This window comes from Heteronotia binoei, chromosome 20, assembly GCF_032191835.1.
Source record: "Heteronotia binoei isolate CCM8104 ecotype False Entrance Well chromosome 20, APGP_CSIRO_Hbin_v1, whole genome shotgun sequence".
Classification (NCBI taxonomy): Eukaryota; Metazoa; Chordata; class Lepidosauria; order Squamata; family Gekkonidae; genus Heteronotia; species Heteronotia binoei.
The window spans coordinates 13,086,745-13,230,578 of NC_083242.1; the positions used below are offsets into that span (position 1 = coordinate 13,086,745).

Sequence of the window (143,834 nt, forward strand, 5' to 3'; positions counted from 1 at the left end):
TCCCTTTGGAGTGCCTCACAATCCTCTCTGGTTCTCACCACCCTGAACAATTTAGCGTCATCTGCAAACTTGGTCACTTCACTGCTCACTCCCAACTCCAAATCATTTATGAACAAGTTAAAGAGCATGGGACCCAGTACTGAGCCCTGCGGCACCCCACTGCTTACTGCTTACTAGCTTGGTGTCAGGGGGTGTGGTCTCATATGCAAATGACTTCCTGCTGGGCTTCTTCTACCAAAATGCCCTGCAAAAACAATAGTGATGTCAGGAGGTGTGGCCTAATATGCAGATGAGTTCCTGCTGGGCTTTTTCTACTCAAAAAGCCCTGGTAATGCATGACATTTTCTCTGTATAAAAAAACCCTTGCTTACAAGAGCTAGGTGACTGGTGTCTGTACATTTCAAGTCAGTGTCCCTAAGAACATAAGAGAAGCCATGTTGAGTCAGTCCAGTGGCTCATCCAGTCTAACACACTCTGTGTCATACAGTGGCCAAAAAGACCCAGGTGCCATCAAAAGGTCCTCCAGTTGGGCCAGAGCTCCAGAAGCTCCCCCACACTGTTGCCCCCCAAGCACTAAAAATGCAGAGCATCACTGCCCTAGACATAACAACGTAACAGAAGCCATGTTGGATCAGACCAACGGCCCATCCAGCTCAACACTCTGTGCCACACAGTGGGCAAAGCCCAGGGGTTATCAGGAAGTCTACCACAAGCAGGGCCAGAACTCCAGAAGCCTCCCCCCACCACTGTTGCCCCCCAAGCTCTAAGAATGCAGAGCATCACTGCCCTAGACATAAGAACATAACAGAAGCTACATTGGATCAGGCCAATGACCCATCCAGTCCAACACTCTGTGTCACACAGTGGCCAAAAAACCCGTGCCATCAGGAGGTCCATCAGAGGAGCCAGTACACTAGAAGCCCTCCCACTGTGCCCCTCCAAGCACCAAGAATATGGAGCATCACTGCCTCAGACCTAAGAACATAAGAGAAGCCATGTTGGATCAGGCCAATGGCCCATCCAGTTCAACACACTGTATCACAGAGTGGCCAAAAAACCCAGGTGCCATCAGGAGGTCCACCAGTGGGGCCAGAACTCCAGAAGCCCTCCCACTCTTGCCCCCCAAGCACCAAGAATACCCGGCACCACTGCCTCAGACATAAGAACGTAAGAGAATCCATGTTGGTTCAGGCCAATGGCCCATCTGGTCCAACACTCTGTGTCACACAGTGGCCAAAACCCAGGTGCCATCAGAAAGTCCACCAGCAGAGCCAGACCTTGGCCTCTTACCCAAATGAAAGAGCAATTCGATGTAAGTAAAAACATGCTTAATACATACAGCAAAGTTGCCAGGATGCAGTCCTCTTGAAATATGTCTAATGCATTCTCAGCCCACAGAAGACTGTCTCTATTCCAGATCCCACCCCTGCCCTCCCTCGGACAACTTACAGGCCCTCCATTTTGAGACTGAATTGCTAATTCAGTTTCACAATGACACAAAGCTATCCAATGTGAAAAGGCACATTGTCGCCAATGTTGGAATTTTAATTTAAATGCTGTCCTTTCGGGGGGGGGGATAAAAATACCATTGCTTTGGAGAGGCTCAAAGAATTCTTTGGGGATCCACACACTAGGATATTTCTAAATCCATTCAAAATTAGTCACCACAGCCCCAGATGGTTAGCATATTGAAAACGAGAAGAAGGGGACTCTAAGCTATTTTTCTCCTTCGTGAAAATTGGATTTCTAATTGTTAGGAAAGAAGGTTCCAAAGTCACATTTAGAGGGGGAAAAGATGCAAGTTTCTGGTTCCACTGGTGAACGGTATGTCTAGTCATGAAGCAATGTATCAAAGAACTTGTGTGTGTGTGTGTGTGTAGATTAATGATGAAAAAAGTTTCTGTTGGATAGCTTCACAGAGATTTTTCACAGCGAGGAGATGGCATAAAAGCAACGGCGCCTCGGGCCCCGGGGGCGCGCGCGGGCGCTGAGGAGGTGCGTCCCGCCCGACCCCAGTCAGTCAGCCAGTCAGGCCGGCGGTTGGCGGTTGCCGTCCCCTCCCCTCGCCGCGGGAGACGCCCGAGGAGGCTGGTCACGCCCGAGGAGGCTGGCCTTGAGCCCTGCTGCCCACCCCAGATAATTTACGCCCCTGTTGTGAGGAAATGATTGGTCTGCCTCAGGAGTTCAGATGGGTAGCCCCGTTGGTCTGAAACAATTAGAACAAAGTTGGCACCTTTAAGATGACTGACGGAGTTTAATTTGGGGTATAAGCTTTAGAAGCAATAGTAGGAAGTTTGAGTCCAGAGGCACCTTTAAGTCTAAGAAAGTTTAATTCTGGGTGTTAGCACACTTCCTTACATTCTGGGTGTATGCACACTTCCTCAGATACATCATCAGGAGTTGACAGAATTCCTTGAAGTCAGGCGCCCAAGTGTTCAGAGCATTTTAAACAAAGCAGGAGTCAAGTGCACCTTTAAGACCAACCAATTTTTATTTAGAACGTAAGCTTTCGTGTGCTCTTAAGCACACTTTATCAGATGAGGAATCCAGCACAGTGAGCAAAGCCATATATAGCTGAGCAGAGCCATTCATAGCTGGTAGGCAGTTTAAAGTCAGGCCATTAATAACAAGGCTTATGCTGTATGTGAAGAGCATCACATATGCTCAAGTGACACCTTGGAGGCAAATGCAGAATGCTTGAGACTGTTCCCAGCTTTCCCGGACATGTCCAGGCGACAAGGTTTCCGCCCAGGGGAGGGAACATTTGAAGAATCCCTTTCCCTAATGATGGGCCCTGGCTCCAACTCGCAAGCGCCCTTGACAGCAGCAGGGACTGGAAAAGGATCTCTCAGGATGGGCAGAAACCAGCCACGACGCTATCCCATGCCCTCTTACCTGGCCCCACGGAGGATAGCGGCAGCTGCTGTCTGGCCGCCGCTTCTGCAGCCATGCCCAAGTCGGAGCACAGGCCCGCACACGGCTCTCCTCGGACTGGCGCCTCCCCTCGGCTGAAAAGGCGCGCCAACGCCGGCCTTCTTTCCCGCAAAGAACCGGCCTCAAGAGGGCAGAAAAGAGACTTGCTCTCGCCGAGAGAACCGCCTCGGGACCGATTGGGGCAAGGAAGGGAGATAATCATGACCAAGTTGGGACTTCGCGTTGGTCTGGCAACTCATGGAACCTGGGATAAGGCCGCACGCGCGCCTTCTGAGGCGAGGGAACGAGGGAGGGGGGTGGAGAAAAAGCGACGTGCCTTTCCCGCGCTTTCAGCCCGATTGCGTGAGAGAGAGGGGGGAAAAAAAGGGGAGAGGGGGAAGGGAAGGGAACGAGGAGCCCCGACATGCGCGCGCCCGCCCCTCCCCGCCACACCCCCTTCCTCCGCTGTGCGCGCGCGCTCCCCCTCGCTGTCGGGCGCCTCCATTCTTTTTCTCCCCCCCCCTCGCAGCGCAGCAACACGGCCATTGCTCGGGGGGGCCCCTTGGCAATGCGGGGACCCCCCAGACCTGGGGCGACCCGCCCTCCCCGCCCCCCCTCCCTACGCCACTGCCAGAGAAATCCCCACTGATGAGATGCACTATTTAACCTGAGTATAGCACTATCTCTAAGCCTCTCTTAGTCATTTCGGCAGGCTCAGAACGTTTGTGTGAGTGAGCTGCTGCAGGGTGTCCCAGCAGATCCCTGTTTCCCCGTCTCCTGAGTTGCAACTTGTCACTGCCACAGGTGGTTTGGAACATGGGTTCTGGAATCAGACCTCAGTATGGCCCCTTTACATTGCAGGCAATACCTCCAAAGGCACAAGCTGGCTGCACTCAGATGCAAGCAGTAAAACTGAAACAAAAATGGGGGAAAAAAAATTCAACCCAGAAAAAGCAGGTAATCAAGAAGGTTGGCAATAGGCCTAAGAACCGAATAAATAATGATGGATTTACGTTTATTGAATTAACAAAACTTTAAGAGCCAGTTCGGTATAGTGGGTAAGAGTTGTAGACTAATCTGGAGAGCTGGGTTTGATTCCCAAGTCCTTCTGCACATGCAGCCAGCTGGGTGGCCTTGGATCAGTCACTCTTCTCTCAGAGCTCTTCCCTCAAGAGTACTCTTAGAGCTGTCTCAGCCCCACCTACCTCACAGGGTGTCTGTTGTGGGGAGAGGAAGGGAAGGAGATTATAAGCTGCTCTGAGACTCCTTCGGGTAATAAAGGGTGGCTGGGTGGGGTATAAAACCAACTTCTCCTCCTCCTCCTCCTCTTCTTCTTCTTCTTCCATAACACATAACAGTAAAAAATTCCATTAAAATCAAATCCATTTCAGGCCCAAGAGGTCTTTCTCAGTGGTACAGACTGTTAAAATACATACTATTGAGTAAAATGATTCACAATATAAAATACAGCATTTCTGAACTACACTTCAAAACGCTCACAAGAAATAGGGCCAATTCATTTATTAGATAATTCTCTCTTCATTTTTGGAATCAATGAGGAACCTCAAGACCTGTTTTTTCAGATTAGAGTTGTTCATCTCTGTAAGCAAGTTTAGAGTGAATCATAGCTATGTAGTGTGCATATCTACCTGCAGGAAAGAAACCACATTTATTCTTGTGCTCCTACTCTTCCTCTCTGTTCACTCCCCTTTTGCTTGGAGTCAACCACAATCTACTGCGATGTCCTGTTGCAAATTGTCATTTTGGTGTGTGTTGGGAAGTGGGGAGGTTGTCAACAAGCAATGGTTTGATCCTGGTTTGCAAACTAGGGTTCTCATACAAACAGTTTTCATTTTATTTTGCATAGTTGCTACAGAAAAAAGACAAGAAAAGAGATATAAACCAATATATACAATGCAAAGGTCCAACATTTGAGATAGAATGTACATCCTAACAAGCTTAGCAATAAAAAAAAAACTAGGGTTCTGGGTGAGAAGCAAGCCCCAACATGTTGCAACACCCAAATTTGGATGTTGCAACAAATTAGGGGATGTTGCAACAAATTAGAAGATTTCCTAAACTGTGAAATTTTGGCTCTGCTTGTGAGGGAGAGAAGAAGGTATCATTTGCTCTCTTGAAATGTGAAGTGCTGTCACTTAGAGGTGAGCAGGGAGCTGTTCCTGTTGGCAGCAGAGGAGAGGACTCGCGACCATGGGTCTGAATTAAAGGCGGGAAGGCACTGGCTGGATATTAGGAAAATTCTTTTTACAGTAAGGCTGATTCCGCACTCACCTTGCTCTGGGACAGGCTTCCGTTTCTGTGCAGAACAATTTTGGCGATTTTGCACCAGTTGCTCTGCACTGCCCTTTTGCGTAGGGCAAATGTGGCAAATCACAGGTTTGCTCCGTGCAAAATGGCGGCGTGGAACAACTGGTGCGAAATCGCCGACTTGCTCTGCACAGAAACGGAAGCCTGCCCCGGAGCAAGATGAGTGCGGAATCAGCCTAAGAGTTGTTCAGCAGTGGAATCAGCTACCTAGGGAGGTGGTGAGCAATATTCCCTCTAAGCTGCGGAGTCTTGTGAGCAAAAATTCTACTTCATGAACTACTGGCATTAAAATCGTGAGCTATTGCATGTGTTAGTTTTCCTGAGCTGAGACAAAACTGTGTGAGCTGGAGGCTAAAAAAACGGTGCGCTAGCTCACAGTAACTCAACTTAAAGGGTACACTGGTGGTGAGCTCCCCTCCCTGGCAGTCTTTAAGCAGCAGCTAGGCAAACACTTGTCAGGGATGCTGTAGGCCAGAGGTGTCAAACATGTGGCCCAGGGTCTGAATCAGGCCCTCAGAGGGTTCCTATCAGGCCCCTGAACAAATGGCTGTCATCTTCTTCCACTCTCTTGCTTCCTTCTGCATAATCGCTTGCTTTGCAAGACTTGCTCAGTCACACAGGAACTACCGAGCAATACCTCCTGGTTCCCTGGGGAAGAAAGGAAAGAACCAGAGCTTCCTTTGCCCAGTTCCCTGGGCCCCATGAGAGAAATACAAAGAAAGCACCTTTAAGACCAATGAATGTTAATGTTTTAAGCATGTTTTAAATTGTTTTTCTTTTAATCTTCAATTGTGCTTGTCTATGTCCTTTTAAAAGTTTACATATCTGCTACTTAATCTCGAGTAGGTACACATACGGCCTGGCCCAACATGGCTCGGCCCGACAAGGTCTCATTTATCTCAGATCCGTCCCTCATAACAAATGAGTTCGACACCCCAGCTCTAGGCAGCCCCTGCCTTGAGCAGGGGGTTGGACTAGATGGCCTCTGTGGATCCTTCCAGCTCTGTGATCCTGTGATGGATTGTATTATTTGAATCTGAGAATGAACCAGGCTTATTCTTGCCATGAAGAAACTAGCATCTGAATGCCAGCCGCTATCGCTCGCTTTGCAGAGAAAGAAGTGGCTCTGCCAGCTTCCTCCGGGCCTTTATCTAATGAAACCATTCTTGCAAAAGCTGCTTCGCCCTATGCCAGCTGTGCGATGTAAATGCTGTACAAGTTCACCTTAGCGATTCTTCGAGCAAAGCGTTACTAGCCTATGGTTGTTCCTTGGGGGCGTTTATTTATTTATTTTAAGCAATAGCTTTCCACATCAGGACAAGTCGATTTGCACGGATCCTCTCACCGCTGGGATTTTGGCAGGCTCGTCTCGCAATGATTGGCAGGCGCCTTCAAAGCCTAGATTAAAGATAAGAGGAAGGAAACCCTCGTTAAGCTCCCTTTCTTCTTGCCGAGAAATTGCCTGTGTCTCCTAAACGCTCAAATGTAGGGAACTGATCTTCCGTCTTTTAAAATGGTGATTAGATACAAGACGTATTATTAATTTACACCCCGGTACAATTTGGAGGCCTTCGTGGAATTAGCTTGCCGGGGAAAGAAGCCTTAATCATAAATAAATCGTAACCCAATTAGCACTACTTGGTCCTCTGCCTGGAGCGGTCTGCCGAGTCAGTTCCAAAAAGGAATGAGTTTCTAACACCTCCACCGCACTTCTTCCATTTCTGTGGTTTCCATATAGATAGATCCAGGTGGGCAGCCATGTTGGTCTGAAGCAGTAGAACAAAGCAGAGTCCAGTAGTACCTTTAAGACCAACAAAGTTCTATTCAGAATGTAAGCTAGAGACAGTTTAGGACTGCTTGCCATTCCATCCTGCTGTCTGATGAAGTGCGCTTAGAGCACATGAAAGCTTACATTCTGAATAAAACTTGGTTGGTCTTAAAGGTGCTACTGGACTTTGCTTTGTGGTTTCCATAGGTAGATGAGACCATGAAAAATATGAGAGTGACCTGGGGGGGAAAAAGTTTTTGCTCAACTTTCCAGTTGGGATTCAAGTTGCTTCTGAAAATCTGTAGCAGCACAGAGAACCACGTAGAATCCATTAGGTGAGCTCCTTATGCTTATTTCAGTTTTCTTCCCCAGGTGACGTTATTTTGGTGGCATCACCTGCAGTGCCCCCTTCTGCCTATGGTGGCATGATTTCCACTTGCACCCGGAGAGGGTTTGTCCTGCAGGGAGTCAAGCAGCTGCGGCTGTCACCTGAACAAGCATTCTCGCTCAGCATGGCGGCAAACCAGGTAAAGGGTAGGAGAAAACTGGCACGTCGCCTTTCTGTATAGGTTAGGGGTGGCCAAACTTGCTTAAAGTGAGAGGCACGTAGAATAGGCATCGGATATTTGAGAGCCGCAAGACACAAATGTCAGATGTTTGAGGAAGGAAGGAAGGAAAATAGATGGAGGAGGTAGAGATGGAAAGAAAGCTACTTTAAATTTAAATTCATTTTCCAGGCTGCCAGCTGGCTTGGCTTGGAGAAGTGATTTAAAGAGAGAAATGCCTTCTCCAAGCTGTCCAACGAGGCAGTGGGGGCTTCAAGAGCCACTCAATATGTGTGAAAGAGCCACATGTGGCTCCCAAGCCACAGTTTGACCACCTCTGCTATGGGTGATACTGATAGAGAGTTAATAGTCTTTTGGGAGCCCCTCCTGCATTTTATCATGCAGGTACTCTGATAGACTTCCTGAACTGCTGCAATTAAAAAGTCAAAGGTGAGCAAGTTGAAACTGGCAAGACAGGAGTAACGCTAGTTGGGAAGGCTGAAGTCTTGCGGGGGGGGGGGGTGCTGCTCCTCACTTTTGATGGGTTCTGGCTGAGCCTCACTGAGAAGAGCCTAGAGGTTATCCTGAATCTGGTGCAATTAATGGAGAAACAAGTCAGTGCAGCTGCAAAAAAAAAAAAAAGGGCATCCTACCCACTCCATTTAACTCAGAAGATGTGCCTCTACCTTGACTCAGCATGGATTCATGCTGTGGATGCCTCGAGGCTAGACTGCTGTAATGCACTCTAGGTGGGTCCTCCCTTGAAGACAACTTAAACTCCAGTTGGTGCAGAACCCTGCTGCTCAGTTGCTATCAGGCACCCGGCAGAACATGCCCATCACACCATTTCTACAGACACTCAATTGCTTATCAGTCAGTTACTGACAGGCCTCATTTTGGATCAGAGCTCACAGGAGTGGACCTCCGGAACCTCTAAAGTTTATTATGTTCCTTCTTACGCCTGCCCCCTCACCCCCCCCCCCAAAAAAAGTGCTTCTGGGCTCCATTGTTCAAACCCCCATGAGAATTTTGCTGAACTCTTAAGATTTTACAAACTTTCCCTTCCCCCCCCAAAAAGGGGACATAACCAAAACATATAAAGCAGACAGATGGAAATCTTCATCATGCTGTTGTGGCCACATAGGAAAAGTATGATGGGAGTTGGGTTTTATGATGACAATTCTAATCCAAGAAGCATTTTAAGGTAGATGCTGAGCTGATATAATTGAATACATCTTCCGGTGATGTCAGGGGCGTGTGGCATATGCAAATGAGTTGCGCCAATGAGCTCCGGCACCTCTTTTCCTACGAAATGACCTCTGGTTACCAAGTTCAGTCCAAGGACTCGATGACCACCTACAAAGCCCTCAATGGTCTCGAGCTGCAGGACGCCAGCACGGCATCCCGTCATCGTCGACTTCCTAGCGTGACAGACTCCCTTGAGATATGCCCTGCACCACTTGCCCAGGGGTGTGCAAAGAGCGGTCCCAGGCTGGGGGTCCTGTGCAGCCCCATAGCTAGCAACTTTTTGCTGAGGGGGCCCAAGTGGGGCCTGCTATTATATGACTGTGGAGCTGTCATACCATGCTTATACTTATAAATAACAAATAAATAATAAATACAAGTGGTTTATTGCATAAAATGTTTCAGGGTTGTTGTTATTATTGTTACAAATAAAAGTGGTTTATTGCACAATAATATTTCAGATTTGTCATAATTTATGACAGTAGTAGTCAACTCCAAAGTAAGATCTGAACCACCATATATCACAGGGGTGGCCAAACTGTGGCTCGGAAGCCACATATGGCTCTTTTACATGGCTCTCAAAGCCCACACTGCACCATTGGCCAACTTGGAGAAGGCATTTCTCTCTTTAAAACATTTCCCCAAGTCAACAAAGCTGGCAGCTTGGAGAAGGCATTTAAAGTTGCTTTCTTTCCACCCCTCCCTCCCGCAATCTATTTGCCTTCCTTCTTCCCTTCTCTCCCTTGCTCCCTGCAGCTCTCAAATATTTGACATTCATGTCTTGTGGCTCTCAAACATATTACGTTTATTGCATGTGGCTGTTATGTTGCCATCCCTGATATATCATATGCCCCCACATTCAAGGGATTCTCTCCTTCTAAGGAACGTGTGCTGGGTCCTTCTTCAAAGAGCAGTTCTCATGCCTGTTGCTCAAAAACCAAGTGCCCCCAGGACAATCACACAGGCAGAAACAGAACATCACTATGTTTTGGCACCTTTAAGACCAACAAAGTATTTTTTTAAAATTTTGAAATAATCTTTAACATACACCAAACCAATATGTCAATACCTTGATACAGTTTACGAATGTCAAATACAAAGGATGATAACAGAATCCAGAGAAACAGATGTGTTACAGAAAAGATATAAATAAGGACTCAAAGGTCGTTTTCGCACTCACCTTCCGCCGGCGTGACCCCCCTCTTCACCGTGCAGGATCTGCGCGGATTTCGCACTAAATGCTGCAGAGCAGCCAGAAAAGCCGGAAGCTCCCGTCGCAAAAGCCGCGCAAACGCCAGACTGCTTTTTGGCGGTTTCAGTTTGAGTGGCTTTTGCGCTGGGAGCTTCCGGCTTTTCTGGCTGCTCCGCAGCGTTTAGTGCAAAATCCACGCAGATCCTGCGCGGTGAAGAGGGGGGTCGCGCCGGCGGAAGGTGAGTGCGAAAACGACCTCAGAGACTCAGAGCAGCTCACAGTCTCCTGTATCCTACTCCCCCACTGACAAAGGCCTGAGAACAAAAGAAGCAATTGATCTGGCAAATGGTTACTTTTATGGCTTTGAAGGTGTGAACAAATGCTAATTTCAGGGAGACATGATTTGCAGCTGGAATTGGGAATCACCAGAGTTAAAACAACGCCTGTCATTACTCTGCATTGAAAACACACACCGAAAGGAAAATTACTGAAAAGGAAAGGCTGTGTGAGGGGGCCTGTAAAAAATGCAAGGAGGCACCTTCCCCTCCAGCCCCTTGAGAGTTATGGCGCTGGTCCTGTGCATCATCTGCAGCAGTCCAGGTTCTCCAGGCAGAGAAAGGTCTTCCTCAGCACCTGCTACCTGAAAGGCTTTAACTGAAGAGGCGGGGGGGGGCTGAACCCACTGAACTTGTGCTTCCCTGCTGTGCTGTGGCTCCTCCCCTGAAACCCAGGCAGGTCATCCACGCTGCTCAAATCTCCACAGCCACTGAGCCTTTCAGTTCTCACTGCAGTAAAAAAGAGCAGGAGTCCAAATTTGTGGCAATTGGTGTTTTGTGTCACTGCTCACTTTAGATACCTGGATCTGAAGAAATTAGAAGGAGGAGGAGGAGAAGAAGAAGAAATTGGATTTATATCCCACCCTATACTCTTGAGTCTCAGAGCAGTCACAATCTCCTCTACCTTCCCCCCCCCACCACCACAAAAGACATCCTGTGAGGTAGGTGGGGCTGAGAGAGCTTTTACAGCAGCTGCCCTTTCAAGGACAACTCCTGCGAGAGCTCTGGCTGATCCAAGGCTATTCCAGCAGCTGCAAGTGGAGGAGTGGGGAATCAAACCCGGTTCTCCCAAATAAGAGTCGGCGCACTTCACCACTACATCAAACTGGCTCCCAAAGCAAGCAGTGACTCAAAAGCTCATACCCAACCGCAAATTTTGCTAGTCTTTAAGGTGCTCCTGGACTCTTATTCTTTTCTACTGTTCTTATATCTGTATCTGAAGAAGTGAGCAGTGACTCACGAAATCTCATACTCTACCACAAATTTTGCTAGTCTTTAAGGTGCTCCTGGACCCTTACACTTTTCTACTGCTCTAGACAGACTAACATGGCTCTCCGTCTTGAGTTCTCAGTACTTTTGCCAAGATAAATGATGTCTCATGTTTTCCAGATACAGATTTTTGTATCTGCTGCTCAGCAATACAATATTGTCATCACAAAAGCCCAACACATACAGGCGCAGCACATACAGACCATGTGTTAGAAATGGGAACCCAACCCAGGTCCAATTTGCAAAACTGGTTGGGTGGACAAGTCGTAATTGGTTACCAAGGTAAAAGCCCGCATGGCTGCATTTTGTGGGACGGAAGGGCCACACCACAGCTAACCTTCCAGGCAGGGATATATATTAATACTTGGGCTTTTATCCAGACAGCTCCAAGAATATTTCTGGAAACTAAGATAGTGATTCACTACCATGATTCACCATGGTGTTTACATCGGTTTTGTCAGGAAGTTGCTGCTTTGTGACGCAAGGATCGATTGCTGATCCACAACGTTTTGTCTTGTTGCCTTTTCATCCCCCAGAAAACTTTAAATGCCTCTAAGTTTGTCATCAGCTATATGGGGTCCCCCTGGAAAAATCAGCTCTCCCGGCTTGCCAGATTTGGCATCTGATCTCAGCAGCCTTTCTTTGCAAGCCCAATTTGGAACTGTTCCCTCAGTGGATAACCAGATTACTCTCTTAAAAGCGAACAAGAGAATATTCTTACATGTCGCCTTATGCCATGTGTCGAACAAGACGTGACGACGAGAGAGCTGCTATCAGGATGTCTCGCATATATTTTTAGAGCTAATTAGCAGAACCAGGTGGCCTTTTCTGAAGACCTAGGAAAAGCTGTGAAGGAAGGACATGTGTTAACCCCTGACTCTCGTGTCTCCTCCATGGTTTACATTGCCCCTTCAATGTTGTAGTTCCTCTAACACAAGAGAAGAAAAGTACAGCACCCTTCCTGCATCAGTGTGGTGTAGCGATTAAGAGTTGTGGACTCTAATCTGGGGAACCAGGTTTGATTCCCCACTCCTCCACAGCTAGGTGACCCTGGGTAAGTCTCTCAGAGCTGTTCTCTCAAAAGCAGTTTTCTCAGAGCTCTCTCAGCCCCACCTACCTCACAGGGCGTCTGTTGTGGGGAGAGGAAGGGAAGGAGATTGTAAGCCACTCTGAGACTCCTTCAGGTAGTGAAGAGCAGGGTATAAAACCAACTCTTCTTCTTCCTGGGAGAACTTGGGATCTTCTTCGTGGTCTCTGTGCAGTCCCACACATGGGTTTTCCCGCTGGGACGAACCCGACCTCGGAGAATTCAAAGCTAGCCTAGGCGTTTATTTTGGTGCGCACTCCCTCCCGCTCTGGGGAGCAGGCATCCACTGTGCATGCCTGGAGCGAGGGGAAGGCATTCCACCCACCCCGTTTCTTTCTAACTGCCTCCCGGGATAGTCCTTCCTTGCTGTGTCTCCTTCGTCAATCTAGCCTATTTACCTCATCCTTACCTCATCCTTGACTGACCTCTCCCTCCGATCTTCGCTTCTTTCTTCTACTGGTATCGTAAAAATATCATGTATATATATATATATACACACACACACACACACATATACTGGCGTATGGAAGGAAAAGATCTTAAAGTCACTTTTAAGAAGTGTACTCATTGCGGGGCGAAAATCCCATCATCCGACGGCCATTCTCAGTGTTTGTTCTGTTTGGGGGAAGCTCACAGAACAGACACTTGTACCCACTGTAACCAGTTCGGAAAACAGGCGAGAAAAAACCGCGCTGCGAGGCTGAAGAGTCACCTCTTGGAATCCTCCTTGCGACCTGCTATGTCGCATGCTTCTGGGTCCCAAAGATCACCACTTTCCCTGACTCCTCAGAGGGACGTGGTGAAACCGGCAGCTTCAGTGGCCTTGGTTCCCAGCAAGCCTAAGTCCGGCAAACATACAAAGAAATCCCACGAATCCAAGAAGAAACACTTGGAATCGTCATCTAAGGGACATCAAGAACCGAGAGGTGTATCGAAGCTGACTCTACCGGATCCCAGAGCTTCTGACACTACGGCTACAACACCGACTTCTGTACCGAAATCGCCTCCAACTCCAGACGTCCCAACGCAACTGTCGATACTGATGGACAAGATCGAAGAGGAAGTTATAAGAATTCGATCCCTATCACCATCGCCATCCATTCACGAATCCATTTCTTAACCGAGGAGCCGACAGAATTGCCACCTCATACCCAGATGCAGGAAAACCAACTCGACTTACACTCCTTCTGGGACGTGTCGGCGCCAAGGAGATTCAAAGATGCTACTGTATCCCCACTACATATGGAATCCCCTCGACACCGAGAACCCCGGACCTATCGATACCAAGAAAGATCTCCGAGCCGAGGGAGAGATCGGGATTTATGCGCCCATCGGTACCGTGAAAGATCCTTGAGTTGGGAAAGAGATTGATATTGTTACTACAGCCGGTCTCGATCTCCATACAGACGTCACTACACGCCTTCGAGATCCCCTTCTGTTGAATATCATCGTCATTGAGACTACCCTCGGTACCGTATTGATCAATACCAAGATGCGGAACCTCAGTACCGTGAAGATTCTTCTCAACCAAAATATAGAGGAATGGCCCAGTCTTACCAGGATCCAATAAATATGTCACTGACTCCTTCAACATCAACTTCAAAACAACCTCCTCAACGGCCGAGTCAACCCACGACGAAGCCTCTGGCTACAATACCGATACTACACACCACACCACCTGACGCTCCAGAAGAGGAATCTGAAGCTGAAACCTCTGAATCATCTCATTCAGTCTCCTTTCCAGCATCACCAGCATCCGACATTGTTAAGCCAGCGGAACTGTCTCCATCAGAAGGAGCAAAATCTTATTTGGACTTAATTTCCAACATAGCCACCACATTATCAAACTAACAACTGATCTTCCAAAAATATCTGACGTGGTCCATGACTTGGTTCATGCCGATCTACCTGCAGGATCTTCTTTACCTATGTTACCAGTCCCTCTAGAAGCCCTGAAGGAAGCCTGGGATAAGCCAGCCTCCATCCCGCCAACATCCAAACGCGTAGAATCACTATACAAGATTCATGCACCAGAATCCAAGTTCCTGTTTAATCATCCAGCTCCTAACTCTATGATCGTGTATTCGTCATCAAAGTCTAAGCAAACATGTCATCCTGTACCACCAGAGAAAGAAGGAAGAAAGCTGGATACAATAGTCAGGAAGCTCTACTCTATCTCAACAGCCACAGCCAAAATAAATAACTATTTAGCTTATTTTTCCGCCTACTCCTTTAATATCTCCTCACAACTGAGTAATTTGGTAACATCCCTGCCAGAAGCATCCCAGAAACAAGCCTCTAAGCTCCTACAAGAGCTTAATCGTCTAAGCAAGCAGCAAATTAACACCGTAAGACATGCTTTGGGCTGCTCCTCAAGATCGATGGCTGCCTCCATTGCATTACGCAGACATGCTTGGCTACGTTCATCTTCCGTCCAACCGGACATAAAATTCAAAATTGAAGATCTTCCTTTTGATGGACAAGGCTTATTCAATGCAACCACTGATGACATCTTAACCACAGTGGACAATAGTAGGAAAAGAGCCAAGAGATTTGGCGTTAACCAGCAACAATCTCAAACTAATAGACAAAGACTATGGAAGACACCATTCTACAAGCACCCTCGCTCTCCCAGACAAACCGACTACTGGAAGCATAAGGCCCCACCGGCTAAACAGCCATTCCACCAACACCAACAACCTCAGCCAACCAAGAAGATTGCTACGGCTACGAAGCAGTCTCTTTGACTTGTTCATATTGCCACCACCACTAATACGTCATTACCATCCAACTGCATCGAGCCTACTTCCCTTTTATCCCATGTTGAAGTCAATAACAACAGACTCATGGGTTCTAGCAATTGTCCACAGGGGCTACTCCATAGAGTTTGCTTTGCCCCCAAAGCGCAATCACTTTATACCTACCCCTCCCTCCCTACCTCTCCAAGAAGAAATTGCTGCTTTGCTGGCCAAAGCGGCCATAGAACCAGTTCCACCTCAATACCATCGCATGGGGTTCTACTCCCGATACTTTCTAGTTCCAAAGAAAGATGGAGGGCAGCGCCCGATATTGGATCTTCGCGAACTCAACAGACACATCCAATGCAAAAAATTCCGCATGATCACCTTGCAGTCCATCCTCCCTTTCATTCCCAAAAATGCCTGGATGGCACTCATCAACCTCCAGGATGCATATTTCCATCTTATGATCAACCATTGCCACAGAAGATTCCTGAGGTTTCGAGCCCTCTTCTTTGGCCTATCCACAGCATCAAGGGTTTTCACGAAGTGCATGGCAGTGGTGGCAGCGTCCCTTTGTCAACAGAAAATTGCAATTTATCCATATATAGACGATTGGCTCGTAGTAAGTCAATCAAAAGAACAACTAAAACGGGACATTTCGACCATTCTGGAACTTTTGTCATCTCTGGGTCTACAAGTCAACCACCAAAAATCCAACCTTGTTCCAACACAAGACATTCAATTTATAGGAGCACGTCTATCGACTATAGATCACAAGGCCTATCTGCCAGTGGACAGAGTCAGCAATATTCAAACATTGGCCAATACTATCATATCTCAACCAACCCAGACAGCCCTTACCTTCCAACGCATGCTGGGTTTGATTGCGGCCACAACCTCAGTCCTTTCTCATGCAAGACTTCGCATGAGACCCCTACAACTGTGGTTTGTTCAATCATTCCATCCTCATCGTCAATCTCAGCGAACCCTACTGACAGTTCCACGTCACATTTTACCAGCTTTAGAGTGATGGACAATACAAGATCATCTCCTCATACGGATGCCATTCCTAAGACAACCTCCATCAGCCATCGTCACCACGGATGCCTCGAGATGGGGTTGGAGAACCACTTTCGACACATTAACAGTGCAAGGACAGTGGACAGCATACAAGAAATCTCTCCACATCAACTGTTTGGAACTCCTAGCAGTCCACAGAGCACTCAAATCCTTCCTGCCATCACTTCACGGTCGACACATTCAAGTTACATCAGACAATGTGGCGACTGTGTTTTATATCAATCAGCAAGGAGGGACCGCATCCACCAGTCTCTGCAAAAGAGCTCTAGCCCTTTGGTATTGGAGCATTGCACACAACATACACCTGACAGCTGTACACTTTCCTGGGGTCCAGAACTTCCAAGCGGATACCCTAAGTCGACAACTCGTCAACAATCACGAGTGGACACTCAAAAAGTCGTACCTCCAACCAGTCTTCAAAAAATTTGGAGTTCCCCTTATCGATGTGTTTGCCTCTCCAGACAATGCCCAAAGCACCCGATTTTATATGCGAGGCCCCCCTTCGATCCATTCTGTGGGAGATGCCTTTCTCTACCAATGGGACGGACCACTCCACTTTCTGTTCCCGCCGATTCCACTAATAACAAAGACTCTCCAAAAGATCCAACTGGATCAAACCAATTGCATACTAGTCACACCATGGTGGCCCCGTCAACCTTGGTTTACCACCCTTCTTCTTCTCTCCAACAGTGTATTCCACTGCTTCCCTCAAGCTCGGGACCTTCTTTTACAACAGAATGGCAAGGTCCTACATCACGACCCAGGTCGCCTATGGCTGACCGCATGGAGGATCAGTTTTTAGACTTTCCTGCGGAAGTCAGACACGTTCTGTTGAATGCCAGAAAACCATCTACTAGGAAGTCTTACTCCCTAAAATGGAAGCAGTTCACTGAGTATGCTACTCATCACAATTTCCATCCTACATCATCTTCTATAGCTCAAATCCTGTCATACACCTTTTCTCTTTCTGAATCTGGTCTTACCTATTCATCGTTGAAAGTGCACTTAGCTGCCATTTCGGCTTTCCATCTGCATATAGAAGGACGCACAGTATTCTCCCATCCTGCTGCAAAATCATTTCTTAAGGGCATTCTGCATCTCCGGCCACCAACCCGTCAATTACACCCCTCTTGGAATTTATCCTTGGTTCTAAGCCAACTAATGAAACCTCCCTTTGAACCAATGGCATCTATCCCACTGAATCTTTTATCGTGGAAAACAGCATTATTAGTGGCACTTACATCTGGCAAAAGGGCCAGTGATATATGCGCCTTTCGGACAGACCCTCCTTACACTGTTTTCCACCATGACACAGTAGTTCTACGACCTGACCCTGCTTTTCTCCCGAAGGTTGTGCCACCCTTCCATTTAGGGAAACCGACTACTTTGCCGTCTTTTTTCCAAAATCCTACCGACAAGGGCCAACGAACCTTACACAATCTTGCTGTACGCCGAGCCCTTGCTTACTATATAGACAGGACGGGTTCTTTTCGTAAGGACTCAAGACTTTTTGTAGCCTACGGAACCCATAAAAAAGGACAAAGAATCTCTACCCAGAGACTCTCTAAGTGGCTGGTGGCTGTCATTACGTTATGTTATCAACTGGCTAAAGAACCTGCCCCAGAACATCTACGAGCCCATTCCACAAGAGCTCTTTCTACATCCTCTGCCTTCTCCAGGGGCGTGCCTATAGAAGACATCTGTGCTGCTGCAGTCTGGTCTTCTACATCGACGTTCGTCACGCACTACGCATTAGATGTTCGTGCACGGCAAGATTCGTCCTTTGGACAGGCTGTACTCCGCTCTATCTTTGATTGAAGCCTACAGTCTCTCCACCAGTGAGTGCAATTATCTTTGTGTTTATCTGGATGTTTTAATTGATATGCATGTATAACCTCTGTAGTTTCTTTTCAGAACCAGCACCCACCTCCGTGCAGTTCAGCTTACCAGTCACCCATGTGTGGGACTGCAAAGAGACCATGAAGAAGATAAACAGGTTGCTTACCTGTAACTGATGATCTTCGAGTGGTCATCTGTGCAGTCACACACGCCCGCCCAGCCGTCCCCGCTGCTGGTTTTTTAAGATAGTCTGCACTTATACTACTATTGTACAGCGGCTAGAAGAAACTGGGTGGGTGGAGCGCCTTCCCCTCGCTCCAGACATGCGCAGTGGATGCCTGCTCCCAAGAGCGGGAGGGAGTGCGGGCCAAAATAAACGCCTAGGCTAGCTTTGAATTCTCCGAGGTCAGGTTCGTCCCAGCGGGAAAACCCATGTGTGTGACTGCACAGATGACCACTCGAAGATCATCAGTTACAGGTAAGCAACCTGTTTTTTGATTCCCCACTCCTCCACTCGCAGCTGCTGGAATGGCCTTGGGTCAGCCATAGCTCTCGCAGAACTGTCCTTGAAAGGGCAGCTTCTGGGACAGCTCTCTCAGCCCCACCTACCTCACAGGGTGTCTGTTGTGGGGGAGGAAGGTAGAGGAGATTGTAAACTGCTCTGAGACTCTGAGATTCAGAGTGAAGGGCGGGATATAAATCCAATTTTTTCTTCTTCTTCCCGCAGCTCCATGCAGCTAATCGTGGCCTATCAGGGACAATTTAAATCACAGTAGAGACATGGAAGGAAGGGGTTGAACAACCATCCCTCCCAGCAGGGGAGAGGTCGTGGCTTGGTGGCAGAGCATCTGCTTGGCATGTAGAAGGTCCAGGTTCAATCCCTGACATTTCCAGTTAAAAGGGTCAAGTAGCAGGTGATGGGAAAGACCTTTCTCTGCCTGAGACCCTGGAGAGCAGCTGCCAGTCTGAGTAGACAATACTGACCTTGATGGACCAAGGGACTGATTCAGTGTTAAGGCAGCTTCATATGTTCACGTCCCTCAATCTTCAAAGAACCACATGGTTTGCGATTATCCTAAAAATAAAAGACACCTGCAAAAGATCCTAAATTCTGATCTCTCATATCTCATCTAATTGGCTCTTATTGTGAATTATTGTTTTTTATAACTTAACTACCGAACTCACTCAAGATATGAAGCTTCTTAATAACAACGTCCAAGCTCGGCTGAACATTAAGAAGCTGCATGTAGATCCCCTGCTGTGTAATTTTACTGGGGTTAACTGGTATAGTTAGTCCAGTACCCTCTAGTAGGGGAGGGATGGTGGCTCAGTGGTAGAGCATTTGCTTGGTAAGCAGAAGGTCCCAGGTTCAATCCCCGGCATCTCCAACTAAAAAGGGTCCAGGCAAGTAGGCGTGGAAAACCTCAGCTTGAGACCCCGGAGAGCCGCTGCCAGTCTGAGAAGACAATACTGACATTGATGGACCAAGGGTCTGATTCAGTATAAGGCAGCTTCATATGTTCATAGTTAGCAGAGTGTTTTAAATAAAGCTACAAACACAGCAGCGTCTGTTTACCAGGTAAACTCAGCTTACAAAGCTGAGGGCCAAACTTGCTTAACATAAGAGCCAAACAGAATAAACATCAGATGTTTCAGAGCCGCAAGAAATGAATGTCAGATGTTGGAAGGAAGGAAGGAAAATAGATAGGGGGAAGGGAAAGGTGGAAAGAAAACAGCTTTAACTTTAAATACATTATCTAAGCCACTGACTGGCTTGGCTTGGAAAAGTGATTTATAGAGGGAAATGCCTTCTCCAAGCCAGCCAATGGGATGGTGGGGGTTTTGGGAGCCACACAAAGACACAATATGTGTGAAAGAGCCACATTTGGCTCCTGAGCCACAGTTTGGCCACCTCTGGCCTACCACCTGCAAAGTGCCGCCATAATATCATGTGACAATGGCCCAAATAACCATACAGCCTGCTGGTGCAATCAGTGTAAGTCTGGGCTACGGATGATCCCTGTGTAAGTTTCACAGTGATACACAGAAGCAAGCCCAATTTCTGAAGGCTTCCCTTCCCACTGGCAATTTTCTGCTGGAGCATTTTCTCCAAGCACATGTGCCCGAACATCCAAGTCTCCGACTTGGCGAAGGCCAGTCTTGCGGAACGTTCTGACCCTTGGCTCTTTTGATAACTTTCAAGCTGAATGTCTTAACACTGTAAATTGCTGGCTTTGGCCATGACAGGTAGCCGTGTTTTGCCCTTGTGAGGATTCTGGTCTGCTTGATCGGAGTGGCTCAGGGGACAGCTGTCCGGTCCAGCCCCGAAGGCACTGCTTAGTTCTGCTGCTGAGGAAGGAGAATGCTAGCCATCATATCGCTGTGCTGCTGAAAGGTAAAAACTCCGTTAGCCACAAAGTGTAGATTCAACACTGTGTTTAGGGCAGTGCTTTGGGTCTTGGTGCTTTGAGGGGCAACAGTGGGAGGGCTTCTGGAGTTCTGGCTCTGCTGATGGACTTCCTGATGGCACCTGGGTTTTGGCCACTGTGTGGCACAGAATGTTGGACTGGATGGGCCATTGGCTTGATCCAACATGGCTTCTCTTATGTTCTTCTATGGCACAGAGGTCCATCAGTGGCTATTAGCCACAAGGTAGAGATGGAACACTATTTCTGGAGCAGTGAAGCTCTGTGTTCTTGGTGCTTGGGGGGCACTGGTGGACCTCCTGATGGCACTTGGGTTTTGGCCATTGCGTGACACAGAGTGTTGTACTGGATGGACCATTGGCCTGATCCAAGATGGCTTCTCTTATGTTCTTATGTCTGGGGCAGTGATGCTCTGTGTTCTTGGTAATTGGGGGGGGCACAGTGGGAGGGCTTCTGGAGTTCTGGCCCCGCTGGTGGACCTCCTGATGGCACCTTAGTTGTGGCCACTGTGTGACACAGAGTGTTGGACTGGATGGGTCATTGGCCTGATCCAAGATGGCTTCCCTTATGTTTTTATGATGTCTCTCTCCTGGGAGAGAACTGGCAGTTTGAATTGACCTCCAAATCCACGTATGTGTTTTTACAGCCTCAGAAGTAATAGGGGAAAGCAGCACCATGTTGGAAGAATATTGTGAGGTTGAAAGCTTTCCAACAGATAGCCAAGATCTTCTTCGTGGTCTCTGTGCATCACACTTGTGGGATTAGGCGCCTGCGCCGATCTCGATCGGTGAACTTCAAAGCTGTGGATTTCCGCGGGCCGACCCAGCGCGCATGCCCAGGCGCCCCACCGCGCATGCCCACAGGGACGGCCGCGGACATCCCGCCAGTTCTCTTCTGACCGCCGCGCTGATCGGTTGATCTCTCCGCCACGGTCGGTGAACTTTCTCCTTTTCGGATTTGCATAGTTAGCTGTATATAGTTAGTTTCGTAGTTAGATAGTTTAGATAGTGTAGGTTTGTTTCCTTATTTTTATCGAGAGAGCGGGCTTCCTTTTGTTTCCCGCCCTTCGGGGTTGGGACGCCCCCCCCTCTCTCTCGTCGTTTCCCGCTTTCCTCCCTCGTATGGAAAGGAGGTGGGGATTTTTTCGTCGCTGCTCCGAGTGTGGGAGCAAGATTGCCCCACCAGACGGCCATTCGCTCTGTTTACTGTGCTTGGGGGAGCGACACAAGCCTGATTCCTGCCCCCATTGTGCAAAATTCTCGAAGCAGACGCGCAGGAACAGAGCGGCCCGGCTTGCAGCTGCCCTGATGGAGCGAGCGCTCTCCCCGCGAGCGGACCAGACTGAATCCGGGCCCGGCCAGACGGATCAGTCGTCATCGACCCCAGTCGATACCGAGCGGCCCGTCGTTACCGACCAACCCCGGAAGCGATCCGGTTCGGTAGCCGCTTCAGAGTCCTCGGTGCCGATAAAAAGGCCCAAGGAGGACAAAGGGATGCCCTCGGAGAAAAAGAAGCTTAAGAAGTTAAAGCGATCGGACTCTCAGTCCTCTCCAGCATCCCCGGTCGATCCGACCGCGCCGATTGTTCCGCCGCTGAAGCTCTTCGCGTCACCGGTCAAGCGCCCGGGCTCTCAGCTGGCGTCGATGTCGACTCAACTTATCATCTCCGATTCGGAGTCGGAGATCGAATCGGCACAACGCATCGGTACCCGGCACAGTCCAGCCGAAGGATCGGTCTCTCAGCCTCGGGGTTCTCCTGCTCGACAGCGATCTCCCCGTCGGGACGGCTCCCCGGTTCGACACCGATCTCCCCGTCGGGATCGCTCTCCCGCTCGGCACCGATCTCCTCATCGGGACCGATCGTCCAGCAGCCGATCTCCGCGCCGCAGAGATGACGACCCTTCACCACATCGTCTACTCACCAAGGTCCCCTGGGACCAGAGACAGTGGCAGTACCTGTATGGGGCTTACTCCATGCAGCACCCATTTCCGTGGCTTCAACAACCACAGAGAGACTGGGACCAAGCCTCTGAGACTTCATATCGCTCTAGGATGTCTCATAGAACGCAACGTAATGAGCCGTCGGCATCAGCGTCGAAGCCCCCCGAACTCGACAGGCCAGTCCAGAAGGAACCCAAGCGTTCTCCACCAGCCAAGGAGTCGACACCGATACCTCAGGAGCTCCCTTCCCGGCATCGTTCCGAACCCTCCGACTCCCCCGAGCCATCTTCCAGGTCAGTGGATGACTCATCGGGGACCTCTGATGGTGAAGCCTCACCGCCTCCGAAGACTTCGGAGGAACAGCCGATATCTCCGTCTGAGGACCTCAAATCCTACGGAGATCTTATAAGGAGAATGGCCCAGACCCTCTCCCTCACCACCGTTCAGCCTCAACCTACAGTGACTGACACGGTTTTCGATATAGTGCAGCAGGACACTTCGACGGCGATTGCCTTACCGCTCACAAACGTCATGTTGCAGACGGCCAAGGCCTCTTGGGACAAACCCTCCTCTACACCTGTCTCCTCTCGCAGGCTGGATCATATGTACAGGATCCAGGAAGCGTCAGCGGAATTCCTCTATGTCCACCCTAGACCCAACTCGGTGGTAGTATCGTCGTCCTCCAAGGCGCGAAAGACCCACTCCACCCCGCCAGATAAAGAAGGCAGGAAACTGGACGCTATGGGGAGAAGATTGTACTCCGCCAGTTCCCTAGGGGTTAAAATAGCAAACTACGCTGCATGCTATGGCCGTTACCAATATGCCCTCTGGGACCAAGTCTCCACCATAATGGGCTCCCTTCCTGAGCAGAGCTGCAATGCATTGCGAAAGTTACAGAAAGAGGGTATGGCGCTGGCAAAGCGTATACACGTCGAGGATCTCCCCTTCGATGGAGCATACGTCGAGGATCTCCCCTTCGATGGAGCAGGTCTGTTTAGCTCCACGACGGACTCGGTCCTCCAGGAGCTGGATAAAAGTATCAAAACATCCAGAAACCTGGGGGTGTCCGGGCAGCGCCCTCCGTCCAAGCGTCAGTGGCCTAAAACTTGGCAAAAGAAGCCGTATTCCAAGTCACCTGACAGACAGTGGCGTTCAAAATCAGCCCCTTTCACTCGGCCTTCTTTCCAGTCGAAACATAAGTACTCCCCATCCTCCGCCCAACCTGCCCGCCAGAAGGCCGCCAAGCAAGGCAAGCAGGGCCTTTGACTTTCCTCCAGTTGTGGCCGGCCCACAGGACCTGGACTCTATCCGCCTTGCCAATTTCTTCCCTGCCTGGTCCCGTGTCACCTCGGACCGGTGGGTATTGTCAATAATCAAACGGGGGTACTGTATAGAATTTTGCCACCGCCCTTATACCCCGAGGTTTGTCTCTACAGCTCCTTCTCTGACCCTCTGCGAGGAAGTCAAGTCGCTCTGTCAAAAGCATGCCATCCAGAAGGTTCCCAAGGGCCAGAAAGGTCAAGGGTTCTACTCCCGATACTTTGCGATCCCCAAGCGGGATGGGGGCCTCCGACCGATCATGGACTTGCGGGCCCTGAATGCCTTCATAAGGTGCGACAAGTTCCGAATGACATCCCTGCCTTATATCCTCCCCCTCCTGAGCGAAGGAGACTGGATGGCGACTCTCGATCTGAAGGACGCTTACTTCCACATCTCCATTCACCCTCGGCATCGGAAGTATCTGCGCTTCACGGTCGGAGACGACCATTTCCAGTACAGAGCCCTACCATTCGGCCTTTGTACAGCCCCAAGGGTTTTCACCAAGACCATGGTGGTCATTGCCGCTCATCTTCGGCTTCAAGGCATGACACTTTTTCCATACATCGACGACTGGCTCCTGGTGGCGGTGTCGAGGGAGCAGTTGCTGCGTCACATTTCCATCACCTTGACCTTGGTGAACGAGTTGGGGCTCCAAATAAATCTAAAGAAGTCTCATCTGACGCCTTCTCGGGAAGTACAATTCATCGGGGCGATCCTGGACACACGAGTATGCAGGGCGTTCCTCCCCTCAGACAGGGCGGACGCCATAGTCAAGCTGGTGTCCTCCCTCCGACTGAATCCAACCGTTCCGGCCCGGATACTCCAACGGCTTTTGGGACTTATGGCGGCGACGACCTCTGTCCTTAGGTTTGCGAGGCTTCGGATGAGGCCCCTACAGCTCTGGTTTCTGCGGAGCTTCAGGTGCAACGTGGACCACCCTTCCATGTTGCTCACGGTTCCAGCGGAGATCCTGTCGTCCCTGTCCTGGTGGGGCTCGAAGAGTCACCTGTTGGAAGGGGCTCCCTTTCACAAGCCAGAGCCGACTCGTACGCTCACCACGGATGCCTCCCTGTGGGGTTGGGGTGCCCACATGGGGGGGATGTGTGTGGGGGACCGATGGCCAGGCCATCACGCCAGTCAACACATAAACTTCTTCGAGTTGCTAGCCATATTTCATGCCCTTCGCTCCTTCCTGCCGCTCCTGGAGGGCAGGGCAGTAGCAGTGATGACGGACAATACCACTGCCATGGCTTACATCAATCGGCAGGGGGGCACAGTGTCCAAGAGGCTTTGTCAGCTGGCTCTCCAGGTCTGGGAGCTGTGCATCTCTCGGGGAGTGTTCCTACGGGCAACCCACCTCCCGGGAGATATGAACTCACAGGCGGACTTTCTGAGTCGGGGCGGAGCTCTACTGCACGAGTGGGAGCTCAATTGGGAGTTCCTACGCCCTGTCTTCCGCCGTTGGGGGACTCCGGAGCTGGACGTTTTTGCTACCAGGCAAAATGCAAAATGCGACCTGTTCTGCTGCAGGGGGGGTGCGGACCCCTTAGCGCTGGGGGACGGGCTCCTAGTGCCATGGAGGCATCATGTAATCTACTTGTTTCCGCCTATACCGCTCCTCACCAAGGTCGTTCAGAAGATCCTGAAGGAACGCCCGAGGGGGATTCTGGTGACTCCGTGGTGGCCCCGGCAGTCCTGGTTCCCGGTGGTTCTCCGTCTGTCGGGGGGGATGTACCATCGTTTCCCTCAAGTGCGGGATCTCCTGCTCTCTCACCGAGGGCAGGTCCTGCATCACGATATTCCTCATCTGCGCCTAACGGCTTGGCGCCTGGACCCAGATTCTCAGACAGGGCCCAGTTCGTCATCATGAACTGCAGAAAGTCTTCCACAAGACGGTCTTATGCAGCCAAATGGGCTAGGTTCGCCAACTTTGCTGCAGACCGTTCTGCGGTGCCTGATAGGGCAGACCTATCAGTGATTCTGGACTTTCTAGTCTCGTTGTTGGACGGTGGCCTGGCACCCTCCTCGGTAAGGGTCTACCTAGCCGCGATCTCTGCAGAGCATGGGCCGATAGACGGCCATTCACCCTTTGCACACCCGGACACTAAACGTTTTCTGAAAGGCATGGCAAGACTGTACCCCACGGTTAGGGCCCCTGCGCCTGCCTGGGACCTTCCCCTGGTTCTCAAGACTCTGACAGGGAAACCCTTCGAGCCAATGGCGACGTGTTCGTCCCACCTCCTGGCGTGGAAGACGGCCTTCCTCGTGGCAATCACTTCGGCGAGGCGGGTTGGGGAACTGGCAGCACTCAGGTGCGACTCCCCCTACCTGGTGTTCTCTGCTGAAGGAGCCACGTTGCGTCCAGATGTCACCTTCCTCCCAAAGGTGGTGTCCGCATTCCATCTCAATTCCGAGATTCATCTACCAGTTTACTTTCCCTCTCCAGCAAATGACTATGAGCGGGCGTTGCACGCCCTTGATGTTAAGAGGGCACTTTCCTTTTACCTGCATCGTACGGGCCCTTCCAGGAAAGATGTTAGGTTGTTCGTGTCATATGCGGAGCCCTCTCTGGGGCAACGCATTTCCTCTCAGCGTCTGTCCAAGTGGATTACAGGGACAATTCGCTTGTGTTACCTTCTCCGGAAGCAGCCTCTTCCAGGTCCGCTCCGTGCCCACTCGACTAGAGCGGTTGCTACCTCTGAGGCCTTCATGAAGGGAGTTCCCCTGCAGGATATCTGTAGGGCAGCCACGTGGTCCTCGGCGCACACCTTCGTGACACACTACGCCCTGGACCTGCGACGCAGACAAGCTTCCTCGGTGGGCCGTGCAGTGTTGCAGTCTGTTTCAGAGTGACGGACCGGCTGGCCCTCCACCAGGTAGGCTTGAGCTTGCTAATCTCCCACAAGTGTGATGCACAGAGACCACGAAGAAGATAAACAGGTTTCCTACCTGTAACTGATGATCTTCGAGTGGTCATCTGTGCAGTCACACTACCCGCCCACCTTCCCCGCTGCAGCCGGTCCCGCCATGGGGCTGACGCGGCGGCCAGAAGGAACTGGCGGGATGTCCGCGGCCGTCCCTGTGGGCATGCGCGGTGGGGCGCCTGGGCATGCGCGCTGGGTCGGCCCGCGGAAATCCACAGCTTTGAAGTTTACCGATCGAGATCGGCGCAGGCGCCTAATCCCACAAGTGTGACTGCACAGATGACCACTCGAAGATCATCAGTTACAGGTAGGAAACCTGTTTTTGCATTTTTGTAGCAGGTTGCTACTGGAAGCATTAGCAGCTCTTAAGGGTTTTTGTGGCAGAATATTCATTATTTTTGCTCTGCAAGTGCCGCAGTATACTGTAGTGTCACCGCTGCAGGCAACTGGAAACATGACCCCGCATGAAAGTCATGTCTGGTGACATTTCTACTACATTATTCCAAAAATAGACTCTTCTCACATCCTTTTGGGGGTTTTGCCTCCCTGTTTAGGGTTGATGAACGGACTGGCCAAGAAAGGCTTCTTGGCGGAGATACAAAGGACTTTGCCACCCAGCGTTCAACTGGAACCAGGCTGGAGTTTTCATGCAGCCCCTTACACCGACAGCTTGCTGCAGGCTCTGGGTGCGTGAGATCAGAGCAAGGCCTAAGATGCAAAGCATGGGAACCCTTCTGTGTGATGGAGATCGAGGATAACACGATGGCTTAAAGGCCAAAGGCAGAGTTGATCTACGTTGCTCTGTGATTTTTCTTTGAAAGAACATTTTTGAGGGGGGGGGGTTTCGGGGGGGGGGGAGAATGCAGTCACTGCTGTTTATATCAGGGGATGAGCCCAAAGGGAGAGGGGTTTCTTTACTTTCTCCCTCTCCCCTGTTTGTTTACACTAAAAATACCCTGCCCATCCAGTATCGCCAGCTGTTTGTATCTGCTGTGAAAAAGATGCAAGCGTCAGTCGGTTTTTTCCCTTGCGGGGTGCAGAACAGCCGGTGGAGGGTGTTTTTCAGTAACAAAAAAATAACCTGTGGGAAAGAGTTTGAGACACCCTTTCTGCCTACCCTCAGCAGTCTTCCAGCTCAAAAAGCAGCCTCCCAAGAAAGTCACCCTAAATATTTTATATCTCAAAAAAGAGGACAATGTACCAATGGGCTGTTACCCCCAGAAAGTTCCTGATTCAAACCTTGACCCGACCATGAGCATTTTGTGGCCTCAGCCAAGGCACTCTGTCTCAACCTCAACCACACGTGGGCAGTTTGGGGGTAGTAATGCTGACTTACCTAAAAGGGTTGTAAGGATTACTGAGGTAATGCAGGAACACTCTGTAAATGCGCTGCATTAATGTGAATTCAGAAGGCCATTTTTTTCATAGTAAAACTGGAGTTGGATATGCCTACCATTGAAAGTTTTTGTGTGTTTGGGAGACTGACACCGGGAGCAGGCTATTAGCCACAGCTTATTGTTGGAGCTCTCTGTCTGGGGCAGTGATGCTCTGTATTCTTGGTGATTTGGGGGGCACAGTGGGAGGGCTTCTAGTGTCCTGACTCCACTGGTGGACCTCCTGATGGCACCTGGGGTTTTTTTGGCCACTGTGTGACACAGAGTGTTGGATTGGATGGGCCATTGGCCTGATCCAACATGACTTCTCTTATGTTCTTATGACTTCTACCTTGACCGGATGCACACAGGAGAGTGTTAAAATGTATGGCAGGTCAGTAGTACCATAATCAAAAAGCAAAGCAGCATTTCATTTACTTTTTGGTTGTTATGCTGGTTGCAAAATCAGTGTGCGTGGGACATTACAGAGTATGAGAAAGCAAGTCCCAGTCACCTGACCCTTTCATTTTAATGTATGCAGCTGGTTCGTGCCTCAAAGGGTGGTAGGTGTACAGGCAGGGCTTTTTTTTGAGCAGGAATGCAGTTCTGGCTGGCTTGGTGTCAGGGGTGTGGCCTAACATGCAAATGAGTTCCTACTGGGCTTTTTCTATAAAAAAGCCCCGTGCAAAGTAATGGCGGTGTTGGGGTGTGGCCTAATATACAAACGAGTTCCTGCTGGAGCTTTTCTACAAAAAAGCACTGCACAAAACAGTAGTGTCAGGGGGTGTGGCCTAATATGAAAATAAGTTCCTGCTAGGCTTTTCTACAAAAAAAGGGCCTTGTGTACGGGTCATCCTTCTGTACACAGAAGGAAATGCCGCAGCTGCACATACTAAGTGTCTCTGCAGTATTTATATTCTGGCTGTCCTGCAAGGTACTCAGAGAGACAATTGGCCTCACAAGTCAATTACACCGGGAGTGGGCTGTGTTCAGATGCAATGCCAAACCTCCTGGTTTGTTTGCAGGAAAGCTACAATATGTTTGCAGTGTGTTTTTATTTTTATTGATTGATTTAAAACATTTCCAGGTGGCCTTTCCACCCAAGCAGGATCACCGGGTGGAGTCCTTTGCCCTGTTCAAATGTAATGAGAAATTATGGTTTACCTGAAAAAGGAACATAGGGAGGAAACTGGTATATTCTAAGGGAGGATGAGGAATGCAGACATCTGTGGTTCATTCACGTTTGGCATTGTGTCTGAACTGGGCCATAGGCTCAGAGCTTTTTTTGAGCAGGAACATACAGGAACGCAGTTCCAGCTGGCTTGGTGTCAGGGGGTGTGGACTAATATGCAAATGAGTTCCTGCTGGGCTTCTTCTACAAAAAAGCCTTATGTGAAACTACGGTGACATCAGGGGGTGTGGCCTAGTATGCAAATGAGTTCCTGCTGGGCTTTTTCTACCAAAAAAGCCCTGTACGGACTCATTCAGGGCTCCCAAGTGAACTTTACAGGTGGGAAGAATTTGAACCCAGGTTTTGCGCTCCTGCCCTCTGCCCAGCCAGCAGCTGTGTGCCTGAATCCATCCTAAATCCAGAGGATCCAGAGGATCAAGCGTCCTTCTTCAGAGAAGGATGCAGGAAGGACATGCTGAGTGATCTGAAGATTTTTCTCATTCCTTTGGCAGGTGGTAGTTTTTGCGCCATGCCTGATCCTTCCCACATCCCCTTGGAAGTTTTACACCCTAAGAGGTATGCCTCCGATCCTGATATGGAACAAATCGTCCTGTTGACCTTGTCTGGGAAAAAAGCCATGAAGACTGCAGGTGAATTCCTTCACCCAATCCTTTCGCTTGGATACATGAAGGAAGCGCAAGCCCCAGGTAATCCCCACCTCAGAGCTTTCACAGGTAATGCAACTTTGACAGCCAGTTTGGTATGGTGGTTAAGTGTGCGGGCTCTTATCTGGGAGAACCAGGTTTGATTCCCCACTCTGCCACATACACCTGCTGATGTGACCTTGGGTCAGCCGCAAGTTCTTTCAAGGCTGTTCTGCTCAACAGCAGTTCTGAGAGTGTAGAAAAGCCCATTGTATAGGGCAGGGGTGGCCAAACTGTGACTTGGGGGCCACATGTGGCCTTTTTATTAGCCACAGCCTATTGTTGGAACTCTCAGTCTGGGGCAGTGATGCTCTGTATTCTGGGTGCTTGGGGGGAGCACAGTGCGAGGGCTTCTAGCCCCATAGGTGGACCTCCTGATGGCACTTGGGTTTTTTGGCCACTGTGTGACACAGAGTGTTGGACTGGATGGGCCATTGGCCTGATCCAGCATGGCTTCTCTTATGTTCTTTTATGTTCTTTCACATTTATCGTGTGGCTCTTGCAGCCCCCACTACCCCATCAGCCAGCTTGAAGAAGGCATTTCTCTCTTTACATCACTTCACCAAGCAAGCCAGCTGGCAGCTTGGAGTTAAAATTAAGTTGCTTTCTTTCCGCCTCTCCCTTCCCCATCTATTTGTTTTCCCCTCCCTCTCTTCCTTTCTACCTTGCAGCTGTCAATCAGCTGATATTCATATCTTGCAGCTCTCAAACATCTGACGTTTATTGTATGTGGCTCTCACGTTAAGCAAGTTTGGCCACCCTGGCATAGGGATATGAAAACCAGACTCAGAAGGATCTCAGGTAACAGGTAACAGGACCCCAGCAATCCTCCACAAACCAGAGCAGGTGCCACTTTACCAGGTAACAAAGGGCAACCTCGTCCGATCATTGTTTCCCCATTCACCCAAACCAAGCCAGCAGCTCCACTCCTTACAATTAACGCATTTGAACCAAAAATAGGCTAAAAAACCCATGAATGAGTGTGCCCCTAATTTCACAGCCTCACAAATCTGCTTGCGTCAGTTAATCCTCAAACTTGCGTCAATAACTGTGCCGATCGAGGCATTCAGCCCTTGTTTTTAATGCATTTTTCTTCACTGCTTTGAAAAGTGACATCTATAGATTAGGAGCCCATGCCAAACTTCTTATTCTTCTTTTCACTTACTTACCTCTTGGCACCAACAGACACGTGCCTTATTTGTTCGGTGGCTGAATAGGATCCATTGAGCTCTTGGAGAATAAGAACACATTACCATGTCTAACGCTGTACCAAATTCAAGGCAAGGGGGAGGGCTCTTTCTACAGAGGGTTTCAGCGCAAAGCCGAGGTGTCACTGTAATTTTAGAGCCACGAAAGCCCCACATTTCTAGCGCGCATGCAGCATGCCCAGTTTGCAAACACAAACATGAATAACTTCCTCGCGCATGCTAGGTTGGCGCTACAATCCCGTTTGGATCTATAATTAATCTCCTTGCCAAGGAAACATTATCAGAGATAGCCTGAAACCTATAATTACGTTATGTAGGAGCGCTTAGCAGAGACGGCGTTCTCGAGAAGTCCATTTCATCGGCAGCCTCTGAAACGGATTCTAATGTTTTCTTCCACTTCCCCTTTGTCAAAATGAGGCACCCTGTTAAGTCCCCTCCCCAAAAAACTCATTTGATCTCTTTCAGTATCAGCAAACTGAGCCTTTTAAACATAAGCGTGCACAAAATCACACGCGACACTGAATGCATTTTTTTCAGTTGGTGGACATGTATGACGAACAGAAAGGCCTGTACTGGATTTTTTTTTAACTTGCCAAGTACAACCACATAAGGACTTTTAATGGTTGTTTTTCCCCCACTTGGTTTTCAAACTGAATAGTCAGGTTTGTCAATCACTCCCAGGTCAGAAGGTTTGCTGGGAAGCAAAGATAGGGTTGCCAGCCCCCACGTACAAGTGGGGGGATCCCCTGGTTTCAGGGGCTTCTCCCCACCAGGGACCAGCTGGCTGGTTGGGAAACTGCACCCCTAAACAGGGACATAACTGTAGTAATGTCTTCCAGAAGTGACATTGTTGTGGCAGGGACATCAAGCAGGGACGTTCTGGATTTTGGGCCAAACTCTGTGGTTTGAGGGCGAATTTACCATAGAGTTTCACCCCAAAACCTGGCTTCCTCAACGCGATGATGTCACGTCTGGGTAACAGCAGCATGTTGCACGAAGTTGTGTGATGTCCCAGTCCACCCCCAGAATGCCCCCCTCCCCAGAAATCCTCCCACCAGAGCAGCAAGGGGACCTGGGAACTCTAAGCAGAGCTAAAATATAATTTGTGCCTTACAGTGGCTCTCCTCCTTTCTTGATGGTCGGGGACAAAGGGTGGCAATTGGGGGGGAGCTGTCTCAGAGGCACCCACTTCATTGTGGAGTGCCTCAGGGAGCAGTTCTCTCCCCAATGTTGTTTAACATCTTTATGCGCCCCCTTGCCCAGATTGCACGGAGGTATGGGCTGGGCTGTCATCAATACGCAGATGACACCCAGCTCTATCTATTGATGGACGGCTGGGCTGGTGATGTCCCTATGAATTTGGACCGGGCATTACAAGCCGTGGCTGACTGGCTCAGGCTGAGCGGACTGAAGTTGAATCCAGCGAAGACTGAGGTCCTTTGCGTGGGCCGCGGCGGACCGGGAGGGGAGATTACCCTACCGGCCTTTGACGGTGCGCCACTGGTACCAGTGCGCAAAGTCAAGAGCCTGGGAGTGCTACTGGAATCCTCTCTATCGATGGAGGCCCAGATAGCCGCCACTGCTAGATCCGCCTTCTTCCATCTCAAGAGGGCGAGGCAGTTGGCTCCCTTCTTGGAGCGCACCGACCTAGCAACTGTGATCCACGCAACGGTCACTTCGAGATTAGACTACTGCAATGCCCTCTACATGGGGCTGCCCTTATACCGAACACGGAGGCTTCAGGTAGTCCAGAATGCGGCGGCCAGGCTGCTGGAGGGACTACCACGGTGGGAACCTGCGCGGCCTGGGCTGCGGGATCTGCATTGGCTGCCGGTTGTGTACCGTGTTCGCTATAAAGTGCTGGTTATTACCTTTAAAGCCCTATATGGCCGAGGACCTGCCTACCTAAAGGACCGCCTCTCCCCATATGTGCCCCAGAGAGCACTGAGATCCAGCTCTCAGAACTTACTAACAATCCCTGGGCCAAGAGAAGCTAGGTTGAAGGCTACTAGGGAGCAGGCCTTCTCAGTGATAGCCCCTCGTTGGTGGAACGACCTTCCAGAGATGGTGCGAGCCCTGCGGGATCTGAACCAATTCCGCAGGGCTTGCAAAACATTTCTTTTCCAGCTGGCTTTCGAGATAGAACCTGATTAATCCGACGTGTGGACATCTAGCCATCTTGTGGATATTATGATTATAGTATTTTAGCACCTATTTTATGTATTTTATCTATTTTAAATAATCACTATGTAATTGATATATTTAAAATTGTTTATATTGTTTTAGATGAATCATGGGATCCCCATGTCTGTTAGCCGCCCTGAGCCCGCCTTGGCGGGGGAGGGCGGGATATAAAAATAAAGTTTATTATTATTATTTATTATTATAAGAAGGAAACAACGGCTGCGATCAGGCACACTAAATAATCCACTTTCCAACTGGATTTGACTGTGTGAACTCATTAGATAGTATCGGCGGTGTTAGCGTCTATTGACTATGTAATCGTAGCTTATCGTTTTATTGTATAGCATTTTGTAGATTGCTTTAACGTTTTGTGTTCTGATGTTGTGTTTTTCCTGGTTGTTAGTCGCCCTGGGCCTCTGCGGGGAGGGTGGGATTTAAATCTAATAAAACAAAAAAATAAAATAATGTAATCCTGTGTGATCGCAGCCATAATGGGCAAGAAGAGGAGCCATGCAAGGGCAGGATGTTGAGGATGGATTCTCCTGCAAAAGACCGCCATGGTAATCAGTGACCGTAATTCTTCTCTTGTCTTGGCAGTCTCCAACGGCCACGACCAGCGATTCGAGCTTCTCGCACTGAAGTGGCTGCCCTGCCTCACTCGGACTCAAACCAAGGAAACGACTCCTTTCGAAGTGGGCGATAAGCACTGGCACACGAGCATCAACGCGCTCATGTCGAGCCCCGCGCTCATCTGCGCGCTCCGGGGGATTGGTGCCTTTGCGGGCCTGGCTGAGATCCTGAGAGCTCAAACGCTACCTGGCAGCAAGCCAAAGCCATACCCCGATGGTCTCTGGAGAGTGATGTCGTCAACCCCTGAGACGGCCTATCGGCAGGCAGTCCTCTTCTTCACCAAGGAAGATTTTGTAGGCGGTGCGTAAGATGTTCTCCTTCTAACACAAAGCTCTTCTACGGAAGATGGTTGGGACCAATACTCCCTCTAAGCTGTGGAGTCTTGCAAGCAAAAATTCTACTCCATGAGCTACTGGCATTCAAGTTGTGTGCTTACTGCCTAAATTAGTTTGCTCTGGGGCCATTTTTCCTGAGCTGAGACAAAAATGTGTGAACCAGAGGCTAAAAAAAATCTGTGTGCTAGCTGACACTAACAAGGCTTAGAGGGGAGCACTGGTTGGGACCGGCCTCAGACATTTTGATCCTTGGGCTGGCAAATCCAATGGGATCGCCCGCTCACAGGAGCCATATTGTTATGCAGCTTCTGCTCATTACAGGGATCTGCCCGCCTCCTGCTTCTGTACCCCCATTGGCCCCAGTATCTGCCTCTTGAAGGCTGCACGTTGCCTCATTACTGAGCAGCCGCCGCTTGCCTGGGCACATCATTAATTCTTTTCCCTCCCCTTCACATCCAGTTCCAGTCAAGTGTTAAAACGCCAAATGAGGACCAAAGGCTGCCATCGCTTCTGAAATTCAGAAGTGTCTCAGCCAGATAATTAACTGTTGACATGTTGAAGACAGGAGACGGTGTGATTGTAATAACTCGATACTAAAAAAAGAGAGAGATCTTTTTTTTTCCGTTTTGCGACAGAGGGAGGCAGACACAGGCTCACAGTCTAGCAGATTGGGGTTGTGATTTCCTTTTCATTTTCCACCCCCCTGCCCCGCTTCCCTGAGCAGTCAGAAGTTCCAAGGGTATCGCTGCCAGTACTCCCTCTAAGGCAGGGGTGTCAAGCTCATTTGTTATGAGGGCCAGATCTGATATACCTTGTTGGGCCAGGGCATTTAAGATTAGGTAGCAGGGAGATTTTAGATTAGGTAGCAGAGATATAAACTTTATAAAGGACATAGACAAACACAATTAAATTTTAAAAAACCTTAAAACATGCTTAAAACGTTAGCACTTGTTGGTATTAAAGGTGCTTTCTTTGTATCCCTTTTATGGGATCCAAGGAACTGGGCAAAGGAAGCTCTGTCTCCTTCCTTCCTTCCTTCCTTCCTTCCTTCCTTCCTTCCTTCCTTCCTTCCTTCCTTCCTTCCTTCCTTCCTTCCTTCCTTCCTTCCTTCCTTCCTTCCTTCCTTCCTTCCTTCCTTCCTTCCTTCCTTCCTCAGGGGACCAGAAGGTGTAACGAAGAGAGGCTTGGCTCAGTAGCTCTGTTGTGCGATTGAGAGAGACTGGAAAAACAAGCTCTACCGTCCCCTCTTCCTCTGCAAGGGAGGAGCCTCAGCCAATGGAGGAAATAAAGGTTTTGCTCTGTAGCTCCTGCACGATTGAGCAAGCCCTTGCAAAGCAAACTGTGATGCAGAAGGAAGCAAGAGAGAGGGAGAAGGAAGCAGATGACAGCCAGTTGCTCAAGGGCCTGATAGGAGCCCTCCAGGGGCCTGATTTCGCCCCCCCCCCAGGCCACATGTTTGACACCCTTGCTCTAAGCTGTGGAGTCTTGTGAACAAAAATTCTATTTTGTGAGCTACTGGGATTAAAGTTGTGAGCTGCTGCATCAATTAGCTTGCTCTGGGGCCATTACTCCTGAGCTACGGCAAAACTTTTTGAGCTGGAGGCTAAAAAACTGTAAGCTAGATCACACTGTCAGCTTGAAGGGAACACTGCTTGGCAGTCTCACCCAAAAGCAAGGAACCCTGTGACCTAGTGTGAGCTAGCCTGTTCTGGGGCCATTACTCCTGAGCTAAGGCTAAGCTTTTTGAGCTGGAGGCTAAAAAACTGTGAACTAACTCACACTAACTCAGCTTAGAGGGAACACTACTCGGCAGTCTCACCCAAAAGCATGGAACCCTGGCAGCAATTCACTGCCAGGTTTCCTTGTGTTTGGGTGAGACTGCCAAGCAGTGTTCCTTCTAAGCTGAGTTAGTGTGAGCTAGCTCACAGGTTTTTAGCCTCTGGCTCACACATTTTTTTGTTTGTTTTAGCTCAGGAAAAATCGCCCCAGAGCTAACTACTTTATGCAGTAGCTCAGAACTTTAATGCCAGTAGTTCACAAAGTAGACGTTTTGCTCATAAGACTCCACAGCTTAGAGGGAGTATTGCTGCCAAGTAGGAAGGACTAAGAGAACAGCTTTCTGGGGATCAACTTTGAGCACCCAGGAAGGCAGGCAAGCCATCGTGTTTTGCACTCATAGGACATTTGGGTCTGAGCGGGGGGTGGGAGGGTGGGCCAGAACTAACCTTTGGCTGAGGGTCTCTCAGCACCTCTGCCTTCCGTTGAAAAGCCCTGGAGACCTGATAGGCAGTAGGTTCAGGGCAGATGTGAAAAAGCACTTCTTCATTCAATGCCTCCATAACTTATGAAAGTGATTGTCGTAAGATGGCCCCTGGATTGGGAGATGAAAGCCAGTTTGGTGTAGTGGTTAAGTGCACAGACTTTTCTCCGGTGGTCTGGACAGTGGGTCGGTCCGACTACTGGGTATAGGCTCCTCCTCCTCGTCACAGGGTCGGGTGCTCCAATCGATCCGGAGGGGGAGTGGCCTATACCACCCAGGACGCGCCAGTTTTTCTCCCGGCCCTGCACGAGGCAGGACGGTTTTTCTCCAGGCGCTTGCTGAGGAGCGCAGAAGATCCGGATTATTGAAATAAAACACAGACCGGAAGCGTTGGGATCGGTCCCAACAACGCCGGTGGCGGCAGTCTGCAGGGTTTACTCACAAGTAGACCTTGAGCGAGCGGCAGACGCCCGCAGCACTTCGTTCCCTCACAGACCAGAAGCGTTGGGATCGGTCCCAACAACGCCGGTGGCGGCAGTCTGCAGGGTCTACTCGCGAGTAGACCTTGAGCAAGCGGCAGACGCCCGCAGCGCTTCGTTCCCTCACAGAACGGAAGCGTTGGGATGGGTCCCAACAACGCCGGTGGCGGCAGTCTGCAGGGTCTACTCGCGAGTAGACCTTGAGCGAGCGGCAGACGCCTGCAGCGCTTCGTTCCCTCGCAGACGCGATTGGAACCAAGCGGGAAGGAAAGAGAGGAGGCAAGCGGAGCGGCAGCGCGGTAAGTCACCCTACAGCAATAGGGCTGCGCGCGGATCCACGGGGCTTCAGAAGGGTCCCCATGCTGCCTGCGTTGTCTCTCCTTCGGACGGCCTAGTCGTGTAGACTTGGCAAAGGAGTGAGAGAGAGAGGCCTCTGAGGGGGTTTGTTCCTGACTGGAAGGCAAGATACACAAAAGCCCGTTAGAGGGCGCAACGGAGGCATTCTGTCCTCCATTTGAGCCTTTCCCGCTTCTTTTTAGTTGCATTTGCCTTTCCTTCCCTTATAGGGACGTGAAAAGCAACAAAATGGCGACTAGCTCTCACAGCAACTCACCCAGCGAATTTGATCTACCTCTTCTGTCAGGGGCTCTGACTCCTCAACAGGAGGCTCAGAATCCTGACCTCACAGGAGAGCATGCCAAGTCAAATTTAGTCCTTTGGCTTAAGAAAGAGCTGCTAAAAGAGTTGGGACAGGACCTTTGTCAGCAGCTGGACTCCCCTGCTTCCCTACAGCCAAAAAGGAAGGATGGAAGGAAAAGGGGCAGAGATACTAGTCCCAGTGGCACTATGGAAGGACGCTCTAAGATCAAGCCTCCTTTGGGTTTGGACTCCCCCCTCCTGAGCTCAGCTGAGGAATCAGAAGACTGAGCAGTCAGATAAGGAGGAGGGTGCACTGTCAGACGAGGAGGAGCAGACTGACACTGTTCAATCTAGGCTCTTTCCTTCTGAATACTATTCAAAATTGCTTCCCAAAGTACTGAGGACCCTCAACTTTGTACCCACTCCTAAAGAAAATGAGGAGTTGGATCCTGATCTCCCCACAGGTTCAGGGGAGATGATGCCAAAATTGAGCAGCGCTCAGACAGGGGTTCCTTTGCCTGCGGCCTTTTTTGCCCTGGTCAAGGAGGAATGGGAACGTCCGACTAAGCCTAAAGCAAACCAACAGATTCTCTCCAAACTTTATTCTCTTATTCTACAGGTTACTAAGAGATTAAAGTTACCAACAGTGGATGACCCTGTAACTAGCCTGATTTCCAATTCGGTCCTTCCTATGGACGCAGATGGTTTACCCAGAGATCCATGCGATAGGAGGATTGAGCAAGCTTTACGCAAAGAGTTTGAAGCGACATCTTGGGCCATCAAGGCAGCCACTACGTCTTCATTGTTTGCCAGAGCAATGTGCACGTGGTCTAATAACTTGGCAGCAGCAGACAGTGGAGTTCCTAAGAAGTTCAAGGACGAGCAAAAAAAAAAAAAAAAAAAGATTGCTTTATCCGCTGCCTTCGTGGCAGATAGTTCATTAGACACCATGCAACTGGCGGCCAGAGCCATGGCATGTGGGGTAGCTGCCAGACGCAACATTTGGTTGCGTAATTGGGAGGTAGACACTGCAGCCCAGGCCAGGGTGGCAGCGGTGCCTTTTAAAGGAACCTTGTTGTTCGGGGAGGGTCTAGATAGATACCTCATTGAGAACAAGGATAAAAAGAAGGTTTTACCTTCCAAGAGTAAAGAGTCGAAACAGAGGAAGTCCTTTCCTTCCTTTCGAGATTCGAAGAAACCATCCAGACCAGGTCCCTTTCGTCCCTTCAGAGGGAAGTGGCAGCAGAAGGGGCGTGATCCCAAACCATACTATTCTGGGAAGTCAGATCAGGGTTCCAAAAATCCCTCCAAGAAAGGAGGATCCCAGTGACTATGCCTCTCACCAGCCGACAAACAAAATAGGGGGTCGTCTTTCCCTTTTCACAGACATCTGGAACCAGTCAATCCAGGACAAGTGGGTTTTAGAAGTAGTGGAACAAGGTTACGCCTTGGAATTCCACTCTCTTCCCCCCAACCATTTTCGAGGGGTTCCCCGGAAAAAAGATTTATCTACTCACAGAGCAATGTTGTCGGCCATTCAGCACTTGGTGAATATAGGGGCAGTGGAGGCCGTCCCGGTACTTCAACAGGGTTTGGGGGTCTATTCGGTGATATTTTTAGTTCCAAAAAAGAGCGGGGAGTTCAGAACCATCCTGGATCTGAAATGGCTCAACAAGTTCATCCTGACAAGACATTTCAAGATGGAGACAGCCGTTTGGTCTGAAGTCTTCGCCCTGGGTATTCACAAAAATTCTGGTGACCCTGGTGGCGGAGCTGAGATTGCAGGGTGTGGCCCTATTTCCTTACCTGGACGACATTCTGGTGAAGGCAGGGTCCCACCAGCAATGCCTGAAGGGCATGCAGCAGACAGTGACCATGTTGCGCTCTCACGGCTTCGTGGTGAACCTAGAGAAGAGCAATCTTCTTCCCTCTCAGAGGCTAGTGCATCTGGGAGTGGAAATAGATACAAAGGTGGACAGAGTCTTCTTAACCCCAGAGAGACGGGAGAAGTTGTGCCTCCTTCTGCAAGGGGTGTTACAGCAACCGAAGGTGTCAGTCATGAAGTTAGCACAAGTCTTAAGGATGATGGTATCCTTTCAGGATCTACTGTCTTGGGCCAGATTCCACACTCGTTCCCCACAATTTTTTCTGCGGCCTTTTCAGGAGATTATAGGGAACAAAATTCCCAAACTGGTGACATTACCGTTAGAGGTGACGTCCCAGTTACAGTGGTGGTTGAACCCGGGTCTTTTCAGTCCAGGTTACCCGCTTCGCGAACCTCAGAGGGTTTGCATTACTACAGATGCCAGTTTATGGGGTTGGGGGGCTCACTCACAGGATCAAATGATCCAGGGTCAGTGGGAGCCTCACGAGATGAAGTGCAGTATCAACTTCCTGGAACTCAGGGCGATCCGGTTAGGGTTGCAAGGGTTGCAGGCAGTTCTGAGGGGTCACCATGTCCTGCTGAAAACGGACAACTCAACCGCCAAAGCATATGTAAATCGACAGGGAGGAACCAAGGTGAAATCCCTTCATGCCGAGGCGAAGGTTCTCTTCGAGTGGGCCGAAGTCAATCTCCTGTCAATCAAAGCGGTGCATGTTCCAGGGAAGGACAATCGGCTAGCGGATTGGCTCAGCAGACGCTGGCTGGACCAAACAGAATGGAGGTTACACAGGGACACCTTCAGTCTAATAGTGGACAGGTACTGACCAGTGTCGGTGGACTTGTGTGCCACGGCAGAAAATTGTCAAGTGGACAGGTTCTTTGCCAAGGTCAGAGACACAAGGGCAGAAGGAACCGATGCCCTCAGCGCTGCATGGCCGACGGGACTAGTGTATGCCTTCCCGCCCCTTCCTCTATTACCCAGGGTGTTACAGAGGGTGGTGGAACTAAGGGCGGAGATGGTGTTGGTGGCCCCCTTCTGGCCGAGATGGTCATGGTTCCAGGAGCTTCTGAGGTTGTCTATTCAGCCTCCTTGGCGGCTGCCGGGGAAGGACGACCTTCTGACACAGGGCAACATGTCTCACCCTCAACCAGACATGTTGCAATTGACAGTTTGGAGGCTGAGCGGTTGCAGCTCAAGGAACTAGGTTATAGCACCAGAGTGGTGGACACTATGTTGGCATAGCGTAAGTGTTCCACTAATAGGATATACAATACCACCTGGAAGGTTTTTGCTTCGTGGTCTACCTTACGGGGGTGGGATCCGATGAAGGTGAAGGTAAATGGTATTCTAGGTTTTCTTCAGGAAGGGGCAGACAAGGGGCTTTCTACCAGCACGCTACGGCATCAGGTGGCGGCCATATCGTCTATACAGGGGGTGCGGGGGCGTAAATCCTTGTCAGCGCATCCGCATATTAAACGGTTCCTAAAGGGTGTTGCTCTCCTTAAGCCCCCACAGGTACATAGATTCCCCTCGTGGAAGTTGAATATAGTACTGAATGCCTTGTGTGGGTGTCCCTTCGAACCTATGGCTTCCTGTGGACTGAAGGAACTGACTCTAAAAACAATTTTTCTAGTGGGTATCACTACAGCACGGAGAGTGTCTGAATTAAGGGCCCTGTCGGTTGACAAGGAGCTTTGTGTTTTCCATAATGAAAAGGTGGTACTGAGACCAGACCCATCTTTCATTCCTAAAGTTAATTCTGTTTTTCATAGGTCCCAGGAGTTGGTTCTTCCAAATTTTTGTCCCAATCCCCAGTCTCCCAAGGAAAGGGAGCTGCACTGTTTAGATGTTAGGAGGGCACTTAGTTTTTACATTAATCGCACAAAAGACTGGAGGAAGTCTGATGCATTGTTTGTTTCGTTTAGCAAGAAGTCGCAGGGACGACAGGTCTCCACTTCCTCCCTTAGCAGGTGGCTACGGGAGTGCATTGTTTTGGCTTACAAGGCCCAAGGTCAAACCCCTCCAGATGGGATCACGGCCCATTCTCTAAGGGGTGCTGCAACATCAGCTGTGTACCGGTCTTTTCTGTCCTTAGAAGCTGTGTGTAAGGCAGCGACTTGGAAATCGGTACATACCTTTACCAGACACTATTAAGGTGGATAAATGGGCTTCAGCGGAGGCGGCCTTTGGGAGGCGTGTGCTGCAGCACGCACTCTAAACAGGGAAGCCGGTCCCGCCCGGGGATGTTCAGCTTTGTTACGTCCCAGTAGTCGGACCGACCCACTGTCCAGACCACCGGAGAACGGAAGATTGGTATCACTTACCGTGAAGCTTCCTTCTCGGTGGACTGGCAGTGGGTCGGTCCGGCCCGCCCGTTGAAGTTGAGCGGCTTCCTGGGTTTTGGAGATGGATTCTGGAGCAATGGTGCTTTCCCTGCGGGGAGGATATTACCTTTGCTTTGCTTGACAATGACTTTTTCTTTCAATCTGCCATTTTGTATGGTGTGTTGAACTGTGATAAACTAATCTTCTCATTTATTCGTTTCTGTACGTGAATGGGGAGGTGGTGAAAATTTTTATTATTAGGGGGATGCGGCTTGGATACAACTGGCGCGTCCTGGGTGGTATAGGCCACTCCCCCTCCGGATCGATTGGAGCACCCGACCCTGTGACGAGGAGGAGGAGCCTATACCCAGTAGTCGGACCGACCCACTGCCAGTCCACCGAGAAGGAAGCTTCACGGTAAGTGATACCAATCTTCCGTTATCTGTGGGAACTGGGTTTGATTCCCCGCTCATTCGCATGCACCTGCTGGAATGGTCTTGGGTCAGCCATAGCTCTCACAGGAGTTAGTCTTTGAAAGGGCAGCTGCTGTGAGAGCTCTCCCAGCCCCACCTACCTCACAGGGTGTCTCTTGTGGGGGAGGAAAGTAAAGGAGATTGTAAGCCACTCTGAGATTCAAAGTGGAGGGTGGGGTATAAATCCAATATCATCTTCTTCTTCTCTGGGAAGCTATTAGCCATCTTAAGGAATTGAGGCCCTCGTCTGACTCAGACATAAGTGGCAGGGACCCAGGAGCAGTGTGGTGCCATTGCTGTTTTCGCTGCTAGCTGAACAGCATAGTCCACCCGATAGCCACTGTAGTTGTTTTGCCATCCCCTACTTATTCCTGATAACCCTGTCGCTGTTGCTTTGCAGATCCCAAATGCCGTTCTGCCCTGAAATACTTGCCGCCTCCTGCCAGGCACTCCAAGCCCAAAGGTATGTCCTGCGGTCATACAATGTTAGCCCCTAAGATGTTAGATTCACTGGTGTGGTATAGATTCACTAGTGTGGAATCTCTGTCATGCAGCAGAGTGCACTAGGCTTATACGTAGCAGATGCGTCTTGGTATTGTGAGTGCTAGCAAAGCAACGGAGTTACACAGAGTCACTTCTCAGTTTCAAATTAACAAGAGTCCTTTATTCAGGGAACTACGTTGTAGATAGTATAGACTGAGAGATAGAAATAGAACCTAATCTAACTAGCTGTGATGGATGCAGATGGAGAATGCATGTCCTGCATCCATGGTGCCAAAGATGGAGGCTGCTCTGTCTGTCTGTCTGTGAGGAAGAAAGTCTTGTCCCTAAGGATAGCATTCTACTTCAAAGGGATAGTATCAGATAGCAGGAAGGAAAGGACATCCTTTATGTTCCTGACCCCTTCTAGCTATCTAAATCTCTGGTGCCATCTCTGAGGCAGGAGACAGCACATAGTCCTCCACTTCCAACACAGAAAGAGTTTCTTTCCATTGTACATGGAGACAGTGTTGGAAAGTTTCCCCTTTGACATAGCTCATCACCCAATCAATAAGCTTGGACTGCCCCTGGTATTGCCCTACATTCTGTAGAACACCTTGCTATCATAGTTATTAGTAATCTTCTTTATCTGTAGTGCCATATAAAAGATAGGATGGCTTGGAACATAAAACAAGTGAATGCCAAGACCATTGCCCCAAGGAACTTACAATCTGAATTTTAATAGGAGGGGAAGAAAGAGAAAAACTAGTTATTGGACTGATAAGTAAAAACATAGCAAGCTTAGCCAAGAGGGCAGCAGAACTTCTCCCCCACTTCAGATCTTCAGAAAAGAGGGCAATCCTAAACCTTTGCAAAGCATCAGCCCGTTCCCAGCTAAGGCTCTCTGCTTCCCTCTCCCTCTCCCTGCAAGAATCTGCAGTGCTCTCTCTTCACTGGCTTCTGTCCCCTTTTTTTTTCACTTGAGGTGACCTCCTTCAGGCACTGATAAACAGTTGGAGAGAGCCATTTTCCAGCAATTACGGCCCATTAAGGGTACATTTGCAGCCATTCAGATACCGTACCATTCTTCTGTTGAGTGGTGTGCTCCCCTCCCCTTAACTAAGCTGCCTTCCTTCACTCTTTGGTAGGAAGTCTGAATTGAGCCAATGTTTGCAACTGCAACCCCCCCTAAGCTTTACCTGCTGACCCCCCCCCCCCCAAACACACAAATGCATTCACAATTCTTTTGCAGGGGATGCGGCTCGGAAAAGCAGCGCAGAGTCACTGTTCCACTTCATGCAAGCTGGTAAGGAACCTCTCTGCTTTGGTAGCTGTGGGAGTGGGGGAGGTAGATTGGTCAAAATGTAAGTCAAGGGTTCTCAGTCTTTCCCCACCCCCTTTAATTATTTTATTAAATGTTTAAAGCACATACAAATAACCATATATAAAGTACAATCAACTTCATAAATATAAACAGTACAGATCATAGAAGGGGTACAGTGTTATTGACAACAATTAGACATAAGAACATTAGAGAAGCCATGTTGGATCAGGCCAATGGCTCATCCAGTCCAACGTGCTGTGTCACACAGGGGCCAAAAAAACCAGGTGCCATCAGGAGGTCCACCAGTGGGGCCAGGACACCAGAAGCCCTTCCTCTGTTGCCTCCCCAAGCACCAAGAATACAGAGCATCACTGCCCCAGACAGAGTTCCATCAATACCCTGTGGCTAATAGCCACTGATAGACCTTTTGCTCCATGTTTATCCGACCCCAAATATCTAATCAAGATTTTACCAGGGTGTAGATCTTATGAAGCTTCTACTATATTGCCTCGCAGACTTAAAAATTTAATCAATCCGGGTGACTCCAATTTGCAAGGATGGTTTTGTTATCTCCAAGGTGCTGAATCACAAGGAACCACCTAGCTACAAATTTATTTTGCCAATTGTATCAACATGATTCCATCCATCCACCGTTTTTTTCCAACCCATCCTCAATTCGGGGTCCTCAGTCTTGTTATGCCTGTGGGCCCTCCTGGAACTTTGGTAATGGAACTTGGGTACCATCACAAAATGGCTGCCATGGGGTGCTGGGCCGATCCCAAAGATGCTTGGAGGTTGCAAACCAGGCATGCTGCTGGGGAAGAGGAAGCTGTTTCCAAACAGGACCCAACGGTGATGCCTTTTGGGTTCTTCTAAAGCACCTCCTGCTCAGCGAGGTGGAAGAAAGCCCGGACTGGCTCATTGCTTTGGAGAAGAAGCCAACGGGCACCAGGAAATCCTTGGAGGGTGGGGTCAATGCTGTGACAGCAGGGGTAATTCATTAAAGAGCACTATAATTAGAAGCCAAGGCTAGCCCGATTTCATCAGATCTTAAAAGCTAAGCAGAGTCGGCCATGGTTAGTACTTGGTTGGGAGACCACCATGGAAGATCAGGGCTGCTACACAGAGGCAGACAACGGCCAGCTACCCCTATTTGTCTCTCTTCTGACTTGGATGGCCCGGGCTAGCCCAATCTCACCAGATCTCAGGAGCTAAGCAGGGTCAGCCTTGGTTAGTGCTTCAGTGGGAGACCTCCAAGGAAGTCAAAGGCAGACAACAGCCAACCACTCCTGTTTGTCTCTTCTCTGACTTGGATGGCCTGGGCTAGCCCAGTCTCACCAGAACTCGGAAGCTAAGCAGGGTCAGCCTTAGTTAGTACTTGGATGGGAGACCTCCAAGGAAATCCAGGGTGGCTACGCAGAGGCAGGCAATGGCAAACTGCCTCTGAACATCTCTTGCCTTGAAAACCCTACGGGGTTGCCAGCTTTGATTTGACAGCATTTTCCACTCTAACAATAATGGAAGTGGGGAGACATATATATATATCCAAACCTCCCCGTCTCCATCTGAAATTAGTTCTTTGGGAGGTACCATTTACTGTAAACCATGCCCATGGCTGAGCACTAAACGCAGGTTTCTGGAACAGAGTATCCAGAGACACAACGTATCGATCAATGTCAATTTTTTAGGTTTCAGCATCGCACTCAGGACATCGATAAGCAGAAAGATGGGTCACACAGAAGAAACTCCAGCTTCAGCTGGAATCAGTGTACGGAGCAAGTGTGGTATAGTGGTTAGATTGACAGACTTGGATCTGCAAATCCTGTGCTCGGTTGCACACTTCAGACATGAAATTCACTGGGTGACCTCAGACCAGGCATTCTCTCTCAGCTTAACCTACTTTTCAGGGTTGTTGTGAGGATAAAGAAGAGGAGAGGAGAGCAAATAAACCTGGAAAATATTTGGCCTGGCAATTGAAGAAAAAGAGAGAAAGTAAAATTATTAATACAATTGTGGCTGATGGAAGAGAGATGGTAGATCAAGAAGGAATAAAGAGAGAATTTTTTAAATATTATGCTAAACTATTTAAAGGTGTTAAAGTAAAGAAGGAAAAGATGGAAGCGTTTTTGCAGAAGATTAAAATAGCACCCTTAACTGATTATATGGAAAAAGTTTTGAATGATCCAATTGAAAAAATAGAAATTGAAGTAGTGATTAATGCAATGAAAATTGGAAAGGCACCTGGACCAGATGGATTTATGGCAAAAAATTTTAAAACGTTTAAAGAAGAATTAATACCAAAACTTCAAAAATTAATGAATGTGATAAGAATAAATGGGAAAATACCAAATACATGGAAGGAAGCAGTAATTTCGTTGATTCCAAAGGAAGATAGAGATATCACTAATGTAAAGAACTATAGACCAATCTCATTATTAAACAATGATTATAAGTTATACACAAGAATCTTAGCAGAACGACTTAAACAATATCTAATAAACTTTATAAAGGAAGACCAAGCAGGTTTTCTCCCTAAAAGGCAAATAAGAGACAATATTAGAACTGTTGTAAATATTGTAGAATACTATGAAAGACATCCAGAGAAGGAAGTTGCATTATTCTTTGCGGACGCAGAGAAAGCTGTTGATAATTTGAATTGGGACTTTATGTTTGCAGTAATGGAGAAAATAAAGTTGGGGGAAAATTTTATAAGAATGATAAAAGCAATTTATGCTGAACAACGTGCAAGGTTATGTATAAATGCAGATCTTACAGAAGAAATGACAATCAGCAAAGGTACAAGGCAAGGTTGTCCGCTTTCACCATTGTTGTTTATAATGACTTTTGAAATCTTATTGCTGCAAATACAAGATGATGAAGAAATTGAAGAAACAAGAATTAAAGGATTTTCCTATAAATATAGAGCACTTGCAGATGATATAATCTGCCTCCGTTCCTGAGGACTGGAAGGTAGCAAATGTCACCCCCATCTTTAAAAAGGGTTCCAGAGGAGATCCGGGAAATTACAGGCCAGTCAGTCTGACTTCAATACCGGGAAAGTTGGTAGAAAGCATTATCAAGGACAGAATGAGTAGGCACATTGATGAACACGGGTTATTGGGGAAGACTCAGCATGGGTTCTGTAAGGGAAGATCTTGCCTCACTAACCTGTTACATTTCTTTGAGGGGGTGAACAAACATGTGGACAAAGGAGACCCGATAGATGTTGTTTACCTTGACTTCCAGAAAGCTTTTGAGAAAGTTCCTCATCAAAGACTCCTTAGAAAGCTTGAGAGTCATGGAGTAAAAGGACAGGTCCTCTTGTGGATCAAAAACTGGCTGAGTAATAGGAAGCAGAGAGTGAGTATAAATGGGCAGTCTTCGCAGTGAAGGACGGTAAGCAGTGGGGTACCGCAGGGCTCGGTACTGGGTCCCATGCTCTTTAACTTGTTCATAAATGTTTTAGAGTTGGGAGTGAGCAGTGAAGTGGCCAAGTTTGCGGATGACACTAAATTGTTCAGGGTGGTGAGAACCAGAGAGGATTGTGAGGAACTCCAAAGGGATCTGTTGAGGCTGGGTGAGTGGGTGTCAATGTGGCAGATGCGGTTCAATGTGGCCAAGTGCAAAGTAATGCACATTGGGGCCAAGAATCCCAGCTACAAATACAAGTTGATGGGGTGTGAACTGGCAGAGACTGACCATGAGAGAGATCTTGGGGTCATAATGCCCCTGTATAAATCGATGGTGCGGTCTCATTTGGAGTACTGTGTGCAGTTCTGGTCGCCGCACCTGAAAAAGGATATTATAGCATTGGAGAAAGTCCAGAGAAGGGCAACTAGAATGATTAAAGGGCTGGAGCACTTTCCCTATGAAGAAAGGTTGAAACACTTGGGACTCTTTAGCTTGGAGAAACGTCGACTGCGGGGTGACATGATAGAGGTTTACAAGATAATGCATGGGATGGAGAAAGTAGAGAAAGAAGTACTTTTCTCCCTTTCTCACCATACAAGAACTCGTGGGCATTCGATGAAATTGCTGAGCAGACAGGTTAAAACGGATAAAAGGAAGTACTTCTTCACCCAAAGGGTGATTAACATGTGGAATTCACTGCCACAGGAGGTGGTGGCGGCCACAAGTATAGCCACCTTCAAGAAGGGTTTAGATAAAAATATGGAGCACAGGTCCATCAGTGGCTATTAGCCACAGTGTATGTGTGTATATAAAATTCTTTGCCACTGTGTGACACAGAGTGTTGGACTTGGTGGGCCGTTGGCCTGATCCAACATGGCTTCTCTTATGTTCTTATGTGGTAGATAATTCACTGAAAATGGCAAGACAGTGTGCGTTTGCAATAAAAAAGGCCAATGCTTTGCTGAGAATTATTAGGAAGGGAATTGAAAACAAATCAGCCAGTATCATAATGCCCCTGTATAAATTGATGGTGCGGTCTCATTTGGAGTACTGTGTGCAGGTCGCCGCACCTCAAAAAGGATATTATAGCATTGGAAAAAGTCCAGAAAAGGGCAACTAGAATGATTAAAGGGCTGGAACACTTTCCCTATGAAGAAAGGTTGAAACACTTGGGACTCTTTAGCTTGGAGAAACGTCGACTGCGGGGTGACATGATAGAGGTTTACAAGATAATGCATGGGATGGAGAAAGTAGAGAAAGAAGTACTTTTCTCCCTTTCTCACCATACAAGAACTCGTGGGCATTCGATGAAATTGCTGAGCAGACAGGTTAAAACGGATAAAAGGAAGTACTTCTTCACCCAAAGGGTGATTAACATGTGGAATTCACTGCCACAGGAGGTGGTGGCAGCTACAAGCATAGCCAGCTTCAAGAGGGGTTTAGATAAAAATATGGAGCAGAGGTCCATCAGTGGCTATTAGCCACAGTGTGTGTGTGTATATATACATATATATACACATACATACATATATATATACATATATATGTATATAAATTATATATATATATATATAAATTTATATATATATATAAATTTTTTTGCCACTGTGTGACACAGAGTGTTGGACTGGATGGGCCATTGGCCTGATCTAACATGGCTTCTCTTATGTTCTTATGTTCTTAATGTTTATAAATGAAAATCCTATGCAAGTAACACCTTTGTTGTTAGCCAAAATACAAGATTTTGGAAAATTGGCGGGACTTTATGTTAATAAAGAAAAGTCAAAAATTTTGTGTAAAAATATGCAAGTAAGTAAACAAAAGGAATTACAGAGATTAAAGGGATGTGAAGTTACCCCTAAAGTAAAATATTTGGGCGTGGAAATAACAATGAAGAATATTGATCTGTTTAAAAACAATTATGAAAAGTTATGGCATAAAGTGGACGAAGATATGATAAAATGGAACAAGCTTAATTTGTCATTGCTTGGTAGAATAGCTGCAATTAAGATGAACATTTTGCCGAGAATAATGTATTTGTTTCAAACTATTCCGATTTTGAAAGACAGTAAACAATTTAATAAATGGCAAAGAAAGATTTCAGAATTTGTATGGGCTGGGGAAAAAACAAGGATTAAAATGAAAGTTTTAACAGATGCTAAAGAAAGAGGAGGATTTCAACTACCCAATAAAAGATTGGGTGACACTGTTGAATAAAAAACTTTTAATGTTGGAAGGTCATGGAAATAAATTTGGCTGGCATGCTTATATGTACTATGGAAAGAAAAAGTTGGATGGTTTTTTTTCTCACCATTATATAAGAAATAATCTACTAAATATTTGGATGAAGTACAAGAAATATGGCAATGAGAGAAAACCACTATGGATAGTGCCAGCAGAAGTAATAAGAATAACAGCTGAGACAGGAGAGGAAAAAGGGATGTCATATAATCAATTACTAAAAATACAAAGTGGTAAAATAGAATTGAAAACTGCTGAAGAGTTGAATAATAAGTTTGATTGGTTTCAAATGCAACAAATAAAAAGTTTGGTGGAAAGCGATGTTAAAACTGAAGGAATAAGACGAGAACAAACAGAAATGGAAAAAGTTCTGCTTGGAGATAATGAAAAATTAATTTCGAAAATCTATAAGTTACTTTTAAAATGGCCTACGGAAGATGAAGTAGTGAAATCTCAAATGATTAAGTGGGCAATTAATGTAAATAAAGAATACAGATGGACACATGGGAATATTTGTGGAAGAACTCTATGAAACTCTCAACGTGTCAGAGTATTAAAGAAAATTGTTTTAAGATGATGTACAGATGGTATATGACTCCTAAAAAGTTGGCAAAGATGAACAATAAGATGCCAGATAGATGTTGGAAATGTGAAAAACATGAAGGTTCTTTCTACCATATGTGGTGGACTTGTGAAAGAGCGAAAAAGTATTGGCAGATGATTCAACAAGAGATTTCTAAGATCTTGGGATACGAATTTAACAAAGTTGCAGAGACTTCTGTTGGGATTACAAATGGAAAAATTTCCAAAAGAAGATAGAACTTTAATCTGGTACTTGCTTTCAGCTGCTAGGACATTGTATGCGCAGTTGTGAAAGCAAGAAAAAATACCAGAGAAATGGGATTGGATTATAAAAGTTATGACATGGAGTGAAATGGACAAGTTAACAAGAACCTTAAGAGACTATGATTTAGAAGTATTTAAGATGGAGTGGAAAAAGTTCAGAAGATATGTAGAAAAAGAGTGGAAAATAAAAGGACATTGGATAATTTTTGATAATGACTAAGTATAAGAGGAAGGAGGATATTAATTTTGGTTCTTATTAATTAAGGGTACCTTTAATATTAAGATTTTAAGTATATAACACCAGTGGGGGTCAAGTAACGGGGGGAGGGGTGGGTAGAAAGTAATATATGGGATAGATAAAAAAAGTAATTATTAATGATGTAAGAAATTGAAATTTATTACTATATGTTACTATTAAAATTGTTTGAAACACAAGAAGAGGAGAGGAGAATGATGTATGCTGCCATTTGAGTCTTAGAGGCAAATGGGGATAAAAATGGGAGAAACACATAAATAACAATGCCGGAGAAGGAGGAGGAGGAGAAGAAAAAGAGTTGGATGTATATCCCACCCTTCACTCGGAGTCTCAGAGCAGCTTACAATCTCCTTCCCTCCCGCTGCCCACAGCAGACACCCTCTGAGGCAGATGGGGCTGAGAAAGCTCTGAGAGAACTGCTCTTGAGAGAACAGCTCTGAAAGAACTGTGATTGACTCAATGTCACCCAGATGGCTGCATGAGGAGGAGTGGAGAATCAAACCCGGTTCTCCCGTATTAGAGTCCGCCGCTCTTAACCACTACACCACACTCGCTCTCCACTGCACCAAACTGGCTAGAAGAAAGACCCTAGCAAATGCCACACTCATTCTGCAGAGTATATCCAATGATCTGAACAAAAGGCTCCTACGTTGCATTTGTGAAACCTTTTATAAAAAAAAAATCTTTAAAATCAGACTTAAAGAGAAACTTGAAGATTACATTCCAGGTCTGTTGAGGCCTATAACCCATGTTTACAAGGAGAAATGCTTCCCTGGAAATATAGCAGATGGTTTTCTAAAATGTCATGACAGTGCGAACAGGATTTGGGAAGCTTTAATCAGTGTGCCCTTGAGCTCCCCACACAAACAGGCTTCTCTCACTGCCTCCTTCCCCTTCTCCCCCATCCATGCCCACTTCCTGGAGTCTTTGCTTTATGCTTTAGCTGCCTCTCAGCAGTTGGGTGGCCAGAAGGCCAAAGTGGCGGATGGGTGCAGATCGAGGCAGAACAGCCAGAACATAAACACACATTACTTGTTCTGTTGACTCTATTTAAATATTAATAAAATAAACTTTCAAATTAAGAGCTTTGTTCTCATCCATCATCCCAGTGCTCATTGGCCAGAAGGCTGGAAGGCAGGAGCAGGTTCGCTTTGCATAATGAAGCAATTCCATAGAATCCCACCTGTGGCTTTTCTTCACGTCTCCTCGAGCAAAAGGGCAGAGCTGGTTTGGATGGTTTGTTCCTTTTTTTTTTTTTTTAACCAAAAGCTGAACATTCAAGCAACAACATGACTTGTTCGGTGCCCGAGTGGGGTGCCAACCAATGCTCCCTCTAAGCTGCAGAGTCTTGTGAGCAAATATTCTACTTTGTGAGCTACTGGTATTAAAGGTTGTGAGCTACTGCATAAATTATTGAGCTCTGGGGTCCTCCTTCCTGAGCTAAGACAAAAATGTGTGAGCTGGAGGCTAAAAATCTGTGAGCTAGCTCACGCCGACTCACCTTAGAGGGAACACTGGTGCCAACATCTAAACCAGGGGTGTCAAACGTGTGGTCTGAGGGATGGATCAGGCCCCTGGAGGGCTCCTATCAGGCCTGCGAGCACCTCACTGTTGTCCGCTTCCTTCTCTCTCTCTCTTGCTTCCTTCTGCATCACAGCTTGCTTTGCCAGGCTTGCCATTGCACAGGAGCTACAGAGCAAAGCCTCTATTTTCTCCATTGGCTGACCAGCACATGAAGCAACTTATTTATTTATTTATTTATTTATTTATTTATTCTATAACTTATACCCCGCCCTTCCCATAAAATGGCTCAGGGCGGCTCACAACTTATGCACAAAAGCTCACAATGTCCAGCCATTTCATGTTTTCCCCTGGGTCTTAGGCTCAAAGCACTGACTTTGAGATTTCTGTAATGAATATCAGTCAATCAAAACTCGGTTCGTACTTACAGATATACACCTGAACAACTCCTAAACATCATGCTCAAGATTTCTATAGCACAGACATTGTCTCCAGATTTTGATGCAATGATTCAGAGCAAGAGATGTCAGTTATTGGAAATTGCTAAATAAAAATATTGCAAGAGTGCTAATCTTTTAAGCATGTTTTAAGTTTTTTAAACATCTTTAATTGTGTTTTGTCTGTGTGTCCTTTATAAAGTTTATATATGCACAGCCTGGCATTACAATTTATGACACAAATGGCCTGGCCCGACAAGGTCTCATTTATGCCCTTATAATAAATGAGTTTGACACCCCTGATCTATGCCATTTGCTCAAAGGAACCTGCCGGTACTCAAATTTCCAACCTGGAAATTGCATCCTGTGCTTTCTGCCCTCATTTGAACCAATTAGAGAGGTTCCCCTGAAGTGGCTGAGAATGAAAACTCGATTTCTGGTGGTCAGCACTTCCGCAAGAAAAATGTCAGAACTCCCAAGCGTTAAAGCCTGAACTCTGCATCTTTCACAACGATAAAGTGATCTTGAGAACTGACCCAACCTTTCGACCAAAAGTTAATTCCACTTTTCACAAATCTCAAAAGAGATCGGCCTTCCATCCTTCTGCCCAAATCCCAGACACCCAAGGGAAAGGATATGGCATACACTGGATGTCAGGAAAGTTCTGAAGACGTTCATCCGTAGAACAGAGGCCATCCAGAAAATGACTGCAATTTTCATCTCTATCTCCACCAAACATGGGAAGTAGGATGTCCGAGTCTGCCATCAGCAGATCTCTCAAGGCCTGTATCATCAAAGCATACCAGCTTCACAAACCGGGTGTTCCTTCCAGAATCACAGCTCACTCGGTGAGAAGTGCGACAACTGATGCATACTGCAGCGAAAGAGGTCTGCAAGGTGGGGACACGGTCATCCAGCTCCACATTTATGAAACACTACAAAATATTTATGATTCATCTGGCATATCCTTGATGCAAAAGGCCCACCCTAGACTTGAGGACACCGTTCTGGGAGGCCCCACCAAGATGTCCTCCGCCTCAGAGAGAATGAACCATCGGATGCTTACAGTGAAGGGTCCTTTTCTGAGGAAAGGAGGACATCTTGTCCCTCCCAAAGTCACTGTCAGTCAAGACATCAGCAGGGATTTTTTTCCTATCCTAATTATTCTATGATCTGTTTCTTTCTGGTTCCCTGTTGCTATTCTGCATTCTATCAATTTGTAGACCATAAGATCCTGTCCAACACTCTGTACCCCACTGTGGCCAAAAAACCCAAGTGCCATCAGGAGGTCCACCAGTGGGGTCAGGACACTAGATGCCCTCCCACTGTGCCCTCCCCCAAGCACCAAGAGTACAGAGCGTCACTGCCCAAAGACCAAAGAGAGAGTTAACTGCTTTCAGAGTCACCAGAACAGAGAGGGCCAGTGGCTCCCATAGCAGAGACATGAGGGAGAAAAAAAGTTGTTGCTGCCTCCCTGTAAGAATGGTGAGAACCACCCACCAAAATGTCCTCCCTTTCCTCAGAGGAGAAGGACCCTTCGCGGTAAGTATCCAGTGGCTCATTGAAAATTTCACTTGACATGACCCCAGGCTTCCTTAGATGCCTTGAAGTAATCGCCTAAGTATATATTCAGGTGTCCTTCTGTTTCCGGGGTAAGTGGGGAGCGCGAATCCAGGAGAGCCGCACCCTGCCTCTCCTCCACCTGATCTCACTGCACTGTTTTGTCTCAAGCATTTTTCTTTCAGCCGACTCCATTTCTGCTATCACACAATGGTCAGGCAAGAGGCTGGTGTCACTTATAAACAGTGGGGCACATGCCAAGGACTGTGTGCCTGACAGAGCGCTCACTGCTGATGGGAGGTGCCCCTCAGCTCCCACCCAGCAATGGGAGATGATCTCAGAGGTCCCTGTGATATAGTCAGAGGGGCCTCGGTGGCAACTTTCTGATTGGGACATTATCGGGGGAAGGAAGTAGTGGGTCTCTGGTTCCCTTTAGCCCTGCCCGGCTGGCTTCGGAAAAGTAGATTTCTGGCAGGGTAGGAGCTTTTGTGAGTCACGAGACCCAGTTTGGTGTAGTGTTTAAGTGCACGGACTCTTACCTGGGAAAACCGGGTTTGATTCCCCCCTCCTCCACTTGCAGCTGCTGAATGGCCTTGGGTCAGTCATAGCTCTCGTAGGAATTGCCCTTGAAAGGGCAGCTTCTAGGAGAGCCCTCTCAGCCCCGCCTACCTCACAGGGTGTCTGTTGTGGGGGAAGGAGATAAAGGAAATTGTAAGCCACCCTGAGACTCTGCGATTCAGAGGATAGGGCAGGATATAAATCCATTTCTTCTTCTTCTACTGGAAGTAAACTTGGTGTCTTCATGTATCATTATTAATTGACTGTATATCTGCATTTCTGATTGTGACTGTGCTTAAGACCTGGGGTCATATAAGCTGAACAAATTGATGATGAGATACTGAAGGCATCTGAAGCAGAGAGCAGTGATTCACAAAAGCACCTGCCCTGCCACCAATTGTGTTAGTCTTGCAGGTGCTACTTGACCCTTGCTCTTTTCTACTGCTACAGACAGACTAGATCTCACTCTAAAAGGCCAGTGCTATGCTGGGGATTATTAGGAAGGGAACTGAAGACAAATCAAGCAGTATCATAATGTCCCCATATAAATCCTGTGTACAATTCTGGTCACTACACCTCAAAAAAAAAAAAAAGGTATTATAGCATTGGGAAAAGTGCAGAAAAGGGCAACTAAAATGATTAAAGGGTTGGAACACTTTCCCTGCGAAGAAAGGTTAAAGCACGTGGGGCTCTTTAGTTTGGCGAAATGATGACTGAGGGGTGACATGATAGAGGTTTACAAGATTATGCATGGAATAGAGAAGGCAGAGAAAGATGTACTTTTCTCCCTTTCTCATAATATAAGACCTTGTGGGCACTCAATGAAATTGAGTCAGTTTGGTGTAGTGGTTAAGTGTGAGGACTCTTATCTGGGAGAACCGGGTTTGATTCCCCACTCCTCCACTTACAGCTGCTGGAATGACCTTGGGTTAGCCATAGCTATCGCAGGAGTTGTCCTTGAAAGGGCAGCTGCTGGGAGAGCTCTCTCAGCCCCACCCACCTCACAGGGTCTCTGTTGTGGGGGAAGAACGTATAGGAGATTGTAAGCCACTCTGAGTCTCTGATTCAGAGAGAAGGGTGGGGTATAAATCTGCAGTCTTCTTCTTGCTGAGCAGTCAGGTTTGAATGGATAAAAGGAAGTACTTCTTCACCCAAAGGGTGATAAACACATGGAATTCACCGCCACAGGAGTTGGTGGCGGCTGCAAGCATAGATGACTCCAAGAGGGGATTGGATCAACATATGACGTAGAGGTCCATCAGTGGCTATTAGCCACAAGGTATAGATGGAACTCTCTGTCTGGGGCAAGTGATGCTCTGTATTATTGATGCTTTGGGAGGGCACATTGGGAAGGCTTCTAGTGTCCTGGCCCCTCTTTTTTTGGCCCCTGTGTGACAGAGTGTTGGGCTGGATGGGCCATTGGCCTGATCCAACATGACTTCTCTTATGTAGAGAAGTAGGGAATGGGAGGGTAGATGGAGTAAAGGAGAGTGCAGCATAGTGCTCAGCAGGGGGAGAATCTCGCCTCTGACACTCAAAACCTGGAGCCAGTCCTGGGCTGATGTGGAAACAGACGCTTGCAGATCTAGTTTGGAGAGTCAATGGCAATGGATCGCTTGCCTCAACACAGAGCAGGGTACGCGAACAAACCGACGTGACCCATTTCCTTCCTGGAGTTCTCTTGCTGGCAAGATGAATGTCTCCTTGAGAACACTGATGAAGAGAATCACGGGCTCCATGGCAACAGAGGCAGGGGAAAGTCTCCCCGCTGCGGATCAACGAGTAGCGTTCAGATCCTTGCTATGGATTTGTCACATGACCTCGGACAAAGTCGCTAACGTGTCAAATTCCAGAACAGGAGCCGTGTCAACAACATAAACACACCAACACACGAAGAATCCTTGCAAGCATCTAAGCTATGTTCCCAGTAGATGCCACCTTTGTGCCTTGATTCTTTTCTTTTTTTGTATTTTTATTTTTCTTAATGTTTGTGTGTGTGTTTGTGTCTGCACCTGAAAGTCATGGTGACCTCTGGTGACTGACCACGTCTTGGGGCCTGGAGGATATTCAGAGAAGTGGCTGAATAGAGCCTGCCCCTGCCCTCCCAACTGCTGGTATTCCAAGGAGGGCTCCCATCCGAGGACTTGCCAGAGAAGAACCTGGGAGTCCTGGTGACCTCTGGTGACTGACCCCTACTGGGGGCCTGAAGGATATTCAGAGAGGTGGCTGAATAGAGCCTGCCCCTGCCCTCCCGACTGCTGGTATTCCAAGGAGGGCTCCCATCCAAGTACTTGCCAGAGAAGAACCTGGAAGTCATGGTGCGACCTCTGGTGACTGATCCCTACTGGGGGCCTGAAGGATATTCAGAGAGGTGGCTGAATAGAGCCTGTCCCTGCCCTCCCGACTGCTGGTATTCCAAGGAGGGCTCCCATCCAAGTACTTGCCAGAGAAGAACCTGGAAGTCATGGTGCGACCTCTGGTGACTGACCTCTACTGGGAGCCTGGAGGATATTCAGAGAGGTGGCTGAATAGAGCCTGCCGTGCCCTCCCAACTGCTGGTATTCCAAGGAGGATCTCCCATCCAAATACTAACCACAGTTGACCCTGCTTAGGTTTTGCGATCTGATAAGACTGGGCTATCCTGGGCCACCCAGGTCCGGGCGGAGAGGCAGAGTGATGGCTATTTGTAGACTTTCCTGGTCTGATCTAGCAGTGCTCTTACATTTGTGTGTGAGTGAGCATGTGTGTGCATCTGGAAGTTGTGGCGACTTCTGGTGACTGACCCCAGCTGGGGACCTGGAAGATATTCAGAGAAGTGGATGAATAAAGCCTGCCTTTGCCCTCCCAACTTGGAGATCTCCCATCCAAGGACTTGCCAGAGTCGACCTTGTTTAGCTTCTGCGATCTGATGGGATCGGGCTTCCCTGGGCTATCTAGGTCAGGGCTGTGCCTGGATTCTTTATCTGTAAAATTAGGAATCCACAGTTTCTCAGAAGCAGTGAGGTATGGGTCTAAACACTTAATTAAAGTTAATTAAAGGTACATATCAGGGCTTTTTTTGTAGAAAAGGCCCAGACGAAAAAAAAGACTGCAGATTTATACCCCGCCCTTCTCTCTAAATCAGAGACTCAGAGCAGCTTACAATCGCCTATATCTTCTCCCCCCACAACAGACACCCTGTGCGGTGGGTGGGGCTGAGAGGGCTCTCACAGCAGCTGCCCTTTCAAGGACAACCTCTGCCAGAGCTATGGCTGACCCAAGGCCATTCCAGCAGGTGCAAGTGGAGGAGTGGGGAATCAAACCCGGTTCTCCCAGATAAGAGTCCACACACTTAACCACTACACCAAGCTAGCTCATTTGCATATTGCAGGGGCTCATTTGCATATTAGGCCACACCCCATGCCACCAAGCCAGATGAAACTGTATTCCCGTGCGTTCCTGCTCAAAAAAAGTCCTGGTACATACTATATTGATACAATCATCACTTGATAAATACGTAGACCTTGCTGTTCTTTGCTTTACCAGTGGTCTAGTCCTCACAGAGTTAGTGGATCGATTTCTTGGCTGTACCCCTTCGGACTGAGTTACAAAGCATTCTCTCCATGTGGAAAGCATGCACACGCAAACCTGTTCTACAGTAGTACCACCCAGTTGCAGGTTTGTGCGCTTTGTATAGAGTTCTGTTTGCAATTCATGCTGCAGCTTCTTCCCTTCATCCTCTGGACAGGTGCTGAGGTCCTCTGCACCGTGCTGTTGATCAAACCCGGTGTGCGGACCCGTAGTCTACCTCGAATCCTTCGGAAACTGGATCTGGAGAGGTTCCGCCTGGTTGGAATGAAGCATCTGAACTTGAACGCTGAGGATGCCAAAGCTCTCCTTTCATCTGAAGATGAGGAGGTTTGTGGGACAAAAAAAAATGGTTTGGATTGAGAGTACAAAAAAAGATTGTTGGGTCAAATCTGAGTCTGGAGTTCACCATGAGACTCTGGGAAATGTAGTTTGACCGAGCCATCTTTTTTTTTTATGCTTTGAAATGGAGGCATACCCAGGATGTGACATTACGCTGCTCCTCCCTCCCCTTTGAGAGCCAGTTTGGTGTAGCGGTTAAACATGCGGACTTTTATCTGGGAGAACCAGGTTTGATTCCCCATTCCTCCACTTGCACCTGCTGGAATGGCCTTGGGTCAGCCATAGCTCTTGTGCAAGTTATCCTTGAAAGGGCAGCTGCTGTGAGAGCCCTCCCAGCCCCACCCACCTCACAGGGTGTTTGTTGTGGGGGAGGAAGAGAAAGGAGATTGTGAGCTGCTCTGAGACTCTGAGTGGGCAGCGGAATATAAATCCAATGTCTTCTTCACTTTGGAGACTGCACAGCCCAAACACAGAATTTCCTTCTCAGGCCTCAGGGCTTTTTTGCATGCTCATTTTCCTTGCCTATAAGTTCCTGGACCTTCAGGAGGCAAGAACATAAGAGAAGCCATGGTGGATCAGGCTAGTGGCCCATCCAGTCCAACACTCTGCGTCACACAGTGGCCAAAAAAACCCCAAGTGCCATCAGGAGGTTCACCAGTGGGGCCAGGACACAGTCTGTTCTGCATGTGTTTTTCCCCTCTAGTGATCTAGTCAATATTACACCAGTTTATGTCCAGCATAACCTGTGGATTTAAACTGCAGGTTTTTATGCCAGGTGTAATGTTTAATTGGTCTCTAGAGGGAGCAAAACAGATGCAGAGCAGACCCCCCCCCTCCAAACCCCCCCCCCCAAAAAAACAAACCAGGAACTTCAAGTGAAGGAAATGATACTGCAGAAAAGCCCTCAGTTTTCTTTTTTTAAACTGTGCTCCTGATGCCCTCACAGAAAAATGTGGGGAAAAGCCAGATTCCTGTCTGTTATTCCTAAAAGTGCTTTCTAAAAAGTCAGTGCAGGGGACAGTGACATGCACCAAGCAGTTAAGTATCCTCTCCCTTTCTCATATGGCCTTAGTCTGAATCGGAGCTGCATGACCCATAATTTGAAGTCGGCAGACTAATGGAGGTCTGTGGTCTCCGTGTTGAGCTTGATTTGCAAAGAGAACTTGGACCGGGCAAGCTTGTTACCTGTGAATGAGGTTTCCATTTAAGCCCAAGAACCTATGCCATGTTTGCCACGAACATGCGCACAGTACCACCACAATTGTAATTTCTTTTAATCAGGGCATTTTTGTAGGAAAAGGAATTCCTTCGAATATTAGACCATACCAGGGCTTTTTTTAAGCAGGAACACACAGGAACGCAGTTCTGGCTGGTTTGGCATCAGGTTGTGTGGCCTAATATGTATATGAGCTCCTGCAGGGCCTTTTTTGCAAAAAGCCCTATGTTAAACAATGGTGACACCAAGGGGTGTGGCCTAATATGCAAATGAGTTCCTACTGGCTTTTTCTACCCCAAAGCCCTGGGGCACACCCCCTGATGGGACCATTGCAGAAAAAGCCCAGCAGGAACTCATTTACATATTAGGCCACACCCCCTGATTCCAAGTCAGCTGGAACTGAGTCCCTGTGCATTCCAGCTTAAAAAAAACCCCTGCTTTTAATCAACCCCCCCCCCCCCCATGATCTGTGGTTTAATGCCCATCCAGTGAAGTGCCAGCATTTCTGCAGTGGCAGAGTGAAGCCGCTGTCAGGTTCTTCCCTCTCTGCCTTTTCAATTAAGGCGTGAGAAATTACAGGAAACGATCTGCCAAAGTCATCAGCAGTCCCGCGCAGCTCCAGATGCGACAGCCATGGCACCGGGACATGATAGATAGAGGAGCGGGCCTATTTTTAGAGACTGGCATTCACTTGGGAGGGAGGGCGAGAAGTCCCGGTGGGCTATCAGGCAGGGGTCCAAGGTACAGTCGGCAGGGCCACGATGCAGTGGCCTTGCAGTAACTCAGCTAAGGATCTGGTTGGGACAAGGATGAGAAACTTCCAGGACGCTCCATGTGAGAAATCTTTTTTATATATATATATTTATTCATACACAGGACTTTTTTTGTGCAGGGACTTCTTTGCATATTAGGCCACACCCCTCTGATGTAGCCAATCCTCCAAGAGTCTACAGGACTCTTCTTACAGGGTCCACTGTAAGCTCTTGGAGGATTGGCTATGTGACGGAACCGGCCCGATTCTGCCTTCAGACCCGGTCCCGTCAACTCCCTGTTGAGTCGCCAACTCCTGGAGGGAGCTATTTCTCCTTTGGCCACTTGGGCTCGCTGCCACCACCTGCTCAGTCTAGGGGTTCAGATTGAGAGGAACAGGACTCCCAATCCCCCTCTCCAGCTATGAGGCCAGGCCTCAAGGTCCTCTGCCACCCTGTACTTGGGTATCACAGAGACCACAGCACTTCTTCGGGGAACCCCTGGAGGATTGGCACCTTATCCAACTGCATGCCTTCCCCCTTCCCCGGGGCCCCCTTCATAAAGTAGCGTGGTCTAAGCGGTCGGGATCTATGTGGTACAGAATTTGACTGCCAGCATTCAAAACAGAAAAAAAATGTTTAATAAGAAGAGAAATTAAAAAAAAAAAAACAGTTACATGTAAAAGTTTAGCACAGCACCTGAATAGCAACCAGAGGACAAATAAAGGTGGATTTAAACGCATCTGCTCATCCCTGGTGTAAACTGGCCCTACCTTGTGAATGACTGCCTTGGGGCCACCCCCACAGGCAGGAGCCCAGGCTACTAACCTTTCTCCTTCAGCGCCAGCTGCGGACTGCCTTTTCCTGCCTAACTCAAATAAAAAGAACAAAAGAACTTCCTGCCCCTCTAGGAGGCTTTCCCCCTAGAGGCGCTGGTTTAACTCTGGAAGGGAGGAGGGGTTGGAGGGAGGCTAGGCCAAAGCCTACTTTAGTAGTTTAATGATCCCTCCCAATGAAGCACCAACATTGACTAAGATGGCGTTTCTCCACAGGCTACATCAGGACCGTGTGGCCTAACATGCAAAGGAGTTCCTGCTACAAAAAAAGCCCTGTTACATTTGATTTCTAACCTACCCTTCCCTTTGCAGGAGGGCTCAGGACAGAGTACATTATAATAAATATAATTAAAATAATATATTAAAATAATTAAAATATATATTAAAATAATCATTCTATCAACAGTGGCACTCAAAATCAAAATTAAAGCATTGTAGGTGGTAGTCGAAGAGGTAGATGAGAGGGGACAGATCCACAAGAAAAGAGGGAAGAGGGGCTCCATAATGGAAAGATGATGTGGTAGAAATACATTAAATAAGCATCTTTGTGAGCATGCATTCCTCGTGCATAAATGTATTTTAACATGGATGCAGAAAATGTCTCCAAAATGCAGGTGAAAACTGGTTCTGGGTCACGCCAGCCAGTAATTCTCAGGAAAAACCACGTGCATATGCAGACATACAGGCATAGGTCTCTCGCTTCCATTTGTGCTGTAACAATTCTTCTTTATTGGTTAAAACAATTTCTCTCCTTGCTTTCCTAAATAAAATGTACTCAAAGCAGCCGGCAGTCAATTACGAATGTCTCAGTACAAACAATCAACAGTGCGAGCGGCAATTATGGAAGAACGTGGAAAAACAGGCTGCAAGAAATTCAACAAATCTTAACAAATCCAAACAACTGAGCAGAGACAAACAAATCAGCCAGACACCCAACAAAAAGAAGTACCGTATTTGCTGGTGTATAAGACGACTGGGCGTATAAGACGACCCCCCAACATTTCCACTCAAAATATAGAGTTTGTTATATACTCGCTGTATAAGACTACCCCCTCTTCCGCACACCTTCCACACACCAAGTAAAAGGTAAAAGAACATCCGGCCCGCCCCTGCATCTCCCTGTGACCGGCATTAGTGCGCATGTGCGAGCTCTGCATAGACAAGGGGCGGGCCGGAGCGCCACTGCTTCCCACCGAGCAGAACGGGCCGGTCACGCCGAAAAGGCTGGCACCCCTGTCTCGCTGCTGATGCTCGCCGCAGCCACGCTGGTGACCCGCCGCGGCCGCGCTGGATACCACGTGATACTGGATGGTATGTAGAATGAGGTGGGCGGGCATCGGGAGGCCACTATGGGCACCGGGCGAGCATCGGAAGGCCACTGTGGGCAGCTATGCCTATCCCAACTGAAGTGCACCCGGCGTATAAGACGACCCCCCCCACTTGGAGGCATGTTTTTCAGGGCAAAAAAGTAGTCTTATACACCAGCAAATACTGTAGTCTCCCTGTGGACAATTGGACGTAATGATGGGGTTGGCATACCACAGTGTGGTGCCACAACCAAGAGGTCCCCATCTACCTCACTATAAGTAGCAGGGCTTCCTGTGTGTGTGTATGCAATATATAGCTTGGTTTACACAGCACTGCTCATAGAGCCAGTTTGGTGTAGTGGTTAAGTATGTGGAGTCTTATCTGGGAGAACTGGGTTTGATTCCCCCTTCCTTCACATGCACCTGCTGGAGTGACCTTGGGTCAATCATAACTCTCTCAGAGCTGTTCTGTTCAAGAGCAGTTCTCTCAGAGCTCTCTCAGCTGCATCTACCTCACAGGGTTTCTGCTGTGGGGAGGGGAAGGGGAAAGAGATTGTAAGATTCTCTAAGATGCTGAGTGAAGGGCAGGGTATAATCCAATGTCTTCTCTTCTTCATCATCATCAAGCTTGAGGGGGTTTGCCCACTTGTATCCTGAGGTCCTGGAATATAAAGATTGGCAGGACTTTTTTTTTTTTTTAGCAGGAGTCCTTTGCATGTTAGGCCACACCCCCTTGATGTAGCCAGTCCTCCTGGAGCTTATGGTAGGCCCTGTAAGCTCTTGGAGGATTGGCTACATCAGGGGTGAGTGGCCTAATATGCAAAGGAGTTCCTGCTACAAAAAAAGCCCTGGAAGTTGTTATATAAATACGATGCACCGGGTTGGGTCTCAGAGGATGTCCATGGTTGCTATGATGCCCGCCGACACCTTTTCTGGCACCTGTCAAGTATTTTTAGGAAGTGAGGAGGGCTAGGTCGGGCTTATGTCCAGCAAGGCTTCTGATTGACTATCGAAGATGTGATTGGCCCTGCAGAGCCTTTGAAATGTTGCTCTTGCAGCAGCACAAGATGAGTGGTTTTTTGTAGCAGGAATTCCTTTGCATATTAGGCCACACACCCCTGATGTAGCCAATCCTCCAAGAGCTGACAGGGCTGTTAGTACAGGACCTACTGTAAGCTCCAGGAGGATTGGCTACATCAGGGGTGTGTGAGCTAATATGCAAAGAAGTTCCTGCTACAAAAAAAGCCCTGAGTGCAAGCATCTGCCCTGTGCTACCGGTTAAGTTGCAGCTATCGTCTTGTGACTGGCTCCGCCTCCTGCGTGACACTACCTGTGTTCTGTAGCACCCGTTCTGTTGCTGTGCCCCACAGCCTCAAAAAAGGTCAGGGACCCCTGTGATACATGAATAAGTAAAAAGGTACAGGTAGTCCCCCTGTGCAAACAGTTGTTTCCGACTCCGGGGTGACGCCACATCACAACGTTTTCACAGCAGATTTTTTACAGGGTGGTTTGCCATTGCCTTCCCCAGTCATCTACACTTTCCCCCCAGCAAACCGAGTACTCATTTGACCAATCATGGAAGCTGAGTTAACCTTGAGCCGGCTACCTGAACCCAGCTTCCACTGGGATCAAACTCAGGTTATGAGCAGAGAGTTCGGACTGCAGTACTGCAGCTTTACTGCTCTGCGGCATGGGGCTCCTACACGAATGAGTACCTCTTCCATTTCCCAGGGCAGGGGCACCAGCTTCCTGGGATTTGGGGGCTGCAAGAGGGACAGCAGACTCATTCCTTTTCCCTGGCCCTTGGCGGCAGGGCTGTAGTCAGGATTTTTTTTCATTTTGCAGGGCAATTTTTTTTTTCTTGTGGTGCACCCATTATGCTTATACATAAAAATAAATTAATCATAAAAACAAGTCAGTTATCACTCAAAATCACACATCCACCATAAACTTTGTCTTAAAAAAAAAAAAAAAAACCATGAAATTTGGCATTTTACCTCCAACCAGTGTTCCCTCTAAGCTGAGTTAGTGTGAGGTAACTCACATTTTTTTTAGCCTCCGGCTCACACATTTTTGTCGTAGCTCAGGAAAAATGGCCCCAGACAGCTGCTGGCATGGCCTTGGGTCAGCCATAGTTCTGGCAGAGGTTGTCCTTGAAAGGGCAGCTGCTGTGAGAGCCCTCTCAGCCCCACCCACCTCCCAGGGGGTCTGTTGCGGGGGGAGAAGATAAAGGAGATTGTGAGCCGCTCTGAGGCTCTGATTCAGAGAGAAGGGCATGGTATAAATCTGCAGTCTTCTTCAGTTCTGAGTCAGATCCACGCATTTGTGCTTCAGAATCCACAGCAGCATGCCTCTCCTCCCATTCTTTTCATCTTAAGCACCAGTGGAGGACTTCCAAGTAACTCCACCTGCCCCTTGACATCCAGCCCATAATGTAACACGAGGCCACTTTGTTGTGGCTTTCTAATCACATTAACCGTAATAGCGCTCCTCGTTGCGGAACGCAAATCAATAGCAATTTTTAAATTCCACAACGAGCACTAGGGTCAAGTAAAAGGCCCAGAGCACTTATCAGTCCTGGCCTTGGCATTACAGCCGTACAAAAGGCAGCGTGACTTTGCAAAGGTGGTCGCCGCGTGCCTCTGAATCTCCTTTCCCCAGCAAGCGGCCTCAGCTCTCGCCTTCAATTTTCACGCCCCACAGACTTGAGGGGCACTTAATGTGTTACGATTTCTTCTCTCCAAAGAAGCTGGGGGAAGGAAATAGCATGCATGGTTATTTTTTTCAGGTCTGGGAAATCCCAAGTACCTCGTTAACACCGCGCTTAATAATGCAGTACTGACATCGGGAAACCTATGTCGTTTAATTTATCGATGTAAATAAAATATTTTCAGATTTTGTAAAAGACCCAAGTGCCAGGAAGGAAGGGAGAAGAAGAAGAAGATATTGGATTTATATCCCGCCCTCCACTCCGAGGAGTCTCAGAGCGGCTCACAATCTCCTTTACCTTCCTCCCCCACAACAGACACCCTGTGAGGTGGGTGGGGCTGGAGAGGGCTCTCACAGCAGCTGCCCTTTCAAGGACAACCTCTGCCAGAGCTATGGCTGACCCAAGGCCATTCCAGCAGGTTCAAGTGGAGGAGTGGGGAATCAAACCCGGTTCTCCCAGATAAGAGTCTGCACACTTAACCACTACACCAAACTGGCTCTCCAGAGAGAGAGAGAGAGAGAAAGAAAGAAAGAAAGAGGAAGGAACAGAGAAGGAGGAAGGAAGCAACAGAGAGAGAGAACAATAGAAAAAGGAAGGAAGGAACAGAGAGAGAGAGAAAGGAAGGAAGGAAAAGATAAAGATGCTGGCTGCTTGGAATCTGAAATTAAAACAGCTTTCTGAGATTTTTGTTCGTTTGGAGATGTCCTTCTTGCCCCCTGCAGCCTGGTTATGGCTGGCCAAGCCAAGCAGATGTCAACATGCCCTTTTCTGGCGTTACCTTTTTCATCACCCCAAAGCAAAACTCTCTCTCTCTCTCTCCTTTCACAACTCAATGAGCCCCATGAACTTAGCCTGGGCGTCAGGCTCTGTCCACTGAGAAGCGTGAAGAAATCTGCTTCAGCATCATTGAGTTAAGAGTTAACCAAGAGCTGACCTGGGGATGGGGGAGGTTCGCCTGTGTGGTCTGGAGTTCATTTCCAGCCAGCCAGCATGCTCAGTTGGATTCTTATGCAATAGCCTATGCCATTAATGCTTGTACCCAAGAAAGCCTTGCAGTGACACAAAGTGGCAGATTTTTGGGCACTGCTATGAGTAATAGGGGAAGGGGATATGGCCTGGTACAGCCTGATCTCAGAAACTAAGCAGGGTCAGTACTTGGAAGAGAGACAGCTAAGGAAGACTCTTCAGAGGAAGGCCATGGCAAGCCACGTCTGCTTCTCACTTGCCTGGAAAGACCCTTGCTGGGGTCACCATAAATCTTGGAAGGGAGTCCATTAAGGAAGACTCTGCAGAGGAAGGCAACGGCCAACCACCTCTGCTTCTCACTTGCTTTGGAAGCCCTTGCTGGGGTCGCCATAAATCTTGAATGGGAGACCACCAAGGAAGACTCTGCAGAGGAAGGCAACAGCCAGCCACCTCTGCTTCTCCCTTGCTTTGGAAGTCCTTGCTGGGGTTGCCATAAGTCTTGGATGGGAGACCACCAAAGAAGACTCTGCGGAGGAAGGCAATGGCCAACCACCTCTGCTTCTCACTTGCTTTGGAAGCTCTTGCTGGGGTCGCTCTGAGTTAGTGTGAGGTAACTCACATTTTTTTTAGCCTCTCCGGCTCACACATTTTTGTCTTAGCTCAGGAAAAATGACCCCAGATAAACTAATTTATGCAGTAGCTCACAACTTTAATGCCAGTGGCTCAGAAGTAGAATTTTTGCTCACAAGATTCCACAGATGGAGTATTTCCCCCAAAACTCCCCCCTCCCCCCATCATGAGATTATACCTTGAAAACCAAAAAGCAAACAAACACAAACTTTCTTTTACTTTACAGGGGTTTTTTTGTAGCAGGAGCTCCTTTGCATTTTAGGCCACACACCCTTGATATAGCCAATCCTCCTGGAGCTTACAGTTACAATCCGCCTGCAGCTGAGGTCACCATAAGTCTTGGATAGGAGACCACCAAGCAAGTCTCTGAAGAGAAAGGCAGTGGCCAGCCACTTTTGCTTCTTCTGTACCTTGGAAGCCCCTTGCTGGGGCTTGGATGGGAGACCACCAAGCAAGACTCTGCAGGGGAAGGCAACAGCAAAACCACTTCTGCTTCTCACTTGCCTTGAAAGCCCTTGCTGGGGTCACTGTAAGTCTTGGATGGGAGACCACCAAGGAAGGCTCTGCAGGGGAAGGCAGTGGCAAACCACCTCTGCTTCTCCCTTGTCTTGAAAGCCCATTGCTGGGATTGTTATAAGTCAGCTGCAACTTGATGACATTTTACGAGCACGCACACAATGGCTATAGAGTGGCAGGATACATCTGACCTTTGGGTGCAGTCTACTGAGAAAGTATCCTAGGCAGGTCCACTGCATTCCTTTAGTGAGTCTCAGTCAGGGCAGCTTGCTGATGCCTCATACACCATTTTGATACTCCCTGTCTGGCTTCAAAATGTTTCAAACCAGCCATGCTTTGCTGCCAGCCACCCTGAACATACCATCATGGAGAGTAGCAGCAGGTACACCCCAAATCTGGGGGACAAACAAGCATCACACTCTGTGTGTGTCCCGGGGGTGGAATTCTAGCAGGAGCTCCTTTGCATATTATGCCACACATCCCTGATGGAGCCAATCCTCCAAGTAAAGCATTTTTTACACCGCCAGCCATTTCAGCGAGCTATCCTCCACTCTCCATACAACGGCAGATGTAAATAGCGCCCTTACTTTGTCAATTAATGTCCTTCATGAATGATTGATCACCAGTGCATTTTGTACTAGCGGATTGCCAACTGAGTGGTTTGGGAGCACCATGGAGTCCTTCCAGATGGCCATATAGAAGGACCAAAGAATCCAGAAGAAGACATCAAACATTGGCAAACAGCCTTCTGCATGCCAAGGTACAAAATCTTTTTAAAAAATCCCCCCCCCCCTTATTTTCTCAAAGGAAGATTGAGATACAGAAGGAAAGAGGGGTTAGGGTAGGGGTGTCAAATGTGTGGCCTGGGGGCTGAATCAGGAGCTACAGAGCAAAGCCATTTTCTCCATTAGCTGAGGCTCCTCCATCTCCTGGTCCCCTGGGGAAGAAAGGAAAGAGCCAGAGCTTCCTTTGCCCAGTTCCCTGAACCACACAGGAGAGATACAAAGAAAGCACCTTTAAGACCAACGAGTGCTAATGTTTTAAGCGTTTTTATTTCAAGGTTGAAAAGAAAATCTTTAGTCATGTTTGTCTGTGTCCTTTTTAAAAGTTTATATCTTTGCTGCCTAATCTTAAATAGGTACACACATGGCCCAGTCCAGCCCAACAAGGTCTCATTTATGTCAGACCTGGTTCTATAACAAATGAGTTTGACACCCCTGGGTTAGAAGAAATAAAAATTAATCAAAACATTTTCAGACCATGGTAGCAGAACTTTTTTTGTAGCAGGAACTCCTTTGCATAATAGGCCACACACACCTTTGCATAACAGGCCACACATTTTTGAAATAGATTCAAAAAATGTCCACATTTCATATTAAGTCAAAGAACTAATTATTCCCCACAATATGAGTAATAAGCTTCCCGTTTCTGCCGATATTCTTTGAGCGAGCTTTTGTTTACTTAGTTTTGCCATTATGGCGTACCCAGCTAATTTTGGTACAAAATCTTTATATACGTAACTGTTCTGATACAAAAGATGCACCAATGTAATAATTTTTGAGTAAGGAGCGATCAGTCAGTCCTAAGGGAAATCAACCCTGACTGTTCCCTGGAAGGTCAGGTGCTGAAGCTGAAGCTCAAATACTTTGACCACCAAATGAGAAGGGAGCACTCGCTGGAGAAGATCCTGATGCTGGGAAAGACAGAAGGCAAAAGAAGGGGAGGGCAAAAGATGAGATGGCTGGACAGCGCTACTGATGTAACTTCACACGAATTTGAGCAGGCTTCGGAGGATGGTGGAAGATGGGAGGGCCTGACATGACTTGGTCCATGGGGTCACAATGAGTCAGACTCAACTGTGCGACTGAACAACAAGGAGCAAGCAATGCACGGGCGAAAGGGGGCTGCTTCAATTCATTGCCATCGCAGAGTAACACGCAACAGCAGATTCCCATTGGATGGGGGAAACCCATCCATCTCTTCCTGCTGGCAACACAAAAATTAAAAGTGGCCCCATGTGGTGGTTGCAGCTAGCACTGATTGTTATTTACCTTGCAAAATGGGGAATGCAAGAGCATTGCCCTGCACACTTACGGAGCAGTCGAAACATCATAAAGGGCTTGTTTGTTTAATGCTTTTTCATCCCTTTCATTTTCCATGGAACTCAAACTGGCCTGCCGAGTTGTCGTGTCCAGTTTAACCTCAGAGTCTCAGAGCAGCTCACAATCTCCTTTACCTTCCTCCCCCACAACAGACACCCTGTGAGATGGGTGGGGGCTGAGAGAGCTCTCCCAGAAGCTGCCCTTTCAAGGACAGCTCTGCAAGAGCTATGGCTGACCCAAGGCCATTCCAGCAGCTGCAAGTGGAGGCATGGGGGAATCAAACCCAGTTTTCCCAGCTAAGAGTCCGTGCACTTAACCTCTACACCAAACTGAATACTGTGCAAAAAAGGAAAGGGAGAACAGCACCGAAAAAGCCTTCAGTCCCGAAGTCTGTAGTTTTGAAACAGGGACCTGTTCCAGGTACCAGGTTTCAACATACTGCCAGGGGAGAGATATGCACAAGCTGGCTGCTCTCCCTTTGGAAATGCAAACTCTGGCTTCTGGGTTTTCTCTTTAGCTTTTCTTTTCCTTTCTTCCCTAGAGCCTGCTGGCCCAGTTGGCCTCCCTCACCTCCGGTTCCTCCTTTGTGTTGTGCCTTCAGCGAGAGAATGCAGTGAAGAAGCTTCTCGACCTACTGGGACCAAAAGACACAAAGCAAGCTCAAGCTGCGAAGCCCATCTCTTGGAGGGCTCAGTATGGGCTCAGCTCAGTTCGGAATGGGCTTTACAGTGAGTTTCAATAATGCACGGTTTATACTTCATGGTTTATACTCCTTTTTAAAGCTGTCTGTTCTTGTGACCCCATCACTACGTTTAAGTCCTTCACCCAAAGGGTGATTAGCACATGGAATTCACTGCCACAGGAGGTGGTGACAACTGCCAGCACAGACAGCTTCAAGAGGTGATTGGACATCCTTATTTCCATCTACTTGGCCTCTCTTGCCTGTCATGATGCTATATTATCTTAATTTATTATTCCATCTCAGGGCCCACTGCTGTACTGATATATAGAATGAGCCCAATGGAAACCATAGCCTGTGACATATGTGCTATTTGTTTTATTGCATTTTATGGTTTTAGCTTGTAGTTTTTAATTGTTTAAACTTTTGTTGTTAACGTGGAGCAGAGGTCCATCGGTGGCTATTAGCCACAGCATATTGACGGAACTCTCTGTCTGGGGCAAGTGATGCTCTGTATTTTTGGTGTTTGGGGGGGAGGGGCAACTAGTGTCCTGGCCCCACTGGTGGACTTCCTGATGGCACCTGGTTTTTTGGTCACTGTGTGACAGAGTGTTCGACTGGATGGGCCATTGGTCTGATTCAACATGGCTTCTCTTAAGTTCCATGTTGATTCTTTGGATGCTAAACCTTGTGTGTGTGCATGTGTGTGTATGTGGGGGGAGAACAAAGGGAATAAAGTTTCCCAACAGCTCCCTACTTTCTGCGGATGAGCTCAAACACACGTAGCCCCCTAATAAAACTTGATCAGTCGACAGACATTCTAAGAGATCCCATGTTGGTTTTTCAATAGACATTCCAAGGCAGGGGTGTCATTGAAAGGCGTGTCACTACCCCTTCCCAACAAAGTTTTATTCCAGGGGTTTTGTTTCACCCACATGGCACCCTACTGCTCTGAAACTGCAGATGCATTCCTCCCCCCATGCTTAACTCTGGGGGGGATCCCACCGGTGTCACCCTTCTACTATTGGGTTCCTCCAGGCCCCACATCAGTGGGGCAGTCGAATCAATCAAGCACCTTTGCAAATTAAACGGCTCAGGAGTTTGCAGCTTTCTCCCTAGACTGTCTGGCACCCTAGGCAAGGCTAACTTCTGGCGCCCCACCCTCGTGCTGATAACATCACCAAGTCGCATGGGGTGTGTGCCCAATTTGGTGCCCCCAGAAGGCTGGTGCCCTAGGCAGTTGCCTAGTTTGCCTAGTGGCAGGGCCAGCCATGAGCTTCCTTTTGGGAGGCTTGAACCTTGAAAGGATTGCTTGGGAAACATACGCACACCCTTCCCCATCCGTATAAAATGCTCCCTTCTGCCGCTGAATCAGGTGAACCAAACGCAAGAAGAACAAAACGGGCATTTCTCCATTGTTCAAACGAGGGAGCAAATATTCTGAGACACATATTTAGAAAGGGGGAGGGGGAGAAGCCGAAATAACATTATGTCAGGAGGAGACACGGAAAACAATTTTGTTTCTCGGTAACTCCGCCGCATTCAGCGGCTCGAACACCCAGATAGCTGCGGCCGCTTTGCTGGAGACCCGCTCCAATTTTCCCCGCACTTTATTACTTAGCTCAAAAGGAGGCAGCGGAGACATCGTGCTCATCTGAAGAAGAAGCCGAGTCATAATAGAGCGAAGCCCAAATAGCAGGGGAGACAATGGAGCTGTTCTCCGGGATAATAGGCTTAAATGTCTGCCGTTACAGCATGGAGCAGCGGCCCTTTAAAGCAATTTTTTGGGGGCTCTGTATGCCATCAATCTTCCCGGGAGATGAGCGGGAACAGAGACAATGTTTAATTCATAACCTGATAGAATCATCTCTTTGTCTCTGTTAGGCTCCCTATCTTATTGTGTTGCTGTCCGGGACATACAGCTGTTCTTCCCAGAAGGCCTGTGCGGGGCTGATTGTTCGGCTTTGGAGGAAAAAGAGGTAGAAGCACCATCTTACCTGGCAATTCTCCCTGGCAACCGGAGTGCTGCAAGAGCTGGGTCCCGTCACCTCTTTTTATATATATGTTATTTTAATTGTCCCAACCTGTCCAACATGACCGGCTGCCGTTGGCTGTTACAGGATTCTACCAAGATGCTGAAGACCAGGGAACGTGCAGTGTCTCTTATTAGTGGGGAGGGGCTGTGGCTCAGTGGAAGAGCCTCAGCTTGGAATGCAAGTGGCCCCAGATTTGATCCCCGGCATCCCTAGGTCAAAGGGGACCAGCTAGTAGGCAGGGCTTTTTTGTAGCAGGAACTCATTTGCATATTAGGCTGCGCCCCTGTGGTGTAGCCAGTCCTCCAAGAGAAGAAGAAGACTGCATATGAACATATGAAGCTGCCTTATACTGAATCAGACCCTTGGTCCATAAAAGTCAGTATTGTCTTCTCAGACTGGCAGCGGCTCTCCAGGGTCTCAAGCTGAGGTTTTTCACACCTATTTGCCTGGACCCTTTTTTGGATATGCCAGGGATTGAACCTGGGACCGTCTGCTTCCCAAGCAGATGCTCTACCACTGAGCCACCATCCCTCCCTATTTATACCCCGCCCTTCTCTCTGAATCAGAGACTCAGAGCAGCTCACAATCTCCTATATCTTCCTCCCCCACAACAAACACCCTGTGAGGTGGGTGGGGCTGAGAGAGCTCTCACAGCAGTTGCCCTTTCAAGGACAACTCTTGTGAAAGCCATGGCTAACCCAAGGCCATTCCAGCAGCTGTGAATGGAGGAGTGGGGAATCAAACCTGGTTCTCCCAGATAAGAGTCTGCACACTTAACAACTACACCAAACTGGCTCTTACAGGTTTCTGCAGAGATGCTGAAGACCAGGAAACATGCAGTGTCTCTTATTATTGAGGAGGGGCTAACAGGGTTCTTAGTACAGGACCTACTGTAAGCTCCAGGAGAATTAGCTACATCAGAGGTGTGTGGCCTAATATGCAAAGGAGTTCCTGATACAAAAAAAGCCCCTGGTAGTAGGTGATGTGAAAGACCTCTGCCAGAGAGCTGGAAGAGCCACTGCCAGTCTGAGTAGACAATACTGACCTTGATGGACCAGTGGCCTGATTTAGTATAAGGCAGCTTCATGGGTTCATTTATTTCTTTACTTATTCATTTAGATGGGGGGGGGGATTGTAGCAGGAATTCCTTTGCATATTAGGCCACACACCCCTGATGTAGCCACTCCTCCAAGAGCTTACAGTAGGCCCCGTACGAAGAGCCCTGTAAGCTCCTGGAGGATTGGCTACATCACAGGGGTGTGGCCTAATATGCAAAGGCGTTCCTCCTACAAAAACCTTGCATTCAGAATATTTCTACACTGCCCCTCCAGAATCCTGCTCAAGGCGGCTCAGAATTAAAATGCGCAATATACAAAACGACAGTCCATTGGAAAAGAAGCTATTAGGCAAAGGGTGCATGCCCTGTGAATTCTTTGAGGATCTACGTGTCATGATAATATAAAATTCCATGTGGATCTCAGCCTCCGTTAAATCTTTTAATATGGTGATATACAGGTAGCTATAGGTCCAGGTGGGCAGCCATGTTGACCTGAAGCAGCAGAACAAATTTTGAGTCCAGCGGCACCTCTTAAGACCCACAAAGTCTTTATTCAAGGTGTGAGCTTTTGTGTGTGTGCACACTTCCTCAGATACATTGAAACAGAGGTTAACAGTTCGCATCTATAGACTCTTCTGCATAGCTGAGCCATACAGGCCACCGTTCAAGGCAGTCCAGCGATGGGGGAGGATGCCCTCTGCAGCGTTTGCTCCCACCCCTCAGCAGCACATGGGGGAATGGGCCTTGCCTTGGGGGCATGTGATTCTACTGGTGGGCTTAGGGGTGGAATTCTAGCAGGAGCTCATTTGCATATTAGGCCACACACCCCTGATGTAGCCAATCCTCCAAGAGTTTAAAGTAGGCCCTGTACTAAGAGCCCTGTAAGCTCTTGGAGGATTGGCTACATCAGGGGTGTGTGGCCTCATATGCAAAGGAGCTCCTGCTAGAATTCCACCCTTGGGTGGGCTTCATCTGAGCCCCTTGGCTGAGCCCTGACTGCCAGAAGCGCTGGAAGAGGCAACAGGCATACATGTGCTTGAGCAACAACGTCTCTCCAGACCGGTTCCACGTTTCGTTTCCACCATCTGTCTTCCCTCTACAGATCGACATTCTCACATCTGATCCCACTCTCAGCCTTGAAACCAGCGCACAACGCAGGCTTGTGAAACATGAGAAGAGTCTAGGTAAGGTCAAGTGGGACATGCTTGCGTGTTCCTTCCAAGGGTAGAATTCTAGCAGGAGTTCCTTTGCCTATTAGGCCACACCCTTTAATGTAGCCAATCCTCCTGGAGCTTACAAGGCTCTTTTTTGGAAGCTCTTGGAGGATTGGCTACATCAGGGGTTTGTGGCCTAATATGCAAAGAGCTCCTGCTAGAATAACACCCCTGGTTCCCTCTAAGCTGAGTTAGTGTGAGCTAGCTCACGTTTTGTAGCCTCTGGCTCACACATTTTTTGTCTTAACTCAGGAAAGATGGCCCCAGTAGTCAAATCATTTGCTCCCAGCTTTAATGCTAAGAGCTCACAAAGTCAAATTTTTGCTCACAAAACTCCACAGCTTAGAGGGAGGGAGCACATTGCACAGTAGAAAACTGCTAACGACTGATTTGGCAGTGAGGCAAATCCAAAACAGGCCGTGTTGGTATTGCAGTCCCCTTCTAACGATGGAGAGATGGGCAGAAGAGGAGGAAGAAGAAGGAGATGAAGAAGAGTTGGATCCTGCCCTTCACTCAGAGTATCAGAGTGGCTTCCAATCTCCTTCCCTTCCCCCTCCCCAAAACAGACGCCCTGTGAGGTAGGTGGGGTTGAGAGAGCTCTGAGAGAACTGTGACTGACCCAGGGTCTCCCAGACCCAGGTTAGAATCCTCTCAGACGTGGAATCCTGCTGGGTGACCCTGGGCCAGTCCTACCCTCTCAGCCTGACCTGCTTCGCTGGATTGTCGTGAGGATAAAATAGAGGAGAGGAGAATGATGTAGGTCGCTTAGGGTCTCCATTGGGGAGAAAGACCAGGTACAAATGAAGAATAGAAGTAAATTCCATTGATTTGATTTGTATTCTGCTGTGTCTCTTGGGCTCTGAGCAGTGTACACTTTTCCCAAAGTGCATTTCTGTCCGCAGTTTCAATAATTTGGGGGCATTATGACTTAATATAAATCTGGAGAGCCTAGTTGCATTCCAAGGGGTGTGCTAGGTTCAAATCTCCTCTCTGCCACAAAACACACCGGATGAATTTGGCCAAATATTTCTCTGTCCGTCTCTGTCTGTCTGTCTGTCTCTCTCTCTTTCTCTCTCTGTGTCTGTCTGTCTCTCTCCCCCCTTAGCCTGCATCACAGGGCTGCTGTGTGGATAAAACAGAGGACAAGAGAACCATGCTAGCTGCCCTGAGCTCCTTGAAGGAAGCTTGGGCTTAAATTGTAGCACAGGCAGATGTTCTCCTCTTTCTGTTTGTTTGCAGGAGGCTTGTGAAGAGTGCCATGGGTTCCTCCCCCTCCGCTGAACTTCCCCTCTCCCCTCACCTGGCCCATTCCAGGAAAAACGTGGTCCCTTGGTTTAGCTGAATGCACAGGTTCGCCCTAAACACGAAATTTCAGCCTGCCATCATTCAAACGTCCCTTGCTTTGCTCAAAGATGTCTCCCTTTCCCCACTTAGTGAGAATAAGTAATATGAGGAGTTGTGCTGCCATGGTAGCTGGCAACTCCTTTCCTTTGTGCAGGAAGAGCTGGGACCAGATACGGCTTCTGCAAGCTGCCAGTAAACAAGCCCCCCCCCCCTCCTCAGGAAAGAGGCTTGGCCTCTTGGAGGGCGCTGTTGTACCCTGGGAAGATTGGTGCTATGGAACAGGTTCAGTCTTTCTGCGAAGCTTCCCTCTGACTCTAAGATTCTCAGATTCCAAAACCAGCTGGATCTCTTTCTTCAGAAGACTGGACGTGGTAGTTTGTTTTGCCCTGAGGTACCGTGGCACAGAGTGGTAAACTGCAGTACTGCAGTCCAAGCTCTCTGCTGATGACCTGAGTTCAATCTCGACGGAAGCTGAGTTCAGGTAGCCAGCTCAAGGTTGACTCAGACTTCCATCCTTCCGAGGTCGGTAAAAATGAGGACCCTGCTTGCTGGGGGAAGGAAGTGTAGATGACTGGGGAAGGCAATGGCAAACCACGCTGTAAAAAGTCTGTCATGAAAACGTCGTGATGCGACGTCACCCCAGAGTCGGAAACGACTGGTGCTTGCACAGGGGACTACCTTGACCTTTACCTACCATGCGTAGAGTGACTTCAGATGCCAAATGACATCTGAAATTTCTGAAGTCACTCCGCTCTCCAAGATATCGGACAGATGGACTCATATTTTAGCTGTATCTGAAGAAGTGAGCAGTGACTTCTGAAAGCACCTTCCCTGCCGCCAATTTTGTTAGAGTTTAAGGCGCTACTGGACTCCTGCTCTTTTCTACCTTGACCTGGCAATATACGAGAAGTTTGGCCTGACTCGTCTCTCACTGCAGGTCAGAGAGGTTCTTGTCCTTTTCAGGGCTCAGCTGTCTGTCAGTGTTGACTGAAGATGCTTGTGGTGACCAGGCCTCATTTTGGGCAAGAGCTCACAGGAGCAGAGCTCCGGAACCTCTAGATTTTATTGTGTTCTTTCTTTCTTAACGCCCCCCCCCAAAAAAACCCTTGCTTCTAGGCTCCATTGTTCAGCCCGCCTGTGAGAATTTTGCTGAACTCTAAGATCTGACAAACTTTCTATTATTTCCCCCCACAAAAAATGGGGAAATAACAAAAAAATATATAAAGCAGATAGATGATGAAGAAGAATTGCAGATTTATACCCTGCCCTTCTCTCTGAATCAGAGACTCAGAGCGGCTTACAATCTCGTATATCTTCTCCCCTCGCAACAGACACCCTGTGAGGTGGGTGGGGCTGAGAGCGCTCTCACAGCAGCTGCCCTTTCAAGGACAATTCCTACGAGAGCTATGGCTGACCCAAGGCCATTCCAGTAGCTACAAGTGGAGGAGTGGGGAATCAAACCTGGTTCTCCCAGATAAGAGTCCCCACACTTAACCACTACACCAAATTGGCTCTCCAGTACTACACCACTACAGCAAACTGGAAATCTTCATCATGCCACTGTGGGCCACATAGGAAAAGTAATTTAAAAAGGATGATGGGAGTCAGGTTTTCTTATGACAATTATAATTCAAAAAGAAGCATTTTAAGGGAGATGCTGAGCTGGTATAATATAGTACACCTTCCGGTGATGTCAGGGGTGCGTGGCATATGCAAGTATGCCAATGAGCTCTGGCACCTCTTTTTCTACAAAATGATCCCCGGTGGTAATAATTCTTCCTCACCCAGGGTGAGGAGAAGTTTCTTCTATCCAGGAAAGACAAGTGGCAGGCTTGGGCAGCCTCAGTTTGCCTAGGGAGCCATGCACAGAAAGAAGAGGCAATTTAACCCTTTAATCTCCACTTTTGCTGTTGGAAACTGTCCCCCCGTCTTTCAGTAGCATTTCAAAAAATAAAAGATAGGTCCTTTAAAGTCTGTTTAAACTTTAAAAAAAGCTAATGACAAATCAGGGAATCTGGTCTTGATTGGCATTTTATAAAGGGACCCGGACACATGATCCCAGTCTTACCTGTTTCAGCCTTTGTTGCCCAGTTCCCACCGAAATGGTAAACCTGTGTCTGGGTCATACCAGCACAGAGTGCAGGTAAGGAGTTTGAACAAAGATGGCTCCTGCACCTTGAAAACTAGCTTGTCAAGGAGAAGGCTAGGACAGGGGTGTCAAACTTGCAGTTGGGGGGCTGAATCAGGCCCCTGGAGGGCTCCTATCAGGCCCCCAAGCAACTGGCTGTCATCTGCTTCGTTCTCCCTCTCTCTTGCTTCCTTCTGCATAACAGCTTGCTTTGCAAGGCTTGCTCAATAGCACAGGAGCTACAGAGCAAAACCTCTATTTTCTCCATTGGCTGAGGCTCCTCCCTTGGGAAGGAAGGGGGGAGGGAGAGCTTGCTTTGCCAGGATCTCTCAATTGCACAGCAGAGCTACTGAGCCAAGCCTCTCTTCCTTCTATTGGCTGAGGCTCCTCCCCCCACCCCCCAGTCCCATGGGGAAGAGCCAGAGCTTCTTTGGCCCAGTTCCCTGGATCCCATGGGAGAAATACACAGAAAGCATCTTTAAAACCAATGAGTGCTAATGTTTTAAGCATGTTTATTTATATATAAAATTTATATCTCTGCTACCTCATCCTAAATAGGTATACACATAGCCTGGCCTGGCCTGGCTCGGCCCAACCTGACATGCCCCGGCTCAACAAGGTCTCGTTTATGTCCGATTCGACCCTCCTAACATATGAGTTTGACACTCCTGACTTCATCCCTGGCATGCTAATTCTCTACGCAAAGGGACTATTTTGCCGTGGAGTAGCATACAATCCTCCACCCTCTTTCCCCGCAGCTGCCAAACTGTGATCTGAATCCTGCCCGGACCCAGGCTTGGTAACCCAATGAGAATTTGATTGGTCTCTCTCTTTCCTTTTGATTGATTTCTGCAGAAGGAAATGGAAGTCCCCATCTGCTTTTGAATGCTTTTAGCCTGGTCCACGAGAACTCAAGATTGCCCCTCAGGGTCAGAAGTATGTGTGGCGGACAGCAGGGGAGAATTGCTTTAAGAGAGTTTTGAAAATTTAATCTTTCTCCTTCTTCCCACCCCCCATCCAGAACGCCCTCACCTCGCTGCGCTCTGCCAAAGCATTTGCCTGATCCTTCCCACCTCCCTCGGCCAGGGGGCATCCCTCCAGCTCCTTGAAGAACTGGTCAACAAGAACTTCCTGGTGACGGGGGCACGACTCACCACACTGAAACTATCACAGGCTCGCTTCATCACTGCAATCCTGAGGGTTACGGAGAGCGAGGCCTCCAGCACGGTATGGGCAACGGGGACCTCCATTCGTGCCTGTCTTCCAAATACACAGAGCTGCTAGCCGTCTCGTCTCTGGCAGTCCTTTATTCTGCTCAGCTCCATAAGGGCAAAGTTGCTTCTCTAGAAAGCCAGCTCTCATTGGTTGAGACCTCAGTGGGACCACAAATGGGTCCAGGCTGAGTTGAGCACATTGTGAAACTTTCATTGTTCTCTCCATTGCCTTCAGCCAAAGTATCTTCATTGTGGTCTCTGTGCAGTCCCACACATTGGGTTATCCGCCAGGATCGATCCCGACTTCGGAGAATTCAAAGCAATCTTGGAGCGTTAATTTTGGCACACACTTCCTCTTGTCCCGGGGAGGAGGCATCCACTGCGCATGCCTAGATGAGAGGGAGGCGCTTCACCTACCCAGTTTTCTTTACCGCCGCCCGGGATACACCTACCTCGCTGAGTCTCCTCTATTTGCTGCGATCTTCATCTGTTTTCCTGCACTTTCTCCTTATCGTTTATCTTCGTCTCCTTCTTCAACTTCACCGGTATTGTTATATATATATAAAAAAATATCATCTTTCTACCTTCGTCCCTTTCCTTCCCCCTCTCCCCCCTCCCCCGGGCAGATGGAAGGGAAAGACAAAATCACTTTCAAGAAGTGTGTTCGGTGCGCCTCAAAAATCCCATCCACAGACGGACATTCTTTATACCTTTTTTGTCTGGGTGAGGCCCATTGTACCGACACTTGCCTGCATTGTAGTCAGTTTGGAAAGCAAGCAAGAAAAAACCATGCGGCTAGACTCAGAAGTCATTTGTTGGAGTCGTCACTGCGCCCTACTATGTCCCATACTTCGGGATCCCAAACCTCGGCATCTTCCGTATCTACTCAAAAGGGAGTGGCTTGACCGGCAGCTTCCATGGCTTCGGTTCCCAGCAAGCTTAAGTCCGGGAAGCACTCAAAAAAGTCTGATGATTCTAGAAAGAAACATTGCACAGAATCGACTTCTAAAGATCCTTCGATTTCTACATCACCGAAAACCAAATCTAAGACGGGCCATAGGTCCTCGGATTCGAAGTCTTCCACCATGACTTCTACATCGCACCCAACTGTCGACACCGCGGCCTCGGTACAGACAGCAGAGGTCTCGGCACCCATCGATACCGTACCTCTTGAGGTCATACATATCCGTTCTCGGTCCCCATCACTTCATGGGTCTTTGCCAGAAAATATCCTCAACACTGAATCTCCAGATTCACACAGAAGTCAGTGTGCTAACCTTCTCAGCGCACACTCCTTCCGGGAAGTTTCGATGCCTAGTAAGAGAACCCTTGACACCGAGAGCGCCATCCACTCGAGTCCAAGCTGAGAGATCTCGAAGTCATCATAGGGAACACTATTACTATTATAGCCCATCATGGTCCAGATCACCATCTCCTCGTAGGTACTGACGATATTACAGATCACCTTCCTCAGATTTCCATCGGTACCGTGAAGATCCTCGGTACCGTGAGGACTCTCAGTACCGTGAAGTGCTTTATCATCCACATCGGGAGCATGTATACCGTGAGGATCGTCCTCTGTACCGTGAGGACGTGTCTTATCGACCCCGTGAGAGTCCCTATCGACGCATTACACTATGGTATCAAAACCATTGTCTCCAGCTAGATCGACTTCAGTGTGCTCGGTCTCCCCTAAACAACAGACGGAACAGCCTCCCCTGCTGACCAAACAAATATCGATGCCTACCAAACCCATTGATACACCCATTGAAACTCAGGAAGAATCCGAAACGGAACAATTGGATTCCTCCCATTCTAGAGCTTCAGCTCCTCCTTCACCAGCCTCCGACATCATCAAACCTGCTGACCTATCACCCTCAGAGGGTTCTAAATCTTACCTAGATTTGCTGTCCAACATGGCAAATTCACTTAATATTAAACTGACTACTGACGCACCTAGAGTTTTGGATGTAGTCCATGATTTAGTACATGCAGACCTACCAGCAGGCTCTTTTCTCCCAATGCTTCCAGTTCACTTGGAAGCCTTGAAAGAGGCATGGGACAAACCTGCTTCAGTGCCACTGACATCTAAACGAGTTGAATCCCTCTACAAAATTCATGCTTTTGAATCAAAATTTCTCTTCAATCATCCGGCACCAAATTCCATGATCGTGCCTTCGTCCTCAAAATCCAAACAAACACGACACCCAGTTCCACCTGAAAAGGAAGGGAAGAAATTGGACACTTTAGGAAGAAAGATCTATTCTCTTACCACTGCTACTTCCAAAATTCACAATTATTTGGCCTATTTTTCGGCATATACTTTCAATCTGACCTCCCAACTTACCACCTTGGTCCCCTCCCTTCCAGATGCAGCACAGAAACAGGCTTTGCACATCCTTCAGGAGCTCTCTCGTGTCAGCAAGCAGCAAATGAATATAGTACATCATGCTGTGGCATGCTCATCTAGGACTATGGCTACATCGATTGCTCTACGCCATCATGCCTGGCTCAGGTCCTCGTCACTGCAACCTGACATCAAATTCAAGATAGAGGACTTACCTTTTGACGGACAGGGTCTCTTTAATGCCACCACAGATGATATTTTAACCACTGTTGATGACAGTAGGAAAAGGGCCAAAAGATTGGGAGTTTCTCAACAGCAATCCCAACCTAATCGGCAGAGAACCTGGAAACCGTCATACTACAAACGTTCCCGATCCCCCCGACAAGCTGAATTCTGGAAATGTAAGGCTCCTCCGGCAAAGCAACCATTTCAGCAAAGAGCATGTCCACAAACCTCAAAGAAGACAACACCGGCTCCAAAGCTGTCTCTTTGACTCCTCTCTTCTACCTCTCAATCAGCTACAACACCATTCAGACACCACCAGACTACGACCATTCTACCCCATGTGGGAATCCATAACATCGGATTCATGGGTCCTGGCGATCATCCACAGGGGCTACATCATAGAGTTCAATTCGACTCCAAAACTCCACAGATTCATACCTACACCCCCATCTGTTCCACTTCAAATGGAAATCGCCACCTTGCTGGACAAGGGAGCTATAGAACCAGTTGCACCGCAGTTCCATCACACGGGATTTTACTCCCGCTATTTTCTAGTTCCAAAGAGAGATGGGGGGCAGCGCCCTATACTGGATCTTTGAAAACTCAATCTCCATATTAGCTACAAAAAATTCCGCATGAATACTCTGCAATCTATCCTACCACTGATTTCAAAGCAGGTCTGGATGGCGTCGATAGACCTACAAGATGCTTACTTCCATCTCACCATCGATCACCATCACAGAAGATTCCTCAGGTTTGCTATCGGAGATCAACACTATCAATTCCGCGCTCTCACCTTCGGTCTTTCGACAGCACCGAGAGGTTTCACGAAATGTATGACGGTGGCAGCCGTACTCCGGCAACAACAGATCTCCATTTACCCTTATATAGACGATTGGCTGGTCGTATCTCAAACAAAAGAACAACTTCAGAAGGACATCTCGTCTACTCTGTCCCTCCTGTCTGCACTAGGTCTTCAGGTCAATCATGCAAAATCCAACCTGAATCCCTCTCAGAACATATAATTTATAGGGGCACGTCTGTCGAAGATATCACACAAGGCCTACCTTCCAGCAGACAAAGTGCAGCATATCCATTTTTTGGCCAATACTATAATCACGCACCGTACCCAAATAGCCTTCATCTTTCAGCGGATATTAGGTCTCATGGCGGCCACCACCGCTGTCCTCTGTTTTGCAAGACTTCATATGCGCCCTCTGCAACTGTGGTTTGTCCAGACATTTCATCCACACCAGCAACACCAAATGACCTTACTTACAGTCCCATCTCACATTATCCCATCTCTAAAATGGTGGACGATGGATCGTCATCTCCTGGCAGGAGTGCCATTCGTACGAACACCGCCCTCTGTGATTGTCACGACCGACGCCTCCAAGTGGGGATGGGGAGCCCACTTGGGAACGTTGACAGTTCAGGGACAATGGACCGAGTACGAGAGATCCCTTCACATCAATTGCCTAGAGCTCCTGGTGGTCCACAGAGCTCTGAGATCTTTTCTACCGTCTCTTCACAATCACCACATTCAGGTCACCTCCGACAATGTAGCCACTGTTTTCTACATCAATTGGCAGGAAGGCACAGCCTCTGTTCGCTTGTGCAAACTAGCCCTACCCTTATGGCACTGGAGTATAGTTCACGACATATTCCTGACAGCGGTGCATCTATCAGGAGTCCAAAACGTCCAAGCAGACACACTGAGTCGTCATCTAGTCAATGACCACAAATGGTCCCCCAACCGTCGTTACCTGCATACAGTGTTCAAAACTTTTGGAGTTCCAAAAATAGATGTATTTGCATCTCCAGACAATGCCCAGTGTCCGCACTTTTACACCCGGGGTCCTCCATCCCCACTGTCTGCAGGGGACGCCTTCCTCCATCAATGGTCCGGAACACTACATTATCTATTTCCACCAATCCCTCTCATCATGAGAGTATTGCAAAAGATAAAGCTAGGTCGGACCAATTGCATCCTGATTACACCATGGTGGCCTCGTCAACCCTGGTTCCTCCGACTTCCTCAAGTTCAGGACTTGATTTCCCAACAAGAAGGCAAGGTTCTGCACCACAATCCGGGACTTCTACGACTGACTGCCTGGAAAATCAGTTTCTGAATTTTCCTTCGGACGTTCATCATGTCCTACTCAATGCCAAAAAACCTGCCACCAGAAAATCTTATTCTTTAAAGTGGAAACGTTTTTCAGCGTATGCTGTTCTACATAATTTCAAGCCTGAACTCTCCACTATAGCTCAGATCCTGACCTACACCTTATCCCTTTCTAACTCAGGACTGTCGTACTCTTCTCTGAAGGTCCACTTAGCGGCCATCTCTGCATTCCATCCACACATTGAAGGGTGCACTGTTTTCTCCCACTATGCTACCAAAGCCTTCATGAAGGGGATCCTCCACCTTCATGCTCCAATCCATCAGCTTCACCCCACCTGGAGCTTGTCTGTTGTGCTGAGCCAATTAATGAAGCCACCTTTTGAGCCCATGACATCCATTCCTATGCATCTCCTGTCCTGGAAGACAGCTTTAAGGGTGTGACTTTTGTGTACCCCACAGCTCTGCGTTTGCATCGTACTACACTTTAGACATCCGTGCTTGGCATGACGCATCCTTCGGGCAGGGTGTGCTACGATCCATTTTCGACTGATGTTTCCAGTCAGCTACACTGTAAGTATGATATTGCTTCTTATATGCATAACTAACTTTGTCCTTTGGTTACAGATCCAGCACCCGCCTCCGGACAGATTAGCTTGCCAGTCACCCATGTGTGGGACTGCACAGAGACCACGATGAAGAGAAACAGGTTTCTTACCTGTAACTGATGATCTTTGAGTGGTCATCTGTGCAGTCACACACGCCCGCCCAACCTTCCCTGCTGCTGGTTCCTTGTTCCTAATTCAAAATTTCCTCCTATACTGCGGCGGGAAGAAACTGGGTGGGTGAAGCGCCTCCCTCTTGTCTAGGCATGCGCAGTGGATGCCTCCTCCCCGGGACGAGAGGAAGTGTGCGCCAAAATTAACGCTCCAAGATTGCTTTGAATTCTCCGAGGTCGGGATTGATCCTGGCAGATAACCCCATGTGTGTGACTGCACAGATGACCACTCGAAGATCATCAGTTACAGGTAAGAAACCTGTTTTTCCCTTCTTCCTTAAGACCGCTGCTGCATCTTAGCTCTGGGCATACACACACCAGGGGAGGAATTCTAGCAGGAGCTCCTTTGCATATTACGCCAGACACTCCCTGATGTAGCCAATCCTACAAGAGCTTACAAGGCTCTTTTTTGTAAGCTCCTGGAGGATTGGCTACATCGGGGGTGTGACCTAATATGCAAAGAAGCTCCTGCTAGAATTCCACCCCTGACACACACACACACACACAAAACTGCCTTATATTGAATCAGGCCCTCAGGCCCTCAAGGTCAGTCTTGTCCACCCAGACTGGCGGCTGCCCTCCAGGGTCTTAGGCCAAGTTTATTCACATCCTCTCTTGCCTGCTCCTTTCAGCTGGGGATGATGGGAATTGAACCTGGGACTTTCTGCGTGCCAAACAGAGGCTCTTCCACTGAGCCATGGCCCTTTCTTTGTGATCTTCACGAGCCCGGCTACCTAAAATCCTTTAGCTCAAGATACCCAGTAGAAAAGAGCAAGAGTCCAGGAGCACCTTAAAGACTAACAAAATTTGTGGTAGGGTGCGAGCTTTCGTGAGTCACTGCTCACTTTTTCAGAGCAGCGAGCCACGAAAGCTCCTACCCTACCACCAGTTCCGTTAGTCTTAAAGGTGCTACTGGAGTCTTGCTCTTTTCTACAGCTACAGACAGACCAACATGGCTCCCAATCTTAATCTATCAAGATATCTCGGATCTACTTTGTGCAAAGCACATTTTCCACCTCTCAGCAGCAGCCAGGGCTTGCTGTAACTATCCTCTTGACCCAATGCCCACAGCCCCTTCCTGCCCCAGTCTACCTGTTAAGCTCATGTCCCTGCAAGCCCCCTGAGAGCACGCCAAAAGAGATGTTCTGCTTCAGCCTCGTTCTCTGGATCTTACAGCTGCTGTACATCATGCTCACTTTGACATACTGAATGTATATCTGCATTGTACTTGTACTTAGACTATGATTACAGCAAATTTTCTTTTCCCAAGTTCCGTGTGTTGGGCAAGCATATCGCAGAGCTGTGGGGTACACAAAAGTCACATCTTAATCATCTCCATGGGCCTCGGGGCGACTGTTCTACCAATGGCTGCCGGGGCTTTTTTTGTAGCAGGAACTCCTTTGCATATTAGACCACACACCCCCTGATGTAGCCAATCCTCCTGGAGCTTACAGGACGCCCTGTAAGAAGAGCCCTGTAAGCTCTTGTAGGATTGGCTACATCAGGGGGGTGTCGCCTAATATGCAAAGGAGTCCCTGCTACAAAAAAAGCCCCGGCAGCCATTGGTAGAACAGTCGCCCCGAGGCCCATGGAGATGATTAAGGGTGTGACTTTTGTGTACTCCACAGCTCTGCGATATGCTTGCCCAACACACGGAACTTGGGAAAAGAAACAAATTTGCTGTAATCATAGTCCCAAGTACAAGTACAATGGAGATATATATTCAGTATGCCAAAGTGATCTTCAAATCCAGCATTCACACGAGAAAATAAGACTATGAGCCATATAGAACCACCTGGATTTATAACAAGAAATAATCTATCATCTCTTACCCCACTGGGATGAAACTGGCACAAGTTTGCTACCAGTGGAGTATTGCAAATTGATATCCTTCTTGTAAAACATAGTCAAATTTAATAAAAATCCTCCAGATTTTTTTTTTTTGTTCCAGCCATCCCTCTGAAAATCCTGTGAATTTAGAGGGAGGTATTTGTGAGATCTTCTTCGTGGTCTCTGTGCAGTCCCACACATGGGTCTTGCCGCAGGCAACGGATCCATACCTCGGAGCTCCAATAGCTCGCCTATAACGTCTTTTGGCGCGCTTTCCTCCCGCTCTGGGGAGCAGGCAGCGACCGCGCATGCCTGGAGCGGGGGGAGAGCGCCCATTCCACTCAGTTTCTTTCCTACCGCCGCCCGGACAACACCTTCCTCGCTGCGTTTCTCCTTAGCTCGTCCATTACCTCATCCTTTCGACCTTTTTCCTTCACCTGGTATCGTATTTCCTTTTCTTATATCTTCTCCTTTCGTCCCGAAAAATCTAAAAAAAAAAAAAAAACGTTTCTGCGCTATCTTCCCCTTTTCTCCCTTCCCCCCCCTCCCTTGTCCGGAGCGCATGGAAGGGAAAGTTACCTTCAAAAAGTGCACGCGCTGTGGGACCAAAATCCCTTCTTCAGACGGCCACAGCCACTGCCTTTTTTGCTTGGGGGAATCTCACCGAGTCGATTCCTGCCCTCATTGTGCGAACTTCGGAAAGCAGGCCCGGAAAAACCGTGCGGCAAGGCTCCGGAGTTTCCTGATTGAGTTGTCCCTAAGGGCTATGCCCGCGTCGGACTTGCCGCCTCCCCAACAACAAGCGGGAGATTCGGCTTCTACGGACGTGTCTCTCTCTAAACAGAAGCACAAGTCCGATAAAAGCACGCCGAGACCGGCCATAAGGCTTCGAAGAAATCGCGCCATTTGGAATCTACGGATCCGGCACACAAAAAAACTCGTCATTCCGGATCGGCCGATTCGGCTCCGAGGAAACTCCACTCGCACTCGGCTCCTAAGAAGCCTCAGGCTCCAATCTCGACATCGACGTCTATGGATCCTGCGACCCCAACACAACCCGCTCTTCCGCCCGAGTTGTCGGCTCCGTCGGACGTCATCACCGACATGCCCCAACTGACACCTCACTCATCCACAGCAGTGGAGGTTATACCAGTCCACTCTCGTTCACCTTCGGTGCACAGCGTGGTCCCGACCGACTTTCTAGAACCCGACCTCACCACCGAGTCTACCCAGACCTACCTTAAACCTCCGCTTCGGATCGGATCCTTCCGGGACATCGGGATTTCTCCCCTGTATAAGGACTTCCGAGACGTCGGGATTTCTCCCCTGTACAAGGACTCGGCCACTCAGGCCTCAAACAAAGGTCGCTCTCGTTCGCCCTCACGTCGAGCCCGATCCCGGTCGCCGCCTCTCAAGGACCGCTCCAGATCGCCACGTCGGCGTCGAGACTCCGACTCCTCGGATTATTATCACGACTACTACTCCACTCCTAGATACGACCGTCACTACTCTCGTTTCCATCGTCCTTCTCGGTCTCCATCTCTGGAGGGTTCAGGTTATTCCCCGTACCGCTACGAGGACTCTCCTAGACCCCGTGATCGACTCCGTAACTTCTCCCGACGACTCCGCGATTCTCCACGGGCCCGTGGTTTCGACCGTGACCTCTCTTCTCGATCCCGCGATCAAGATCGGACCCGAGAACATGATTACCCTCGAGATCGGATCCGAGAGCCTGATTACTCTCGCTATTCCCCTCGACTCCGTGATAGGCTTCGGGAATGCGTACGTCACTCCGATCTACAGCGATCCCGGGACCACTACCAAGCAGAGGACGCTAGACCGCGCACTCCATCAGCCTCGGCCTCGATTGCTCCTCCGGTCTCCACTCCTACAGACCAACCTGCTCAGACGGTAAAGCCTAAGAACGTTCCTTCGGACCCGATCCGGCCTCCACATCCTCCTTCGGGTGAGGATTCCCGTTCCGACCCCGAATCGTCAGCATCGTCAGACTCCGAGGACCATCCTGACTCGGTAGTCTCGGACTCGGTACCACAGCCCCGACTCTCTCCATCAGATGCGTCCAAGGCCTATCTCCATCTAATCACCACCATGGCGGAAGCCCTCAACATTACTCTTCCGTCGGACTCACCTAAGGTCTCTGACATTGTACACGACCTCGTGCAAACGGACTTTCCACCTGGCTCATTGCTTCCTATGCTTCCGGTGCACCTCGAAGGCCTCCGCGAAACCTGGGACAAACCTGCCTCGGTCCCACCAACCGCTAAACGCTTTGACTCTCTCTACAGAGTTCACGCTCCTGAGGCTAAATTTCTTGCTTCTCATCCGGCACCCAACTCCATTATTGTGCACTCAGCCACTAAGGCTAAGCCCTCCAGACATCCGACACCTCCTGACCGTGAAGGCAGGAAATTAGACACCCTGGCCAGGAAGATATTCAACCTTGCCTCCACAAATTCCAAACTGAACAATTATCTAGCCTACTTTTCGGCTTACGTCTTCAACTTGGCCAACCAATATACGCCTCTTATTCCCGCCCTTCCTGAACCTTCCCAAAGAACGGCCTCCAGCTTGGTATCAGAGCTGTCTAGAGTGTCGAAGCAACAGATCAACACCATACGCCATGCTGTCTCCTGCTCTTCCAGGGTCTTTGCGTCCTCTGTTGCCTTACGTCGCCACGCCTGGCTAAGGTCCACAAATTTACAACCGGACATTAAACAAAAGATCGAAGACCTCCCCTTCGATGGCCTCGGCCTTTTCCATGCTTCTACTGACGAGGTCCTCGCCTCGGTGGATGACGGCCGCAAGCGTGCTAAGCGCTTGGGAGTCTCCCAACCGTTCTCCCAGCAGTCCAACCGTGCAAAACCCTGGAGACCATCATTTCAAAGGCGTCAAAGGCCACCTAAGCGTAATGATTTCTGGAAGAGAAAGACTGGCCAGCAGAAACCTCAGTTTCAACAAAGGCCTCGGTCACAACAGCCTAAAAAGTCCTCCCTTCCTTCTAAACAGTCTCTTTGACTTTCCCGAACCGTTTTTCTTCCACTAATAAGGGGCCAACATGTTCAGATCTCTACGGACAATATGGCAACTGTTTATTACATAAACAAGCAAGGGGGCACCAGATCCCTCCGTCTCTGCCGTATAGCTGTACTGCTCTGGGAATGGTGTGTCAAGCACAACATATTCATGACTGCCATTCATCTTCCCGGTGTGGAGAATATTTTGGCCGACTCCCTCAGCAGGATTCGCATAGACGACCACGAATGGTCCATCAATCCGACGTACCTTCGGCGCATCTTCCGTTGCTTTGGAACACCCAAGGTGGATGCCTTTGCATCCAGGGACAATGCCAAGTGTCCTCAGTTTTATTGCAGGAGGGGCAACGACGCATTTCTGCACAACTGGACAGGTCCCCTTCACTACTTCTTTCCACCGACCCCCCTTCTGACACGGGTGTTGGTGAAAATAGCTCGGGATGGCACAGACTGCATCCTCATTGCGCCATGGTGGCCTCGGCAACCGTGGTTCACGAGACTCCTTCAACTGTCACGCCACACTTACTGCCGGCTTCCTCCTGTGGGCGACCTCCTCTCTCAAGCCAACGGTCAGGTTCTTCATCACAACCCTCGAGTCCTGGCCCTGGCTGCCTGGAGAATACATCCACCTACCTCTCAACAGAGGTAGCCAATATCATCCTCAACGCAAGGAAGCCTTCCACGAGACTTTCTTATCAGCGTAAATGGAAGCGCTTCTGTTCCTTTGCGACATCTTCTCATCTGCAGCCGGAATCGGCACCACTTAACCTAATCCTGGACTACCTGCTTTCTCTACAGAAATCGGGACTCTGTTATTCCTCCTTGAAGGTTCACCTTTCTGCAGTTTCTGCTTTCCACAATCCGATTGATGGCAAGACTGTGTTCTCCCATCCTTTATCAAAGTCCTTTCTTAAAGGCATGTTGCACCTCAACCCACCTGTTAAGCCCTTTGTTCTGACTTGGAGTTTATCGTTAGTCCTTTCCTGCCTGATGAAAGCCCCTTTTGAGCCTATGGCCACCATAGACCTCAACCTTCTTTCCTGGAAGACAGCATTACTCGTAGCCCTTACCTCGGGCAAACGGGCAAGTGACTTATGCGCCTTCCGTTACGATCCTCCCTACACCATTTTCCACAAGGACAAAGTTGTTTTGCGACCGGACCCTGCGTTCCTGCCTAAGGTTGTCTCCCAGTTCCACCTATCAACCTCAACTTCTCTACCAACCTTTTTCTCCAACCCATCCGACCAGGGACAACGAGCCCTACATTCCTTGGACGTTAGAAGGGCTTTATCCTTCTACCTTGACCGTACACAACCTTTCCGTAAGGACCCTAACTTGTTTGTGGCCTATGGGAACCCTCACAAGGGTCTTAAAATTTCTACCCAACGTCTGTCTAAGTGGGTAGTCAGTGCCATCAGGTTGTGCTACGAACTGGCTAAACAGCCTTTGCCCGAAGGCCTTAAGGCCCACTCTACTAGAGCGGTCTCGACGTCTTCGGCCTTTCTGCAAGGCGTTTCTCTAGAGGACATTTGTGCGGCTGCATCCTGGTCCTCTCCATCCACGTTCGTCTCCCATTATGCGCTAGACGTTCGTGCGAGACGTGACGCCTCCTTCGGTCAAGCGGTCCTCAGATCCATCTTCCACTGAAGCCAGGGGTGAGTGCATCCGCTTCCATCTTTATGCTGCATACCATGTCACATGATGGGTGATTGCATGTGATCTGATTGCTTTCTGTGACTAACTTTCTTCTTTACCAGCACCCTCCTCCAGGTCATCTAGCTGGCTAGTCACCCATGTGTGGGACTGCACAGAGACCACGAAGAAGATAAACAGGTTGCTTACCTGTAACTGATGATCTTCGAGTGGTCATCTGTGCAGTCACACACGCCCACCCAGCCTTCCCCGCTGCTGGCCTCTTGTAATTGTTGCTTAACCTTGTATAGTGTCAGTGCCGGCGGTGGCTGGAAGAAACTGAGTGGAATGGGCGCTCTCCCCCCGCTCCAGGCATGCGCGGTCGCTGCCTGCTCCCCAGAGCGGGAGGAAAGCGCGCCAAAAGACGTTATAGGCGAGCTATTGGAGCTCCAAGGTATGGATCCGTTGCCTGCGGCAAGACCCATGTGTGTGACTGCACAGATGACCACTCGAAGATCATCAGTTACAGGTAAGCAACCTGTTTTTTCCTGCATTGTGCAGGGGGTTGGACTAGATGACCCTGCGGGTCCCTTCCAACTCTATGATTCTAGACTCACCTCAATTTAGTTATTGATTTATTTCCAAAAAGGAAAAGGAAAGGAAAGTACTGCAGCTTTAACACTCTGCACCATGGGGCTCTTATTTCTAAAAAGAGGCACCATCAAATCACTATTCCATAGAGGCTAACCAACAGGTGGCTTTAATAGCTCACATTGCCTGCCCTTTCTCTTCCAGTGTTCTGCACTCACAGAGGGCCCCTGCCTGGTCCTGGCGGCACAGCGGGACAACGCCGTTGCTTGCTTTGATGAGCTGCTGAATGGGTAAGTAAGAGCTGCCTCCGTGAGCCCCCTCTGCCCGTTCCCGTCAATCCAGTTCTGAAGAGAACCCAAGAATCGCCAGTCCACCAATCCTGCCTAGCCCCCTGCCTCCGGTGGAGGACAGCCAGGCATCCTGCCAAATCTCGCCAGCAAGGAGACATTGCCCATGTTTCTGTCAGCCTCACTAGCTATGGTTTGCTTGTTTGTTTTGTATCTTATGCGGGTGTGCCTGCACATGCTTGGAAGTCATGGCAACTTCAGTTTGGAGCCAGTTTGGTGTAGTGGTGAAGTGTGTGGACTCTTATCTGGGAGAACCGGGTTTGATTCCCCACTCCTCCACTTGCAGCTGCTCTAATGGCCTTGGGTCAGCCATAGCTCTCACAGAGGTTAAGGACATAAGAGAAGCCATGTTGGATCAGGCCAATGGCCCCTCTAGTCCAACATTCTGTCACACAATGGCCAAAAATCCCGCAAGTGCCATCAAGAGGTCCACCAGTGGGGCTAGAAGCCCTTCCACTGTGCCCCACCCTCCTAAGCACAAGAATACAGAGCAGGGACCTGTCTACCTGAAGGACCGTCTCTCCCCACACGTTCCCCAGAGAGTACTGAGGTCGGGAACACAAAATCTCCTTACTATCCCTGGGCCAAAAGAAGCCCGCTTGAAAGCCACCAGAGAAAGGGCCTTCTCTGTTATGGCCCCTACATGGTGGAATCAGCTGCCGGAGGAGGTGAGGGCCCTGCGGGACCTTGTTCAGTTCCACAGGGCCTGTAAGACGACCCTCTTCCGGCTAGCTTATACCTAGCTTGAGAATTTAATGCAACTTGCCAGGGTTGGTCCTGCTTAGCTTCCAAGATTTGACCAGATCGGTTTTGCCTGGGCTATCCAGGTCAGGGCACTAGCTGTTTGTTTTTTTTTAAAATATTCACGTCCTGAGTCTGCCTGAAATGAATGCCGCTGACATCAAAGTGGCCCAGCTGCGTTGAGAAACTGACAGCTAAGCAAACAGCCCTAAACCTTTATAGGTGCGCGTTTAATTTCCTTTGTTCAATCCCATCTGTCACTCATGGCGAGCAAATCACGGGTTCTGTCTCTCTGCCTGCCCTCATCTCTCCCCCCCACACCTTTCTCTGTTGAAGTATGTTACCTGGCGCAGGTGTGGTTTACTCAGTTCTGCTATGTGATGCCATTCGGCTGTGATTGGCCCAAGGTCTCTGGGAGGCGGGGAGATGTGATCTTGTTTCCAGGGAGTCGCTCTTTCCATCTGGCTGTCTCTCTTTGAGGTCTGTTCCGTCTGATGCGGACACATGGCTGGCCTAGAGATGCTCCAGTTTGGGGAGCCGGTCCGTCTGTCTTGTCTGGTGCTTCTGTTCCCCGCTACCTAGAGGATGCTGTGTTTTTCTCTCTTTACTTCATTCAAAGCCCGCCTTTCCAGCTGAGACTCAAGTTGCATTGCACAATATAAAACGATGCTATCAGGCAGTGTTAAGGCATCCAGTCAGCAGTGCAGGAGGAGGAATAAGATTGCAGAGCTAGAAAACAGTGCAGGCAGAAAAATACCTGTCGAAGGCACAATATGCCATAATGCAGAAAGTGGGTTAACAAAGGAGAAGACAGTGCAGCAAAAGGAAGGGGAGACACAGAATAAACATTGTAACAGACCATATCCAGGCCATCAGGGTTATTTTTTTGGTGGAAAAAGCCCAGCAGGAACCTATTGGCATATTAGGCCACACCCCTTGACAGCACCATTGTTTTGCACAGGGCTTTTTTGTAGGAAAAGTCCAGCAGGAACCCATTTGCCTATTAGGCCACACCCCCTCATGGCACCATTGTTTCACACCAGGCTTTCTTGTAGAAAAGGCCCAGCAGGAACCCATTTGCATATTAGGCCACCGTTGTTTAGCACTGGGCTTTTTTGTAGGAAAAGCCCAGCAGGAACTTATTTGCATATTAGGCCGCACACACCCGACAGCAGTATTGTTTCGCGCAGGGCTTTTTTGTAGAAAAAGCCCAGCAGGAACTTATCTGCAGATTAGGCCACACCCGCTGACACCAAGCCAGCTAGAACTGTGTTCCTGTATATTCCTGCTAAAAAGAAAAAAGCCCTGTATGCCATATCATAAGCTTTGTTGCCTGGGCAAATAACACCCAAAACACCAACAGGATCAAACTTGCTTAATGTCAGCTCTGTAGCTATCCTCAATGGAAGGCACTCTCCAGGTTGTATGGATAAGGTATTTTATTAATAGACAGAACACAGACACTTCCAGCAAAGTGTCAGGACTTAAGATCTCAGCACAGGTCACAGGTTATATACCTTATCTGGAACCGGTACAGCAGCGGTGTCAAACATGAGGCCTGGGGGCTGAATCAGGCCCCTGGAGGGCTCCTATCAGGCCCCCAAGCAACTGGCTCTTGTCTGCTTCCTTCTCCCTCTCTCTTGCTTCCTTCTGCATTGCTGCTTGCTTGCAAGGCTTGCCCAATCGCACAGGAGCTACAGAGCAAAACCTCGATTTTCTCCATTTGTTGAGGCTCCTCCCCCTCCTGGTCCCCTGGAGGGGGAGGGAAAGAGACAGAGCTTCCTTTGCCCAGTTCCCCAGATCCCATGGTAGAAATGCAAAGAAAGCACCTTTAAGACCAACAAGTGCTAATGTTTTAAGCATGTTTTATTTTAAGGGGGTTTTTTTTGTTTTGTTTTAAATCTTTAGTCGTGTTTGTGTCCTTTAAAACGTTTATATCTCTGCTACCTAATCTTAAATAGGTGCACACATGGCCCAGCCCAACACGACCCGGTTCGGCCCAACAAGGTCTCATTTATGTCAGATCCAGCCCTCAAAACAAATGAGTTCGATACCCCTGCGTTACAGCATCCCGCCTAAATTCAAACTTCTAAAAGCGCACCTTAGCAAAATCACTTCGTTCCCACAGAAAAAAGTTAGGCACAAACGGTTTGCGATGACTTTGCCTCCACCGTTAGATAGCAATGACCCTGAGAGGCAGCTAGTTGCTGTCTCAAAGTGTGGGGCGCCACAATCTTGTTTCGGTCACAGAGTGGACAGCGGACTACAGCAAGCCAGCGTAACCAAACACTAACTCGTTGCAAGGATTAATACATGGCAAGGGCACTTAATACTGAAGCCAACCATCGGGACATCGGGGTCGGTGTTTTCTATTCAAATTAGCAGCAGCTCTCCAGGTCTTTCACCTCGCCTACCCCCGACCCTTTCCTCAGAGCACCAGTAATGCCTACTAAGACCTGCAGCAGTTTTCCAGGGTATCAGGTAGACGCAGGCTTCAGATTCAGCAGGAGCTCACAGGAGCACAGCTCCTGAACCTTTCTGACAGTTCCCCCTCTTCCTTCCCACCTACCTTGTCCATTGATTAGTAGGCGCAGCTGCATGACAATCCCTGGATTAGGAAAGTAGGCAGGCAGCCAGCCCCCAGGGGCTTTGCCATACCCCCAGCAGCCCGCATTAACCCCTGGAGAAGCCTGCCCCACTCTTTCGCCACTTCTTATGTGATTTTGGGTTGCGGGGGGCTTGCTGGCCTTTTGACTGGGGGGGGGGGAGTGGCCCAGGAGAGCCCCAGGTGAGCGAAGCCTGCTTGAGATCCAGCCAGCCCAAGCAGGCCTCGCTCGCCTGAGGCCCTCCTATCTTGCATCCAGTTGCTTTTGATGGGGGGGGTATGCTAATAAGTTATGCTAATGACCTCCGCCACCTATTTTTCTACAAAATGACCCCTGGACGTAGGGCAGCCATTTTCTCCTGGGGAACAGATCTCTATAGCGTGGAGATGAGCTGTAATTCCAGGGGATCCCCAGGTCCCACCTGGAGGCTGGCATCCCTGTTTAAATTTGATTGTGTTTGGTACCTCCCTGGTGACGGAGGAGGAAGGGATAGACACTTCAATCCAGATTGGAAAACTCCCGGAGATTTAGGGGATGGAGCTTGGGGAGGACAGAGACCTCAGAGGGATACAATAGCATTGAGCCTCCCCTATCCAGACCATCCATATTCTCCAAGGGGAACTGATCTGGAGTCTGGAGATGAGCTGTAGACAGTCTGGAGATGAGCTGTAACTCAGAGGGATCCTCAGGTCCCACCTGGAGGCTGGCAGCCCTATTTTGCTTGTGTTTGGCTTGGCACCTTCCTGGTGGCAGGGGCAAGTGAGACAGTGGGAGGGACGGTGGCTCAGTGGTAGAGCATCTGCTTGTTAAGCAGAAGGTCCCAGGTTCAATCCCCAGCATTTCCAACTAAAAAGGGTCCAGGCAAGTAGGCCTGAAAAACCTCAGCTTGAGGCCCTGGAGAGCCGCTGCCAGTCTGAGTAGACAAGACTGACTTTGATGGACTGAAGGTCTGATTCAGTAGAAGGCAGGTTCATAGGCAAGGGGGAGGGATAAACACTTTGTAGGTGTTAGGGTTGCCGCTCCAGGTTGGGAGACTCCTGGGGATTTGGGGATGGAGCCTGGGGAGGATGGGGACATCCGAGGGGTACAAGGTCACGAAGTCCACCCTCCAAAGCAGCCCTTTTCAACATTTTCTGAGCTCTGTAGTCTGGAGAGGAACTGTAATTCCAGGGGATCCTCAGGTCCCACCTGGAATCTGTCATCCCAGGCTAGGGCATCTTTTGGATAGCCTGCAAATGGATCCTGGAGATGCTGGGGATCGAACTGCGGACCTTCTGCCTGCCAAGCAGATGCTCTGCCGCTGAGTCACAGCCCCTCACTGAAAACACATCCCATAATGGACAGATTAAGCCCTAAATTTTGGCTGCAGCTCAGGATACTTGGTTGGCGTTTGCTCCCACGCCACGGTCTTTTCTCAGCACCCCTCAACAGCCCACTGGCAAATTCTCCCAAATGCACTGGTAGCAGGCATCCTTTCTTTTGTCTCTGGCGTCCAAGGTACGCTGCTCGTGAATGTGGAAGCTCCCTTCCTAGCCAGTATGGCTAATAGTCCTTTATGTGCCTGAAGCTCAAGGAGCCGCTTCGATCTCTCGTGGGCATCTTTTCCAATTCAGATCGATCGTGTGCTCTCTCTCTGTCTCTCTTCCACCCCCTCATCGCCCGGCGCTTCTCAAACACAAAGCCAAGGTCCCCTCCATTATTTATAAATATTGAGCCGTTTGGTGAGTCAGCGCCATCGGAGGGCTCTTAGCTTCGGAGGCTATAACAGAACGGGGACCCAAACACCCAAGCAAAAAGGCACTCTCTCTCAAGGACACCGAAAAGGAGGGGCGCTTGGAAAGAGAGTGCCGCAGGTGGTTGCATAGCGACAGGAAGAAAGGCTCCCTTTCAGGGGGTTGGAAAGGCTCCCTTTCAGAATCCACCCGCTGGATCAATACACTTTCTGGGGGAGGGGGGAGAAATCACCGAGTTCAGAGCACTTTGCTGCGAAAATCTCTACCTCGAAGATCGGAGCTGTGCATTTAAACGCTTCAGTTCCTCAATGCAAATGGAGAGTCAATGGGAATCGCCAGGAAGAGGATTCTGCCCTGCCTTGAGCTGGAGAAATTTTCAGGCTGAGCCAGAAGGGGCCACATCCTTATGTCATTCACGTATCGTCAATCCTGACTTCTCCCTTCCTTGATTTTATTCTCACTGCAACCCTGTAAGGCAGGGGTCCCCAACCGGGCCACGGAGCAAGGCAGAGGTGCTGCATCTCCCCTTTCACCTGCTCAGGGGAGGCAGCCTCATAGCTAGGCAGAGCAGCCCTTCCGCCCCTTCCGCCCACCCAAGACCCAGGCGGACAAAAGAGGCAGCACAGCCTCGCTCCAAAGCACCACCTCTTTCATCCGCCCGGGACTCAGGCAGAAGGGGCAGTGCAGCAGTGACCTCCACCTACCTCTCATTTAAAGACCCCCCATGGGGGGCAGGGATGGGGCAGGGAGGCAGCCTGGTGTGGCCAAAACCCCAATACCAACACCTCCACCAGTCCATGGAAAACTTGTCTTCCACAAAACCAGTCCCTGGTGCCAAAAAGGTTGGGAGTCACTGCTGTAAGGCACAGCAGCCAGACCGAGGTCGTCTAGCAAGTTCCTGGTTAGTGCAGGGATTTGAATCCAGGTCTCACAAACCCCAGCGCAACTCCCTAACCTCACGAACCCAAGTGAGGGTGCTTTCTATTGCCTCAGATCCTCGGTCTCCCAAGGCCAGCCGCTCTGAACAACTCGGGCGGGGCTCTGCCTAGGGTTGCCAACTCCAGGTTGGGAAATTCCTGGAGATTTGGGAGCAGACCCTGGGGAGGATGGGGTTCGGGGAGGGAAGGGACTTCGGTGGGGTATGGTGCCACAGAGTTCACCCCTCCAAAGCAGCCATTTTCTCCAAGGGGAACTTATTTCTGTAGTTTGGCAATCAGGTGCAATCTTCTTCTTCTAATTGTGGGAGTTCTCCATGCCCCACCCTCATTTCTTGCCCTGCTGGAAGGATGCCTCCCAGCTCTTGCAAGGTTTTGCCTCTGTTCTTGCCAAGGTGGTAAATGTGCATTGAAGCTGTTGGCTTTCTGACTGCGAGCAGAGGGGGCTCAAATAACTGAAAGTGCCTCCCTTAAGCTCCCAAGGGTAGAAATGCAGCACGCTAGGGGAACGTCTACGCACTGGCTTTCCATGTGCAAGAGGTGTCTTCTTTTTGCAGAGGTTCATTTACTCACCTGAGTAGGGTTGCCAGGTCTGGGCTGGAAAATACCTGGAGACTTTGGGAGTAGAGCCAGCAGAGGGAGGGGTTTGGGGTGGGGAAGGGCTTCAGCAGTGGTGGAATTCTAGCAGGAGCTCCTTTGCATATTAGGCCACATACCCCTGATGTAGCCAATCCTCCAAGAGTTTACAAGGCTCTTTTTGTAACCTCTTGGAGGACTGGCTACATCTGGGGTGTGTGGCCTAATATGCAAAGGAGCTCCTGCTAGAATTCCACCCATGGGCCTCAGCATGATCCAATGCCATAGAGTCCACCCTACAAAAGAGCCGTTTTCTCTAGGGGAGCTGATCTCTGCCAGCTGGAGAGCAGCGGTAAAAGTGAGAGATCCCCAGGCCTCACCTGGAGGCTGGCAACCCTACATGCAGGGCTCTTTTTTTGTAGCAGAAACTCCTTTGCATATTAGGCCACACCCCCCCCCTGATGTAGCCAATCCTCCGAGAGCTTACAGAGTTCTTCTTACAGGGCCTACTCTAAGCTCTTGGAGGACTGGTGGTGGTGTGGCCTAATGATATAAAGGAGTTCCTGCTACAAAAAAAAGCCCTACCTACATGTGAGCCCCCACTTGCGATCTGAATCGATGCAGCAAAGATCCCGGTTTACTGCCTCTGTGAAGACACTGGCCAGGGGTCCAGCTGTGGGCAGGAAAGGCAGCCAGGTGCGCTGTGAATGCCCGTCCGCGCAGGCGTTCTCTTGAGCCCTTTCGAGCGTATTAATTCTTTTCCTAAGCCACCCCTGGCAGAGAGAGCTGTGTCAGGTAAGAACACGAACAGCGTCTCTGGAGCTTCCTTTCGGGGTTTGTTTCTCCAAAGACTCATTTCAAGCTTGTTGGGAGGGCTGGCTTTTTTGTTCCCTTTCTGCAGAGCCCCTGGGGGGGAGGGGGGGGGGCTGGACATTTGTCAAAGCAAAAGGACACTCCAGAGTCACACTTGCCCGAATAAGAGAGCGGGGGGGGGGGGGAGGGGATAAGCAATTTCTGCAAAATGCTGCTGGATCCACGCCGATTGCACATCAGGTTCCGAGGAGGAAAGCAGCACAGGGCTCAGGCAGCCAGACAAGTAATCCAAGTTGTGAAAGGGATGTTGTGTGGTAGCATGGTTGACAGCCTCCAGGTGGTAACTGGCGATCTCCTGGGATTTCAACTGATCTCCAGATGACAGAGGTCCGTTCCCCTGGAGAAAATGGCTGCTTTGGAAGGAGTTCCCTTGGCATAATAACTCATTGAAATCTCTCTCCTCTCCAAACCCCTCAAGCTCCATCTCCAAGTCACATGTGGCTCTTTCACACATATTGTGTGTCTCTTGAAGCCCCCATTGCCCCATCAGCTGGCTTGGAGAAGGCATTTAAAGTTGCTTTCTTTCCACCTCTCCCTCTTTTCCTTCCTTCCTTCTGGCTCAGGCCTCTGACCTTCCTGTCTTGCAGCTCTCAACCATCTGACATTTATTCTATGTGGCTCTTCTGTTAAGCAAGTTTGGCCACCCCTGCTCCAGGTATTTCCCAACCCAGAGCTGCAACCCTAGGCAGGAAGCAAGCCCTCCAAGACCTGTACTGGGTGGTGACCTTTGCTGTTCCTCCCTTCCTTCAGTATGTGGTTCTTCCCCCCCCCCCATCACCACCACATTTTATCCTCAGAACAACCCTGCAAGGTACATTAGGCAAAGCCAGTTGGTCCACAGTCTCCCAGCTGAGCCCCAGTGAGGATTTAAACCCAGGTTCCTTCTGGCCTAGGCTGACATTTCAGTTTCCAGAGATGGGGGCTGCCCCATTTACCACAGACCTGCCCTGCTAGAGGTCTTTGTATATGCCCTCAATAGGATCTCTCTCTCTCTCTCAAATCTTTCTCAATTTGTTCCTTTCCCCCTCTTGAAACTGGAGAGGTTCATCTTGTTCTATGGTATGGCGTGGGCTGGATGTATTGTACAATTCATGCGAGGTTTGTGGGGAATGCGTGGTGAGAGTTTCACCTTCTTTTCTCCTTGTCCCATTTTCCTCCAGCAGCACCTGGCCTCACCCCAGCCCCTATTTTCCCTACAGGAAGGGAGGGACATAAGAGGCTGTCTGTCTATTCGGTGGCAGTGGGAGCCCTGCAAACGGTGCACCTACCTCTCTTTTACCCTCACAACAGCCCTGTAAAGTAGGGCAGGGTAACACCCAGGCCCCCAGTGAGAGGGATGGGTTTACAGCAGGGGTGTTAAACATGCAGTTCAGGGGCTGAATCAGGCCCCCAGAGGGCTCCCATCAGGCCCCCAAGCAACTGGCTGTCATCAACTTCCTTCTCCTCTTTTGCTTCCTTCTGCATAACAGCTTGCTTTGCAAGGCTTGCTCAATTGCATGGGAGCTACAAAGCAACGCCTCTATTTTCACCATTGGCTGAGGCTCCCCCCCCCCCATCCACTGGGAAAGAAGGAAAGAGCCAGAGCTTCCTTTGCCCAGTTCCCTGGATCTCATGGGAGAAATACAAAGAAAGCATCCTTAAGACCAATGTGTGCTAACGTTTTAAACATTTTAAGTTTTTAAAAATATATATATTTGTGTTTGTGTTCTTTATAAAATGTATATCTCTGCTACCTCATCTTAAATAGGTACACACATGGCCCGGCCCCTCAAGGTCAGATCCGGCCCTCATAACAAATGAGTTCGACATCCCTGGTTTACAGTTTAGAAAGGGGTGGCACCCCAGGTTGGGGAGCCAGAAGGCAGGGGAGCGAGCTAAGGCAGACATTAGGGGTGGATCTACGAGTGGGTTAGTCTCTCCTTCCCTCATTGGTAGGCTTGCCAGCCTCCAGGTGGGGCCTGGAGATCTCCCACTTTCACAACTAATCTCCAGCTGGCAGGGATCAGCTCCCCTGGAGGGAACAGAAAGGAAGACCAAACAACTGGGTATTAAAAAAAAAATGTACAAATGAATTCATTCATTAGGAAGAGCCCCGCTGCAGAAACAAAGGAACCCAGTCCAATCTCATATATAGGAGTCCATACAAGACATGCAGTCTATATGAGATTGGACTGGATTCCTTTGTTTCTGCAGCGGGGCTCTCCCTAATGAATGAATTCATCTTCTGCTGTGCTATGTGGTATCTCTGATTGTTAATAGACATTGATATATAGAACCACAGATTTTTGTACATTATTTATTTTTTTATACACAGTTGTTTGGTCTTTCTGTTCTGCACTGTGTAGCCACTTGCTTCCCCACCCCCCTGGAGAAAACGGCTGCTTTGGAGGGTAGGCTCTAGGGCATTGGACCATGCTGAGGCCCCCTCCCCTCCCTTCCCCAAACCCCAACCTTCTCCAAGATCCACCCCCAAAGCCTCCAGGTATTCTCCAACCCAGACCCGACAGCCATACTCATTGGAGAGAGCCTGATTCTGATCGGGTAGGGTCCAGGTTGGAAGATCTTCTGCTTGCCCCGATGGCCTTTGGAGGCAGCTTCCCAGCAGCCCTTCATTTCCTGGCCAGTGAGATGATGTGAATGCATTCTGCCAGTGCAATGTGCCTTTGGGTGTTTCATCTCACTGATGGGCCAAAGAACTGGAGTGCACACAGGGTAGCCAGCTCCCCGTTGGGAAAGACCTGAAGATTTGAGGGGGGGGTGGAGCTTGCAGAGGGTGGGGTTTGGGGAGGAGCCTCAAAGGCATCTAATGCCATAGAGCAGGGATGTCCTTTGGGGGGGAGGGGAGGTCCAACTCATTTGTTATGAGGGCCGGATCTGGCAGAAATGAGGTTTTTGTTGGGCTAGGCCGTGTGTGTCATAAAATGTAATGCCTGGGAGCAGAGAGATAAACCTTAAACAGGACACAGAAAAATGCAAAGATTTTTTTTAAAGCTTGAAATAAAGCATGTTTAAAACATTAGCACTCATTAAAGGTGCTTTCTTTGTCTGTCTGACATTGGATCCAGGGAAATGGGCAAAGGAAGCTCTAGAGGGATCTTTCCTTCCTTCCCCAGGGAACAAGGAGGGGAAGGAGCCTCAGCCAATAGAAGGAAGAGAGACTGGGCTCAGTAGCTCTTCTGTGTGATTGAGAGAGCCTGGCAAAGCAAGCTATTCTTTTTCCCTTCCTCCCCCAAGGGAGGAAAATAGAGGCTTTGATCTGTAGCTCCTGTGCAATTGAGCAAGCCTGGCAAAGCAAATTGTGATGCAGAAGGATTCAAGAGAGAGGGAGAAGGAAGCAGATGACAGCCAGTTGCTCAGGGGCCTGGTAGGAGCCCTCCAGGGGCCTGATTCGGCCCCTGAACTGCATGTTTGACACCCTGCCATAGAGTCCACCTTCCAAAGCAGCCATTTTCTTCAGGTGAACCAATCTCTACTACCTGGAATCATAGAACCACAGAGTTAGAAGGGACCTCCAGGGTCATCTAGTCCAACCCGTGCACAATGCAGGAAACTCACAAACACTTCCCCCTAAATTCATAGGATCTTCATTGCTGTCAGATGGCCATTTAGCCTCTGTTTAAAAACCTCCAAGGATGGAGAGCCGGTTATAATAGCGAGAGATCTCCAGCCACTGCCTGGAGGTTGGCAACCCTAGATGCATAATCTGTCAGATTAAATGGGGCAATGAATAATTTTTGATTGTCCTGCAGGTGTGTGGTCAGCTCCATACGTACCTCCCAATCTGAGACAGACTCCAATGAGAAAGCAGCTAGAAACCAACAAATCGGTGGCATCTCTGTTGTCTCTCCAAAGACAGCGTTTGCGGTCGATAAGAAGTCTTAAACATCTGTGTCAGTGGCCATTCCAATGTCATTAGCGTGACTAGAACACCAAATTTACATATTCTTTCCAAAATGATCGATGAGGTGTTGGCAGGCCGTGCCATCCTAATCTAGGACAAGCTTCTGCTAAATGCCTGCTTCTGGCAGCAGGGGGCAGCAGTAATCCCTCTTAATCGGTCTCACCCATTAGTTCAGGAAGAGTCTGAGGGGCTAAGTGTTCTTTATGGTCATGGGAGTTAGGTGCCGTTCAAGAAATATCTGGGGATTTTGGGGGTGGAGTCAGGAGCAAGGTTGTGACAAGCATCACTGAACTCCAAAGGAAGTTCTGGGCATCACATTGAAAGGGACCGCTGCACACCTTTTAAATGCCTTCCCTCCATTGGAAATAATAGAGGATGGGGGCACCTTCTTTTGGGGCTCAGAATTGGACCCCCTGGTCAATTCTTTTTGAAACTTGGGGGGGTGTTTTGAGGAGAGACAATAGATGCTATGTTGCAAATGTGGTGCCTCTACCTCAAAAAACAGGCCCCCCCTCTGGCCCCCAGATATCCACGGATCAATTCTCCATTATATCCTATGGGAATAGGTCCCCATAGGGAATAATGAAGTGCCCAACAGATATCCCCCCCCCTACTTTCTGATCACCCCAAAGGGGGGGGGAGGGGCTCCAGACCAGGGGATCTCCTGCCCCCAACTGGGGATTGGCAACTCTAAGGAGTTCAGAGGAGTCAAAGCATTCCCCTCCTCCCTAAAGTAGCTTCAAAAGTGGTGGTGAGTGCGAATTTCCATCTTTGGGGGGAGGATCCCAACACATACAACACTGGCATGCTAAGCAAGTTGGGAGCCCTTTTCCTGAGGTGCTGGTTTTAAACATTGAGGGAAGGGAGGGCCATTGAATCAAGCCATCTGAAGTGCTCTCACTGTTGGTATCGATTAGTGCTTCATGCAGGGATTTCCTTTGGGGTTCAGCAGTGAAAGGCAACATGGGCCCCAGCTGGATTCAGATATTCACAGGTTGTGGCTCAGTGGCAGAGCATCTAATCCTTGGTATCTCCAGTTAAAAGATCTGGCAATAAGTGATGTAAAAGACTTTTCTCTGCCTGAGAGCCTGGAGAGCCACTGTCTGCCCGAATAGACCACAGGTGGCCAAACCGCGGCTCAGGAGCCGCATGTGTCTCTTTCATAGATATTGTGTGGCCCTCGAAGTCCCCACTGCCCTGACAGCCAGCGTGTAGAAGGCATTTCTCTCTTTAAATCACTTCTCCAAGCCAAACCAGCTAGCAGCTTGGAGAGTGCATTTAAAATTAAAGTTGCTTTTTTCCCACCTCTTTCTCCCCCTCCCCATTCATTTTCCTCCCTCCTTTCCTTCCTTCCTTCTCCCAAACATCTGATGTCCATGTCTTGTGGCTCTCAAACATCTGACATTTATTCTATGTAGCTCTTATGTTAAGCAAGTTTGGCCACCCTTGAAATAGACAACACTGACTTCGATGGATCAAAGGCTGGATTAGGCAACATCGTGTGTTTATGTTCTCTACGGCCAGGATGGTGTTTACCTAACTACCTACACAACTTTTTCTCGCCTTTCCTCTAAGAAGTTCAGATCAGCATATGTCTCTCTCTCCCTTCCCACGTTGTCGTGCAACAACCCTGTGAGGTGGGCTAAGATGAGAAAGAGTGACTGGCTCAATTAACAATAATCATCACGTATGCTGTTGTGCGTAGAATAGAACTGAAGACTGTCCGACAGCCTAAAGTTCTGACTCTTTAGCATTATGCACCACTAGGTGGTGAGCTAGACTTATTTGGGGGGGCTGAGAGAGCTCTGAAAGAGCTGTGACTGAAGCAAGGTCACCTCTCTGGCTTCACGTGGAGGAAAACCAAACCTGGCTCTCCAGGTTAGAGTCTGTCACTCTGAACCACCATGCCACGCTGGTTCTCTTGACTGGCTCAAGATCACCCAGCAAGCTTCCATGACAGAGCAAGGATTCGAACCTGGACCTCTCTGCTTGTAGTCCAGCATTCTAACTAGCATCGCACTGGTATTGTTCACCTAAGGGGTAGGAGTTGTATTACTGAAAAGCAACTGGGCCCTCTTGCTAGAGGACTGCTGGTCCACAGGACTGTGCCCCCTCCCCACTGCCACATTCTGGTGCCTTCCTGAATAAGTAGTTCTTTTCCTAAAAAAATGCTTTTAAAATATCACCTCCACTGGCTTCTGCTCCTCCTTTCCCCAGCATCTTCTTGCATTTCTCCAAGGCTTTTTTTTTTAAAGCAAGAACGCAGTTCCGGCTGGCTTAGTGTCAGGGGGTGTGGCCTAATATGCAAATGAGTTCCTGCTGGGCTTTTCTACAAAAAAAGCCCTTCATTTCTCTATGTTCCTTATTACACAGCAGGTCTTTACTGTAGGTCCAAAGGGTTGTGTTTTTAAAATTCTGCTGTCCATTGATGCAAAGCTCCGTGGGCTGAGCTGGGTGAAGCGGTTCAGCTGCAGATGAACTTGGCCTGAGCTCCTGGCAGAGGCTGCTGCCCTGTCCACATCTCAGTTATTTCCGGGCACTGGCAGATTCTGCTGCTATTTAACAATATTTTACTTCATCTCTCCTGCTTCAGGGACTGCTGTCAGAAACGGCCCGCATTGGACTGCATGCAACGTCTTCTTTATCCGAAAACCGAGAAACAGGCAGGTCCAGTGTTCCCGTTGCGTGTCTGTGTGTGTGTGTTTTTCCCATTTCTTCTTCTGCTACTAATCCTATAGGTTGGCAACTTTTTACAGGTCCACTTCTCAGCCTTTGAGTGTAGTCTGATGGCCAGAAAGTAAGCAAATGAGACTTGGCCTATCACAGGGGCATCTCAGGGGCCACATGTGACTCTTTAACACATATCGTGTGGCTCTCGAAGCCCCCACTGCCCCATTGGCTGGCTTGGAAAAGGCATTTCTATCTTTAAATCGCTTCTCCAAGCCAAGCCAGATAGTAGCTTGGAGAATGTATTTAAAGTTAAAGGTGCTTTCTTTCCACCTCTCTTACCTCCCCCATCTATTTTCCTTCCTTCTTTCCTTCCTGTCTTGCAGCCCTTAAACATCTGACATTAATTCTGTGTGACTCTTATGTTAAGCAAGTTTGGTCACCCCTGGGCTATCGCTTATCTCCACACCAGAAAAAGTTGCGCTCATTCGATTACTGTCTGCTAGGCTGCTGCTAAAAGGCACAGCAATAGTAGAAGGGAAAAAAATGTTGGCAACACTACTTCTGCTACCGTTAGATGTACTCAGGGCTTTTTTTTTGTAGCAAGAACTCCTTTGCATATTAGGCCACACATCCCTGATGTAGCCAATTCTCCTGGAGCTTACAGTAGGCCCTGCACTAAGAGCCCTGTAAGCTCTTGGAGGATTGGCTACATCAGGGGTGTGTGGCCTAATATGTAAAGGAGCTCCTGCTAGAATTCCACCCCTGGGCCACACACCCCTAATGTAGCCAGTCCTCCTGGAGCTTACAGTAGGCCCTATACTAAGAGCCCTGTAAGCTCTTGGAGGATTGGCTGTATCAAGGGTGTGTGGCCTAATATGCAAAGGAGCTCCTGCTAGAATTCCACCCCTGGGCCACACACCCCTAATGTAGCCAGTCCTCCTGGAGCTTGCAGTAGGCCCTGTACTAAGAGCCCTGTAAGCTCTTGGAGGATTGGCTGTATCAGGGGTGTGTGGCCTAGTATGCAAACGAGTTCCTGCTACAAAAAAATCCTGGATTTACTGTTAAGTAATTGTTGGGTATCAGCATTCTAGAAGCCTGATAGACCCACATTGTCTTGTCAGGGTTCGGGAGGTAATAGAACCAGTTGTGATCAGTGATGGGTGCCCACCAAGAATGACTGAGGTGGATGCATGGATGAAGGCAGTGGCAAATCACCTTTGCCCATTTCATGCCTGGGATGCCCCCTGGAGGGGACTGCTATGAGTCGGTTGCAACTTGGTGTCACGTTCTTCTTATCAGCATTCTGCTGGGCACCACACAGAGTGGAGAAGAGGCATGACCCAGGGTGATGTGAGAACATACAGTCATGCACACTTGGCCACATTTAATTTCAGACAGATGCCTGGGAAATAGCTCTGCAGAAATGCATTCCGACTTTCAACAGAAAGCTGTATCGGTGTTATGCAGATTGGTCGACCTTTATGTCAGTCGCAAAGCCACCCTCCCTCTTTTCCCAGAGCGGTTGCTCATCGGCTGGCCCTTTGGTCAGTCACATAGAGCGGGCATTTGAACCTTGCCTGCTGCCCACCTTCCTCAGCACTCCTTTTTAAATAGTGTGTTTGAAACAGTGGAGGTCTATGCGGTACAGAGAACCACCACCAGCATCAAAAGTTATAAAGTCTTTATTAAAAAGAAAATGTTTAACAAACATACTTTTAGCACAGCGCAAGGTTGAGCAAGGGGTTCAGAAATTGGTGGGTTTTCTGCATTGCCCAGGGGGTTGGACTAGATGACCCTGGAGGTCCGTTCCAACTCTATGACTCAATTATAAGCTTATAAAGGAAAAGGTAGTCCCCTGTGCAAGCACCAGTTGTTTCCAACTCTGAGGTGATGTCGCATCACAACATGTTTACAGCAGACATTTTGTTACGGGGTGGTTTGCCCTTGCCTTCCCCAGTCATCTACACTCCCCCATCCCCAGCAAGCTGGGTACTCATTTTATTGACCTCAGAAGGATGGAAGGCTGAGTCAACCCTGAACCCAACTTCCGCCGGGATCGAACTCAGGTTGAGAGCAGAGAGCTTGGACTGCAGTACTGCAGCGTTACCGCTCTGCGCCACAGGGCTCCTGAATTCGGTCAGAATTAAACTTTGTTAGGCCTTAAAGGTGCAGCTGGACTCAAACTTCGTTTTGCTGCTTCAGACTGACACGGCTGCCCACCAGAATCTATCATCACGCAAGACAGAGTTGGGAAGGAGCCCAGAAATTTTGCCCCCTTCCTCCCCTGCTTTGTCAGGTGAGAAAGATCAAGGGATATGGGTTTTGCCATTGCGGCATCTTGACTATGAAACTTTCCTTTTGGGTACCAAGCAATGTTCCCTCTAAGTTGCAGAGTCTTGTGAGCAAAAATTCTACTTTGTGTGCTACTGGTTATTAAAGTTGTGAGCTACTGGCATTAATGTTGTGAGTTACTGGCATTAATGTTGTGAGCTACTGCATAAATTATTGTGCTCTGGGGCCATTTTTCCTGAGCTAAGACAAACATGTGTGAGCTGGAGGCTAAAAATCTGTGAGCTAGCTCATGCTAACTCAGCTTAGAGGGAACACTGGTACCAAGTAAGGACTTCTTTGTTTCTGTAAGCATTTCTGGTTCATTACACTGATTCAGAGTTTTGAGTGGGGACAGCGCCAAAGTGGAGGGTGCCCACAGATTGAAATACATCTGTCTCTTTACAAAACAACGGTATGCATGCATCCTTAAATCATTGCATTCCCCCCCCCCCTCAAACAGAAGAAGAAACAGCCTCCTGAGATCATCCCTCAAAGAAAACTCACCAGTTCCTTATGCGGCCATATCAGAAAAGAATGTGTAAAATGCCAGGCCTCTACGGTCGGGACTAACACAATATTAGACGTATCAGCGGAGTTAAATAGCAGGATCTGAGAGCTTAAATCCAGCTGGCTAGAAATGGCACAGCTGCTGCGCTGCACTGAAGAGGGGGACCGTTCCTGGGAAGTGCCTGGGAAAGAGACAGGGCGCGTTTTGCCTTGGGCAGATTCCTCCCGCATCACGGGAGCTGTTTGGCCAGGCTGAGCATTCAGGCCTGAGAGTTACGATTGGGTTGCACCTGCTGGCTGCTCTCGCTTCTCCAAACCTCTGTCAGAAACGACGGATAGGAAGAGGGCAAATCTTGCCGTGATGAAGGGTTCTAAATGCATGTGTATGTGTATATATATGTATGTGTGTGTGTATATACATATATAAACACACACATACACATTAAAAAAAAGGTCAAGGTAGTCCCCTGTGCAAGCACCAGTCGTTTCCGACTCTGGGGTGACGTTGCTTTCACGTTTTCACGGCAGACTTTCTAAGGGGTGGTTTGCCATTGCGTTCCCCAGTCCTCTACACTTCCCTCCCCCAGAAAGCTGGGGACTCATTTTACCAACCTCAGAAGGATGGAAGGTCTGAGTCAACCTCGAGCCGGCTACCTGAACCCAGCTTCCACATATATATATCTGTGTGTGTGTGTAAATATGTGTGTGTGTGTGTGTGTATAATGTATATATTATGTATATGTATATAACATAATAAAAAATAAAATGTATATATGTGTGTGTGTGTGTATATGTGTATATATATGTGTGTGTGTGTATTTAGGTGCGTTTAAAAAACTGTGCCTGAGCTCCTGTGGATTATTTATACAAAAGGGTTCCCTCGATGTTTGTGATGGGTTACAGCTTGGCAGATCTCAATCGGTTTGAGGTCTTGGGGGGAGGAACAACCCTGCTGTCTGCAACTGCTGGCTGTAGAGGGGTAGCCAGGTTCATCTTCTGCAGCCAAAAGGGCAAAAGCACCTTGGAACACCTTTAAAAAAAAAACAAGGCAGAAGCTTTTGTGAACTGAAGCCTGCTTTTGCGAGATGCGTGAAGCAGGGCCGTAGCCAGGATTTTACAAGTTGAGGGGGGGCCCCTTTAAAAAGTCAGGGGGCTCCGTTTCCCATCCACTGCGGGGCTTGCCACTTCTCAGAAGCTTTCTCGGGTAGGGGCAGAAGCTGGAGGCTCTGAATGTGGCCAAATTGAGGCAGCTGACCCTAAGACTTTGGAGTGAAGAAGGGATTGCACCTTGCGTCCTAGCAGGGGGGTCTCCTTCCACCTCCCTCTCTCCCACCCTGGCACTTTGCAGCCAGGAGCTACATCCGTTGTCCCCCCCCCCCCACAAGCCCATTCCACGTGGCTTCCTCTGCCTCCCTCCTCTCTACCTGTGGCTTTCCCTGCCACAATGCACTGTGTCCTGCACAGCTCTCCGGGCTCTGGCTGCCACTGAGGACACTGCGCTGGCTCAGCCATGGCAAAAAGAAAATGGGGGGGGGAGAAGCAGACTGCACCCCAGACACCTCCTGGAAGTCAGGGGGCCTTGGCTGGAAGTCAGGGGGCAGTGCCCCCACAGGCCCCTCATGTGGCTACAGGCCTGGCATGAAGTGTTGCATTCCATTGGCTGAGATATACATTCATGAAGCGATGAAAAGAAGAAAGGCAGTGACAAGGGTGGGGGGAGTTTGGGCCCAAAGGCCCGTTTTCCCTTTGCCTAGATGTGTGAAATAATATTACAGAGCACAGATAAGAACCAGAGCCTGTCAATCCAAGTGAATGCAGAATACTCCTGTCTAGTAATCCGTTAGCAGTGTAAGTCTCCAGGTGCATCATGGTACTTCTGTTTTTGCTTCCTTACAAGGCTGAGGAGCTTCTCTGTCGCCTTTTCGACTACCTGACCTCAGAGAGCATCCATCAGATTGAAACCTACGATTCCTCCTAGCCCTGATCTGCATGCCCATGGTACTATGTTTGTTTGTTTTTAATCTCGGGGTAATAGGTCTACGGTAGAGACTTGGAGCTTCATTAATAAAATTACAAATTTTAAAAAGGTTTTTAAGTCTCACACCTCACATTTGCGGCTTAAATGGAGGCTTTTGCCAGTGATTCTCAGCAGGCCGAGATAAGAGTTCCCAGGCTGAATTATTCACAAAGCATTTGCTTAATAGCTGGATATTGTGAAATTGGCAGGGTTCGGCATCATTGCCTCTTGTTACCTCCAGCAGTTTTCACATGTACTCAATCTCGTTTCTGGTTACCAGCTCATGCACTGTGGGCGTACATAGAACACTTGGTTTTTCTTCTTATGTGCATAGAGCAGTGGTCCCCAACCTTTTTGGCATCATAGAATCATAGAGTTGGAAGGGACCTCTAGGGTCATCTAGTCCAATCCCCTGCACAATGCAGGAAACTCACAAACACCTCCCCCTAAATTCACAGGATCTTCATTGCTGTCAAATGGCCATCTAGCCTCTGTTTAAAAAAACCCAAGGAAGGAGAGCCCACCGCCTCCCAAGAAAGCCTGTTCCACTGAGAAATCGCTCTAATGGTCAGGAAGTTCTTCCTAATGTTGAGCTGGAAATTCTTTTGGTTTAATTTCAACCCATCGGTTCTGGTCCTACCTTCCGGGGCCACAGAAAACAATTCCACACCCTCCTCTATATGACAGCCCTTCAAGTACTTGAAGATGGTGATCATATCACCTCTCAGCCTCCTCCTCTCCAGGCTAAACATGCCCAGCTCCTTCAACCTTTCCTTATAGGACTTGTCCAAATCCCTCACCAACTTCCTTGCCCTCCTCTGGACCTGTTCCAGCTTGTCTATATCCTTCTTAAATTGTGGTGCCCAAAACTGAACACAATACTCCAGATGAGGCCTCACCAGAGCAGAGTAAAGCGATACCATCACATCAGGGACCGGTTTTGTGGAAGACAATTCTTACAGGTACCGGGGTGGGGGGAGGGGATGGTTTTGGGATGATACAATTGTGCACTTTATTTCTATTCATTTGGCATGGTGGTGAAGTGTGCAGACTCTTATCTGGGGAAACCAGGTTTGATCCCCCACTCCCCCACTTGCAGCTGCTGGAGTGGCCTTGGGCCAGCCATAGCTCTCGCAGAGCTGTTCTTGAAAGAGCTGCTGCTGTAAGAGCTCTCTCAGCCCCCACCACCTCACATGGTGTCTGTTGGGGGGGAGGAAGGTAAAAGAGATTGTGAGCCACTCTGAGATTCAGAGTGGAGGGCAGGATATAAATCCAATGTATTTATTATTATTCGATCCAAATAGGCAGCCATGTTGGTCTGAAGTAGTAGAATAAAATAGGAGTCGATTGCACCTTTTAGACCAACTTAGTTTTATTCAGAACACGAAAGCTTACATTCTGAATAAAACTAAGCAGGTCTTAAAGGTGCAATCGACTCCTATTTTGTTTTATTATTATTATTATTACTACTACTACTACTACATTGTAATATACAATGAAATAATTGTACAACTCACGGCCTGGTTGCTAACAGGCTATGGACCAGGACCGGTCCATGACCTGGGGGTTGGGGAGCCTTGGCATAGAGTGATCCTCATGTTAATAGTCAACAGCTGGATGTGTGATTGAAACAGTAAATTCATCCTGGTACTAGTCCTTGGTTAATTTGTCAAGGAAATGCATGTTTGGTGTAGTGGTTAAGAGCGGGCAGACTCTAATCCGGAGAAGCAGGTTTGATTCCCCACTCCTTCACATGCAGCCAGCTGGGTGACCTTGGGGCAGTCACAGTCCTCTCAGAGCTCTCTCAGCTCCAACTGCCTCCCAGGGTGTCTGTTGTGGGAAGGGAAAGGAGATTGTCAGCCACTTTGGGGTAATTACAGACCAGCACTTGGGGCCAACTCAGAGATGCCTCTGAAATCAACCCCCCCAAAATCCCTCCAGACGGCACCATCTGCTGCCCGTCCCCATCCCGTGCTCACGCCGTCTTCCAGGCCTGAGCAGCTCAAAAAGCTACCACTTTCAAAGGGGTAGCAAATCTCTGAGCTGACCTTGCCGTCAGGAAGCGGCAGGGCGGATGCGAGGCGACTGAGACGACTTGACTTTGTGAAAGCACCAAGCTGCCCCAAGCCGCCTCCACCTTTTTTTAAAAAAAAGAAACCAGCCAGAGCGCTTGAGCGCATGGGTGCTTGACCCATTGAGGGGGAAAAAAGAGGAGTCCGGCTTCTGCGTCTGGAGGCGCCTGGCGGCCTGGCAGGCTGGATGCAGGCGCTTTGCTGGGGAGTGTGTGGAGGCTTCAGGATGAATCTTTTTGAGCCAGCCCACTTTGGAACACCTCCCAACTTCCCCAAACTGCCCACCTGTTATCACCCTGAGTGAAGGGTGGGGTATAAACCCAACTCCTCCTCCTCTTCTTCTTGAGACCCTGGAGAGCCTCTGCCAGTCTGAGTAGACAATACTGACTTTGATGGACTGAGGGTCTGATTCAGTATAAGGCAGCAGCTGCTGCTGCTTCTTCTCTCCTGCCAATGCCCCGATCCCAATTCAGGCACTTTTTCTCCCTTCCCTCTCCGTGGCTGCTCCATAGTGTTTAAGAAAACCCTCCAGGGGTCCCCGGCTCTGATTTTCCACATAGCAGACAAATTCGGTGCGTAAGAGTTGGCAGAGCAGAGACACAAGGATGTGAAAGGCTTCTCCTTTGGAGATCCGCCCACCACCCGGCTGGCGAAGGCAACCTTGCCAGGGCCAAGGGTGGCTGAAGCTTCGAGGGCAGGGCCTTTTCTGCTGTTCTCTGGAAGCAAGCTCAGCGGTTGGAATCAAAGGCCAGGGAATGCATTCCCCTTAAGCCACCGACAGGCAGGAACTCCACCGCTGAGTCTCTTCCCAACACGGCAGGGTCATGCTGAACTCTGCGCCACGAAACGCATCTCCTGCCAATTCCCGCGAAAGGAGACTGCAGTCGAAGGTACACAACAAGAGAGGCTTGCAAAACTGGCACGGCTCATCTGCTGGGTTTATATCTGCATTTTAAAAGGATACAGGAACCATGCCAGAAAATATTTCTATATTTTACTTTTTTTTTCCCTCTCTCCCTGGCACGGCTCCTGAATCCTTAGAAGAGAGAGTGATTTGTTCCTGAACAGGAAGAGAAAGAAGCTCGCATGTAAATTTGAACCGCTTTGATCCTTCGGGAGGAGGGAAGTGTTAAAAAAAAAAATTACAGAGATGAAGCAGCATCTCCAAACAATTTTCCCTTTAAAGTTTAAAAAAATAGAGGGGGCACCTGGATTTGAACCAGGGACCTCTTGATCTGCAGTCAAATGCTCTACCACTGAGCTATACCCCCAGCTGGTAAATACTTTCTTAGTCAGGCTAGTTATGGATACCTGTTCTGTTGGGTGTTTCCTGACAGGACTATGCTCCTTGCTTGTGAACACTATAATTAGGGTAAATTTTTAAAATGGGTCTGTTTTCGTAACCGGTTTGTCAGTCTTGTCATTTCTCCTTGTACTTTGGGGACAAGGAAATAGCAGGTCTTATGCCACCAACCCAGGCCGGGTACAACAAGCTCAGTTCCCACCACAGCCCACCAAAGGGCAACTGTTGTCTGAAGCTTCACTGTAGAGTAGGGGTGCCAACCTCCAGGTGGGGCCTGGAGATCTCCTGCTTTTACATCTGATCTCCAGCTGGCAGAGGTCAGCTCCCCTGGAGAAAATGGCTGCTTCGAAGGGGGGACTCTAGGGCATTGGACCAGGCTGAGGCCCCTCCCCTCCCCAAACCTCGCCCTCTCCCGGATCCGCCCCCAAAGTCTCCAGGCATTTCCCAACACAGACCTGGCAGCCCTACTGTAGAACGAGGTCAGTGTCTGAGGTTCCAGTAGTATTGATTGACAGAATTAAGTTAGAGTCCAGTGGCACCTTTAAGATCAACGTGTTCAATTCCACATAAGCTTATACCCAGAATTAAACTCTGACAGTCTTAAAGGCAGGGCTGGCCCTAGACTGTCTGGCACCCTAGGCAAGGCTAACTTCTGGGGGGCCCCCTCCCCCCTGCATTGATAAAGTCACTCAGTAACATAAGGGGGTGCCCAATTCGGGGCCCCCAGAAGGCCAACACCCAGGGATTGGATTCTAGCAGTTCCTTTGCATATTAGGCCACACACCCCTGATGTAGCCAATCCTCCAAGAGCTTACAAGGCTCTTTTTTGTAAGCTCCTGGACGATTGGCTACATCAGGGGTGTGAGGCCTAATATGCAAAGGAGCTCCTGCTAGAATTCCACCCCTGCCGATGCCCTAGGCCAGAGCTCTCCAGATGTTTTTTGCCTACACCTCCCATCAGCCCCAGCCAGCATGGCCAATGGCTGGGGCTGATGGGAGTTGTAGGCAAAAAAACATCTGGAGAGCTACCGTTGGCCACCCCTGCCCTAGGCAATTGCCTAGTTTGCCTATGCGGCATGGTTGGCTGTGCTTAAAGATGCCACTGGGCTCAAACTTGGTTCTGTTGCTTCAAACCAACATGGCTGACCTGGATCTATTCCTTCGCCCTCTGTAACCCCTCCACCCTAAGCAGCCTGTGGGGATTAAATTCTTGTTCCGCCATCTGGAGAAGTGTACTGTTTTATGTGAATGCTAAACCTATTGAAATGTTTGAGTTATTTATTGGATTCATTTTGCTGTAAGCCGCCCTGAGGTCTATTAAATCCGAATAAATGAGAAGTGTGCATGGACACGAAAGCTTAGACCCAGAATTAAACTTTGTTGGTCTTAAAAGGTGCCCCTGGACTCAGACTTTCTTCTGTTGCTTCTGACCAACACAGCTGCCCACCTGAATGGTATTAATAGGGTTGCCCGGCTTGACTCAGGAAATATCTGGGGACTCTAGGAGTGGAGCCAGGAGACTTTGAGGGTGGAGCCAGGAGCAAGGGTGTGACAAACAGGATTGACTTCCTAAGGGAGTTGTGGCCATCACTTTTAAAGGGACTGCACACCTTTTAAATATTTTCCTTTCATTGGAAATAATGGAGGATGGGGACACCTTCTTTGGGGGCTCCAACTTTTTTGAAACTGGGGGGGGGGGTGAGGAGAGGCACCAGATGCTATGCTGAAAATTTGGTGCCTCTGCCTCAAAAAAAAAGCACCCCTGTGTCAGCGAAGGTTCATTCAAGTTTCCAAATGAGCAAACTTGTTGTTTGAAACAAAGTTGAATTTATTGTATACTCCAAAGTTACCCCAACATGATAGGCATTGGAACTGATGGAGAGCAGTTCGAATAATTGGTATTTAACATCTAACATCAAAGCAATAGCATCTACATCCCAATTCCCAAAACAAAAGCTGCTTTTGCATGTGAGAGTTTCACACGGCTTCCCCCTTATCTTTTCAGTTGGTGGTTACAGTTCCCGGCGGCAATGTCCTTGCTGCTGCTAGGGAGGAGGTGAGAATCTGGCAGACACTTTCTACTTCAAAGCAGGTCTAGCAACCTTTGATATTCTTGGGAAGCTACTCTCTACGTTGCCCCCCTCCTCTACTGTTCTATGGCTATAGGTTAGTAGGCATATATGCGCATTGATTCATATGGTTAGTAATCAGCAATTAGCAGTAACATCAATGAACAGAGTCTGACACCCTGTAGAGCCCCAGATACTCACAGATCAACTCTCTGTTATACCCTATGGGGACCAGTCTCCAGTCTCCATGATAGAGGTTTACAAGATTATGCATGGGATAGAGAAGGTAGAGAAAGACGTCCTTTTCTCCCTTTCTCACAATACGAGAACTCATGGGCACTGGATGAAGTTGCTGAGCAGTCAGGTTAGAACAGATAAAAGGAAGTCCTTCTTCACCCAAAGGGTGATTAACACATGGAATTCACTGCCACAGGAGGTGGTGGCAGCTCCAAGCATAGCCAGCTTCAAGAGGGGATTGGATAAACATATGGAGCAGAGATCCATCAATGGTATTAGCCACAGGGTATTGATGGAACTCTCTGTCTGGAGCAGTGATGCTCTGTATTCTTGGTGCTTGGGGCGGAAGGACAGTGGGAGGGCTTCTAGTGTCCTGGCCCCACTGGTGGACCTCCTGATGGCACCTGGGTTTTTTTGGCCACTGTGTGACAGAGTGTTGGACTGGATGGGCCATTGGCCCAATCCAACATGGCTTCTCTGACATTCTTATCTCTTGGAATTAGAACTAATCCCCTGGTGGCAGAGATCAGTTCCTCCTGGAGGAAATGGCTGCTTTTGGAGAGTGGACTCTATGCCATTATACCTTCCCCTTCCCAAACCCTGCCCTCCCAAGGCTCCATCCCGAGAATCTCCAGGTATTTCCCAGAGCTAGCTTGTCCTGACTTTTGCAAAGTCATTTCGTAAATTCTCAAGCAAGCATTTGGATGCTAGATCATTTAACAGATTATTTTATCGATTTGTTTAGAGAATTTCTGTGCTGCTGCTCCAGTGACCCTTTCAGATGCTTCATGTATTTGTTTCATGACACCTTCATCTCTCATTCTCTGCTGAAGAAAACTCATAAGGCACCTGACCTGTTAAAAGCTCTCTACGGAGCCATTTCTTCCTTTACAAACGTACAGCACTTTTTCGCACTCTGTTGGTCATTCCTGCCACTTGCAGCTAGGGTTGCCAGCCTCCAGGTGGGTCCTGGAGATTTCTTGGGATAACAACTGATCTCCACTCTTCAGTTCCCCGGGAGTAAATGGCTGCTTTGGGGAGTGGGCTGCAATACTCCCTCTAAGCCAGGGGTGGCCAAACTGTGGCTCTGGAGCCACATGTGGCTCTTTCATACATGTTGTACGGTTCTCAAAGCCCCACCCACCCACTCAGCCAGCTTGGAGAAAGCATTTGTTTCTTTAAATTACTTCTTCAAGCCAGCCAGCAGCTTGGAGAATGCATTTAAAATTAAAGTTGCTTTCTTTCTACCTCTCCCCCGATCTATTTGCCTTACTGCCTGTCTTGCGGATTTCAAACATCTGATGCTTTGAGTCTTGTGGCTCTCAAATATCTCATGTTTATTCTGTGTGACTCTTATGTTAAGCAAGTTTAGCTACCCCTGCTCTAAGCCATGGAGTCTTGTGAGCAAAAATTCTACTTCATGAGCTACTGGGATTCAAGTTGTGAGCTACTGATTTACTTAGTGTGCTCTGAGGCCATTTTTCCTGAGCTAAGACAAGCATTGTGTGAGCTGGAGGCTAAAAAACTGTGAGTTAGCTCACGCTGACTCAGCTTAGAGGGAATGCCAGTGGGCTGTATGGCGTTATACCCTGATGGAGTCCCTCCCCTCCTAGCTTTGCCCCTAAATCCCCAGGAATCTCCCCACCTGGAGTTGGCAACCTGACTTACTTTGCCCCCCCCCCAAAAAAAACACACCACTGCCGTACCACCTCTCCATCTTATATCAAAGCTCCTGCCCCAAACCCACCTCTCCCACAAAACCCTGACCAAAATAAAACCTCTGCACAAGATATTGCGTTTGTGCTTAGTCATGCAATTTGAATAATTGTTTGGAATATGAATAGAGTGGACAGCAGAGAGAGAGAGAATTCCACTCAACCTGCTGGGGTAGACAAAAGCAATCCATTCTTGGCCCAACATCACATAATTAACTTAAGGAATGTACTGTCAAGGTCAGTGCTTTTGGGGTAGCAGGAGCTCCTTTGCATATTAGGCCCCACCCCCTGATGTAGCCAATCCTCCAAGAGCTTACAGTACGCCCTGTATGGAGAGCCCCATAAGCTCTTGAAGGATTGGCTACATAAGAGGGGCGGGGCCTAATATGCAAAGGAGTTCCTGCTACAAAAAAAACCTGGTCAAGGTATGGAGTTGAGGTGTTGGGCACATCTGCTCCATGATTCCCAACTCAAAGCAAAACCACTGTGCAAACACAAAATGAAACAATAATAGAATAAAGTGTCCAAATAATTTATAAAGATACCCCAAATACACAGGAAGTATATTTCAGGAGGGGATGGATGCCACAATAATTTTCAAGACGATTCCATGGAGAATGCAAAAGGTCCATTCAAAAGGCTTCCCCTGGAAATTCAATCACAGTCAATTTCACAAGATGTGGTTGATCCAGTCTCCCAAAATAAAGGCTCCAAAGGTACAAAGTTCCTTCCTTTACGTGTTTGTCGACTTGATATACCACGTTTCACAAACAAGCTTCATTCAAGAGCCATCCTGTAAATTCACAACAATGACCTCAAACTAAGACATATTCAGTTTCCAAAAGGCACAAGCTGGAAACTGAATATGTCTTAGTTTGATGTAATTGTTGTGAGTTTACAGGATGGCTCTTGGATGAAGCTTGTTTGCGAAACGTGGTATATCAAGTCGACAAACACGTAAAGGAAGGAACTTTGTACCTTTGGAGCCTTTATTTTGGGAGACTGGATCAACCACATCTTGTGAAATTGACTGTGATTGAATTTCCAGGGGAAGCCTTTTGAAGGGACCTTTTGCATTCTCCATGGAATCATCTTGAAAATTATTGTGGAATCCATCCCCTCCTGAAATATACTTCCTGTGTATTTGGGGTATCTTTATAAATTATTTGGACACTTTATTCTATTATTGTTGATTGATTTTGTGTTTGCACAGTAGTTTTGTTTTGATCTATTTACTATGTAGCCACTTTGTTTTCTGTGCATGATTCCCAGCAGCATCTCTTTCCCAAATGAACCAGTCAGCAGGTTTAGCCAGTCTCCCCCCCATACAAGAATTAGGGTTGCCAATCCCCAGGTGGGGGCAGCGGACCCCCCCCCGCCCAATTTGGAGGCCCTCCCCCTGCTTCAGGGTCATCAGAAAATGGGGTAGGGGGAAAGTGTCTGCTGGGCACTCCATTATACTCTATGAAGACCGATTTTCATAGGGTGGAATGGAGAATTGATCAGGGGGTATCTGGGGCTCGTGCGGGGGGGGGGGCGTTTTTGGATGTAGAGGCACCATATTTTCAGCATAGCATCCAGTGTCTCTCCTCAAAACACCTCCAAGTTTCAAAAAGATTGGAGGGGGTCCAGTTCTATGAGACCCCAAAGAAGGTGTCCCCATCCTCCATTATTTCAAAGGGAAGGCATTTAAAAGGCATGAGGTCCCTTTAAGTGTAATAGCCAGAACTCCTTTGAGAGAGCCAGTTTGGTGTAGTGGTTAAGTGTGCGAACTATTATCTGGGAGAACCAGGTTTGATTCCCCACTCCTCCACTTGCACCTGCTGGTATGGCCTTGGGGCAGCCATAGCTCTGGCAGAGGTTGTCCTTGAAAGGGCAGCTGCTGTGAGAGCCCTCTCCAGCCCCACCCACCTTACAGGGTGTCTGTTGTGGGGGAGGAAGGTAAAGGAGATTGTGAGCTGCTCTGAGACTCTTGAGTGGAGGGCGGAATATAAATCCAGTGTCGTCGTCGTCTTCTTCTTCGGGATTCAATCATGCTTGTCACAGCCTTGCTCCTGGCTCCAACCCCAATGTCTCCTGCCCCCCCCCCCCCCCCCCGCAAATCCCCAGATATTTCTTGACTCAGACCTGGCAACCCTGTACAAGATGTAGCTTCTCTCCTTGCACTGTAGGGGAAGTTCCTACACCTGAGCTAGTTTTCGGAGCTGATTTCAGGGCAAAGCCCTGACTGAGTAATTGCTTAAGTACCCACAGAAGCAGCAAAAACCAGTTTGGTGCACTTCTGGCTTAGCATCTGTTCAGCTTTTCCCTCCAGGCCTTCTAAATCCCCAGGAACAGGGCAGATAAAAGGGTGCCACTAGGGGACTGCAGGATTTCTATAGGATCCACTGGCTACACCTACAGAGAAACTGAACTAGGGGGATAATAACCCAGCATTGGCTGGAACTAAACCCCTGGCTTCCCCCATCAACTGTGAGAGAAGAAAAAGAAGACTTCGGTTAACTGCATTGGGCCTGGAGTTTACAAGGAGTATCTGGAGCAGAAACTGGATGCAGCCTTCAGGTAGGAACCAAATTTAATATTGTTTTTCATCCTTTCTCCCCCCACCCCCTGCACTGGCCTATTTCCAGCAGAGCAGGAGACAAGCCATTAGGTTGCCACAGTGAGATTGGTGGCTGACTGGAGCAGAACTTTATCAACTGTGGCCCCCAGACTGCGGAATTCCCTTCTGCATGAGATCCATCATACTCCCAGAAACTGGTGAAGATGTTTTCATTTCAGTGGAAATTTGGAGTGTCTATCCCGTGAAGTGTTTTTGTTATGCCAGTTCAGTTGCTGGCCATTGATTTGATGACTATCTTTTAACGTATCTACTGTTTGTTCTTGGCTTTCATTCTGCTGCCGGTTGTTGTTCCTAGATTTAAAAAAAAAACACTTTCATAGTTATAGCGTTTACATTTCTTATGTCATGACCTTGGGTGCCATTTGTGCTCAGAGTGTGAGACTGGAACTAGAGAGGCCTGGGTTTGAATCTCAATACTGGTACAAACAGAGGTGAAATTCTAGCAGGAGCTCCTTTGCCTATTAGGCCACACACCCCTGATCCTCCAAGAGCTTACAAAAAAGAGCATTGGAAGTTCTTGGAGGATTGACTCCATCAGGGGTGTGTGGCCTAATAGGCAAAGGAGCTCCTGCTAGAATTCCATCCCTGGGTACAACATACCCACTGATTCAACCTTGGACCGCTCACAATCTCTGGGTTGTTGTCAGGATAAAATCAAGGAAGGAAGAACATTATTGTAAGCTGCCTTGGGTCCCCAGATCGAGATGGGTTGCCGTGTTAGTCTATCTGTATGATTGAAAAGAGCAAGAGTCCAATAGCACCTTCAAGATTAATAAAATTGGTGGCTGGGTAGGCGTCATTGCTCACTGGGTAGGAGTCATTGCTCATCCTCTGTCACCATTTTTGTTCGTCTTTAAGGTGCTACTGGAGGAGGAGGAATCATAGAATCATAGAGTTGGAAGGGACCTCCAGGGTCATCTAGTCCAACCCCCTGCACAATGCAGAAAACCCACACATACCTACCCCGAATTCACAGGATCTTCATTGCTGTCAGATGGCCATCTAGCCTCTGTTTAAAAACCTCCAAGGAAGGAGAGCCCTCCACCTCCCGAGGAAGCCTGTTCCACTGAGCAACCACTCTAATGGTCAGGAAGTTCTTCCTAATGTTGAGCCGGAAACTCTTTTGATTTAATTTCAACCCATTGGTTCTGGTCCCACCTTCTGGGGCCACAGAAAACAATTCCACACCATCCTCTATATGACAGCCCTTCAAGTACTTGAAGATGGTGATCATATCACCTCTCAGCCGCCTCCTCTCCAGGCTAATATAATGGAAATCTCCTCTCACTGAACTAATATAATGGAAATCAGAAGCTTGCCATCTCGGATTTTTAATATTTATGGAAATGTTTTTATATATTTAATTTTAATATGTTTGTAAATTGCTAATGTTTTTAAACTGTTGTTAGCAGCCCTGAGCCTGTCAGGGGAGGACGGGATATAAATCTGATAAATAAATAAATAAACATGCCCAGCTCCTTCAACCTTTGCCCATAGGACTTGGTCTCCAGACCCCTCACCATCTTCGTCGCCCTCCTCTGGACCCGTTCCAGCTTGTCTATACCCTTCTTAAAATGTGGTGCCCAAAACTGAACACAATACTCTAGGTGAGGTCTTACCAGAGCAGAGTAAAGCGATAATATCACATCACGTGATCTGGACACTATAATTCTGTTGATACAGCCCAAAATTGCATTTGCCTTTTTAGCCACTTCATTACACTGTCGACTTATGTCCAGCATATGATCCACTAAGACCACGAGATCCTTTACGGGAGGCAGGCCCGTAGCTACAGTGGAACCTAGGGGGGACCCAGCCACTCCATTTAACCCCCCTTCCATCTCTATGGCCCCTCCATTGGAGGGCCTCCAATCTGCCCCCTTTGCACACCACCACTGCTCTGAACAAGTGCAGCATTGCTACTGTAGGGGCTTCAGATTGGCCAGGGGTGGGGGGGAGCCTCCTTGCAGTTGGAAGGTTTTACTGAGTTAGGCAAAGGGGGGGGGGGTGTTGCTTTACTTGAGAAGCAGAGAGTTTAGGGCCAAACTGGGTGGCTGATGCTGGCCCCACCAAACCTGAAATCCTGGCTACGGGCCCGGGAGGAGGAGGAGGAGATTGGATTTATACCCCTCTCTTCACTACCCAAAGGGGTTTCAGAGCGGCTTACAGTCTCCTTCCCTTTCCCCTCCCCACAACAGACATTCTGTGAGGTAAGTGGGGCTGGGAGAGCTCTGAGAGAATTGCTCTCGAGTGAACAGCTCTGAGAGAGTTATGACCAACCCAAGGTCACCCAGCTGGCTCCATGTGGAAGAGGAGTGGGGAATCAAACCTGGCTCTCCCAGATAAGAGTCCACCCACTTAACCACTGCACCAAACTGGCTCTCGAATAGGTGCTGCATTTCACATACTGCAACTGCTGAGAAATATTTTGACCTGTAGACCAGGGGTGGCTAACGGTAGCTCTCCAGAATTTTTTTGCCTACAACTCACGTCAGCCCCAGCCATTGGCCATGCTGGCTGGGGCTGATGGGAGTTGTAGGCAAAAAACATCTGGAGAGCTACTGTTGGCCACCCCTGCTGTAGACAATACAATGTAGAGGGATAATATCAGCAATGTGTTACTCCAAGCATAAGCAAAAGCACTTGTCTCACTCTTGGCTTTTTGAAGCAGCGGCGGGTGAGGCTCTTGTTGAAGATATGAATCAGGCATTCGACAAGACGATTGATCCATGTTTTCTCAAATCAGACTGCAGGTAGTTTGAGAAAACACAGCCAAAGGAAGAGGAAAACATGGAAAGTCAACAAAAAGAAAATGAGGGTATGAGGAAGCTCAGAGAAAATGCAATGCCAGTTGGCACACAAACCACAGGGGAAAAAACTTCTGTGTAAAAAGACCCTCAAGTCATGATTCATTCACTAGGAGGCCTTGAACAAGCAGCAGAAGAAGAAGACTCAAGGCCATTCCAGCAGGTGCAAGTGGAGGAGTGGGGAATCAAAACTGGTTCTCCCAGATAAGAGCCCATGCACTTAACCACTACACCAAACTGGCTCTATTAGTTTTGAAACTGAGGCGTGGCTCTGTGAAACCCTGCAGCTTGGCTAGCACATACAGACAAAGAAGCTGGTGCTAAATGAACAGAAATCACTGGCTTACTATATCAGTTAAAAGATCCAGAAGGGCAGCCGTGTTGGTCTGAAACAGCTGAACAAAGCAGAAGTCGAGTTGCACCTTTTAAGTCTAACCAAGTTTTATTCAGAACATAAGCTTTCGTGTGCTCTGTAAGCACACTTCATCAGACGAGGGGATCAGGTATTGTGGGCTGAAATACATGCAGTTTGTTGTTTAAGAGTGCAGACTGGCTGTGGCCACATGATAAAGCACTGTGACGTGGCCATTTGGTCTGGATAGCCATAAAAGGTAATACCATCATTACCTTTATATACCAGTGAAAACTCACATTCCCCTTGTTCTTTCTGTTGTTGATACCTGGTTGGAAACGGACACCTTCCAATTCCACAAGACTTTGACGGTTAGCATGAAGCTTTCCTGTCATGGCTTAAGATGGTTGCTATCACCCTCGGAAGCATGTTGTTGAGAGTATGTGGGATGGTTGTTGTTGTTGTTTTTTTAAAGTAAACTTTTGAAGAACCCCGGAATGGAAACCACAGCCATACAAGAAAGTTTTTAGCGGTAAATGCAGAGAAGGGAAAACGTGACTCTGAGGAGAGCTTGACATGGAAAGAGAAACCGGGGTCGCAACGGAGGCGTTTTGAGAGCGTTTCAAGGTTGTGTTCCGCATTGTATCTGGTGAGAAATGAGAAGTGTGGGCGAGGGCGGGCCGTTTTGTCCTCAACCGTATCCATTATCCAGGGTCTGAACAATAGAGAGCGAATTCTCCTCCAATACCGTCCCATGGACAACCCTGCGATGGGATCTGGTTGACTCTCGCCCGAGCCCCCGTTTGCTCTATGCCCCCCCCACCCCGAGTTCCAAGCAGGGAGAAAATTAATAACTGTCAAAAGCAAAGGAGGATAATTTTTTTTTATGGGCGGGAGGGGTTGTCGGCTTCTGCAGCTGGCCTCGTCTTGCAAACAATTCATTTGGATGATGAAAGCAAAAAAAACCCCAACACCCGAGAACAAAACGAGCCCGATTGTTTGCTGCCCGGCCAAAGAAAAGGAAAGGAACAGAATTTAGATTAAAAATTATGTCAAATGACATCGGCTTTCCTGCTTGTTTTGCCTCCCTTTCTTGAGAGGGGAAGCCCAGATCTTGCAGGACTCGCACCTTGTTGTGTGTTTGGGTTGCCGACTGATCAAAACGAGGCAGGCAGACAGACCAAGAGAGGGGGGTTGTTGGTTGGTTGGTTTCCAGAAAAGCAGGAGCCACACATCTGGAGCAGAAGTCCATCACTGGCTATTAGCCACAGTGTATGGTTGGAACTCTCTGTCTGGGGCAAGTGATGCTCTGTATTCTTGGGGCTTGGGGGGCCCACAGTGGGAGGGCTTCTGGCGTCCTGGTCCCACTGATGGACCTCCTGATGGCCCCTGGCTTTTTTGGCCACTGTGTGACACAGAGGGTTTGGCCTGGATGGGCCACTGGCCTGATCCAACATGGCTTCTCTTATCTTCTTATGTCTTGGGTGGTGATTCTCTGTCTTGGGGAGGGGGGCAACAGTGGAAGGGCTTCTGGAGTTCTGGCCCCACTTGCGGACCTCCTAATGGCAGTGGGGTTTTGGCCACTGTGTGTCATGGGTGCTGGGGACCCTGCAGAGGAAGACGAGTCTGCCAAGGAAACTGTACCCCTGCCACCTGCACCAGTACCCCTGCCTCCTGCTGAAGAAGATCCCAGCCCCCCTGCCTCGCCCTCTCGGGTGGCTCGTGTGCGTGACCGCCTCCGTCAGGACCTCAGGGATTGGAGGAGGGCGGCACGCTCACAAGCAAGACGCTCCCTGAGTCCTGAGTTTTGAGAGGATTCTGGCCCTCCTAAGAGCAAGGATGCTTGAGTTGTAACAGGATCCTGGCTGCCTCCCAGAGCCAGCAATTAGCCCAAATGGGCAACAGCCAGCAGAGGGCTATATAGCTGTGGGCTTTGGGAGGAGGCTTTGTGGAAGCAACTAGTCATCTCCCTGACGTTCTAGCATCCACTCCGGCTTGACTTTGGTTTCTGAATCCCTGACTTTGGCTTTTGACTTCTGGACTCCCTGACCTCGGCTTCTGGACCTCGGACCTGCGATACTTGCACAGCGATTTGGATTTGGCACCTCGGACACTCCTGCTTGCTGGCTACAGACCTCGGACTGCCTCTGGACTTTGCCTGACCCGGCCCCAGCCGTGACACTGTGTGGCACAGAGTGTTGGACTGGATGGGCCGTTGGCCTGATCCAATATGGTTTCTCTTATTCTTCTTATGTGGTTTGTGTGTTTGTCTGTTTAAAGCAGTTACATCTTCACTGAGTATATGGATGTTTGTGCTAGGCTCTCCCCAACTCCAGGTGGGGAAATTCCTGTGGATTTGGGGGCTGGAGCCTGAGGACAGGGGGAGGTTTGGGATGAGGAAAGGGCTCAGCGATGTCTATCGCCACATAGTCCACTCTCCAAAGCAACCTCTGGGGAACTGATCTCTGCAGAGAATGACAGAGAAAGCATGCGTATGAGCGGTTGTTGATTTTGCCCACTTGCAGGTTGGCCCCTGCAGAAGCCTGGTTTAGGGAAGGGTTTTCCCCCGGCGGCCAGCTGGTCTGCGGTGGAGAGGAACCCCTGAAACTGGGGAATCTCCCCACTATGACCTGGGGGCTAGCAACTCTGAGAGTAGTGGATGGCATTGTACCCCACTGAGCTCGCTGTCCCCCCCCCCCAGGCTCTAACCCCAAATCTCCAGGAGTTTCCCAACCTGGATCTGACAACCCTACCCCCTCCATCCCCTGTTGGTAGCCAGGGCAGACCTCTGAGGGCACACAGCTGTGAGAGGAACACCAAGCAGCCTTCTGTTTTTCTTTCTGTTTTGTTCAGGACCCTTTGGATCCCACTCCACCCCCCCCCCCCCAAACTTGAAGAAGAAGATATTGGATTTATATCTTGCCCTGTACTCTGAATCTCAGAGTGCTCACAATCTCTCCCTGTGAGGTGGGTGGGGCTGAGAGGGCTCTCACAGCAGTGGCCCTTTCAAGGACAACCGCTGCCAGAGCTCTGGCTGCCCCAAGGCCATGCTAGCAGGTGCAAGTGGAGGAGTGGGGAATCAAACCCGGTTCTCCCAGATAAGAGTTTGCACACTTAACCACTACACCAAACTGGCTCTCAAGAAGATAGCAGAGACCAGAAGAGAGCCATCTCTCCAATCTCATCTTTGGCTCCAGCTCACTTGGGTGACAATTAGCAAGCCAGTTCATTTCAGCCACAATACTCTGATGGTGATCATATAGGGTTGCTGACTCTGAGTTGAGAGATACCTGGAGATTCTCGGGGCAGAGTCAGGGAAGGAGGGGCTTGGGAAGGGGCACGCCCTCAATCGGGTACAATGCCATAGACTCCACCCTCCAAAGCGACCATTTTCTGCCGGGGAGCTGATCTCTGTCACCTGGGGATCAGTTCTAATTCTGAGAGACCTCTAGACCTTGCCTGGAAGTTGGCAATCCTGGGATGATAATCCTCACCTCCCTTCCAGGGCTGTTTTACGAACTGCAGTGAGAGAAATCTGTGCAAATTCCAAAAGAGCCAGTTAGATGGAGTGGTTGACTCTAATCTGGGAGAACTGCATTTGATTTCCCCACTCCTCCTTGGGTCAGTCCCAGTTCTCGCAGAGCTGTTCTTCTGAAGAGCAGTTTCTGTCAGAGCTCTCTCAGCCCCACCTACCTCACAGGGTGCCTGTTGTGGGGAGAGGAAGGGAAGGAGATTTTAAGCTGCTCTAAGATTCCAAGTGAAGGGTGGGGTATAAATCCAATATTATTTCTTCTCCTCCTCCTTCATCGTCTCCTGCATCTTTTCCTCCTCCTCCTTCGTCTTCTCCTTCCCCTTCCTCTTCTTCTTCTCCTCCTCCCATGGGCAAATCCTGCAGCATGGGACAGGCTTCACTCCACAGTCACTTCCGCGCCCCATCCTTGGCTTGCATGCCAAGGACCCCCAAAGGCAAGAAAAGGAATGTGCTCCTTGGCAGAAGGCCAGCCAGTTTGCCCAGAGTGCAAGAAGCAGCAGCACTTGCTGCCCTTTCCTTAGACCTGAGGCCGTCGCTTCCGCAAGGCATTCCAAATGGGTCACCTTCAGTTCCAGAATGCTTTTTGGCAGGATTCGACAGCGATGCGACAATCCGTAGTGACAGCAGCTAGCGCGGGGTGACAGCCTCGTCAGTCTCCTGCCTCTGGGCACCTCTTGGAAACCGAGCGGGTCAAGGCCTGTGGGTGCTGACGGGTTTTCGAGACTGCATGGTGAGAGAATCACAGAAGCATAGAGTTGGAAGGGACTTCCAGGGTCCTCTAGTCCAACTCCCTGAGCAATGCAGGACATTCACAAATATCCCCTAGCAACCCCCTGCTCCATGCCCAGAAGATGTCAAACAACTTCCAGGATGCTTGGCTAACTGGCCTAGAGAAAGATTGCTTCCTGACCCCAAAGAGGCAATCAGTGTTTCCCCAAGGAACACTAGAGCCGGGACACTGAGGCAGGAAATAGCAAGCCACCTCTCTGAACATCCAAGCCCTGGTAGGGATCACCAGAAGTCAGCTATGACTTCCAGGCACGCATGCACACACACAGAGAACAATAGAGTCAGAAGGGTCATCTAGTCCAGCCTCCTGCACAATGCAGGAAATTCCCAAATACCTCCCCCTACACGCACCCAGTGTCCCCTGTGTCTTGCCCAAAAGATGGGCAACCCTTCCAAAATAAACCCTCCAGGATCCATGGCGAAACTGGCCCAGAGAAAATTACTTCCTGACCCCAAAGTGACGTTGGGTGTTTCCCTGTGGATGTAAGAAAGGGCCACAAGAACTAAGCACTGATGCTGCTCTTCCTGACCTCCCTCTCACGATCTGTCTAAGTTCACACTTATTCGGATGGACTGAGTACCTTATTGAGGGTATGGCGTGTATACTTAGCAGTGCTCTTTGAGTTTCCTTCTCTTGTGCTGCTTAAAGAAATGTAACAATTTCCTCATAATAGAAGAATCCCTGGGGTAAATTGTTCTCCCTCGGCCAAAATGGAAGGGAAATTCGCAGGCATAGCATGTTTGGATAGAGTTTGTAAATGTGAATGTGGTCAGCTTGAGTCCTTAGAACATATTTTATCGGAGTGTGAAATCATTTCCGATTTGAGAGAAAGGTATTTGTCCTCCCTCTTAGTAGGTTATGTTAATATATCATCCTCCCCCCACCCCCCAAAAAATCATCCAATTTTTCATTGTAGATGAAGATTGGAAAATCACCTTAGCAGTTGCTAAATATTTAGCTGCACTGATTGTCTGGAAGAGGGGTGGATCTCAAACTGTTCAAGACTTTTGAGTCAAAAGAACAGTGAGATGAGGAGGAGAAGGAGAAGAAGATGATGATGATATTGGATTTATATCCCACCGTATCCTCTGAATCTTAGAGTCTCAGAGTGGTCACAATCCCCTCTACCTCCCCCCCACACACAACAGACCCCCTGAGAGGTAGGTGGGGCTGAGAGAGCTTTTAAGGACAACTGCGAGAGCTGTTGGTGACCCAAAGCCATTCCCGCAGCTGCAAGTGGAAGAGTGGGGAATCAAACCTGGTTCTCCCAAACAAGAGTTTGCATACTTAACTACTACACCAGACTGACTCTAAGAAAGAAGGATCAGCAAGGAGTAGGAATTCCATGATGGTGAACTCTGGGACTCATGATGGTGGAGGATCCTCCCGGCCTGGACATTCCTGTATATAGCAGAACCGATACCCTCCAGTGTTTACAGTTTGACTGTGGGTTCTGGTTGCATCATCCAGTTGCCTGAGTATGAAAATCCATGGCTTTGAATTTGGGGGAAGGCGATGACTCACCAACGCCACCTGATTGCTTTGATTTTTGGCAGGCTTCAAATATGAATTCTCGAAAGCTGTCAGCTGCCAAATGCAATCAAATACAAATACCGATAATTAACGAGCAATCTAACAAATGCTAACTATTTGTATATAATACATGTCAGCGATCAAAGACAAGTCACATTCTGAAGCGCTGTGGCATGCCAATCATCCCGACTGTGAAAATGTGAAATGTTGTCGCAGGTTAGCCATTGGACAGGAATTGTGCACTCCCAGGCATTTTTCTGATTCAGGTGTGGGGATGCTCGAACGGTCGCTAGTTCGGCTCACGAACCGTTTGCCATTTGTGAACAAAGAGCCGATTTCCCAGCAATCAGTTCGGCTGTTCACAAACCCTGAGAACCAGTTTGGTGCAGTGGTTAAGTGCACGGACTCTTATCTGGGAGAACCGGGTTTGATTCCCCACTCCTCCACTTGCACCTGCTAGAATGGCCTTGGGTCAGCCATAGCTCTCGTAGGAGTTATCCTTGAAAGGGCAGCTTCTGGGAGTGCCCTCTCAGTCCCATCCACCTCACAGGGTGTCTGTTGTAGGGGGGAGAAGATATAGGAGATTGTAAGCTGCTCTGAGTCTCTGATTCAGAGAGAAGGGCGGGGTATAAATCTGCAGTCTAAAAGTCTTCTATACTGATCCAAAACTAGATGCATGGAGTCAACAGAAAATGTATTGGGGGTGCGCATCGTACCTCAGTGATGGAGCGGAGTCACTCTGCACATGCTCAGAAGGGCTTGTTGAAGCTACCGAGCCTCGAGGATCCTGGGTTGAACCTCATTAGAGCCGTGCCACGGACTACGGCCCGCAGGTGATCTTGGCTCCCTCCCTCCGTGTCTGGTGCTTCAGCTGCACACAAAGTGTGAATCTTTCACAGCCCTAGCAACCCCCTTGCAGCTGCAGTTGCCATGGCGACTGGCAGAGGCCTGCAGGGTGGCTGGGAGCCTGGCTCCATGGAATCGGTGGCAGAAAGCATCAAGTCAGGAGGGCGGGTGTCCTTTTGGGGGCTGGAGGAGACTCACTTGGACTATTACGAGAGCGAGACGCTACGTATCTCAGTGTTTTAATCCCAGTGGGAGGCCAAACAGAGCTAAGACGTGGAATCCTTCCTTTCTTCTGTGCTCCCCAAAGGTTTTTGTTGTTGTTGAAGGACCCCTCCCCCTCCCCCCCGTGTGGCTTAGAATTCCTTCCAGGACCAGCCTGCATAAAAGAGGAGGACATTTTATATCAGGGGCACAGGAGCAAGCCAGATGTTCCACACAAAAACATGTAATGGGAAGCCTGTTTTTCAAAATGAGAACCTGTCCCTTGGCTGGTGACCCCTGGTGAACAAGTATCGCTTCCAGGTACATAGCCAGAAATGGGGCTCTTTTTCTAGCAGGAGCTCCTCTGCATATTAGGCCATGCCCCCTGATGTAACCAATTCCCCAAGAGCTTAGAGGGCTCTTGGTACAGGGCCTCTTGTAAGCTCCAAGAGGATTGGCTACATTGGGGGGCGTGGCCTAATATGCAGAGGAGCTCCTGCCAGAAAAAGAGCCCTGGCCAGAAATGACATCACAGAATTTTTACCATAGAGATCTGGAAAATTCTTAGAGTATGAAATGATGCCGTGGCGTCACTTCAGGGTCTGTACCTGGAAGTGACATTGAATTATCCAGGCCTTTTTTTTTGTAGCAGGACTTCCTTTGCATATTAGGCCACACCTCCCTGATGTAGCCAATCCTCCAAGAGCTTCCAGGGCTCTTAGTCCAGGGCCTACTGTAATCTCCAGGAGGATTGGCTACATCAGGGGGTGTGGCCTAATATGCAAAGGAGTTTCCGCTACAAAAAAAAGCCCTGACAGTATCACGCAATGCCATTACCCTCTCTCCTCTTTTGCTCCCACTGTTCCACCAAGCACTAGCCAGGAGCCCGGGGGTTGGGAGACTTGGACCTAGTTTCCCTAAAATGGGAGAACACAGTATGGAGAGGCAGTAGGGAAGCCGTGGGGGCGGGGAGCAGATGAGGGGAGGTTTTGAGCGAAACAAGCAGTGCACAAAACATTGAGTATACCACCCCACTTCTGCGCCGCAGCCTCCAGAGGATTTTTCATTTTAAACAGACTTGTCAGGTCTTCATGACAGTAATATGTAGGTGTGTGTGATACGTAATTTGTTCCCAAGGAAGTAGAACGAACGGAGCTGTTGGGTCAGTTCTTCAGCAGGCATTTTGCAATGATCCCGGGAAGTAGAGTTATGCGTTTAGAGATCAGAAGTGCATTTGGAGGCTGGGATTGGGTCAGGTCTTCAGCAGGCGTTTTGCAACGATCCCTGGAGATACGGTTTTACACTGAGATATCAGAATTGCATTAGATAGCAGAGATACCATTGCCGCCTCTTGCATGCTGCTGTGCAGAGAGGCAGGCAATGGTAAACCAGCTCCATTCATCTCTCACCTTGTAAACCTTATAGGGTTGACATGTGCTGGCTGCAGCATGATGCCGCTTTCCGCCACCGTGGTGGTTTTCAAACTGGCAAACCCGGAGAAGAAGAGAAGAGATTGGATTTATGCCCCACCCTTCACTCAGAGTCTCAGAGCAGCACCATCTCCTTTCCCTTCCCCTCCCCACAATAGACCCCCTGTGACACAGGTGCGACTGAGAGAGCTCTCAGAGAACTGCACTTGAAAGGAACAGTTCTGAGAGAGCTATGGCTGACCCAAGGTCATACCAACAGGTGCATGAGGCGGAGTGGGGAATCAAACCCGGTTCTCCCAGATTAGAGTCTGTGCGCTTCACCACTACACCAAACCGGCTCTCAGTATCAGAATTTCCTCACGGGCTTCTCAAGGCATCCTCAATCAGATCAGCAGTTGGCGGGGTGGGGGTGGGAGTCAACTGTCCCTGAAAGCTGCCTTTCCAGCATCCAGCCACAGGGGCTCTGCAGATGCAGACTTTGATCATGTGGGACAATGGTGAGCAGCAGATCATGGAAACTTCATGGGCCTGTCCCAGAATCCTTTGCAACATGTAGGAGCTCCATGGCAGACAGGGTTTTTAAAATCGCCAATGCAGTGTATGCCCCCCCCCCCCGCAATGGCACATAAGTAATTTGGATTCTATTTCACACCTGCAATATTTCCACGCTTCCATAAACAAAGGCTGGTGTTTCCGTTGATCCTTTATGATCTCTCTTCTCAGGCACAAACATGCACATCCACATCCACACCCATACACCTGTGCTCTTCCTTTAGGGAGGGCAGTCTATAAATTGAATAAATAAGGACATAACAGAAGCCATGTTGGATCAGGCCAGTGGCCCATCCAGTCCAACACTGTGTGTCACACAGTGGCCAAAAATAAAAATAAAAAAGCAGGTGCCATCAGGAGGCCCATCAGTGGGGCCAGGACACTAGAAGCTCTCTGACGGTTGCCCCAAGCACCAAGAATACAGAGCATCACTGCCCCAGACAGAGAGTTCCAACAATACACTGTGACTTGTAGCCACTGATGGACCTCTGCTCCAGATGCAAATACATGCATGCGTTCCTATCTCAAGGCAGGGCTCCCCATATTTCTCCAGGCAAGAGGCCTTGCTCAGCTTCACATTAAGCCTCCCACTCAAAGAGCCTTGAACTGTGATGTTTTGACTTGGGGGAAAAAAGAGAGCAGTCACTGGAAGTTCATAGCAGATCTGGGGGCGTGGGTTTCTGTTTGAAAAGTCACACGAGGATATACCGTTTATGGAATTAGAAAGCCTTTGAGTGTGTGGGTTGCCTCCTACCATTTTTGTACCCCAAGAGTGTTCCTTGGGCACGCAAGGCATTCTGGCAGCATCAAAGGTGAGAACATCTGGAGTTACTGGAAGGGGCACAAACTGGTAGGACCCAGTCCCCCATGAAAGTGTGATTATGCTGCATGCTGAAATTAAACCCGAGAAAGGATAGCACGAAACGAAGTTTAATCCAGAAGCTCTTTAGCAGCATATATGTTGCATGCTCGGTGTGTGTATATGCACAATTAACATATCGCACAAGGGGGTATCTTTTAGTGCTCGATTCCTTTCATTCTGTTATCGCATCGAAGCCAGCTGTGCTTCATTAGCCATTAGCTACAAGCGCACGAAGCCACAATCGCTATGTCGTGTGGACCTCGGGCAGGGGTTCTGGTTCTGGCAGATGTCTCTTCTGCGTGAGTGGAACCCAACGGGCAAGTCCCATGGAGCGCCCACATATTCTGAAGGGCCGCAGTGGGAGCCGCCGGAAGTGTGAACCGGCCCACCGTGATTGATGTTGGAGGTTATGGCAAAAGGCTCGCTACTCCACAGATGGGAAATGTGGCAAGGGAGTGAGAAACTGATTACCCTGCATCAAAGCGGTGCCGTTATCGCTCCCCGCCAGAACCGTGGAGGGCGAGAGGAAAGGCGCAACCGAAAGCCTATGAGATGAGATCAGAGAACACAGGAAGAGAACAGGGCAGACAGAGAAAGATGGAGAGGCACAAGTGTGCATCAGTGCAGCGCAGGAGAGCAAGAGGCTGCCGTCTGAGGGACAAGATGGAGATCCAACAGCTTTCATCTGAATCCAGCTTTATGCTCTGCAGGCTGTTTTGGTGACACTTGGGGGGGGGGGCAGCCTGCTCCTCCTCGATTTAATGGAGCTCTGATTGGACACGTGCAAAAGAAGACAGGATGTGGCGTCTTGTTGTACCCGCTGCTGGCCGCCACCCCAAAGCTGATGACACGAGCTTCTCTTCTCCCCATCCCACCCTCGCCCTGGCCACACAGGCTTCCAATCTCCCATGAAGGCTTTAATGAAATCTGCCCTTAATTAAATCCTGGCTCGTTTGCATAATTACCAGGAAATTGAAATTAGCCTGGCGACGTGGCCAGAATACACTTAGGGTCCAGCTACCGACCCCATTAGTAGGGTAGGCCTGTGTGCTGGCAGGTTCTGCAGCTGTTATAGACCTATAAAAGGATGATGCTAGAGAGTTTCCCACAATGCATCTGGGAGTGCCTGTTCATAGGAGAAAAGATGAATGTGAATGTCACACAGCAGCTAAAAAACTGTATTGTGGTTAAGAGTGTTGAACTATCACCTGAAAGATGCAGGTTTGAATCCCCAGTGGGACCAATCATGTTCTCTGAGCCTAGCCTACCTCACAGGGCTGTCGTGAGGATAAAATGGAAGAGAGAAGAATGATGCAAAGTGCTTTTTGTCCCTGCAGGGAAGAGAGGCAGGGGATAAATAAATGAGTAAAGCCTCCACTCAGCCACAAGTTAGCCAAGTTTCTCTCCCGCTTACAGAAAGCATACGTACGGTAGTTCTCACTCCCTTTTATCCTCACAACAGGCTTGCAAGGTGGGTTAGGTTGAAAGAGGCCCCAAGTAGCTTTGCAGGAGAGTGAAGCTTTGAACTCGGCCCTCTCTGCCAGTCCCTGACTACACCGCACAGTACCTCAGAGCGTCTGATCCACATCTGTTGTGGGGGTGTAGTATTATTTATTTCAAACCTTCGTACTTTGCCTTCCTGTCTAGTGAGAACATACAGTCCTCCCCATCTCCAAAACAAATAAAGCTCCCAAAGAAATAACATGAAAATATTTTAAGAGAGTGAATAATGAAGCACTGAATAAGGTAGAACCTAGCTGGGGAGGGTGGGGTGTGGAAATAACTCTCGTCTATCTTGCAGTAGTTTTGTAAGAATTGCTGCAACAGACAATATAAAGTGTTGCGCACACTGATGAGTGGAGCCCATATAAAGCCTTTTAAATTTTATTTTATTTTTTGTCATCAAGTCAGTTAGAGAGCCAGTGTGGTGTAGTGGTTAAGTGTGCGGACTCTTATCTGGGAGAACTGGGTTTGATTCCCCACTCCTCCACTTGCACCTGCTGGCATGGCCTTGGGTCAGCCATAGCTCTGGCAGAGGTTGTCCTTGAAAGGGCAGCTGCTGTGAGAGCCCTCTCAGCCCCCCACACCTCACAGGGTGTCTCTTGTGGGGAGGAGAAGGAAAGGAGATTGTAAGCCGTTCGGAAACTCCAAATGAAGGGCGGGGTATAAATCCAATTTCTTCTCTCTTCTTAACTAGCCAGTTTCCAAGCATACCGGTGATACTTTCTTACAAATAGATATGAGTCCAGAAGCACCTTAGAAGCCAACAAGAGTTTCAGGGAATGAACTCGGAGTATAAATCCAATTTCTTCTCTCTTCTTGGTGTTGTGGTTTGGTGTAGTGGTTAAGTGTGCAGACTCTTATCTGGGAGAACTGGGTTTGATTCCCCACTCCTCCACTTGCAGCTGCTGGAATGGCCTTGGGTCAGCGATAGCTCTGGCAGAGGTTGTCCTTGAAAGGGCAGCTGCTGTGAGAGCCCTCTCAGCCCCACCCACCTCACCGGGTGTCTGTTGTGGGGGTCTGGGGGGAGAAGATATAGGAGATTGTAAGCTGCTCTGAGTCTCGGATTCAGAGAGAAGGGCGAGGTATAAATCTGCAGTCTTCTTCTTCTTCCTCCAGTTTCCAAGCATATAGGTGATACTTTCTTACAAATAGATATGAGTCCAGAAGCACCTTAGAAGCCAACAAGAATTTCAGGGAATGAACTTTCGAGAGTCAAAGGTCTCTCTGTCAGACACTAGTAGAGTAGAAATGGAGATTTGACTCTCAAAAGCTTATACTCAGCCCTGACCTGGATAGCCCAGGCAAGCCTTATCTCGTCAAATCTTGGAAGCTGAGCAGACCTGACTCTGGCAAGTCCTTGGATGAGAGACCTCCTGGGAATACCAGCAGTCAGGAGGGCAGGGGCAGGCTCTATTCAGCCACCTCCCTGAATATCCTCCAGGCCCCCAGAAGGGGTCACTCACCAGAGATCCGCCATGGCTTCCAGATGGACACACACACACACACACATAAAAATGTAAAAATGCCAAAAAGCAAGCTTATATTCTTCTGTGTCTGACGAAGGGAATGGCTCTCGAAAATTCATACCTTGAAACCTTTGTTGGTCTCTTAAGTTGCATCTGGACTCTTAAGTGTTCTGTTGCATATCAGCAGTGCCCTCTAAAAATCCTAAAACAGACGCTGAATGTTTGTGCCATATTTTATTTAAATAAGAGTTTTTTTCTGAGCATGCGTACTACTCTTTCCACAAACGGTTTCTGAGCATACGCAGTGTACTTTACTGTAACTAGTGAGTTTTCAAACTTATGTGCTTCCATGTAATTAGTTGCTGAACATATGCGCCAGGCTTCCCCTAGCTGACATCTATGGGGAAGCATGGAACACGGTCCCTGTCTTCAAAGCAGATCTTACACTCCGCTCTTCCCACCCCCACCCCCACCCCCAGCTGAACCCACAAACACTCCAAAGAGCCAGGGCAAGGGTGTGTTTGCTCCGGGTGCTTCCGGCAGCTCTCTGTGATCCCAGAAGAACTGGCTCAGCTGTCACCAGGCTCGGCCTGGGCCTAGGAAGAGGCAACATGCATATTCATGAGGAGCTGGGCCAGTAACCAGCCCGCACGGCCTTCCTGCTGCGTTTGTGCTGTCGCGTCTCCCCAGATCCAGCCTTTACAGAGCCGCTATCAAAGTGTTCTCTATGCAGCCTGCTGCGTGTGGAGCTCAGTGCTTAGACAGGAGGGGTGGGGGGGAGGTTGTGTCTGTCTCTCTTTTTCTCCCACCGGCAAGAATGAAAGCCTGTTCAGAAACCCAATCCTTGGACCTGGAAGCCCTTTCCTCCTCTCTCGTTCCCAGCTGGCTGAAACTATGCAAAGAGGAGAGAAGGAGGAGAAGAGGAAGAGGAGGAGGAAGAAGAGTTGGCTTTATACCCCACTCTTCACTGTGTGTGTATGTGTGTGAAATGAACTACAGAACTCTTGAGATCTAGAAGAAGAGTTGGATTTATGACCCACTTTTCACTACTTTTCACTTTTAAGAGCCCTGTGGCGCAGAGTGTTAAAGCTGCAGTACTACAGTCCTAAGCTCTGCTCATGACCTGAGTTCGATCCTTGGTGGAAGCTGGTTTTTCAGGTAGCTGGCTCAAGGTTGACTCAGCCTTTCATCCTTCCGAGGTCGGTAAAAGGAGTCCGCAGCTTGCTGGGGGGAAAGTGTAGATGACTGGGGAAGGCAATGGCAAAGCACCCCGTAAAAAGTCTGCCGTGAAAACGTTGTGAAAGCTACATCACCCGAGTCGAAAACGACTGGTGCTTGCACAGGGGACCTTTCCTTTCCTTTCACTACCTGAAGGAGTCTCAGAGCAGCTTACACTCTCCTTCCCTTCCTCTCCCCACAACAGACACCCTGTGAGGTAGGTGGGGGCTGAGAGAGCTCTGAAAGAACTTGTGACTGACTCAAGGTCACGCAGCTGGCTGCACGTGGAGGAGAAGTTAGGGAATCAAACCCGGTTCTGTGGAGTAGAGTCTGCCGCTCTTAACCACCGCGCCAAACTGGGTCTCACACTCAGAGGTGCTCTATTTCTGCCATGTCCAGATGCAGAATTGGGTTGGCAAAGAGAGGGAGTGCAGTCTTCCAGTTTGTACCCTGAGTCTGGGATTCTTGCTGGTCTGGGCAGTGGCCTGCCGAGAAGCCTTACAAGCAAATGAAGTAGCCAACTCCAGGTTGGGAAATAATTGGGAGATTTAGTGGGGGGTGGAGCCTGCGGAAGGCAGGGAACACAGTTTAGTATAATGCCATACGCTCTATCCTCCAAGCCTGCCATTGTCTCCTGGCAAACTGATCATTCCAGAGGGTCTCCAGGCCGGACCTGGAGGTTGGCAAGTAGGGTTACCATTGCCTAGTTAGAGATATTCCTGGAGATATCCTGGAGGATGGCATTTTGGGGAGGGGGCTCAGTGGGCACTCCAAAGCTGCAATTCCTCCAGAAGATCTGACCTCTGCTGCCTAGAGATCCACTGTCATTCTGGGAGATCTCCAGGCAAGCCCACCATTGCTCCGGAGGCTGTTGCTGACAGAACTATCGGCAATAGCCGTACCATGGCTGTCAGAATTGCTGCTGCCCACAGGGCCACTGCCAGCTGAACGGATACCTAGGCAGGAACTTGGGCTGCCATCTTGCAACTAGGGGCTAGGGCAGGAGTGGCCAAACTGCAGCTTGGGAGCCTCATGTGGCTCTTTCGCAGCTATTGCATGGCTCTTGAAGCCCTCCCCTTCCCCTCCCCATAGGCCGACTTGGAAAAGGCATTTCTGTCTTTAAATCACTTCACCAAGCCACTTCACCAATGCTTGGAGAATGCATTAAAGTTGCTTTCTTTCCATTTCTCTCCCTCCTCCATTTTCATCTAGTTTCCTCCCTCCCTCCCGTGGCTCTCAAACATCTGACATTTATTCTATGTGGCTCTTATGTTAAGCAAGTTTGGCCACCCCTGGGCTAGAGGTTCTCTTCCTTGGGTCTTGTTTCCCACTGTCCTTTGGAGAGCTGGAGAAAAAGAAACAAAAATCTGTAGGGCAAATGGTGTGATGTCATTTCTGGGAAAAACCAGGGTGAAAAGTCATACCTCCTTCGAAATCACCAAAAACCACCACCGCCGCCTCCTCCTCCTCTTTTTCTTCTCCTTCTCCTTCTTCTTCTCCTCCTCCTCCTCGACTGCAGCCCCAATCTGGTTGTCTCCCGCCTCCAGGACACCATTGATGATGGCATGATTGGAGTGATGGTTTTTATGCTGAACTTCCCTGACTGTGTGTCATACTTTTCTTGTGGACTCTTCGGTTTTTGAGGGGGCTTGTGGTTGTTTTCATGTTTCCACTGTTGTGCCCTTATTGGTTCCAATGGCTTACGCAGTTGCCACCCCCAAGCCCACCGGCAGTAGTACCTTGTCTACTGCCCTGGCCTGGATAGACCAGGCTAGCCTGATCTCATCAGATTTTGGAAGCTAAGTAGGGTCAACTCTAGCTGGTATCTGAAAGGGTGACCTCCAAAGAATACCAGGGGTGTGATGCAAAACAGGAAATGGCAAACTATCTCTGAGTGGTCTTTTGCCTTAAAAACAAGTCTAGCTGGCCACCTAGTAGTGCATAATGCTAAAAGAGCTAGAACTCCTTGTTGCCGGACAATCTTAGAATCACCTGGGTATGCTAGACCCACTGCCATACGATAATTATTATTATTACCTTGTCTACTTGCCTGTAGAGAGAGAGAAATTAATCAGCAAGCAATGAATAATTGGACTATTTTTTATGAATAGATAAGAAAGGGTTAAACTTTGGATATGCTTGTTAATAAAGCCATTGTCGTTTTATGTGAACATATATAGGGGTTAAAAGGGAAATTTAAGAGCTATGTATTAGTTGTATAATATTCTCTCTTTTTTGTGCAAACCGCCTTCTTCATCTTTATTTGTTTTAATATTATATTTTCTTGTGAAACAAATAAAAATTCATAGCATAAAAAGAGGGGGGGGGGAAATCTCCTCAGCATCAAAACTGAGGCGAGGAGAAACACAAAGAACAGTAGTGATCTTCTCTCCACAGCTGCAAAAAGGGAACTGAGGGAGTAGCGCCCCTCCTCCCAGTCAGGTGATCTTTTTGGCGGGAAACCGCCTGAGGGAGGAGAGGCACTCCTAGTCTATCAGAAAGCTTGGGAAACTTGTCCACAGCAGGCCTGCCCTCAGGCAGTCCCCATATGTGTCTGCACAGAAGACCACTCGATGAACAATGGTTACAAGTAAGTGCAACCCCATATTACCTTTGTCTACCTGCCTGTCCATCTGATTGGACAGCTGCTTTGCTGCGTTAGACTGGTTGTTATGACCGCCCGCGCTGTTCTTCCTTCTCTTTTTTGAATTAAGGACAGTAGCTAAAGAATTCATCATAGTTTCGATTATGGCCAATCTCAGGGCTAAGGAAACATTGCTCCAGAAGGTTATTTTGAGGGTCAACAGAGGCAGCCCAGGCCAAATATCTTGGTGCAAAAATGTAAGAGAGTTTTTATTTCCCGGAGCCAGACACACCATTGCCTCTTGCTGGAAAGACACAGCGAAACTCACACTTGAAGCATGGTATGATAGAATTTGGGAAACATTCATGATGTCTCGAATTACTCAGAATGTTTTTTTTAAAGGAAATTCTCTGTTAACTAGAACTAATCATATGCATAACTACTGGGACCCAATTATTGTTTAAGTCCAACAATGTTATACCAAATCAATCTGACTATAACATATGGATTTTTACATAAATGTGTCTATTCCTTATCAGTATTGACTGGGTATTTTCATCACTGGTACTAGACTAAAGAATAATTAGGTTTTCATAAATTTCTTTAGAAAACCTAAATTGTAAAATATTGACGTTACCAATATATTATAGTGCAACTTAATCCAACCACCAAAGCAGCCATTTTCTCCAGCGGAATCGTTCTCTGCCACCTGGAAATCAGTTCTAATTCTGGGAGGTCTCCAGGTCCCACCTGGGGGTTGGCAACCCTACTGAGCCTGTCCCCTGGGGAGGGGTCTTGAGGGCAGGACTGGGCTGCAGTAGCAACAAGTATTGGCTCCCACCTTCCCTCTCGAGAAGCTGGACTCTTCCCTCAGCCTGCACTACTTCCTGCCCAAGGAAGAGAATGCGCACTAGGTGCACATGGGACATCACCTCACAGAGAGGAAAAGGGCCTCAGTGAACTGACCCCCACCACTACATCTGGAGACCCTACTAAGCCCTTCAAACCACAGCGCAACAGAGGGAGAAGTGGTCCACAAACCTTGCCCCCCTACAGCTGCCTGCAGGACGCCACAGAATGTGGTAATGCCAACGAGCATAAATGGCTTTAAAAGAGGATTTGACAAATTTGTGGAAGAGAGATCCATCGGTGGCTACTAGCCAGTCTGCTGTAGAGGTTAAGAGCGCCGGACTCTAATCTGGGGAACTGGGTTTGATTCCCCCCTCCTCCACATGCAGCCAGCTGGGCTCTCTCAGCCCCATCTACCCCACAGGGTGTCTGTTGTGGAGAGAGGAAGGGAAAGGAAATGGTAAGCCGCTCTGAAAGTCTGATCAAAGGATGGAGTATAAATCCTGTCTCTTCTTTCTTCTTGCCATGATGACCTCAGAAAACCTCTGAATACCAGTACCAGACAGTAAGGTAATGTTGGGGGGGGGGGCTGGGTCTCTATGCCCCATTTTTGGCCCTCTAGTTTGGCTGATGTATGAGACAGGATTCTGGAGAGGATGGACCTCACCCGTTATATTTCTACTAGGCAGTTGTGAAAAGCACAAGAGGTAGACTTTTTGCGGAGAGGGAGATACCATTTGTACAGGCACTGAAGGAAAAAGAGGCCTATGTATGCTAATCTACACCCTGTCCTGGATAACCCAGGCTAGCCCAATCTCGTGAGATATCAGAATCTAAGCAGGGTTGACCCTGGCTAGTATTGGGGTGGGAGACCTCCAAGGAATATGGAGGCAGACAAGGGCAAACCACCTCTGAATATCTCTCGCCTTGAAAATCCTACAGATTCTTTATTCAGTGAGCTACATAAAGCCAGCAGCTTTGGTTTATGTTCCTTTTCTGAACAATGTTTCCCCTCTCCAGAAAGGAGGTTTCCCCTCCCACTATCACGACTTTGGAAAAGCTTTACCATTTTGATGCTATGACAGGAAACTTCCATTTTGTTCCAAATTCTTATCCCTTATAATAAGCCCATCTCCCCCATCTTTTATAGGGCTTTAAAAAACACACACCATCAATTGCAATTTTTGCTGTCGTTTTTATTTTTAAAAAAACAAATGTTTTTCTTCTCAACAGTGACAGAAAATGAGGTAACGTATGTTTGACACGAAAAACCTCTTACAGAGGGGACAGGGAGAGTCCAAAAGTGGACAGCCAACGGAACAAGGATATCGAAAAACATCTCACACTCGCGCGCCTCCCAAGCCCTCCCCATATGCCCGCCCTTTTCCCTCCATTTCCCCCCAAAACCAACTTAATTGTTTTCTCTTAAAAAAAGGTCTATGTGGTGTTCTTTTATCCTTATCTACATTATTGCGCAAAAGATCAAGGACAGTTTGGACCTAAGGCAAAAAGGAGAAATTGCGGCTAATATCTAAAACCTGTGCAATACCTAGTATCTAAAAAAATTCTAGTCTTGGCTGCCACCCCAACCCCTCCCCCCCTACACACACAAGATGGCGGGGCAATGCCAAGAGAGAAGAGATGGAGCCGGTTGCGTCCTCTCCAGAAGACTCGGGGGGACTGGCAAGACATACAGATCGATAAGCAGGGTACGGACAATGAGCGGTGGATCTATTGGGTCGCGCCAAAGAAGGTTATGGTATTTGTTGCTCCTCCCCTCAAATGGAGAGCTTGCCTGAAGGGCAGTAAAGAAGGCAGTTAGGTGGCATTCCTCACACTCCCCACCCCCCACACCTCATTAGAGTCCTGCCGGAAGATGATTTAACAAT

The 143,834-nt window shown here is 48.7% G+C and overlaps 1 protein-coding gene and 1 non-coding gene across 2 annotated transcripts; one reads left to right on the forward strand and one right to left on the reverse strand.

The window, feature by feature from the left end:
• The first annotated feature begins 13,558 nt into the window (after nucleotides 1–13,558).
• Nucleotides 13,559–111,362, forward strand: LOC132588594 (dynein axonemal assembly factor 8-like). Its single transcript, XM_060261026.1, has 15 exons — nucleotides 13,559–13,737; nucleotides 17,904–18,018; nucleotides 20,311–20,458; nucleotides 27,228–27,359; nucleotides 29,730–29,924; nucleotides 33,911–34,243; nucleotides 42,740–42,802; nucleotides 58,701–58,870; nucleotides 70,456–70,642; nucleotides 72,478–72,572; nucleotides 74,789–74,870; nucleotides 79,394–79,599; nucleotides 92,369–92,454; nucleotides 106,470–106,539; nucleotides 111,282–111,362. The coding sequence occupies exons 1-15, from the start codon at nucleotides 13,559–13,561 to the stop codon at nucleotides 111,360–111,362; spliced, it is 2,142 nt and encodes a 713-aa protein (XP_060117009.1).
• Nucleotides 111,363–114,672: 3,310 nt separating this feature from the next.
• Nucleotides 114,673–114,744, reverse strand: TRNAC-GCA (transfer RNA cysteine (anticodon GCA)). Its single transcript has one exon. It is a non-coding gene; the product is annotated as a tRNA-Cys (tRNA).
• Between the last annotated feature and the right edge of the window lie 29,090 nt (nucleotides 114,745–143,834).

Coding starts and splice junctions, on each gene's coding strand:
- LOC132588594 (XM_060261026.1), top strand. CDS start 13,559: ATGCAGGAAAACCAACTCGACTTACACTCCTTCTGGGACGTGTCGGCG. Junction 34,244..42,739: donor CAAGGAAGATTTTGTAGGCG/GTGCGTAAGATG, acceptor GTTGCTTTGCAG/ATCCCAAATGCCGTTCTGCC. Junction 79,600..92,368: donor AGAGCGAGGCCTCCAGCACG/GTATGGGCAACG, acceptor TTTCTCTTCCAG/TGTTCTGCACTCACAGAGGG.